This window comes from Mauremys mutica, chromosome 3 (genome assembly GCF_020497125.1).
Source record: "Mauremys mutica isolate MM-2020 ecotype Southern chromosome 3, ASM2049712v1, whole genome shotgun sequence".
Lineage (NCBI taxonomy): Eukaryota > Metazoa > Chordata > Testudines > Geoemydidae > Mauremys > Mauremys mutica.
In genome coordinates, this window is record NC_059074.1 from 47,649,253 (window position 1) to 47,771,148 (window position 121,896).

Sequence of the window (121,896 nt, forward strand, 5' to 3'; positions counted from 1 at the left end):
GCACAATGTGAAACACTTCTATTTCTTGGCAAAAGCAGTATGAAACTGTTGTGCATTGGCAGTTTCCTGAAATTACCCTAGGGTAGCCACCTAATTCACTTTTAGTATCTAACCAAACCAGTCTGCAAATTCTTTCTCACAATATCTGCAAACTCTCTCTCTCTCTCTCTCTCTCTCTCATTTTGGCATTTAAGAAAACTTTTATGTATTTGGTTTAAAAAAAAAAGTCTTGGAACCTGTAGATTTCGTAGTTGATTCATTTTCCATTCAGTGTTTTCTATGAATCACGTCTAGCACTTTATCAAGTTATATTGTCACACAATAACTGGTTTAGTCACCTCTCCTGTTGATGACCCCTGGGACTGAGGCACCAGGTCTATCTTAATGACATTGTTCTCGGTTTACTCCAGTCTTAAAACCTGGAGTTGTGAGCCATGTTTCAAAGAATCCTAAGGATTCTTCCACTTGCACCTTTGGGTAACCCTGATATTTGTATGTTTCTTTGGCAGCTGCGGCTTATTGCATCTTTTGTATATTGTCTTATTTCCTATTGAAACTGGCTAGCTAGCGACTTGTTTCCTGACCCCCGCCTCTAGTGCCAGCAGGCTTTTCTCAGCTGCATTATTTTGGCTAAGTCTCTTCTACTTTCTCTGCTGATTTAGGGATGAAACTTAATGTTGGAGTTCACATCCCCCTTCCCCGCCTGCATCTTTCAGGCCAGAGAACCTCACTCTCCCACTCCTGTAATAGACCCCTAACCTAAGTTTACCTTCCCCCATATCCAACAGTGGTCCTTGGGGTGTATGTAATTGTGTTCTCTGAATACTGAGTAATTCAAAAAGTTGTTGTTCTGACACCAAACTCATAGGTGTCAACTCCGTGGGTGCTCAGGGGCTCAAGCACCCATGAGCCACCAGTAGATGGTGGGAGCAAATACATGGCATACAGTGAAACCAGAAGTCCATGGGTAGCAGCCATAGGCAGTTTGGGGAGGCTAGCCCTCCCGAAACAGGGCAAGAAATGCCAGATGCGGCACACCTTCCTTTGGAGACATGCTGGCCTGCTGCCTTTGGAGCGCCGCCACTGGAAGCATGCTCTGCCTCTTCCACCCCTACTCCACCTCTTTCCCAGGGCCCCCTCCCCCGAGGCTCCCCACTGCCTGCCAATACAGGGGGCCCAGGGGCTAATGTGGTTTAAAAGTGGTTCTGCCTCTCACTGGTTGGTCCAGTTGTGGGACTCCTGTTGCGCTGATGCTGGAGCAACGCAGGTAAGGGGCTAGAGATGGGTTGGAAGGGGTGGAGAGGAGTGAGTGGCAAGTGAAGAAACCTTGTGGGAGGGGGCAGAGAGGAGCAGGAAGGCCCCAGGGAAGGGGGCAGAGGGAAGGGGGTGGAGAGGAGCAGGGAGCCTCGGGGAAGGGGGTAGAGGAGAGGGGCAGAAAGGAGTGGGACGACCTCAGGGGAAGAGACCGACTGGGAGCAAGGTCTCAGGGTGGAGTGGGGACAAACTATGACAGTGTCCTCCCCCTTCTACATAGCTTCTGGATCTCATGCCTAGCCTCCCCAAATACAAGAATCACACACTGCCTATGCAGAAGGCAGAAAGCACCCAATAGGCAAAACCAAAAGTCAGCACTTGTGAAAACTGGAAGCTGATCAATGAACAGAACAATATGTGGTAGTCATTTGTATTCTACTGGTTCTTTTATTGCAGCAAAATATTAAGAACCAGAATGAATAGCGTGCCAACTTTATAAACTTCAGAATTCCTATTATATTTGGTGATAACTTCTTATAGTCGTAACTGTGAAAAACCTGCATTGCAGAATGAATATCTATATTGATTAAACAAGAGCATGAGAATTCAAGCCCACCTAATCTAAAAAAAAGGTTGATATTTCCATTTTCTATAAAGACCTTTTCATAATGAAATCTATTCAGGAAAGTATTGCTGTCTCTTTTTTATACAATGACTCATTTTTATTTTTTGTTTCTTTAAAAAAAAAATCAAGAAGACTCCTACTTCCTGGGAAAGTTAAAGATATTACTCCAAATGTGATTTTGAATATTTAGCACTCATATAGCTTTCCATCCACAGATCTTGAAACACTTCACAAATGTTGGTAGGCATCTTTTTCATTCATATACAAATTTCATATATTGGCCCCGTTGTAGAGGATTATGAAGAATTGATAGCCTCTCTGTACTTAAGGATGTAATGATTTTTTTTATTAGAAGCACACTTCCCCACTCCTTGTCCTACCTAAATTCACCAGAAGTTCACCAATTTGCCTGACATTTCTCATTATGTATTCTGTCAGAGGATTTTTTTTAATTGTTAGCAGCTTAGGAGAGGGATATGATAAGGTATTTGTGAGATGACATTATTTTCTTCTTTGACAGGGTTACTGGCCTAGTGGATGGGGAGAAGCAGTGATGTGATATATGTTGATTTTAGTAAGTCTTTAGGCAAAGTACCACATGACATTCTCATAAGCAAACTAAGGAGGTGTGGTCTAGATGAAGTTACTGTAAGGTGGGTACACAGCTGGTTGAGAGACTGTACTCAAAGGCTTATGTGTGTGCTTATAATAGCGTGTAGAGTGAAGGCATGCCGGATGTAGCTACCTGCTGCAGTGAAAGGTGGCTGCATCCACATTTGTCGCTGTGATGTATAGCTAGATACCACAGTGAAAGGCTCTGGTAGTGGGGAGGTATCAGGAAAGGCTGACAGCGGCGAGCTACCAGAGCCTTTTCCTCACCATCTCTCCCCTGCTGGAGCCTTTCCCCACTGTTCGAGCCTTTCATTGCAGCAGGGAAAGGCTCTGGCAGTGGGAAGGCAGCAGGATGCTAAAATTAGCAGTGTAGACATGGAAAGCACTGTTTGGCCATGTAGAGGGCTCATGTAGAGTATATACCTTGGGGGTTCAAAGTGTAGGGCACTCTACTCAGGGCTTGTCTACCCTTACCAGAGGATTGACACTGGTGATCGATGCATTGGCGGTTGATTTAGCAGGTCTGGTGGAGACCTGCTAAATCGACTGCTGATTGCTCTCCTGTTGATTCCTGTACTCCACCTGATCGAGAAGAATAAGGGGAGTCGACAGGAGAGCATCACCCATTGACATCACATAGCGTGGACATGGCATTAAGTAGATCTAAGCTATGTCAATTTGAGTTACGCTATTCCCGTAACTCAAATTGCAGACCTTAGATTGACTTTTCCCTTTAATATAGACAAGGCCTCATGTCTCACCACCTATGCTGTTCTTTATACCCATCCTGGGTGAACACACAGTGCTTGTACTACACACTACCGTTAAGTGTAGATGTAGCCCAAGAGTAATCGTAATCATCACTATTCACTCTCAAACTGAGAAGAGGTATCTAGTGGGGTGCCATAGGGGTCTGGTACTGTCCTGGGTCTGGTACTATTCAATATTTTCATTAATGACTTGAATAATAGAGTGGAAAGTATGCTTATAAAATTTTCAGGTGACACCAAATTGGCAACTTTGGAGGACAGGTTTAGAATTCAAAATGACCTCGATGAATTGGTCTGAATTCAACAAGATGAAATTCAGTAATGACAAGTGCAGCATTCTACACTTGAGAAGGAAAAAATCAAATGTAGAACTACAAAATGGGGAATAACTGGCTAGGTAGTAGATACTGCTGAAAGGATCTGGTGGTTTGTTTGATTCATATTCAAGTTGTGACCCACTATGTGATCCAGTTGCAAAAAAGATGAATATTCTGGGGTGTATTAACAGGCGTGTCATATGTTAGAGACTGGAGGTAATTGTTCCACTCTGCTTAGCCCTGGGGAAGCCTCAGCTGGAGTACAGTGTCCAATTCTGGGCATATCACTTTAGAGAAGATTTGGACAAATTGTAAAGAGTTCAGAAGAGGGCAACACAAATGGTAAAGGTTTAGCAAACATGACCAATGAGGATAGGTTAAAAAAACCAGCATGTTTAGTCTTAAGAAAAGAAGATGTGGTAACAGTCTTCAGCTATGTTAAGGACTGTTTTCCATGTCCTCTGAAGGTAGGGCAAATAGTAATGGGCTTACTTTGCAGTAAGGGAGATTTAGATTAGATATTAGGAAAATCTTTCTAACTGTAAGGTTAGTTAAGCTGTGGCATAGGCTTCCAAGGGGTTTTTAAGAACAAGTTGGCAAATTCCTGTCAGGTATGGTCTAGGTTTATTTGGTTCTGCTTCAGCACAGGAGGCTGGACTTGATGACCTCTTGAGGTTCTTTCCAGCCCTACACATCTATGATTATTAAAAAAAAAAAAAAGTAGTTTCTTATTGAAAATTATTCTTGATTTCCAAATGCCAGACCTCAAGACTAGGTGGGCCTAGAAACTCAAATTTTGATTTATTTAGTTGGCCACAGTAAGAACTGATGTCTTTGACTATTTTGGGGATTGCTGTATTGTTATTTATTTGTAGATATTCACTTCAGATTTAATAACCAAAAAAACATGACACATGGTCCACTGGGGGCACTACAGTCTTTTCTGGATCCTGTGTCTGTGCCTCCAAATCTTGTAAGCTCTGCCACAGATCCTAGCAAGTGCCCCTTCCCGGCTGCTCACTAGGCCTGCTGTGAGGAAATCCGCACAGCCTCTGTGCTCTGCATCCCTAGGGTGTTTCAAGCTTTTGGAGCCTGAGCAGAGACCATCTCAGGGTCCCTAAGCATACTGTCAGAGCACAGACCTTCTGTCTAGCACCCGCCGCTGAGAGTCAGAACCCACTGTCCAGCCACCTAGCTCTGCTGGGTGCAGCGCTGACCCTTCAAACTTCCCAGTTATTTAATCACACCACTCTCCCAGAACTCCACCAAAAGCTGTGAAGCTTTTGTTTTACCAATTCTCTCTCAGGTGTATGCAGCAGTTACACACACACACACACACACACACACACACACACACGTCGTACTGTCTAACATCTTTTCACAGGCGAGTACAGGTTATACAAAACAATGAAACATCCTAAATCCAATGTTCCTCCTTAGTTCAACGTTCCTTTCGGAGTCCTTGGGGATCATCTGTGTTCCATCAGGCAGACAAGGTCCTCTGCCCCCTTGCCAACCGGCCTCTGCAACATCTTCATCTGAGCCTAAAATGAGCCTTCCTCATCTTAATCTGGTGTAAAACGGCTCTTTCCCCCGTTGGAGGTTTCCCCCTGTGAGTTCCGTTATAGACAACTGCTGTAATCACATGCTTCTTTTGTGCTGACTTTGAGTGCAGTGGAAAATTACTGAAACGCCCCACCCCCTTTGACCCACACACTTCAGACAAGAGGAGGAAGTATCTTCTCCCAGGCAAAGAAACCTATTGTCTCAGCCAAGCTGTTTTACTTTGAATAGATGATCGCTGAGTGCTGATTATTCACCCTTGTCTTCGGAGAGCTTTTCCCGCCAACATAGCTACTGCCATTCTTGGGGGCTGGAGCAGTTAAGCTGATGTGAGAGCTTTCTCCTGTTGGCTTAGAGCGGCTACGTTAGAGAGCTTACAGTGGCACAGCTGCACCGATGTAAATGCTCTAGTGTAGCTGTGCCCACAGAGACATGACACAGCTCTGCTCACTCACGGGGACTCCACATACATATAGGTTTTCCATGACACATTGATTTCACGATATAATTTCATGAAATCACCCAAATCATCACAATCTCCAGTAGAGAAGCATCTAACATGCTGAGCAAGGGATAGGATTCAGGAACTCCCGAGTTTTGTCTGGCTCTGCCTCACTGTGTGTTCTAAATCATAAATGCAAAATACTTAGTTTATTTGATAATGCCAAGAGTGTGTTAGGTGCTTGAGAGGTCTGAAGACAAGGTCCCTGATTTGAAGAGCTTATTATCTAAGCAAACAACCTACAGACAAGGCCTGTGTATGTCAACTTGGAAGCTGAGCATTTTAGCATGTGGTTCCTTTTAAAAAAAATGTACAGTTGTATTTATGCTGTACGTTTGTGTGCCATCTCAATTCTGGTGGAAGGAGGCCATGTGATGGACATTGGATAAGGCTACAAAGTCCATGTGGCTTAGGCAGAGTAGAAAGAGAAGTTATAGGAAGCAAAAGGAGATGAGAGAAAGGGGGGTACTAGGTTATGCAGAGCCATGAAGGCAAATATAAATACCTTCAAATCTCTCATTTCCCTCTCTCTGTATCACTGACTTTGTGTTTTGTACAATCAGAGATGCTCATATCTTCATTTACTGCCTTTTGAAGCAGTCACAGATCATGTGTCACACTGAATTGTGTTTCTTCAGATTTAGCTTTCTCACTCTATTCTGATTCTTCTGGAATATTTACTTTCTGTCAGTTTCTGGGCTCTCTAAATCAGTCTTATCTGTGATATTATTTCTCAAAGTCTTTCCAAGGATTTGGCTAGAGTTAGATCAGATTATTTGTTGAGCTGAATTGTTGGGTGAGCTAGAGACAGGGCCGCCTGGGGAGGAGGAGGGGGGGGCAATTTCCTCCAGGTCCCACGAGAATATAGTATTCTATAGTATTGCAACTTTTTTTTATGGAAGGGGCCCCTGAAATTGCTTTGCCCCAGGCCCCCTGAATCCTCTGGGAGGCCCTGGATAGAGAAGCTGTGCTTAGCTGAAATTATTTGTTCTGTGAATGTGAAGATATCTTGCTAAGAGAAATCAGTTCTACATCGGAGCTCTTTCTCACATTAACAATTCTTCTCTTAATCTACTGCATTTACCGTTCCATTGGGAAATTGTTTGGTTTGAAGAACTTATTCTATTTTCTGAACCACACTAAGATTCACTTTCAGCTGGGGTAATTGGGGTGAGCATGGTTAAACTGCATCCTTAAATGGATTTTTTTTCTTCCTCTCCCAATAGGTGAAAAGTAGGAGTTAATGGGATTTAAATACATGCTTAAGTCATTTGATGAATAGGGGTGGATTTAAGTATGGACTTAATGGAATCAAGCCAAAAATCAAAGCTCAATGCCCCAAAAGTCCCACCACTGAGAGTATTCTATCAGATGATTCAGCAGAATTCAGTCTGTCTGCCCTGGATGGTTGTGTTCCTAAACTCATGTAGTCCAGTCCCAATGGGGAGTAAACGGTAGAAAACCCACCCTTTGGTTATGCTCTCCCCTCCCCCTTTATTTTCTGTTTTGTTTGATTATTAATAAAAACAAAATCGACAAAAACCCAGACAAACAACAAAAAACTGCACCACAGAGTACAGGGTGGCAATAAATGTAATGATTATAATAAATCTGCTTCCTAAATGTTTATAATCTAATATGTTGTCTTTATACTGATTAATCTATTTAAAAAATGCTCCCTTTATTGCTGATTTCTGAATCAACTTGCAGCACTAGACTAATGCACCAATCTTCAGATCTTATGTTTTTCTTTAATATGATTTAATTTTTTTCTGCTACAGTGGTCCACTTGCATTAGATCCTTTAAAATAACAAAATAATCCAAGTAATTCCCCTTAAGCATATTCTTATAATTTCAACATTCATAAACACATAAAATTAACATGTATTTATACTCATGGTTTTCTAGTCATTTTAATTTCTGCTTCACTAATTAGTTTCCCTTCCTCTTAACACCCCAGCTGAAGCAGTACAAATATAATATTCACTCATTAGAAACAATCATGTTTAGATGTCCTTCAATTCAAAGCTCTAGTTTCCCCAAAATGTAATGGGTAGGAAGTTTTTTTTTTCCCAGCTCACAGATCTGTGCTATGAATCTCATTCAAACAAAATGACTGCTCCATCTGTGAATGTCCTTGCTCCACCCCCAATCTTCCTGTATGAGTGATTATCCATAAACTTCAAATGGCCTGCTTAGGCAATATCTTTAAAGAAGGAAACCTTTCAAGAGTTACATATGGAAATGTATAGTCTACTAGCTATTTAAACTATAACCCAAACTACTTCAACTAAAACCTTGTAGTCCTGAGAAAACTCCACCTCAAACCTACACACCAACTATTGTCAACATATGCAACACACCTCCACTAGGCTAGTTTTAACATCTGAATGTATATGATGTCACATCTATTATGTATGTGTCAACAGCTTGACTTTGCTAGAAAAGCCATCAATATTTCTTGCACTTCATATTCATTATGTAGCCAAGATCTATCCAGTTCTCATTCTTCTTTTCCTAAAACGCTTTCCTTACACTGAGCATTAAATTTTTCACTACCACTTTTACCATCTATTGTGAACAGTAATCTGTTTCCTTAAGGCTGTGGAGATCTGAAACATTGTACATCCTTGGGATTAGAGCCCTGTGCAGGACTAGTGTAGAGCCAGGCAGTAGGACAGGATCCCATGGATCCCACATGACCAGCTGCCATAATAGTGGGAATGGGAGTGGGTATTATGGGGTGGGATTAAAAATAGTCCTACATGGTGCTTTGCTTGGGGTTATGCCACTTCCCAAGAAAAAGTCAGCCTTAACCAAGTATTACCATGCTTTGGTAACTGCCATATCACAGTTTTCTTCTGTTCATGTATTTAGCTAAATAAGGTAGCATTTCACAGGAGCCAGACGTGGGGGGCAACATTTTCAATAGGCCAGCCTTGCTTTGTACAGTCACTTGCCCCCATAAATTGTTTTGCTTGCAGTTCAGTTATGCGTGCTTTTTAGCCCTGGAGCCTTAATTATGCACCAGCAATTCATTTTTAAAGTCACAAATTGTCATCCCTCCCAATACCTAGACTCAGCAATCAAGTTTCTAAAGGACTTAAAGTTGGTTAAAGGTACCTCAAGGGTTGCAGATATGTATAATTTTTTTCTGTGACTATCTATATTATTTCTTCTGTTGTAATCTTGTATAAAATACAATAGTATTCTGGGTTATGCAAAAAATGTGTATTTGCTCTTGGTAAATCTTTAGGTCTATTCACACATAATAATACAGGGGTTGTTTCCTACCAGGAGCAAAATTGTGCTCTCAGTTTCATCCCCGGGGGTTTTCACTGAGGTCAGAATTTGTGTCTATGAATTAAGTAATTTAACAGCTAATCTGAGGCAACGATCCAAAATCTGAATCGTAAATGTGTTCCTTTATTGCCAGTTCTTCTTAAAATCCAAGTAGACAGAGGCATCTAATATAGGGACCAAATGATAAACTCACTTCATGCCCCAAATGAAATTTCTATAAATTAGCCCAACCATAATACAATTTGCACAAAAACCACAGTTATTTAATGTAGCAAAACTGAGGGTGACCTGTTCAATTAGTATGGAATGGGTGCTCTCAGAATTATTAGCTCACAAGTGGTAATTATTAAAAATAGTACAGTAGTGAGAGCAAAAAACCCAGACTATTAACCCATTGGCATGGTTTGAAAAAACATTATTCACAGGCCATAGTTATGAATGTTGCTAACAATGTAAATTATACGGGTCCCATACCATTTAAAAAGCTCTCTGAAAAGCTACAATATTAAAAGAAGGAAAAAGTACATAGGTTAAATATCACTACAGCTAAACTAAATTGATCTGAAATGGTTGGCCCATAGTCATTAATGATTAGATAGTAACATGTAGCATAAAACTGCTGGAGCCAGTTAATCTGATACTGTTTATTGGCAAAAGCCGTATATAAAATAGATAGGGTGACCATATGTCCCATTTTGGCCAGGACAGTCTCCTTTTTAAGCCCTATTAGGACGTCCTAACTTTTTTGACAAAAATGGGCATTTGACCCATTTGCTCTTACCAACTGATCATCGCAGTGAAACATTAGGGGTGGGGGGAGTGACGATGCAAGCCACTGGGTGGTGGGATTCAAGCTGTCAGCTCCTGGCGGCGTGGGACTTGAGCAGTCAGCCCCAGCCCTGGGCAGCACAGAGCTCGTGCGCTCAGTCCTGGACGGCACGGGGCTTGGGTGATCATCCCAGTCCTGGGCGGTGTGGGGCTCAGGCAAGTGGCAATGCCAGATGTCTCGGGCCAGCCTCACACGGTGTCTGTTTTTTACTTTGGAAAATATGGGCACCGTAAGAGGAGAGAGATAAAAATATGGCTTATAGAATCTGACAATACATGTGTTAAAGATGAGCTTGAGGACCTAGGGAACTGTTTCACCTTTTCCAAGCAAACCCCCTCACCAAATAATATTCATGAATTCACTGGAATTTAGGAGCCTTGTGGATGAGGAGTCTAGAGGTCATTCTACTTTGTTGAAGGAACCGGTCTAAGTTAATTACTAAAGATAATGCAATAAATTTAATGCCCTCAGCGCCAAGAATCAGTACCTCAATTTTCTTTCAGGAAAGGACAGTCTGCAAAAGGATTTGTAATGGAAAGGTTAATGGGATGCTAAGAATGGTATGTTATCAAATGAGTTAAGCTCTGTTACTTCCTGCCCAACAGTAAGAGATGCAGTAACAAGAAAATTATTGTACAAATGATAAGGTTCATATTCTCCAAATTATGATGAGTTAAATCTGCAGTCCTTACTCAGGCACAAAGCTAACACTGAAGTCAATGGGTAGGTTAGTGCCATGACTCGAGTGGGATTTTTGCCTGAATAAAGAGTAAGGGATTTAGCTCTTTTGCAAAATAGAGTTGGGTCATTGTTTCCATGAATGCAGGTCATCAATTACATTTTCACTGGTGCAGGGCGCTGAACCTCAGTGTCCCCATTCCTAGGTGAGTTCCCTACCTACCAGGCTGTAGAATCATTCTCAGACTTTTTCTTTGGCCTAGTGATTATTCAAATATTTTATACAAAGTGAAACAGCTTAAACAGGAGAAACAGAGAGTGATCCACCCCTGTAGGCTGGTGGTTAAGGCATTCAGTTAGGGTAGGGGAGACCCAGATTTGAATTCTCCCTTTAGAACAGGGACCTAAACTGACGTCTTATCCTTCCAGTTGAGTGTATAAGAATAGCACCCCCATCATCTTCTCCCCGGTGTTTGAGAATCTAGACTTTTATTTTCTTAGCTTTCATTAAAACAAAACTTTGAGTTGACTGAAATGTTTTGTTTGAATTGAAACAAAAAAAATTCTGACTTTTTCTATTAATTGAAAATTCTGAAAAGTTTTTATTTTGGTTCACCCCAAACTAGATTTTTTTGGAATTGCCAGTGAATCAAAAAAAAATCAGTTTTTCTCACAGCAGTTAATATAATCTCATTTATATTAAGTATGCGTCCAGCAAAACGGGAAAAATCGTACTTGGAGATGTGAAACCTTCCCCATGCCCCTTAATGTAAGGTGGAGGAGACATTAAATGTGAAGTTTAATGTGGATAGAATCCAATTAGGGAATCAGAATGTGAATTTCATGCCTTACTGAATACAGGGTTCTAATATGATGGCTCTGAAGCAGAGATCAGATATGGCAGCATGACCCACCTGACATCCTCTCCTCTACTGCTGTCACTCTGGTGTGCTGAGACCACTGCCTATCTGACCAGCAATCTTGCTGTTTCCTTGTACTTCCCTGTCTGTATGTATCTACCTGTTTTCTTTGTTTTATACTTAGATTGTAAGCTCTTTGGGGGTATGGCTACACTTGAGAGTTGCAGCGCTGGTGGAGGCTTTCCAGCGCTGCAATTAGTAACTGTCCACACCTGCAGGGCACATCCAGCGCTGCAACTCCCTGGCTGCAGCGCTGGCTGTACACCTGGGTCTGCTTGGGGTATAACGATTGCAGCGCTGGTGCTGCAGCACTGCTCGTAAAGTGTGGCCACACACCAGTGCTGTTATTGGCCTCCAGGGTATTAGGAGATATCCCAGAATGCTTTTAACTAAATTACTCTCTTTGTTTTGTTATGATGCCTCTCTTTGTTTTGTTGTGAACTCGGGGCTCCGGGAGCTGCTTATCTAAAAAAACAAACACAGCTCCTGTTTGCTGTGATCAATCTATAACTGACTGTGAACAATCAATTGAGATAACCCACTACCTTGGTGTGAATGAGGCAGGCAGGGGGATGAGTGTTTGCTTGAGGAGAGAAACAACGGGGGCGGGGAGGAGAAAGGGAGTCCGTTGGAGCAGCTGCTTATCTGGTCTGCAGGCTGTTTGCAGTTAAGAGTAAATGAGGGGTCGGGGAAATTTTCAGATTTTGCAAGGCAGGGAGCTGATACACAGTGTCGGCTCCAAAAATCCACTCTCTCTTTCTCCCCCGCTCCCTGTCACACTCCACCCCACCCCCCTCTTTTGAAAAGCACGTTGCTGCCACTTGAACACTGGGATAGCTGCCCATAATGCATCACTCCCAACAGCGCTGCAAATGCTGCAAATGTGGCCACACTGCAGCGCTGGTAGCTGTGAGTGTGGCCACACACCAGCGCTTTCCCTACACAGCTGTACGAAGACAGCTGTAACTCCCAGCGCTGCACACCTGCAAGTGTAGCCATACCCTGGGTGGGGAATATATTTTTATTCTGTGGACAGCATCTAGCATTATGGGGTCCTGGTCCATGACTATAACCATAAATAACACAGAGAATCTGCTCCCTCCTCAGTCCTGTTGTTTGCTTCTAGAAAACCATCTTTCCCCCCATAATCCTGAAGGCTTCCTACTTCACTTCTCTATTGCCTGTGGGGAAATAAGAACATGATTAAATGTAATGTCACCACTGTGTTGCTAATGGGGCATGTGGCCGCCTCAGGCATAACCTAAATACTGTGGTTTTCTTCTCTGAATGGCTTAGTAGGAAGTTGGAAGAGGAGATGGTGCTGGGGACTGGAAGGGGATATGAGTTCACCTGAAGAACAAGCTGTAATGGAAGAACCTCTATCTATTCTGTTCCAAGAAGGAGGAGTGCTAGGCAGAGACAGGCTCCACCTAATGAAGAGAGGGAAGAGTATCTTCGCAAGCAGGCTGGCTAACCTAGTGAGGAGGGCTTTAAACTAGGTTCACCAGGGGAAGGAGACCAAAGCCCTGAGGTAAGTGGGGAAATGGGCTACGGGGAGGAAGCACGAGCAGGAGAGAGCAAGAGGGAGGACTCCTGTCTCATACTGAGAAAGCGGGACGATCAGCGAGTGCCTATACACAAATGCAAGAAGCCTGGGAAACAAGCAGGGAGAACTGGATGTCCTGACACAGTCCTGACACATGATGTGATTGGAATAACAGAGACCAGGTGGGATAACTCTCATGGATGGATATAAATTGTTCAGGAAGAACAGTCAGGGCAGAAAAGGTGGGGGAGTTGCACTGTATGTAAGAGAGCAGTATGACTTCTCAGCGCTCCAGTATGAAACTGTGGAAAAACCTAAGAGTCTCTGGATTAAGTTTAGAAGTGTGAGGAACAAGGGTAATGTGGTGGGAGTCTGCTATAGACCACCAGACCAGGAGGATGAGGCTTTCTTCCAGCAACTAACAGAAGTTACTAGATCACAGGCCCTGGTTCTCATGGGAGACTTCAATCACCCTGATATCTGCTGGGAGAGCAATACAGCAGTGCACAGACAATCCAGGAAGTTTTTGGAAAGTGTAGGCGACAATTTCCTGGTGCAAGTGCTGGAGGAACCAACTAGGGGCAGAGCTCTTCTTGACCTGCTGCTTACAAAGTGGGAAGAATTAGTAGGGGAAGCAAAAGTGGATGAGAACCTGGGAGGCAGTAACCATGAGATGGTTGAGTTCTTTCTTCCTTGTGTCAGGATCCTGGAGAGCAGCAGAATACGGAACCTGGACTTCAGAAAAGCAGACTTTGACTCCCTCAGGGAACTGATGGGCAGGATCCCCTGGGAAAATAACATACGGGGGAAAGGAGTCCAGGAGAGCTGGCTGTATTTTAAAGAATCCTTATTGAGGTTGCAGGAACAAACCATCCCGATGTGTAGAAAGAATAGTAAATATGGCAGGTGACCAGCTTGGCTTAACAGTGAAATCCTTGCTGATCTTAAACACAAAAAAGAAGCTTACAAGAAGTGGAAGATTGGACAAATGACCAGGGAGGTGTATAAAAATATTGCTCAGGCATGTGGGAGTGAAATCAGGAAGGCCAAATCACACTTGGAGTTGCAGCTAGCAAGGGATGTTAAGAGTATCAAGAAGGTTTTCTTCAGATATGTTAGCAACAAGAAGAAAGTCAAGGAAAATGTGGGCCCCTTACTGAATGAGGGAGGCAACCTAGTGACAGAGGATGTGGAAAAAGCTAATGTTCTCAATGCTTTTTTTGCCTCTGTCTTCACGAACAAGGTCAGTTCCCAGACTACTGCACTGGGCAGCACAGTATGAGGAGGAGATGACCAGCCCTCTGTGGAGAAAGAAGTGGTTCAGGACTATTTAGAAAAGCTGGATGAGCACAAGTCCATGGGGCCAGATGCGCTGCATCTGAGGGTGCTAAAGGAGAGCCATTGCAGTGAGTGATTGCAGAGCCATTGGTCATTATTTTTGAAAACTCATGGTGATCCAATGAGGTCCTGGATGACTGGAAAAAGGCTAATGTAGTGCTCTTTAAGAAAGGGAAAGAGGAGGATCTGGGGAACTACAGGCCAGTCAGCCTTACCTCAGTCCCTGGAAAAATCATGGAGCAGGTCCTCAAGGAATCAATTCTGAAGCACTTAGAGGAGAGGAAAGTGATCAGGAACAGTCAGCATGGATTCACCAAGGGCAAGTCATGCCTGACTAACCTAATTGCCTTCTATGAGGAGATAACTGGCTCTGTGGATGAGGGGAAAGCAGTGGACGTGTTATTCCTTGACTTTAGCAAAGCTTTTGATATGGTCTCCCACAGTATTCTTGCCAGCAAGTTAAAGAAGTATGGGCTGGATAAATGGACTGTAAGGTGGATAGAAAGCTGGCTAGATCGTCGGGCTCAATGGGTAGTGATCAACGGCTCCATGTCTAGTTGGTAGCCGGTTTCAAGCGGAGTGCTTCAAGGGTCGGTCCTGGGGCCGGTTTTGTTCAATATCTTCATTAATGATCTGGAGGATGGCGTGGACTGCACTCTCAGCAAGTTTGCAGATGACACTAAACTGGGAGGAGTGGTAGATACGCTGGAGGGTAGGGATAGGATACAGAGGGACCTAGACAAATTATAGGACTGGGCCAAAAGAAACCTGATGAGGTTCAACAAGGACAAGTGCAGAGTCCTGCACTTAGGACGGAAGAATCCCATGCACTGCTACAGACTAGGGACCAAATGGCTAGGCAGCAGTTCTGCAGAAAAGGACCTAGGGGTTACAGTGGACGAGAAGCTGGATATGAGTCGACAGTGTGTCCTTGTTGCCAAGAAGGCTAATGGCATTTTGGGCTGTATAAGTAGGGGCATTGCCAGCAGATCGAGGGATGTGATCATTCCCCTCTATTCAACATTGGTGAGGCCTCATCTGAAGTAGTGTGTCCAGTTTTGGGCCCCATAGTACAAGAAGGATGTGGAAATATTGGAAGGAGTCAAGCAGAGGGCAACAAAAATGATTAGGGGGCTGGAGCAGTGATGAGCTGCCAAAATCTTAACAACCGGTTCCCTATAAAAAGTTCTGATTTAAGGGCTGGGGGGACGTGGGGCAGGGGCCAGAGCAGGGGGAGACATACTCGTGGGGCCGGGGGCCCATGCAGGGCCTAGGGAAAATTGCCCCCCCCAGCGGCCCTGGAGCTTGCAGCCCCCTCCCCCCCTTACCTTGCCGGCAGCTCAAAGCAGCAGGATGACTCAGGACCTCAGCTGAGCTGCCCAGCTGGTGCTGGCGGCTGGCCCCGCTGCAGCTGGGGTGAAGCGGGGGAGGGGCCGGGGGAACCTCCGCCTCCCCAGCTGGGAATCCTGGGAGCAACAGGATGGTCTGGCCCACGGACCGGAGTTCTTTGCCCACCCCCTGGCCCTTTAACAACCGGTTCTCCACGGAGGTCTATTTTTAGCAACCGGTTCTTGGGAACTGGTGGGAACCGGCTCCAGCTCACCACTGGGCTGGAACACATGACTTATGAGGAGAGGCTGAGGGAACTGGGATTGTTTAGTCTACAGAAGAGAAGAATGAGGGGGGATTTGATATCTGCTTTCAACTACCTGAAAGGGGGTTCCAAAGAGGATGGATCTAGACTGTTCTCAGTGGTGGCAGATGACAGAACAAGGAGTAATGGTCTCAAGTTGCAGTGGGGGAGGTTTAGGTTGGATATTAGGAAAAACTTTTTCACTAGGAGGGTGGTGAAGCATTAGAATGGGTTACCTAGGGAGGTGATGGAATCTCCTTCCTTAGAGGTTTTTAAGGTCAGGCTTGACAAAGCCCTGGCTGGGATGATTTAGTTGGGGATTGGCCCTGCTTTGAGCAGGGGGTTGGACTAGATGACCTTCTGAGGTCCCTTCCAACCCTGATATTCTATGTTTCGGTCTCATGCTTGCTGAATCATTGTGCACTAATTAGATTGTAGAAATTTAAGGGCTTCCACTGCTAAATAAGCCAAATCTAGTTAAATGGCTTTGTGCTTTGAAAGAAGGGTCCTGTCATCTTTTGGGCCTCTAGTAATGAGATTCTCTTGTCATTAAAAATAACTATTCATTCCAAATAATGCATTTTCTATTGACATAAGACCAGATGATATCTGTGTGTGATGAGAAACCACTTGTATAATGATTTACAGGGAACCAGAGGGCATACTTTTTATTGTAACTGAATGTCCATCTGCTCTGCTTTGCTTGACCTTTCTACTGTATATATTAGATTTGTATTAAAAGATTGAGACTGGCTTGACTCAGCTATTGGCTGCTAACTGGTAATTAAGGGCCAGATCCTGGTCCGACTGATGTCAATGAGAGTTATGAATGCTCACCACGTCTGATAATCAGAATCACTACTGAGGTGCCTGATTTGAAGAATCCGAGTGTGAATATTGTGGCATCAGCTGTTTGAAGGTGGGAGTGTCTCTCTGATAAACTCTGGTTGAGAGAACAGCACCGATGGGCTCCAGAAAGCAGGGTGTGTGTGTTTTTTTTTCTTTCCCATCTCTGTACCCAAATTATGTTTGGAGCAATAGTAATACAATGGCTGGTGATGGTCAGAGGAAAAGGCAATAAAAGGGGGTTTAGTTGTTTGGGTTGCATTAGGCACCCCAGAAAAGCAAGGAGAACCCAGGACCAAGGCCTACCCTGCACCTGGTAGCAGAGTGGCCACAGGGGTGTGTGAATTCTGCACACCCGCAAAAGATGTAGTAGCAGCATGTCTCTGTCATAGAATATCAGGGCTGGAAAGGACCTCAGGAGGTCATCTAGTCCAACCCATTGCTCAAAGCAGGAACAATCCCCAATTAAATCAGACAGATTTTTGCCCCAGATCCCTAAATGGCCCCCTGAAAGATTGAACTCACAACTCTGGGTTTAGCAGGCCAATGCTCAAACCACTGAGCTATCCCTCCCCTCAAAGAGCTCTGGGAGGTGCTATGATTGACAGTGTCTTCTACTGCGGCGGGCTAACTGCTCACCACCCACAATGTGGTTAAGTGCTATATATGCACAATGTGGCCATGTGTTGGTGCTGCTGTACTCTGCTGCAGTAGGGCTGTAGGGTTAGAGACACTGTCTTTATAGTGCTGCTGTTTGTGATTTGATCTTAATTTGGCACCTTCCTTGGACCAATGGGTGCAGTGATAGCAGAGAGAGAGAAAGGCAAAACGAATAACGATTCCCACAAGTGGATCAGGGGTCCCTCTCCAGGCCACAGAGATCATATCAGGGTTTCCTGGCATGGTTCAGGGGCTGTGCCAGGAGCCCCTGAGTGGTGGAGTTCAGGGGCCCCACACAGGGTCTTAGGGGCCATACTAGGGATGTTAAAGAGAATTTGAAACAATATCTACCAGGGATAAACATTTTTAAATCAGCAGGTCCCAATAACTTACACTCAAGAGTCCTAGAAGAGTTGAATGAGGAGATTTCTGAGACCACTGTTGTTAATTTTTAATCAATCATGGAACACTGGGGAAATTCCAGAAGACTGGAAGAGTGCAGTGTTGTGCCAATATTAAAAAACGGCAAGTGGGATGATCTAGGTAGCTATAGAATGCGTGGCCTGACATCAGTCCTGGGTATAATAATAGACAATGTGATACAGGATTCAATTAATAAAGAATTAATGGATAGGAATATAATTAATGCCAGTCAAATTGTTTTTTTTAAATAGATCTTGTTGAACAAAACTGATTTCATTCTTTGATATTACAAGTTTGGTTGATAACGGAGAACTGCGTAGATCTAATATGCTTAGATTTTTGTAAGGTGTTGGATTCAGTATTGCAGGACAAGCTGATTAAAAAAGAGCACTATACAATGTCAGTAGAGTAGGTGTTAAATGGACTAAGAAGTGGCTAACTGACAGAGCTCTAAAAGTAGTTGTCAGTGACGAATCATCATTGCATGAAGGTGTTTCTATTGGGGTTCCACAGGGATTTGTTCCAGACCCACTATTATTCAACTTTGTAATTAACGATCTGGGAGTACATATGATGTCACCATTGATAAAATTTGCGGTTATCACAAAGATTTGCCAAGTGGTAAATAATGATAACAGCCTTACAGAGCGATCTGGATTGCTTGGTAAACTGGCTGTTCAAACAAAATGTGATTTTTAAGACAGCCATATGCAAAGTTTTATATCTAGGAACAAGGAATGCAGGCCATACCTACAAAATGGGGCACTGTATCGTGGAATGCAGTGATTTTTAAAAGGATTTCATAGTGGACAAACAACTGAACAGCAGCAATGCTGAGGCAAAAAGGGACTATGTATAACCAAAGGCGTAGTGAGTAGGACTAGGGAGGTGACTTTATCTTTGTATGCGGCATTGATGAAACCAGGACTGGAATACTGTGTACAGTTCTGGTGTCCTCATTTTAAAAAGGATGTTGAAAAACTGGAGAGGGTGCAGCAAAGAACCACATAAATGATTCAAGGGCTTTAGAAAATGCCTACAGTGAGAGACTTAAAGAGCTCAGTTCAGAGCAGTGACTTGATTACAGTACCTTCCTGGGGAAAAAATACCAGTACTAAAGGGCTCTTTAATCTAGCCGAGAAAGGCATAACAAGAACCTGTAGCCAGACAAATTCAAAGTAGAAATAAAGCACAAATTTTCAATGGTGAGGGTGATTAACAAACTACCAAGGGAAGTGGTGGATTTCCCCACTGCTTTTCTTCATGCCAAGATTAGATGCCTTTTGGACAGGTATGCTTTAGTCAAATACAAGTTATTGGGTTCAAATATGGGGTAACTGGATGAAATTTTAATAGCCTGTGATATATACAGGAGGTCAAACAATAAGATCTAGTGGTCCCTTCTGACCTTAAACTCTGTGAATACCTCTGGATTGAGAACAATTTTCCTGGGAGAAGCTATTTGCTGTTACTAGATTCTGCTACTGGCTTCTTTCTAATTTTCCCCCGTGTAACTCAAAATGTGAACAAGTGTAGTAACAATGATGAACTGCAAGCAGTATAACCACTGCAGCCTGGTATTTCTCATGGCACCAAATGTAAAGGGTAAACAGGGAAAGAGGGTTGGTTAGGGGGCAGGGAAGGAAGCCAGACCAGACTATTGAATAGCAGCAATACATGACAGTCTTTCCAGACGTCATACAAACACAATGACTCTGTACACACAGGACAGACTTTGAGGAAAAGCACTTCTGCAAGCACTAGTGCTTCTGTGACTGAAATTACGATCCCTTTTTTCTTCCTCCATTTCAAGAAGCCAACAGTATTGCTAGTTGGTAGCGCTGTACAAGTAACATTTTTTTTGGTTTGCTGGCAGTTCCGGAAAAAAACTGGTTTAGGTCAGACCAAAAATGAAATTTTTGGCAAATCAAAAAGTTGAAAAAAAACCACCCATGGTGTGGGGTCAAAACATTCTTTTTTTCTTTTTTTTACAAAATTGAAACAAAAATTTTGTTTTTGAAGCTTCCATTTTTACCATTTGAAAATGGTTATTTTTAAATCAAATTAAAGGAAATTTAGAAACACAGTCATTTTGAACTGAAACATCTGTATCTTTCCTTTTAAACTGTCCTGCTGCTTTCTGTCCCTCCTTCTCTGGGTCTCATTGCATCCTGTCAGTTCTCACAGACTTCCTGGGCAGCTTCTGTCAGCCCGCTTAACCCCTTCCCCCACCCCGCATCCTTCTCAGGGCCAACATCTCTGAGGTTTTAGCATCCCCTTTGATCCTAGGTTTAGGTCTGGAAGAGAAAACCTTGCCTGATTAGCTGGAGCCAAGCTGGTAGTATTCTTCAGTCAATAGCTTCCCCATTGTTTCCTCAAGGACCCTTGGTATTCTTTCTGACAGTACCTAATTTTTCTATTGTTTTGTTTCCCTCTTCCAGCATCCTTTGATTTAATTCTATGCAGCCAGGCAGGTTAATATCAAAGACAAACTGAGATGCACATGCTATTTATGAAAAAAAAAATACAGGTATCTCCCTCATTCTCCACAGGAAGAATAGCCTGATTCTATACTCAGAGACTGTATAGCTAGAGGCCTGAGATCTGAGAGGGCATGCATTCAGAGACCAGGCGGGGGCCACAAGTGCAGGCAGTCTGGGAACCATGACAGTGATATACTATATTATTTGAAAAATAACATATCCAGGTCATAATGTGTATGCAGAAGAGGGTGGAATTAATGTTGTGCATGCAACTGTAACTTAATTATGCAGCAATTATCATGTTTCACTTTGCAACCTCAGTATTAGTTTTAATGTAGTTTACTGAATTGTTAATATTTGTCACATTTCTGTAATGCTTTCTCTTCAAGGCTCTCACATTTTTTTACAAATCCTAGAGCCGGATTCTGCCACCCTTCCTCACAATGAACATACTAGCCTACACCTCAGTTGGAATCAATGGGAAATGTACTAAGCCACAGCAGTAAGGGTGGCTGAATCTGGCCCTTCATTAATTGAGCCTTGCATAATGAGATAGGCATGTATTATCACCCCCATTTCACAAACTGGTAAGCTGAGGCACAGAGTTAAAATGATTTATTGACCTTAACCAGTTCTCCTCTGATCTTCGTATTAGTAGTGATGGCCCATATACTGCGGTTGCAATTACACTTGTGTAAATCAATACATTTGAAATCAATAAAACTGTCTGTTAGAAAAAAAATTGACCTGTGCTTTTGCCTAAAGAGGGCACCATTTAAAAAAAAACAAAATAAAAGGAAGTAAGGGGTATATTGTGGAGAATATACAGAATATGTACTCCAGTGAGGAATTTGCACTGTACAACAGTAAGTGTTCTTAGTGATGTCTGTTGCCCTGTAGCTATCAAATGCTATCTGTTGCACACTTGCCAATTTGGAGGCCATGTGAAAAGAAGTTTAGTGCAGCATAGAGCATGATGGCTCATTGTCATTCTAGGCCAGACCCTGAAGAAGTGCAACACCTGGTGTTTGTGAAAATGACCTTGATTCTGTTGAATTTCAAACATCATATGTAGGTAAAAGCTGCTTGAGCAAGACAACATTGTCATAAGATGTGGGATGGATAAAACTCATTTAATTTCTCTTCTGTGTTTTTCCAGTCAGTTTGGTGACCCAAAAACTGGGCTCAGCTTGCATGTACAATCTGCCTTGCGAATTTACATTTCTCACATCCTTCAGTTAACCAGCCTAAGATAAAAAAAATCACATCCCACTTATTCTTTCTTATTTTCCTGGATTTTATGTTTGTTGTAAAGCTTTTTATCTCTGTAAATATTATTTACCAGAAAGGAGTTAACATGGAACAGTGTTTTTAAGGCACAGACTAGAATTGACAAAGATTTGGAGTAGCACCACCTGAGTGGGAGTATCAGGAAACATTATGATCAGTGTCTGTTGGTAGAATAAATCCGATGACATCTGAGAGATCTTATTTCCTGGCAGCTAATTGTAGGCCTTTAAATTGTCAACATTATCCTGCCACATGTGTCCATTGTCATTGCTATGGAGTGAACAAAAGACCTAATTTTCCAGGGTAGGTGCTTTAAAGATCTTCCTGTTCCAGGCACTGAAGTTCAGCCCATAAATATTTTACATTCAAGGATAAGCAATGATACATATTCTAAAGAATGAATGAAAGAATGGCAATGAATGAACATACCATCAAAAAGGGTCTGGATGAAAGAATGACCTGCACAAGCTGCAGTGTATTTTCTAAATGTTCCAATTCTGTTATTGTGCTTTAACAGAAAACACTTACCATTCACTCATTTGGCCTTGAACTCTGTCATTTACGTAAAATGCAATAGGCAAGCCACAGGCCAAAAGAAAATCATTCAGTGTTTTCTTTGCTACATGCCATTTTCTAAATGAGTCAATACATATATTAGCCAAAAATTTGTCAAAACAGATAAAGGAGCTTCTGGTATGATAGTCACAATTAATAAATCAACATTTTACCACAAAGCTATGTAAGATACAACAGTTTATTCCTATTCTTTCTCTTTATTTTTATTTTTAATAGATAAATAGCAATTTGAGTTATTCACTTAGCTGTTGTGGTAACTGACTTTTTATTGGCAACCACTGAACTTCTGAAGATGGGGTTTGCATCCCACTGTAAGGCAGGATATAAGATAAGTAACATCCCATCCTGTCAGGGTTTGAAGGCTATGTAGAGAGGTAAAATGGTGGGTTGGGCAGAGGCAAGCTGGTGAATTGGGCAGACACATGGCTAAATGCTGTCCAGAACAATGCCCAGTAGTAATAGGAAAATTACCTTTGATCTTTTTCTTTGAATGTCCTGCCTTGGGATAGCAAGTCTATTCTTCTTTCCCTCATTTTGATTTCTTGCTGACCTGCTGTCATGCCAAGGTGGAAAGCAAAGGGTGTTCTTGGGAGCCCAGCTGAAACAGTCTATAACTGGCTCTCAGGAAGGCCTAATTTAGTGATTCTGCCCTCCATTCCTGGTTTTCCTTCAGAGGCTGCTAAAACTGGGATCAACTGGACTAGTGTCTACACAATCTAAGCTGCTAAAAGTAGAATTTTAAATAATCCACAGTTTGGAAAGAAGGTGATTCAAGATTATCATGCAAAATTGTGGCACAAATGTGTTGTCTAAAGGTGGGCAATGTGTGATTGTCCATGCTATTTCCACCACAGAACAAGAGGCAAGTTCTCTAGACATTGAGACCCGTAGAAATGATAAGAAAATGCCTGGGTCCTTGAGATTCATATATTCCTACATTTCAAGGCTAGAAGGAACCTCATCTAGTGATCATCTAGTTTTGAAAAGGAAGCAGTCAGGGTGTAGCAGAAGATGCTACTTGCTTCGGCCATAAAAATGACATTCACCTCCTCAGCAAAAGCTTTCTTTTCTTTCCTTAAAATGAATGGGACACCTTTTCCTAATTAGCATCTACCAAATTGGCTGCCATATTCCTTCAACAGCTTTTTGTAAAAAAAGCACTAGTTTTCTATACCTGATACTTCTTGGTTTCAAGGAAAACTGGACACTGCTGTCTGAATCTCATCATATGTCAATGAACCAAGTATACAGGTCTGTCGCATCTTACGTGCATTTAACATGCGCAATTTAAGCTTTGCGCGGTCAGGAGAAAGGGGGGAAAAAAAACAAAAAAACCTAGGAGATTCCACCAGCGTGAGACATGAATCTGCTGTTCCCACTAAAATATTTTTGGGGGGACTTGCCAGCAACAGCATGTCTTTAGGCCTGTGATAAGGGTCTCCCCTATAATAACCCTGGAGGGTTGGCCAAAAAAAAAAAAAGTTTAAATAGTCTGTCTTCCCCGGAGTGAGTGTGAGATGGGAGAAGCAAATCTGCTGTTCCCACTACAGTGCTCTGTCCCTCTGTGCCTCTCATACTGTGCGCATCTCGCCGCACTGAGTGAGACTCTACTGTGTCTGTCCTGTTTAAAGAGACAGTACGTATTTTTCATACTGTATAACATGCCCCTAAACACAAGGCACCTACTTCATCAGGTGCTCAACCAAAGAAACAGCGATGTGTTCTAATGCTGGAGGAAAAACTGGCTGTGTTGGACTTATTGAGAGACGGTATGTCCATCGCCAACGTGGCGCGTAAATACGGCCGCAACGAATCTAGCATCCGTGCCATCAAGGTTCGAGAGACAAAAATTCATCAAGCCGTGGCATCAAGTGCTCCAGTAACTGCTAAGGTGACGAGCCAAGTACGTGATAAGACTTTAGTGAAGACTGAAAAGGCATTAAACTTATGGCTTGAAGACATGAACCGTAAACGTGTGCTATCAATGGCAACATGTTGTGAGAAAAGGCTCTTAGCATCTATGCGCTGTTCAAACCTCCCGCCGAAGAGGGACAGCCTTCTGATAAGAAGGAATTCAAAGCCAGCCAAGGTTGGCTAAACAGTTTTAGGAACCGCTTCAACCTAAAAAATGTGCAGACTACTGGTGAAGCGGCATCTGCCAATGAGGACGCAGCAAAAGCCTACCCCGAACAATTAAAGAAAATCATAGAGGAAAGGGGCTATCTCCCAGAACAAGTTTTTAATGCCGACAAGACTGGGCTCTTCTGGAAAAAAATGCCCACACGCACTTACATTTCAAAATCAGAAAGACAAGCCCCTGGCTTCAAAGTAGCTAAAAACCGTGTGACTGTGTTGTTTTGTGGCAATGTGGCTGGGCATTTAAAAAAGCCGGGCTTGCTCTACAGGGCTGCAAATCCCCGTGCCCTAAAAGGCAAGAACAAAAATCTCCTGCCTGTGTTCTGGCAATCAAATAAAAAGGCTTGGGTGACAGCAGCATTATTTCTGGATTGGTTCCACAAGTGTTTCATTCTGGAGGTCAAGCAGTACCTCGAAGAGAAAGGACTTGACTTTAAAGTGTTGCTGATCATAGACAATGTCCTGGCCACCCTGCGGCACTCCGGTTTGCGCATAACGACGTTGAAGTTGTCTTTCTCCCCCCCAATACCACCTCCATCCTCCAACCTCTCAACCAAGGTGTCATTAACTGTTTCAAGGCCATGTACACAAGGCTTACATTCTCATGGATCCTTACCTGTGTATCACTGTCACCCATCCAGTTTAAGAATAGTTTAATACCCTTGTAAACTGGTGAAGTTAGTATATAAAATAGCAGTAGAAGGTCTCTTATTTAGAGTACATTTTATACTCAAAGGAAGCTGTCAGAAGTCACTCCTCAGCATAGAGTCCAACCTAGCACTCTTTAGCCCTCTGAACCTGGACCATGTACCCTTGTCTTTCTACAGCATTCTCCCTATTCTAGCTTCCCAGCAGCCATTCTTCTTGCTTCCCTGCTGAACGTCTGTGCAAGCGTGTGGAGTAACAGAAGCCAGATTTAACTCCTAACTTACTGGGGGCATCAAATTGCTCCTGCAGCCTGTCACAGGACATTGTGGGAGTGATTGAACAGCTAATGGTGATTGAAAATACATGGTGAGATTGCCTCATGGCAAAAATATATTTTGCATCTACATGAGTGCAGATACACAAACCATGACCTTAAATCATTTTCTTTTTTAGCCTACATCTTCAGAAAGGTGAGACATACTTAAGACAGAGTTTGAATGAATGAGTTAAGTTAGAGAAGTGCCTGAGCCAAAATCTTGGATACCAACAGTCCAAGTGTGGGCTGATCAAAATCCAGGTCCAGAGAGAATTCTGTGGCTTGACCCTATCATTAAATGAAATTTATCTCAATAAAGATTTAAGAGGAAAAGGGGTAGCGAAGGCCAGTGTGACTAATTAAAAAGTAAAGAGGAGTAAGATCAATAACAGAAAATGCCCATATACCAAAAACCATTCCAGTAAGGAAGGGAGATAGTGTGATCTCTACAAAGACCAAATGAATTTTAAAGGATGGTTAGAAGAGTTAAATAGAATCTTTTAAATGGACACTACTAATCTATATTTCAAAACTTTAAAAAAATGTTGATTTTGATTAATATCCCTGGGGCGGTGGTTCACAGCCTGTACTCTTTGCATCACTGGTAAGTCACAGAGCTGTCTCTGTCACCAGTGCTGAAAAATCTGTCAGTGTTGCTTTCTGACAATTAAAGTGTAGTCCTGGACTGTTTTAGGGCTTCCAGTAGATTTTTGACATATTAAACCCTGAAAATCTAAACTTTCTCTGTACCCTGTGAATCTACTTCATGTCTGTCTTTCTTGGGTATTTATCTGATATCAATTGAACCATGATTATGTTTGTAGGTCACACCAAAATTGGAGTAGATAACAAAAAGAAAAGAAGACTAAACTACAAAGTGACCTGGAGCAATTAGACAAATAGGCACAGAGGGCAAAAAAGAGAGATTTGGTAACAATTAATGTAATTCTTTACACAGAGAGAACACATAAAAGTTACAGATACAAAATGGGGGACATAATGAAGCCAGTTCACTCATCGCCTTCAAATGAATTAACTTTTTTATAACTTTTTCATAGATTCAGAGGCACAATTTTTTTTTTAGATTAAAGGTCTAGAAAACATGACCTATGAGGGAAGATTGAAAAAAGTGGGTGTTTTTAGTCTGAAAAAGAGACGACTGAGAGGGGACATGATAAGTTTTCAAGTACGTAAAAAGTTGTTACAGGGAGAAGGGAGAAAAAGTGTTCTTAACCTCTGAGGATAGGACAAGAAGCAATGGGCTTAAATTGCAGCAAAGGAGATTTAGGTTGGACATTAGGAAAAACTTCCTGTCAGGGTGGTTAAGCACTGGAATAAATTGCCTAGGGAGGTTGTGGAATTCCCATCATTGGAGATTTTTAAGAGCAGGTTAAACAAATACTTGTCAGGGATGGTCTAGATAATACTTAGTCCTGCCATGTAGGGGACTGGACTAGATGATCTCTCGAGGTCCCTTCCAGTTCTGTGATTCGATGATTGTGATCATCCAGTCTGACTTCCTGTGTAACACAGGCCATAGAACTTCCCCAAAATAACCCCTTGTACTAGATCATCGCTTTTAGAAAAAACATCCATTTAGGATTTAAAAATTGCCAGTGATGGAGAATTCACCATGACCCTTCTTCTTCCAATTGTTCTGATAGTTAATTACCCTCACTGTTAAAATCATACCTTATTGCCAGTCTGAATTTGTCTAGCTTCAACCTCTAGCCCATTGGTTCTTGTACTTTTGCTAGATTAAAGAGCCGATTATCAAATATTTGTTTCAATGGGACACAATCATTCTGGGGTACAAAATATATCAGAAGGACAAAACAGGTCATGCGGGGGGGGGGGGGGCAGTGGCACTATATGTGAAAGAAAATGTAGAATCAAATGAAGTAAAAATCTTAAGTGAATCCACATGTTCCATAGAATCTCTATGGCTAGAAATGTCATGCTCTAATAAGAATATTACATTAGGGATCTATTATCGACCACCTGACCAGGACAGTGATAGTGATGATGATATGCTAAGGGAAATTAGAGAGGCTATCAAAATTAAGAACTCAATAATAGTGGGGGATTTCAATTATCCCCATATTGACTGGGAACATTTCACTTCAGGACGAAATGCAGAGATAAAATTTTTCGATACTTTAAATGACTGCTTCTGGGAGCAGCTGGTACGGGAACCCACAAGGGGAGAGGCAAGTCTCGATTTAGTCCTGAGTGGAGCGCAGGAGCTGGTCCAAGAGGTAACTATAACAGGACCGCTTGGAAATAGTGACCATAATACAACAGCATTCAACATCCCTGTGGTGGGAAGAACATCTCAACAGCCCAACACTGTGGCATTTAATTTCAAAAGGGGGAACTATGCAAAAATGAGAGGGTTAGTTAAACAGAATTTAAAAGGTACAGTGACTAAAGTGAAATCCCTGCAAGCTGCATAGGAGCTTTTTAATGACACCATATTAGAGGTCCAACTTCAATGTATACCCCAAATTAAGAAACACAGTAAAAGAACTAAAAAAGAGCCACCGTGGCTTAACAACCATGTAAAAGAAGCAGTGAGAGATAAAAAGACTTCCTTTAAAAAGTGGAAGTCAAATCCTAGTGAGGCAAATAGAAAGGAGCACAAACACTGCCAAATTAAGCAGCAAAGAATCCTGTGGCACCTTATAGACTAACAGACGTTTTGCAGAAGAAGACTTGCATCTGAAGAAGTGGGTATTCACCCACGAAAGCTCATGCTGCAAAACGTCTGTTAGTCTATAAGGTGCCACAGGATTCTTTGCTGCTTCTACAGAACCAGACTAACACGGCTACCCCTCTGATACTTGACTGCCAAATTAAGTGCAAGAGTGTAATAAGAAAAGCCAAAGAGGAGTTTGAAGAACGGCTAGCCAGAAACTCCAAAGGTAATAACAAAATGTCTTTTAAGTACATCAGAAGCAGGAAGCCTGCTAAACAACCAGTGGGGCCCCTTGGTGATCGAGATACAAAAGGAGCACTTAAAGACGATAAAGTCATTGCGGAGAAACTAAATGGAGTCTTTGCTTCAGTCTTCACGGCTGAGGATGTTTGGGAGATTCCCAAACCTGAGCCGGCTTTTGTAGGTGACAAATCGGAGGAATTGTCACAGATTGAAGTGTCACTAGAGGAGGTTTTGGAATTAATTGATAAACTCAACAGTAATAAGTCACCGGGACCAGATGGCATTCACCCACGAGTTCTGAAAGAACTCAAATGTGAAGTTGCGGAACTATTAACTATGGTTTGTAACCTGTCCTTTAAATCGGCTTCTGTACCCAATGACTGGAAGTTAGCTAATGTAACACCAATATTTAAAAAGGAGTCTAGAGGTGATCCTGGCAATTACAGACCGGTAAGTCTAACGTCGGTACCGGGCAAATTAGTCAAAACAATAGTTAAGAATAAAATTGTCAGACACATAGAAAAACATAAACTGTTGAGCAATAGTGAACATGGTTTCTGTAAAGGGAAATCGTGTCTTACTAATCTATTAGAGTTCTTTGAAGGGGTCATGTAAACGGGTCGGACTCACCCCCGCGGCGCCTCCTGCTGGTCACTCCGGGAATTAGCTCAGTCCAGCGTTCGGAGCGCCCTCTGCAGGCCGGTGATCCACCTGTCCTCTGGCCTGAGTACCTCCCTGGACCCCGGTGCCCTTTCACATGGGGTGCTGCCCCCAGCAGTAACCCCTTTTCTCTCTGGGTTTCCCCTGCCTCGGGAACCCCCCACCCTACTATCCCCACTTCGCCTCAGTAGTGGCTACTGCCCAGTCTCTATCTGGCCCCTGTTCGCTGGGGCAGACTGCAGTATCCAGTACTCATCATTGGCAAAGGGGGTTTGGACCTGCTGTCTTTGCTTACTCCTAGGTTGCTCCCTGCAACCCCCAGTACCTCTTAGCCTATAGCTAGGCTGCAGCCTGGGGCTTTCCTAGGCTGGAGCTTCCCCAGCTCCTCAGCCTTTTCCTAGCCCTGCTTCACCCTAGGTACCTTGTCAGCTCTATGCAGCCAGGCCCATCTCTCTCTATAGGCAGAGAGAGACTGTCTGGCTTATGCTTCCCTGCCTTCTTATAAGGCCCTGTTGCTCTTTTTGGGGCGTGGCCCCCAGCTGCAGCCACTTCCCCAATCAACTCAGGCTTGAGAGCCACTGCTCTCAAGCCCTGCCAGGCCACTTTTTAAACCTCTTCACAGCAGGAGCAGGGTCCACCCTGCTACAGGTCAACAAACATGTGGACAAGGGGGATCCAGTGGACATAGTGTACTTAGATTTCCAGAAAGCCTTTGACAAGATCCCTCACCAAAGGCTCTTACATAAATTAAGCTGTCATGGGATAAAAGGGAAGGTCCTTTCATGGACTGAGAACTGGTTAAAAGACAGGGAACAAAGGGTAGGAATTAATGGTAAATTCTAAGAATGGAGAGGGATAACTAGTGGTGTTCCCCAAGGGTCAGTCCTAGGACCAATCCTATTCAACTTATTCATAAATGATCTGGAGAAAGGGGTAAACAGTGAGGTGGCAAAGTGTGCAGATGATACTAAACTGCTCAAGATAGTTAAGACCAAAGCAGACTGTGAAGAACTTAAAAAAGATCTCACAAAACTAAGTGATTGGGCAACAAAATGGCAAATGAAATTTAATGCGGATAAATGTAAAGTAATGCACATTGGAAAAAATAACCCCAACTATACATACAATATGATGGAGGCTAATTTAGCTACAACGAGTCAGGAAAAAGATCTTGGAGTCATCGTGGATAGTTCTCTGAAGATGTCCATGCAGTGTGCAGAAGCGGTCAAAAAAGCAGACGGGATGTTAGGAATCATTATAGAGGGGACAGAGAATAAGACTGAGAATATATTATTGCCCTTATATAAATTGATGATACGCCCACATCTCGAATACTGCGTACAGATGTAGTCTCCTCATCTAAAAAAAGATATACTGGCACTAGAAAAGGTTCAAAAAATGGCAACTAAAATGATTAGGGGTTTGGAGAGGGTCCCATATGAGGTAAGATTAAAGAGGCTAGGACTCTTCAGCTTGGAAAAGAAGAGACTAAGAGGGGATATGATAGAGGTATATAAAATCATGAGTGATGTGGAGAAAGTGGATAAGGAAAAGTTATTTACTTATTCCCATAGTACAAGAACTAGGGGTCACCAAATGAAATTAATAGGCAGCAGGTTTAAAACAAAATAAAAGGAAGTTCTTCTTCACGCAGCGCACAGTCAACTTGTGGAACTCCTTACCTGAGGAGGTTGTGAAGGCTAGGACTATAACAGCATTTAAAAGAGAACTGGATAAATTCATGGTGGTTAAGTCCATAAATGGCTATTAGCCAGGATGGGTAAGAATGGTGTCCCTAGCCTCTGTTTGTCAGAGGGTGGAGATGGATGGCAGGAGAGAGATCACTTGATCATTGCCTTCTAGGTTCACTCCCTCTGGAGCACCTGGCATTGACCACTGTCGGTAGACAGGATACTGGGCTAGATGGACCTTTGGTCTGACCCAGTACGGCCGTTCTTATGTGGAGTCACTAACAGACTGTGATCAAATCAACCCTTAGCTTTCTCTTTGTCAAACTAAATAGATTGAGCTCACTGAGTATCTCCCTATAAGTCAAGTTTTCTAATCCCTTAATCATTCTTGTGGATCTTCTCTGAACCCAGGTCGAAGTCACACAAGAAGACTGTGCCAATGGCTGGAATTATAGTCAGATTTCCCATTTCTCAGTCTAGAGCCAAAACCACAAGACCATTTTTATCTTCCTATAACCTAGAGAAAAAGATGTGGAAAAAACAAATAACAACTTGTCCAAAAAGTTTTGGGAATATGCGATTGATGACAAAGAAGAACCAGTAATCACATTTAGGCCATAATTAACATGAATTATGAGAGGAAAAATGTTTTAAGTGACTAATATTCTATTGAAGTGTGAATGATGTGGAGCCATTTCTTCATATTACCATAAATTCCTATGGAGCATGTCATTCCAAAAGGGTTTCCAAATCTGCTCCCATGTATGTGAATTGACAGTTCTTGTAAAGGTAACTTTTTCAGAATTTGCTATTTCCATGGTGTGTGTTAGGTGTACATGCTGATGCTAGCTAGTTATTTATTTATTTATTTATTTATTTATTTATTTATCTATCTATATGTCCATGTAACTAGAAACATTTCTTTCTAGTGGAAGAGATGCATCAGTGTACTACAAATTCCTCATGCTGCTGGGACGGGAACTTAACTCTTCTTCCCATACTTCTGGTATGTAAGAGTCCCTAATGCAGCCCGTGTATATGGAAGAGTGGCATTCATAGTGGCCACAGAATGAGAGGAGAACATAGGTGATATTGCTGCCACTGTCTTTCCCCTCCTGAGCATTGTTTTCTCAATAAAGAAGAGGAGGATTGTGGTTTTGCAATTATTCCAACTTCTGAGTCCCTGAAAATAGGATCTGAAAATGGGCACTAAAATCTTAGAGAAGGGGCATCTTTTCACTTTTTTTCAGACTAATAGAGTTAATAATTTAGTTGTGTTAATTCCCATTTGGTGTATGAAGAACTGTATCCAACTTCAATGCATCTAGACAAAATTGCATGTGTATCCTTGAGTCAGATATTTATTGGAATTCCTGCCAGGACTAAGGCACACCGAAATAGTACTTGGAGAGTAGGAGTTGGTAACTATTCTGTGATAAAGTAATATTTGATCAATCTTTGTTCCAGAGCGTTCTCTACGAAAATGTCGGCAGCTTGTTTTGAAATTCCTTCTTTTAGTGGAAAATCTTTAATGTTCATGCTGTACAGACTTATGGCGGCCAATTGCAGACACAACCTCTTTCCTTGAAGCAATTGATGTTTACACTTTGAACAATCTTATCTGGAGTCTTGGTGACTTAAGCTATTTCTGAGATATAGTGTAGGTTTCATTGGCAAATTAGCTCATTAAGGAAATGCTCCTATATTTGTCCAGCTTTTGCAAATGAATAAAGAGGGTCAGGACTAGAACATAAAGCAGCAAATTTCCTGAGTATTCAGTGAAACTTAAAATGAATTCACCTCGCCATGCTCAGGCACTTTGTGTTCACATTTGGTAAACATTCATACAGTCAAGACTGATTTGCCCACATGATTGGTCACTGCAAGTGAATTTTGAGCTGCACATTAGTTGTCTGTAACAAATTTAATTTTAAATGGGTTTGGGATACTGCTTGACATAGCAATGAACAGAGCACTGGGAATTAAACAAACCTCATCAGGCTCTGACTACAATATTTGCAACAACAGTATGACTTCACATGCCATTTTTCTGGGTAAAAGCTAGAAGAGCAAGTAAGTTAAACCCTACAGTCAACCAATAAATATCACTGTAGCTTGATTTTACAAGGATAATGCTTTGGGCAAGGCTTGCATAGTCCAGAAAGGAAAAAAGTTTCAAATAATATTTTTATTCTTAATTTTTTATATTCTGGCAGTACCTAGAAACCACAGCCAAGAGCAGGGTGTCATTGTTCTAGGTGCTGTACCAACATATATAATAATACAGTCCCTGCCTTGTTGTCTAAACAAGTAAAACAGACAAAGGGTGGGAGAAAGGAAGTGTCTGCCATCTGTAAAAAAGGAATACTGAGACAGAGCGATTGAGTAGCATTTTTCAAAAGTGCCTAAATTAATGGGACTTGTGCTCCTAAATAATTTGGGGGCTTATGTAAATCTCACCTTAGGTGATGTGCCTAAGGTCCCACAAGAAATTCCTTGATGCCATACATTCTTTTTGCGAATCTGATGCCTCCTCTTCAGAAATTCACAGAGCAACATCTTTAGTCCAATTACTGATTATAAATTACTGTCATACAGTCAGGAAACAGGAGCAACACCATGTGACTTGTGGTGCATGAACAGAGTTCAGATTTCCAATAGCAACTTCAAATACTTGCTGCTCATTGATGATTTGGAGAATAAACAAACTATTTGATTTTTTTTCTGTGCTAAGTACAAATGGTGACTAATAATAATATTTGAAGACATCCAAATGCAGAAAGAGGCTAAGTGCAATGAATAAATTACTCTCTCATTATCAGGACTCTCCATTCCCTCTGGGATAGAGAATAAGACTGAGAATATATTATTGCCCTTATATAAATCCATGGTACGCCCACATCTCGAATACTGTGTACAGATGTGGTCTCCTCACCTCAAAAAAGATATTCTAGCACTAGAAAAGGTTCAGAAAAGAGCAACTAAAATGATTAGGGGTTTAGAGAGGGTCCCATATGAGGAAAGATTAAAGAGGCTAGGACTCTTCAGTTTGGAAAAGAGAAGACTAAGGGGGGACATGATAGAGGTATATAAAATCATGAGTGATGTTGAGAAAGTGGATAAGGAAAAGTTATTTACTTATTCCCATAATACAAGAACTAGGGGTCACCAAATGAAATTAATAGGCAGCAGGTTTAAAACAAATAAAAGGAAGTTCTTCTTCACGCAGCGCACAGTCAACTTGTGGAACTCCTTACCTGAGGAGGTTGTGAAGGCTAGGACTATAACAATGTTTAAAAGGGGACTGGATAAATTCATGGTGGCTAAGTCCATAAATGGCTATTAGCCAGGATGGGTAAGAATGGTGTCCCTAGCCTCTGTTCGTCAGAGGATGGAGATGGATGGCAGGAGAGAGATCACTTGATCGTTGCCTTTTAGGTTCACTCCATCAGGGGCACCTGGCATTGGCCACTGTCGGTAGACAGATACTGGGCTAGATGGACCTTTGGTCTGACCCAGTACGGCCTTTCTTATGTTCTTATGTTAATTCCAATAATACCTAAATTATTTGTTTAATTTTGGTCTGGCAGACCATCCGTTTTCCGCAGGGGTTGTTGAAGCAGTTACCATTGCAGATTGCTTCTGTCTGACTGTGGCCTGGATTCTGCAGTGCTATATTGCTGCTCTTGGCAAGGCTGAAGCAAAGGTAGATTTATCTTCAATTCTGGGCTATGCCAGGGGCCTGCTTGGCTCTCAGCACTATTTAGAGCAGTCCTAGGGCTGCCGTAAATTAGGCTAGCTTTAGGCCTGCTCTCAATTTGGTGGCTAGTAATGGCTGTCTGTACTATAACATCAGCACAGAAGAGCTAGAGCTCAGGACGCTCCAGGCACACCCCAGTCTTTGTCTCCTCACCCGTCAGATGCGGGCAGGGAAGAGGCCTGATAGAGCCATTATGCCCACTAACAACTTTGGTAAGGTCAGTAACTATCCTATATGATTTTCTGGTACTCACATTTTAGCCAGTTTTAGCACCTGCAGGTGTCAATTACATTGCCCTTCCATTGCCTTATTTTCTAAAGTAGCTACTTCTTTTTTAAAAAGCACTTTGCGAACAAGAATAGATTGACATTTCCGACAGGGAGTCCCTCATGCTGAAGTATTGAAGCTGTTTTGGGTCATTCTCTGTACAGTGTGGGACATGAGAACAACAAAGTGGTCAGGAAGTCAAGACTTAAAAATACAAGGAAGAAAGTTCTGAATGGGGTAGGAGATACAATCAACATGTATGCCATCCATCTCACTTACACAGGTTCAGTGACTAAAACGCTAGGGAGAAAGATAGGTTGGGTTGGAGGTAGGACTGATGATGTGTTCAAAGCCAAAAGACAGGACAGATTTATTTATTTTTAGCAAAATACTAAGTTTTAAAGCATTGCTTATGAACATCTGGAAAAGCGGCTGTCACATTTTCTCGTATTACAGATCACTGCTTAATATAGAGCTTCAGAGTGCAGATCACTACTTATACCAAGATCCTGACATGGACCAAGCCTCCTATTCCTACAATGACTATAGTGACTGCTTACATTAAGGTAATATTAGACAACTATTAAGGAGATGAGATGATATTATTGGCTAGGACAGTGTTCTCTTCTCCACCTTCTGTGGGGTTGTATTCTGTAGGCTGTCCTTTACTTTACAGTGAGGTGCTTATGAGCATAATAGGGTTCTGAAGTGAGTGTTGAGACTGCAATATATCCCCTGTGTGCCACAGAGGAATCTGTGTAGCAGCCTCAGTAGATGTACACCCTCTATTCCCAACCAGTCCTGATGCTTCCTGTCCCCTGCAGACTGGTACGTGCAGCCCATGCAGAGCTGTGTTATGAACTGTGTAGCAGGCACACACCTAGTCAGGCAGAAAAATTTTCATTCTTCACATAGACAAACTGCACCGTTTCTGCTGCTGGGCATAGTCTGCACCCACAGAGATGAGAGCAGAATCTGCCACTTAGGGGAATTGTTTCCTTTTGCTCCCTTACAGTGCTAATTTCATTGCCTGGATATGGGCCCAATTAAACCAGCTTGGTCCTTACATTTGGCTACAGTAATAAAGGATATTTGAATGGCATTCTTCCCAATCCTCTAATTGAGGACCATTTGAACATTCAAACTTGACTGCAAAAGCATTTCAGTAGCTGATGTAAGCCACTAAATATAAACCACTTTTGTTAGTCAGAAAGGCATCTTTTAAATAGCAACCTTTTTAAACATATTTAAATATGCTAAATGCTGAAATGTCTGTTCAGTCACTACACTGAAAATTAAATGCAAAAATGTATATTAATGTGATGTGAGCATAAACATCAGGAAATGGATAAATAAGTTTCTTATGGCAGCATTAAATGAGCGACATTGCATACATATATGTTGCTTTTTAGGCTTTCTGCCTGGCCAGGTTAATATTGCTAAATTAACATTAATTTTTCACTTACTGATATGTCTTTATATTTAATTTACTTGGCGGTGCATAGGCATTGCATTCAACTCCTTTTTCATTTTTAAATGAAACAGGTAAAATGTGTGTTACAAGATGAAAAGTCAACATTTTTCAAACAGAATGTTGATTCAAGTTGACATTTCATTTTGAAAATGTCATCTTGAAACAAAATGTCAAAACAGTTTGTTTTGAAAATGTCACAACAATTTCGCCCCCCCCTTTTTTTCATCCAAAACTATTTTCCAAATTTGGCCTGAATTCATTAATACTTTCAGAGCCCCCCCAAAAATGCATTTTTTGGCAAAAATGTTTGCCATCTGCCAATTTTTTTTTGCCCAGCTTTATAGCAGACACCACTGTGGTCTAGCCACATATATACTATACTGTCAGAGTGGAGTACCACGTGTATATATTTACACAGTGTCTATCCACTCATGCACTGAGGATGATTTTTTTTTTAAATATGGCCTTAGCCAACCTTCCCTTCTGCTCTCATAAGGGCAGCCTGAGAGGAATTGCTGACTGTGGAGGGGAATGTGAATTGTGAAGGGAAAACTCAATACTGCTCAAAAGTGGTTTTATATAAAACTAACTGTTATGCTTTTTGATAAAAAGAGAAAGTGTACCATAGATACAATATTTTTATGTGTGAATACTTTAGAGGTGGTCAAAAATTTTCATATTTTGAAATTTAAAATATTTTTTTGAAATTTTGACAAGAAAACGAGGGAGGGTCAGAATCTGCCAATAGTGCTATGTTGATACAACTTGCTTTCACCCACTGACCTTTATGTAGATTCACAGAGGTAAAAGATTGGGTCTGTGCTTATCTTTGGTGAATTGTTTCACTCATGTGTGCGCCTTTCGGATATTATACCATGAAAGAAGAGCGTGTGGCCCAAAGTCTATTCTTTCAGACGCAACAACTCTGAACTGCTATTTCAGAATGCAGCAGGAGATTCTAGTTAGAGAAGGACTGATTTAGCCCCAGGGCCGGATTAAGATAGGGGCTTCAGGGGCTGCAGCCCAGGGCCCTGGCTCAGGGGGACCCGGCATAATTAAATCACAGGCAGCAATCTCCAACTCCAGGGCGCTAAAAGTCCCGCAGCACAGCGGGTTGCTCAGGCAGGCTGCCTGACTGCTTTGGCCTCACACCAGTCCCAGAAGTGGCCAGCTGATAGCACGTCTCTGCAGCCCCAGAGGGGGGGGAGAGGCAGCACTGCATGCTGCCCCCATCCCCAGCACCATCCACGCAGCTCCCATTGGCCATCTACAGGGATGGCACTTACGGGTGAGGACAGCGCATGGAGACGCACTGTCCCTCTCCCCCCAGGGGTCGCAGAGATGTGCTAGCAGCTGGCTGCTTCCAGAAGCAGCGAGGGGCTATGGCAGGCAGCCTGCCTGAGTCCTGCTGCGCCGCCAGCCTGGAGCCGCCTGTGGTAAGCGCGTCCCAGCCGCAGCTTGCACCTCGCACCCCTCCCGCAACCCAACCCCGTGCCCCAGCCCGAAGCCCCTTCCTGCACCAAACTCCCTCCCAGGGTCCTCACCCTGTCCTGCACGCCAATGCTCTGCACCGGCCCAGAGCTCCCTCCTGCACCCAAACTCCCTCCCAGACCTTGCACCACCTCCTGCATCCGAACCCCCTGCCCCATCCTGCATCAAACTCCCTCCCAGGAAAAAGACTTGTATACAGGGACCCCACAAAATCTAATAGTCCCAGGCCCACAGGAGAGTTAATCCAGCCCTGTTTAGCCCTCCCATGGACAAGAATGGCTGAAATACAGCAGCATAAGTAAGGAGGGTGAGTTTTACACACACACACACACACACACACACACACACACACACACACTTTTTATATATATAAAAATATGAGAAGAGTTGATCTTATTAACCTAGTCCCCAGTTGCGTTACCTGTCTAAAAGATTTAAATAGCATAACACGTGCTAAATCACATTAGCTAAATCACATCTAGACTAGTGTCTAGAATACATTTACCATTATCATATTTTATACCCTGCTTTTGAAGATATTAAAGAGTGCTATGAATATATTTTTTGTACTGTATTTTCTAAAGCTGCATGTATAATTTTCTGCCAGCTACCTATGAGTGCCACCTTTAATTCATTGTGCTAATGAAGTAATTTAGGAAATGCATTCTGCACATTGCAACTGGCAAATAATTTTTTTTTAGCATTTTATCTGAGCAGCAGCTGTTTCTTGGTATGAAAATCCTCGTGGCAAAGCACAAGCCTTTACTTCTGGCGATAAGCCAGGCAGAAGTCCTGCTACTCTAATGACTGAAAATAATCAGAGATTTGCAGGCAAATGAGAAGTATTTCTAATATTTTCTCAGCTGCTCGTTTTGCAGCTACTTTATTTTATCTTTGTTTGCACTTTCCTTTTTTAGGATGAAGCTTTCATTTTAGATACCTCTCTACCTTCAATGTATTTGACAAATTACAGAGCACTGCTATCTGCTACTGATATTCAGTTTGTGCAAATTCAAATTATTGACCATTCCACCCATCTGCTTACGTTAAAGTGGTCTTGTGACTCAGAAGTAAGGCTCTTCAAATATATTTGTGGATATATCTTCAAATTTTATAACAATTTGCTTTGATTTTGTCTGCATCTATTGATCAGTTTCAAATATATCATATCATATATATATCATATCTCATATTTAATTACCAGTAGGAATATTGCAAAAACAGTAAATTGAAAGGCAATAATGGTGCAAGCAAATTCAAATTCTTAACCTGATGAATTAGTTGTCCAATCAGGAAATAGAAACATACTGTGTGACATGAATTTCAGATTTCATACACTCACAATGAACTGCCTGTGAACAAGCTATGAACCAAGAATTAGTGATAGAGATTATTTTACCATTTTAAAGAATTATATATTTGAAAAAAAAATTACAATCTGTTCAGACAGTCCACTAATAAAAAGGTATCTAGATTTGTCAAACAATTTTATGAGGACTATTCACCCTGCTCTGCTCAGAGTTCATTCCTTCATTAAAAAGAAAAAAAATCCCAGTAGCTACGGCATCAGTAAAAACTAAATATGTTAATGTAGTATATTTTGTATGGTATGTAGGAGGTTATATGCCTACCACCATCCTCCGTTGTAATTAGTCAACTTCTTAAAGAAGGTGAGGAATATAAGAATGAAACAATAAAAACAAAATTAATAAATTTCTCTTCAATGTTGGAGAACCCCAGTGTGCAATATAAAAGACTAATTACTAGTTCTAATTACAAAGAAGTCTTGCCTTCAATTATATTTGAAACCTACCTCTCTAGAAACATGGCTCTCAAGTTTAAATCTCGCAGTAGGCAGGAACATAGCAAAAGGTAATTCCTTTAAACATAATTAAAAAGATGTTAAAGAGGAAGATGGCACCTTGGCAGACTATATACTAGAATGGAGAGAGTGCATGTGAATGCATGCGAAAGTAAGGACTTGCACTGTTGGTGCAAAGATAAATTCTCTTAGGTTTTTTTTTAATGATTCATTTAAATTAATAAAGTTGTTAACAATGGTAACTGACCTTTTTACATCTGAAAATCCCAGCTCTTATCATGCATTCAAACAGGAAATGAATTGCGTGTGCCTAGTCCAGGCTGGAATCTGGTAGTTACAATAAAGCTACAAACACCAGAGTGCACAATTTTTTATGCCAGAAATTGCACCCATCATTGTCTTCACTCCATCTGCACAACAGTGTCTTCTCAACCTAGGCATCTTTTATGAAGTTGTCATTTTGGTGGGATTGTTTGGAGGCAACATAGCTTCTGTAAACTATATGGTAAGTGTTCAGAGCAGACCATCCTGCAAACAGGATCTAGAAGCTGTTTTGGCTATTCCTGATGAATAAGTCTCCCATAGGTACAGATTTGACTCTGCAAACATCCTAAATCTCTGTGAGGAGTTTGAGAATGTAGAGAGTCATACATATCGGACCCTCTCTTTATTTATGGTGCTCATAATCACCACGGCTCTGGGATTTCTGGCAACAGGATCCTGCAAGGGCCAACCCAGGGTTCAGCCAGTCTTCCAGCTCCATTGGGCAGCTTCTGTATGTTTTTCTCAGGAAGGTTAATAAATCTATTGACTTCCCCTGAGACTAACACCACCAATAGCAGATCACAATATAGCTAGAAGAGTGCCCCCATCCTGTCACCCTTGAGTGCTGTAATTCTTATTCCACTAGGTGGCCTGCAGGAATAGGAAAGGGGTTCCATTCTTTCAATGTGCAAATAGTTCGTAATGCAAATCTACACCCGATGCATGCTAATGAGGAAATTAGACATGCTGCTCTTTGCTTATGCCCTTAGACATTCTTTCTCTTGGTAATTGAAAATGATAAAAACCTGTAATGAGCAATGCCAATTAGCATATGATTTGCCACTTGTGGATGCAACACTTGTGGCCCTGCTACTGGTTAGTAATGCCTGATTTATGTTGTTAGGAACTTGGGCACAATTAGGCCCACTAGAAGTATCAATGAGGCCTTCCTACCACAATAACAGGATCTCATGGGCAGAATTTCTAACTATCAGATGGCGTAGAAGTGTCTGAATCCAGCTTTATCAGACAATTTTCAATGTCCGTCTCAGATCATGGCAAATTATGGCAAATAATAAGAGGCTGCAGGGGCTGTGGTTGTTGTTTTGGACGCTGTTAATGGCTGCCATCCAGTGGATCTTTGATCTGTAGACAAGTACAGACTTTGTTATAGCTGATGGGTGTGCTATGCAGCCTTCTTTCAGACTAACTGGAAGAAGCAATTAAATGCCCCATTGTGTAGTGATAAATAAAAAGGAATTCACTGAAGAACATACCTGATTTCAATAATCCATATTTCTTCCTAATGGAAATAATCCCGCAGGGCCCTGTATGTTGGTCAAAGGGACACCATGCTAATGAGTATTGGAAACTGCCTATAGTCTCACTAGCCGATTTCCAAGAGAAGCTTTGTCAGTTGTCTAGTTGAATATTTGTGTGTCATGAGGACTTGAACTTTTTTGTCCTTTTTTAAAATCAGTGATTTACTAATATGAGTGGCAGATTAGCCACTGGGCCCACGGGACCCGTGCCCAGGAACCCCAGACAGCTAGGGGGAGCCCATGGCTTTCCCCACCTGGTGGGTGCATCAGGGATAGCCCCTGCACCCGTCCCCAGCAGAAGTCACAGGACAGGGGAAGCCCCACCCAGTGGCCTCCTCTACCACATCCTGGGCAGAAACTGTGGGGCAGAGGAAGCCCCCAGTGCCAAAGCCCATCCCCAGCAGAAGCCATGGAGCCACAGGGGAAGCCCCCATGCCTGACCCTGCTCTCCGGCAGAAGCACCAGGTAGGTGAGGTAGGAGAATCCCCAGTGCTCCGATCCCCATGAGATCCTGTTATTGTGGTAGGAAGGCCCCCGGCAGAAGCCCAGTTGATGACAGAGGAAACCCTATTACCCGGCCCCCCACTGTGGCCCTGGGACTGGAGGAGCTCTCACCCAGGGCTGCAGCATGGGAACAGAGCTTCTGTGTCTTGGGGACGCAGGGGCGGGGCGGCGGGGGGGGCAGAAAGGAGCAAACAGGTGGGGCCCTGGGGAAGTGTCAAAAAGAGGTGGGGCTGTGGGCAGGGCCGTAGGTGAAAGGGGCAGAATGGGAGCGGGACCACAGGTTGAAGGGGTGGGAAGGAGCCCCACACTTGCTTCGACCTAGGTCCCTAGGAAACCTTAATCCACCTCTGGAGCTAGTAAATAATGTATAGAATACTTCCTTTTATGAAATGAAGTAGGAGGCTATTGCCTGTGGAAGATGCCTGCTGTCAGCAGCTTTGGAAACCTGTATTTTTGTGGCACCAAGAAATTATTCTAAAACAGTAGCACTTTGTATAGGTCACTAGTGAGCTGGTTGTATTCCCTGGCATCTTTTCCTAGGTTGTATATTTACGGAGACAGAAATTGTATGTATGGCAGGAGATTGCTGCCACACACAGTAACCTTACTGTTAAAGCATTTTTGCAGTCCCTTAGAAATAACAGATTTGGGTTTCATTTCTTTTCCTTTTTTAAACTGTCACTTTTAGAAGTAACCATTTTAAGCATTCTCCCACCGTGGGAGGAAATTTATTTTCATATTCACTCCATATAAGTTTGTGGTAACCCTGCTGCATGCATCCACAAAAGCATGCTCATCAGTCAAACTGTAGGTGCTGTCGCCTGGAGGATGTGGACAGTGAGGTGAGGGGGAACAAGCTCTGTATGCTAACTGCTGTATGTACTGTCTACTGGGAGCTCTTTGTTTGGTCACATTGAAAATATAGGTGTTAGCAACCATGACATTCCTGACATGTTTGTTTCAGAGTAGCAGCCGTGTTAGTCTGTATCCGCAAAAAGAACAGGAGTACTTGTGGCACCTTAGAGACTAACAAATTTATTACAGCATAAGCTTTCGTGAGCTACAGCTCACTTCTTCGGATGCATAGACTGGAACACACAGACAGGAGATATTTATTCATACAGAGAACGTGAAAAGGTGGAAGTATGCATACCAACAGGAAGAGTCTTATCATTGCGATGAGCTATCATCAGCAGGAGAAAAAAAAACTTTTGATGTGATAATTGAGATGACCCATAGAAGGTGTGAGGAGAACTTAACATAGGGAAATAGATTCAATTAGTGTAATGACCCAACCATTCCCAGTCTCTGTTTAAACCTAAGTTGATTGTATCTAATTTGCATATTAATTCGAGTTCATCAATCTCTCTTTGGAGTCTGTTTATGAAGTTTTTTGTTGCAAAATTGCCACCTTCAAGTCTGTCACTGAGTGGTTAGAAAGGTTGAAGTGTTCTCCCACTGTTTTTTGAATGTTATGATTCTTGATGTCAGATTTGTGTCCATTTATTCTTTTGTGTAGAGACTGTCTGGTTTGGCCAATGTACATGGCAGAGAGGCATTGCTGGCACATGATGGCATATATCAAACCATAACATTCAAGCTCAGAGAAAATCGAAAAATGAGTTTTTGAAAGCTGTGGTGTTTCAAAGGTTTTCCTATTGTTTATTTTTTTTAACACTTTCTAATGGGGGCAGTTGGGGAAAAAGGGAACTCCTCATATCTCCAAAATCATTAGGCTCACTTGAACACCTCTGCACTCTCGTGAACCTTGGTTGCTGGAGCAACTCCCTGTGGTTGTGAGCAGGTAGCACAATTTAGAGCAGCTCTGAAACACCTCTGTGTTGCCCTGCAGGAGCTCCTCGGGCACAGAAAGCTCAGGCCTGAGGATCTGGCCTCTTAACTTTGTCCCATAATAGAGAGCCTCTAGCTACCAAAAGAAACAAACCATAAACCCAGACATACCAATACACATTGCACACATACTGGTGTGTCACCATAGTGTGTCCCATGCCTCTCTACCATCCAGTCCAAGTAATTACTGAACACCATCACAATAGCCAGCCTTTAAATTCAAGAGTTCAATACTCAGCTAGCTATCAAGAAGGTTCTTGTGACTCACACAGGCTGTTTAAGAAACAGGTGGCAGATCTACTCTCTGGCTGTTAAGGGGAGGCAGAGTATCATAGTGGAACTGGTAAAATATTGTGTTTACCTTGGAAATTAAGTGAAGTTGGTTTGTGAGAGCTTAGCTTGTCTGCCTAGCATTGTCTGGAGAAGATCCAGAGTGTACTGTGATCTCCACTGAGAGCTCAAGATCTATGCTGTTCTTTCCACACAGGCCAAACACAAGTGTTGTTTTGTTTCTTGGGCCACTTCTGTGGAATCATTTACTTTAACTGGCTTATTTGTATCTCTCAGGTTTTGCAACTGCTTTGCTTTATCTTACAAGTAGCTGTCACTTTGGGTTGTTACTGAGTGTGATGGGCAACTCTCAGGTTGGTACATTCACTGACATGATGCCAGCTGCTTACCTAAGATGGAAGCTCCAAGGAGTGGCTGTGCGCATGGCAGTGGCTGCTGGTTGCCTCCCTGGAAGCACAGATGGTTTCCATTACTGTGTTTGATGTATTACGTTAAACTGCAGATTACTGATCTCTGAGGGCCTCTGGGCAGTACATGGTTGACTGCCTCTTGTCCCACAGAGCCATATCGAGGGTGAGGAGAGGGCTTAGTAGATGCTGGTTGCTAAGAACAGAATCATCTCAATCCCTTGCAGCTTGCTCCATGCTGTGCACCCCATGACAGTGGATGGGAGCTTTCATCATGACAGAGCCATGGCCATCTGCTGTCTTATCTATTCTGCATTAGTCTGTATCTTAGATCTGTGTTTCTAATTTGGGATGCAACCAATATTTAAGTGATACTAAAATGTTTATTTGTGTAGATGTCTGGCTTATTTACAGACCCTGTCCGTCACAGATGTGTAACCGTGACGCTATGTGGTATAGTGGATAGGACACACAGTTAGGAATCAGGATGCCTGGATTCGATTCCCATCTGTAACCTACTGTGTGATCTTGAACAATGCCCTTCACCTCTCTTTCCGCTCCCACCCTTTGCTAACTGGTCTGTTTAGACTATAAACTCTTCAGAGCAGGGATTGTCTCTCACTGTATATTTGAATAGTGTCTCCACAATGGGACCTCAATCTCAGACAGGCCTTCTAACTGTTAGTGTAATACAAATAATGATCTGACTCAGGGCTGGCTCTACTGTTTTCGCCACCCCAAGCAGCACGCTGAATTGCTGCCGCAGACGGCGGGGGCAGTCCATGTGCCATTAGGGTGGCATGCGCGCGACTCTACTTTCCCCTCTGCCTCGACCTGCTCCTGCCACCCATGCGCCCCCGCTCTCCCAGGCCGGCCGAGGCGCTTAGCGGGACGACGCACGGATCCCAGTGCACGCCACTGACCTGCCAGGCCCGAGCTCGAGCTCCCTGTGACAAACTCTCAGAATCCCCCCACCCCACCCGCTCGGTGCCATTGCAACTCGTCCAACTGGCACACCCGACTGCGGGAGGAACATTCCAGCTTCAGGAAGGGCCAGCCTGGAATGGGGCAGGGAGTGGTACCCGGCACCTGGAGGGAGCTACACGGGGGTAACACATGTCCCCCGCCCCTCCCCCCATCAGGCCCAGGCCGCCCAAGAGGATGCCTCTTCCTCCAGCCGCGCCCGGGCCAGGTTGACCTGTTACTCTGTAAGGCTGCCGTGGGTCGGCCCCAGCCGGCCACCCACAGGTGCTGCCCGAGTTACACGGGACCCCGGCATTCTCTCGACTGAGCTGCAGCCCAGCACTGGTGCATGTGGAGTGTCCGCACTCCTATCTCCACGGGCCCTGCTCGGCCCACTGGGGACAGCTTGGGAGGAGCCGGCTGTGAACCTGGCCCCAGACCCCACTGGACTGAACGCTTGCAACTGGCTATGGCAGGGGTATTGTGCTAGGCTCTGCAGCCTCCACTGCCAGGGCCGGCTCTACTGTTTTTGCTCCCAAGCAGCGTGCCGAATTGCTGCCGCGGACGGCAGGGGCAGTCCGGGGCCGTTAGGGCGGCATGCGCGTTTCCACGGCAGCGGCAATTCAGCAGCAGCTTCTGTCTTCAGCCAGAAAACAGAAGCTGCGCTGCTGTGGACAGCTAAGCATAGAAGCTGCCACCGAATTGCTGCCGCTGCAGAAATGCTCATGCCACCCTAACGGCACACGGACTGCCCCCGCCGTCTGGCGGCAATTCGGCGCGCTGCTTGGGGGCAAAAACACAGGGACTGCCGTCCCTTGTAGATTGCCGCCCAAGCACCTGCTTGGGATGCTGGTGCCTGGAGCTGGCCCTGATCTGACTCAAGACATTTACCATTCACACAGCTCCTGCTGTTGGTGACATTTCTTGTGTACCATCTAAACAGTTATTTTTCCAGTGCATATGAAATTTTCTTTTAATATAGGTCACAGTCGTGTGCTACCAATAGAGTCTGCTTAAGTTCCATACAGTCATCAGGCCTGTATATCCACCCTTTCAGAATATCCATCTGTTCATTTGGCGCATTTTGGCTCATCTGCAGAGCAACAGAGAAGACATGATCATCCTGCTTAATATATTGTTTTCAAATTATATGTCTGTTAATGCACCAGGAATATTTTGGCCTATGCACATGTCTGCAAAGGCAGCTTTGTACATTGGAGCATGGAGCCCCTAAGCATTTACTCTCCAGTGATCTGTCATTAACACATTGTGGTTTTCGTTTAAATGCAGCTTTCTGGAGGGAAGACAAAGCAGTTTGATTAACCGTTGATTTCTATGATTTATTACCTGCTCTGTCTGATTTCATTTAAGCAAAAGCTCAGTCTAGGCATAACACATACAGCACTTGTCACACACAGCTTCACAAAGCACTTCTCAACAGGAACGTATATCTTCTTTGAGTAAATAGAATGAAGTACACCCCAACGGAAAAAAACATTAAAGACACAAACTGTGTGTGTGTCGCCAGAGACACAGCAGGGATGGATCACCAGGAGAGGTCACCGGCTGCTCAGTGTTCACAGGATCTTTAGGCAGCTATCCTTCACACACCTTCTCTAGAGAGGTAGGGAAGTTGAGTCTTGGTGTAGCGGGATGGTCACCCACTCCTGCCTTAAAAGGCTTAAAACAGCCCGGGAAGAGGGCTGTGGCAGGGAAGGAAAAAGCTTCGCTGATTGAGGGAAGCAGACACAGCTGGAGCCACGCCCCAATCAGGCCATAGCTGGCCCTTATAAGAGGGCAGTGGGCCAGGAGCAAGCAGTCTCCCTCTAGCTGAGGAGGGAGATGGATCTAGCTGCCTGAGTGCTAAGGGGTACTGGAGTGAAGCAGGGCTGGGGAAAGGCCAGAGGAGCTGGGGAGCTCTGGGCCAGCAACTCTCCAGGCTGCAGGGCCTTGTACAAGGCCCCTGGAGGTACTGGGTTGCAGGGAAAGGCAGCAGGTCAAAACCTCCCTTGCCTATAATGACTGGCTTATACAGACTGCAGTCGGCCCCAGTCTGGGGGGGCTAGATGGTGGCTGGCAGTAGCCCATAGGCTGAGGCAAGGTGGGGATAGAGGGTTGGGGGTTTCCCTAGGTGGGGAGACCCTGAGACTATGGGGGTATTGCCAGGGGCAGCACCCCAAAGACAAGGGGCACTGGGTCCTGGGAGGGACTTGGGGGACAATGGCAGCAGGACACCAGCCTGCAGAGGGGCTTCGGAGGCTGGAAATGCTAATTCCCTGAGATGACCAGCAGAAGGTGCCACAGGGGTGAGTCCCGTACCTTTACACTTGGCTTGAAGTTCTGATTGGCTAGTGACATCATGGCACTAGGTGTAGGGAGGGAACTTAGTGCTTCAGGCACTTCTCAGTGTGAGGGAAGCTAGCTTTTTATTTTGCCCATTCTGAGCATTTGTGTGATTAAAATGACTTTGTATCTTGGTTTCATTCCTGTTTCCATTCCTCTCCTTGCATTTGGAACTCCTTCCCTGATGGTGGCTGTGATTCACCATCTGTCCTTTTCAGGAGGGCACTTAAACACGTGTTAAGTCCCATTGGCTTCAATGGGAATGGTTTTAAGCATGTTCTAAACATTCTGATCAGCTGGAGCCATTGCGCTGCAACACTTCTCTAAACCTAACCAGTTTATTCAATAGAGTAAATAATTCATAACTGAACAATTGAAAGGGAAAATTATACTACTGCTTTGGGATGTCATCACTATCTAAAGTACTATGAGTCCCAACTATTATGTCAAAGGTGCAGCTTCACTGCTGTTGTTATTTGAGCCAGGTTTGATCTAGCAGGCTCAAATAACAATACCCAAGAAGCTGCAGCAGCAACAAGCCTGCCCCAGACCTTCACTGCTATTGGTAGAGATAGCTAGATCAAAGCTAGGTTGGGTATGTCTACACATGCTGCAGTCACAGCTCTGATTGCAGTGTGGACATGCCTCAAGTCTCAAAATGCAGAAAATATTCTAATCCAAAGTGAAACCTCCCTAGAGTCCAGATTCAATGTAGCGGTTTAACTCCTCTCTGTAGCATAGGAGTCAAATAAAAAAAAAAAGTAGCACAACTAAGGGCTAATTTACACTAAAAAGGCTTTGCCACTACAGCTATAGCAGAGGTCCCTAATGGAGGCTCATCTTATAGTGGCAAAAGGAGTTATTTTGCCTGTATAGTTAAACCACCTCCCCAAATGACACATGCTTTACTGTCAAAAGGACTCTTGCCAGTATTAGCTGCTTCTACAGTGTGGATGTTGCCAGCATAGCTATGTTGATTAGGGGTGTGATTTTGACAAACATTATAGTGTAGACCTGACTTGAGTGGCTAGCAAAGGACTTGTATTAGTCACAGGGCAGATCCACAAATTGAGGTTAAAAAGCAATGGCTCACCAAAGAGAAACTTAGCATGTACATAATATAGCGTGTAATGACTGAATTCCACAGATAAGGGGAGTGTAATGGCAAAGCTCAGTTTCTTTTGCTATAGGTTCTGACAGGGATTATATCTGAGGAGGATATGGAACCAACAAATCACTTATGTAGGAAGAGGCTCTAGAAGTTGAGCAATTGACAGTATGTATAATTGCTAGCTAGTGCAATGCTTTCAAAGGCAAAGTAAAATTACCAAATTAAAAATTTAACAGCAAAGCATCAGCATTTAGTTCTACCTCTAACTGGTCAAACTCACAAGCTAAACAGTTAAGAAGGCTGTATCTATCTTTTTACTGCTCATACAAGCCGAAACTACTGGAAGCCAGGACATTTTTCAAAGAAGTGTAAAAGGCTTTTAGTTTTCCTTTCTTAACTTCATAGCTTCCCTGACTAGGAGATATATCTATATATGTAGCTTATGATACAGAAACTCCCCCTTAAATAAGACATGCTAAGAGGTTATGACACTTTGATACAGACATATTAACATCAACAGCAAAGGGAAGCATTTGAGTTGTGTAGATTGTGGATAACCATAGCTTCTTTTGTTCACTGGAGTGTAGAAATATTATCACACAAGCTTGTCACTAGTTAAGAATAATATCAGGATGAATAACCTACAGGTTTCCTTGGAGCTAAAAGTACTCAAAGTACCACACTAAGGGCTTTTAGTGGGATGGTGAAAGAGTAAGGAACACTCTGTTGTGCATCCATTTAATAGCTTGGTGTCTTGTAAGCTAACTTGGAAAAGTTCCTAGGTAATACAGCTCTGCCTCTAATGTAGTCTGCAGAGGGCCAGGCTGAATAAGAACAAATTGAGCATTAGTGGATAACTGTGTGACAGACTCTGTGGGGTCCCTTTGCCCACTCAACACACACATAAAATTTGTTTGCTGCGTACCATGCAAATGCAACTTGAACATCCTGTGAATTAATGCTCTGGAACTTTATAGGCAGCTATCAATTCAACAGAAAAACAAACCAGATGCCAGATGCTTTCTTGGGGAGCCACAGGGGAATTAGTGAATAGTACATTCAAGAACCAACATAATGTTCTTATTACTTCCCTTTGAACTCCTCTCCTTCTAAAAGTGGTGATACATGACTTTGACAAAAGTCTTAGTTCAACTGCAGCCTTCCATTTTGTTCTGATTTTGTTAGGGTACGAGGTAGGAAGATATCTTAGAGTAAGTTACATACAGGTTTAGCTTTGAACATAGGAATTGCCTCAGTGGATCAGAAACAGGGTTCTTCTAATTATATAATCTATCTTTTTACTATTTGTTATTTTATATACTTTTATGAGGTCCCCTCTTATTTGCTTCCTTTCTAAGGTAAACAATCACAGTTTTTTAAAGTCTTTCTTCATGTGAGACTTTCATTGACCTTAATCAGTATTCTCATCACCCTTCTCTGAACCCCTATCATTGTACAATATCCTTTTTGAAATGGGTCAACCAGTATTGCACACAATAAATTCCAGATGAGGCAGCATCACTGATTTATATAAAGGCATTATAATATTTTCTGTATTATTTTCCATCTCATTCCCTACATATCCTAAACTCCTCTGTTTTTCTGACTGCAGCTGCATACTCAATCAAGGTCTTCATAGAACTTTCAGCACAAAGCAAATGACAGTTTGGGACATGTATTTTTTTAAACCCTTCATCTCATGCAAATTTCTAATCTCACTGTCTAAACTACTCTTACTTTCTGGCCTAGGGACTAGAAGGGGAAGAAGTAATTCCTTTACTGTTCTCTTATCCTTCAAAGGCAACTAATAGCAAGATCCTCACTTCCAATAAGTTAAGACCAGCCATGTTGAGTTCCGTGTGCATGTTAATAAGTATTTTAAGCTCTGGCCCATCTCTGTTTACTTTTGATAAAACCTATTTATTAAATCAGTTACTGGAAAAGATGACAATACATTAGATAGGAGAAAGGATTTGTCGTGCCAGGGATATGTGATGTGACAATTCTTTCAAGTGCCACCATTTACTTTTGACTGAAAGTACTGAAGCAACTGCCAGGATTTCAATGTAAAGGATGTTATAAGAAATGTAGATCTTAACAATCATCCTTACTCCCTTCACTTGAGGCACAAGCCATGTATTAAGTTAATTAATTTTCTAAAAAGGATCCCTAAAGGCACCAAACAGGATACATGCGTAACAACTGGCATATTTAATAACTATTGCCAGAGGTGGTGATAGTTCTATTTATTATTGTCTTCATGTAGGTCCGACAAGCCCTAGTGGTGGATCAAGGTTCCATTGAACTAGCCTTATTCCTTCTCTTCATGTATTGTCATCCCCTGCTAGGCTAAGTCTAAATTCAGCTTAAAATTTTTTTAGGGCAGAATCTGACATTTTATTTATTTTAAAATACTGTGCACAGCTATCATGGTATGAAACTAATAATAAAATGCAGATCATTTTGCACTTGAGATTTTACCTGGACTGCATTTTCTTCATCTCGGTTCTAAGTGGGGGGAGGGATAGCTCAGTGGTTTGAGTATTGGCCTGCTAAACCTAGGGTTGTGAGTTTAGTCCTTGAGGGGGCCATTTAGGGAACTGGGGTAAAAATCTGTCTGGGGATTGGTCCTGCTTGGAGCAGGGGGTTGGACTAGATGACCTTCTGAGGTCCCTTCCAACCCTATGATTCTATGAACTTTACAATCCTCCATTTGTATTGCACAAACTATCAACCCTCAGAAAGCTATCTTTGAAAGTATTTTATTGTTTCTGTTTAAGCCCCTAGGCTACAACATGTTGCACTTTGTTGGCTACCTGAGTGCAGTAACAAGCAGCAGTTCTCAAACTGTGGGTCATGACCCCAAAGTGGTTCATGACCCCATTTTAATGCGGTCGCCATGGCTGGCATTAGACTTGCTGAAGCCCAAGCCCCGCTGCCCAGGGCCGAAGCCCAAACCCCACTGCCCAGGGCAGCGAGGCTCGAGGTTTGGCTTCAGTCCCCCCACCGGGGGTGGTGGGGCTCGGGCAAGCCCAGGCTTTGGTCTTCCAACCTGGGGTCATGTAGTAATTTTTGTTATCAGTAGGGGGTCGCGATGCTCTGAAGTTTGAGAACCCCTGATCTAATGGAATGCCTAATAGCATCTGAGTGAGCCTGTCTTAGCGAGGAAAACAGAAGTAGTTTCACAAGTGTGAACATTTTACTGTATGTTTAAACCTGCCCACATCCTACTCTGCAATCACCTAGACCTTTTTCATTTTAATTTTTATTCTGAGCCACATACAAAGCTGAACAACTTCAAGCATAGTTAAAAGAAAAATGTCATGATTTCCTCAGGATATTGTTAGTGAATCAGGCCTGTAATACTAAAAGGTTCAAAATAGAACTAGATAAGCTCATGATGGATAGGTCCATCAATGACTATTAGCCAGGGTGGGCAGGGATGGTGTCCCTAGCCTCTGTTTGCCAGAAGCTGGAAAGGGGCAACAGGGGATGGATCACTTGATGATTACCTGTTCTGTTCATTCCCTCTGGGGCACCTGGCATTGGCCACTGTTGGAAGACAGGATACTAGATGTACCTTTGGTCAGACCCAGTATGGCCGTTTTTATGTTCTTAAAGGAGTGGAAGCCCCTTTCTCCTGCCATTTGGTTTGTACTCCGTACATAGAGTTAGAGACATATAGGAAGACTAGGGGCATTACCCCTAGAGTACACATGGCTAGGTCAATGGAAGAATTCTGCCATCAGCCTAGCTACCACTGCTCAGAGAAATGGATTACCAATAGTGATGGAAAAACCCCTTCCATCGCTGCAGGAAGCATCTACACTACAGTGCCACAGCAACACAGTCACTGTAGTGTTTAGTTCAAACTCACAGAGGCAGGTTAGCATGATTGGAAACTGCATCTAAATATTCTCAGTCGCAGTTCAGTGCCTTAAACACAATCTGACCTGCCCACCAGTACCTCTTCTCAGAGGTGGCGATAGGCTGAGCTTCTCCTGAACTGCGCACCATCATGAATTAAGAGCGGTAGAAGAAGGAAGCCACTGAGGGAACAAAGGCTGGCTGGCTAAGGGGAATGAAGCATTTAGAAGAGCCAAGCCAGGAGTCAGAGTCAGAAGGGAGCAAGAGTACTCTGCTCTAAGGCCCAGATTACAACCCAGTCTCTGAATTCATCTTTGAACAGAGTTGGTGCAAAGCCCTAAGTATATTCAGTAACTAGCTTTTGGACCTAAATGTTGTCAGGACCCCTTTGTTTCCATTACATTTTGGTGCAGTAATCTGAAAATTCTGCAGCAGACTTAGCTATAATTTTAAAATTTGAGGGGCTTAGTGAATTCAATATGAAGTATAACAGTTGTTTGTTTGTTAAACTTGTGCTGAAATTCCATTTATTCTTAACCTGCCCTCACATTATCAATTTTAAATGGGCCACAGCTTTTTATTCTGAAAGTAGAGAGCTGCATTGTAGAAGTTGCTGGAGGTTTTAAGACCTGCATAGGGAGCAGCTGGGGCTTTTGGTTCCCAGGAAGGTGTGGGAAGTAGTTTGTGGTGATGACGCCCAAAAGACAGTGGGGTATACATATAAAACCGACAGATCCCGGTCGTTGTCGGGCGGGATCGGACCTGGGGCCTCTGGAGCTTAGTGCATGAGCTAAAAGTCAACTGGCTGCAGAGCACAAGCAATCTCTCTCTTTCTCTCTAAGTGGTCTCGGTGCCACTAGATGAGACAGAACACCACACCCAGGAGGTGTGTTGGTTACATACTTCCCCTAGCTGAGGAAGCACGTCCTGAGCTTCAGAGACTTCTGAGTTGAAATCCTGGACGAGCTCCCACTTGTAACGCAAAAAGACCCCAGTTGTCAGCAGGTGGGATCGAACCTGGGGTCTCTAGAGCTTAGTGCATGAAGGGCTTCAGGGAAGAACGAGAAGTTACTGGTGGCATCTGGCTGTTGTTTAATTTATTCTGCAACCCAAGAGTGCTGAAAAACTGATCATTTATCTTCACAAATTACCTAGAGGGTGTCACAGGCTTAGACAAGGCTAGTAAGATGCCATGTGCATAGAAAAACGTTTATAATTCACTTCTACATTAACTCTCAATTTGGAATGTACTTCTCTGTTTGCAGGGTTTATGTACCCACTAGTATCGTTTCCATATGAGAATTCATTATTAAATGAGGCAAACCGCTGAATTCCACAGACAGATGATCAAAACAAGCAATTTAAGTGTTTGTCATGTTGGTGTCCCAAAATGTAATAACAGCAAGAAGGATTACACTTATTTATTTATCCTTTCTAGATGCTGTATGATCATGTAGAAAGGTATGGTTGCTGTTTGGAAAAACTTAAAATCTTGTAATCATGTCTGCAATGGTGGACCCCTAAGACCAACGAGCATCCCACTGACTTCAGTGGGATTCTGGACAGCACAGGGTCAGTCCATGCACGTCTGGTTGCAGGATTTTGGGCCCAGGGGCTTGATCTTTCACCAATGATTTCTGTGGGAATAAAGCTGATCCTTAAATAGCTTTTTACAGCCTAATAGTATTAGATGTACCTGATGAGGTTTTTCCTACAAGGTGTCTGGGAAATCTCAGATTAACATTTTGCATGGCTTTTTTATTTTACGTCATTGATATAAGAAGATTTAAAAAGTGGACAGAAATTGAATTATTTAGGGCTCAAAGACTTTCCACTGAGAAAGCAGAGAGAAAAATCTGTCCTTAATGCTAAGGACTGGTATTTGGGCATGAGAGTAGTAACCAGATTTGATTCATAAAATGCAAGGTGACTTGAATGAAAGAGAGCAATTTGGCATTAATTCATTAAATTAAAGTCTCCTCTGGTATTCAAGTTGGGCTAATTTCTAGATCAGAGGGATGACCTGTATTCAGGTTCCATAGTTTTTTCTCCATTCTGTTATAGTGTCTATTTATTTGGAGTATTGTTGCCTTCTTTTGTTTGATCATCTTTTTCCTCTTCTCTTTTTGTGAGCTTGAATCCTCGATTCACAATGTAGGCAGGCAGAATAAATATCTAAGCCAGCAGCTCTCTAATTGGGTTGTGATTACGAATAGCAATGACAATATTATCTGATGCACAACCGTGCCAGTTAAAGGTTTATTGAAATGTGTTACTAATGGTTACTGATGAATACAAAATATAATTTTCAATATTTTAGGAGCTGGAGAGGATTAGTAAAGACTCAAGCTTTGGAGTAGGTTATTTAGAAGAGGGCAGTTTTTTCTTTTACCACTTTAGCGTCTGAGCAACTAGATACCCACCTAGGCATGGCTTCCAGACCTCCAGCCAGTGACTTTCTTTAATAAACTCACCTTTAGAAAATCAGCATAAACCCTCTAAGGCCCTGCTTCTGCAACTGAGAGTTCAGAGGGAATTTGTGTGTGATCAGCAGTCTGCCACTGAAATTGATGGCGTGGGGGCAGGCAGAGCAATCCTCCTGGATGCTATCCAGTCCATGAGGACTGCAACCAAATAATGTGAAAAATGCATATCTTTGACTTTCCTTGGGGATTGTTTGAGCATCTCTTCAAATTCTAATGTAGTTGGCAGAATCTTCTTCCATCACGAGGAGCAAAAGAACAGTTATGCAAATTGTTTGAAAAGTTTTGTTTATTACAGAGACAAGCAGTTTCTGGCAGCTTAAATGCTTCTCATCCAAATTTCATGGAGTGATTTTATGACTTTTAATCTGTGAAAAATGTGCATACAGCACTACATTAAAAATAGGGGGAAAGCAAGATAGAGCAACTCTGTTGCATTAGGTGATTTAACTTTTTTTTACTAGTCGGGAAAAGATGTAAACAAGTCTGGAAATAAACTATCTACGTAGTATTAATGCTTTTAAGTGTCATCTGAAAATACAAGCGCACATATAAAAATATAACATCATGTGTAACAAAATAAAATAGCAGTGTACTTAAACCGTGGAGCCAGATTTAGATGCTTGGTGTGGCAAGCACATGACAAAATTGTTTCATGTATTTTCCTGTGATGAACTCTACATTGCCCAAAATGGAAATCAAAGAGCGCCATCAACAAGAGACTAGGTGGGGAAGTATCATAATACAAATGCAGTGAGAGACTGGAGTATAAAATGAGAGATTAGTTTTAAGACTCTAGGAAAAATCTTGTATAAGGTCTTTCCAGGGATGTCATAAGAACAAAGAGGCAGCATGGTCCTGTAGGCAGAACACAAGTCTAGGACTCAGAAGACATGGGTTCTAGTTTTGGTTCTGCCACTGACCTGTTATATGACCGTGGGCATGTCACTTCACCTTCTGTACTTCTTTTTTTCTTCCCACCCTTGATCTGCCCTGTTTGTTTAGAGTGTAAGTTATTCTAGGCAGAGATTGTCTTTTTCTCTGTGTTTGTACAGTGTCTAGCACCATGGGGCTCTAGGCATTCTGTACAACTATAACACGCTGCTGGGAATACCTAAAGCAGTTAGCCATTGTGATACCTCACTACCTCAATAAGAGTGAGTTTTGCTGGCAACAAGACTGTGTGTCAGCTCCCTGCCATGCCAATCTGTCTTCCTCACCAGCAAACTCCTGAAAGCTCTCCCGGTCCAGACTTTGGCCAAAAGGTAATAATCAGTGAACAGAGCCCTTACCTCTGGACATTCACAGAAGATAGTAAGTTACTGCTCTGTTAAAGAGTCAGTACATCATAGTTTATTAATGTACCGGGGGCAAATACAGGGCCAGATTTCCAATTAGGCACAGTACACACGTGCCTAGGGGTGCTGGTGTTCTAGGGGGCACTTAAACTTAAAAATGGGTTAAGTTTCATTTTTTAATGAAAAAGATGAAGGCCAGCTATAGGGTGGGGGAGCGCTGAAGATGCTGAACCTCAGGAAGCATAAGGTGTAAATCCGCCCCTGGGTAAAAACACCCTTCCCGTCAAACACTGCACTGAACAGGTTTACAGTAAGAGTAAAACCAGTTTATTAACAGAAGAACTTGGATTAAGTGACACCAAGTAAAAGATAAAGGTAGAAATGGTTACAAACAAATAAAAGTGAACATGCATATCTGATAGTCTAAACCTTAATCTAGCAAGATACAGTCCTTTTTTTTTTCCAAGATGGTGTGTCACTCCAGGTTAATTCTCTGTCTCTCAAGTTTAGGCTGAAGATAGCCCCTGCTGGTTTAGTTTTACGGCTAATACTATATGTAAATTGTCTTGGACAGACCAGTTTACCACCTTTACCTAGACTAGGCTGTCTTTCTCTTAAACATGTTCTAGTAACATTATCCAAAGGGAATTCATAACTTCACCTGCAAGGTTCACACGTGGATTTTACAATGATATTGATACCCAGCATGTTGTTAGCTTTCATATGATACCTCACAATGCATACTTTATACAATTATTATAGCAGTCGTGTGTAGGGTATGAATACAGGGTGCCTAGGGTCACAAGTACAAATAAAACAGCTATTTTAGAGTAGTAGATATCGTGCCAAAGTCATCCCAGAGGTTCCTTTTAAATAGCAGAGAGGCTTTAGCAACGCCAATTCAGTACATGCTGTGACAGATGAGAGACTTGGGAAATGTAAAGTGTTCAGATGACTCTTCTGAAATGTGCTAGACAAGCATGGACTTTTGGGACAATACGTACTAAATGGGCTTCCTGGATAGTGAGTAATGTGACAACTCTGTCATGCAAAAACCCCAACCTTTTAAAGTTACACCATGCGGAGAGGCTACTAACTTATAAAATATAAGACCTCAGAGGACAATCGACTGGCGATTACCTGTTCCCAGAGATTGGAGATCAAAAGCTCAAACTGCATAAAGAGAGGGCCACTTTACCCAGACTTCCTTCTGGTTCCTGATCTAAAGACTGCTATGAATGTCTAACCACAAGAAAAACCCATTTGTGGGGTTTGAAGGACTGACACCTACCAGAGCCCTTTGTTGGAGTTGTGGGTAACTTTTGATAAGCTGTCGAGCATGTGTGTAAGTTCTTTCATTGTTTTATATGTATATGCTTTCTCTGTGTGACTTTTACCTTAAGAATAAATAGGCTTCCTTAAAAGGAGCTGTGTGATAATTTGTAACTGCTGGCAAGACACTGTTCATAGCTCTCAGAGAGAAAGCAAAGCACAGACTGTGGCTTTTAGGCAGATTGGCTTGATGGGAATCTCACAGTGTAAGGCAGGGAGCTGTGCAGCCTTCAAAACCCCAGTCAAAAGGCTGTGAGATACATGTCTCCTCCCAAGAGAGGGGATGTCTGGGAGCTGGAAACCTTTAAGTGGGTGCTCTCAAGAGACCACAGAAGGGGAAATACAGGTGCAGTCAGGGTGGGCTTTATGAACTGCGGGGCCTGATTCAAATACCTGGCGGCGGTCCGGGTCTTTGGCAGCACTTTGGCAGGGGGTCCGCTCTGGGTCTTCCGCAGCACCAAAGGACCCCCCACCGCCGAAATGCTTCCAAAGACCCGGAGCAGACACCCTCCCCGCCACCGAAATGCCGCCGAAGACCCGAACCCCCTCCCTGCAGGTGCCAGGTGATTTAAAAAAAAATAAAAAATTAAAAAGGTGCCTAAGGCACGGGGCCCTCTTAGGCGCAGGGCCCGATTCCTGGGAATCAGGGGAATCGGCCTAAAGCTGGCCCTGGGTGCAGTTAACCTGAAACTGTGACACACACCTTCTTAGTGGGTACTCCTCAAAGGAACTGTGGAGATACTCTTAGGAAAGGTGTATCTTAATTTGCTATATCCTGTTCGTTAAACTCACATTTATCCTCAAATGTGTTTAGGCAAGTACTTCTAGAGATCCTAACCTGTGGACTATAGCAACAATGGCTCCAGAGTCTCCATACACCATTTCTTAGCCTGCTTATGGTCCAGGGTAGAGTGGAAACTCCTGCAAAAGCCAGTGGGGAACTTTGGATGGAGTGATTTATATAGACAGTTTGCTGAATCAATGAGGAGCTGGGACTGCTTAGTCCTTCAGTGGCAGGGGACGGGCATCCTCAGAGACAAAGGGGTTAGTTTTGGTTTCACTTTGGAGCTGTTTGACTATTGACCCAGTTCGGAGCTGAGAGAGGAGCAGTGAAGTCTGGGGTGTCTCTAATCAACTCCCACTCCCCACACAAAGAGAGATTTTAAACTACTGTGCGATTTAGTATGTAATCAGGGAGTGCCAGAGATCAGGGAGGCAGAGAACCAGCCCAGTGCTGGCTAACTACAGCCAGCTGAGACCTGCACAAAAATATTTTTTAAAATTAAAATATTCTGTGAGCATTTTCATTTTTTAAATGAAAGAAAAAACTTTTTCTCTCAATTTGCTTTTACAAAACATGCTTACAATTTCTCTCCAGCTCTGATAACAGCCTGTAATATCAATATATAAATATTATTAATTTGCTTTTTCGAATTTTGAATAGAGGATAATCCATCATTATAATGTAATCATTTTTGTACTTTCTTTATTTCTCATCAGCATTGCCCTCTTCCTTAAGTATAAGGCAGAATGAATCTAAGCAATTTAGAGACTGTTAATGTTAGTGTGACGTACACCACCTTCTGGCTGCCTGAGTATACATGTTAAACCAACTAAGGCTTTGTCTACGCTAGCACTTTTGTTGGCAAAACTTATCAGTCAGGGGTGTGAAAAAACCAAAAGTGCTGGTGTGAACAGTGCTATGTTGGCAGGAGAGGCTCTCCTGCCAACATAGCTAATGCTGCGCATTGTGGGTGGTTTAATTATGCCTGCAGGAGAGCCCTCTCCCACCCACGAAGAGCGGCTACAGCTGTTGCGGTACAGCTGTGCTGCTGTAAGGTCCGTAGTGGAGACATAACCTTAGAGTACGTCTACATTTCAGGCTTGTGACTACTTAAAACTCTGTTGCTCTTCAGTGAAGAGGCTATGCCAACAGGTGGGGATTTCCCATCAGTGTAGGTACTCCATCTCCCTGAGAGGCAGCAGCTATGTAGACAGGAGAATTCTCCCATTCGCCTAGAGTAAGGTCAGTTTAACTGCATTGCTTGGGGGGTGGATTTTTCACACCTTTGAGCGACCTAGTTATACTGACCTAATTTCCCACTATAAAGCAGGCCTGAAAATGCTACAGCAGCATAGCTACAGTGCTGTAACTGTGCTGCTGTAGCACTTCAGTGTAGACAATACCTACCCCAGGAGGAGGGAGTCTCCCACTGGTGTACGTAATTCATTTCCCCGAGAGGCAGCAGCTAGGTCAACAACCAAGCACTGTCTACATCAATGGTGGGCAATCTTTTTGGCCCAAGAACCACATCTGGGTGGGGAAATTTGTATGCAGGGCCATGAATGTTGGGCTGGGGCAGGGTATTGGGGGCAGGAGGGGTGTGGAGTGTGGGAGGGGCCTCAGAGAAGGGGGTTGAGGTGCAGCAGGGGGCTCAAGGCAGGAGGTTAAGGGGCTCAGGGCAGGGGGTTGGCGTGCAGGGTGCAGGAGGGGTTTGGAGTGTAGGCACTGGCACGGCGTCGCTTACCTCGAATGGCTTTGGGGTGGCAGCGGCATGCAGTGGAGCTGCCTTAAAGTGGAGGTAGATTGTCTTATCTCCCAGTGAATGATGGCAATTTCTTTGAGATATCAGAAGCTATAAAACATAAATTGATCTGGATTCATATTTATATGGTGTAATGTCATATTGTGTGCGTAACATCATAAATTGAAAATATATCTATCATTTTACTAGGAATGATAGATATATTTCAATATTGGTGGAAATTTAAATTAATGGTTATTGGTTAGGTTTGCATAAATCAGTGTCTTTTCTTTCACCTAAATGAAGTATCAGACATTAGCCTCACTGGGGGAAAAGGTTGACAGATATAAATTGGAATTTAAGCTTCTTAATGCAGATTTGATATATTCTCTATAGGCTTATAAATTTGAAAATATCACTTGTTACAGAAGTTTTGTACTGATAAATAAAAAACTGAGAGTTAAATGCATCAGGCATTACAGCTCACGTGAATGTGCTAGAAGAATAGGGTTTAAATCACATTAGTCTTGATAGAAATGGTGTAATAAAATAGATAAACATGCAAATGCAGAAGGTTAAGCTATTATGCTGATATGATTTGGGAATGTCCTAAAATGTAATAACTGGAGCTGTAAAAAAAAAAAAAAAAGTGTCCCCCCCAGACTATTGAAATGAAAACTAACAATGAAAATTAACACTTTTCCATGGAAAATTTCAATGGGACAATACATATTAAATAGATTTCCTGGCGAATCCCTGGGGATTGGGTAATTCTACTATTCCAATTATGCAATAAATCCAGTCTTTTGAAGCTACATCTTGAGGAGGTGCAACAGCCTGATCGAGCTGCTGTCTGATTAATACCATTTAGGAGCTGCGCCTGGAGTCAAACTGCAAGATTGGGTTGACATGTCTGACCAGCATGCTCAGACAACAGATGTTACTGATTGGAAGTTTCATTGGTGGATGAAAAGCAAGTTTAATGAGGTAAGGATTCCAAGCTTATCTTGGCCAAGTAGGTGCAATTAAAATGACCCTCGCCTTGTCCAAAAAATAAGGAAGGCACCCCCTAGTGCTAGACTGAACTGGTTTTATAACCCCTACATGTAGAAGAGTAGTGACTTCCTATCTCAGCAAATGATTGTGAGAGGAATCCCTGACAAGGGATGAGGAAAGGGGTTGGGCGGAAGAACTGGAGGCAAAATGGATGAATAACTGGATGTTATTACTTCCAAAGCCCATTTGTTGGATGTTATTCTCTCCCATGCAGGCTGGGAATGGGAAAGACTGTATCTAGAGTGGAGGAGGGGAGGATAGTGCAGAAGGTGGTTCAGGCTCTCAACCAAGCCATCAAAATTGTCATTTAGCTGACATAGATGGCTGGGATAAAGTAGCTGACGCAGTTAGTTGGCTTCTTTGAGTATCTTGGTCTCCTGGCTGGTGGTTCATGTGGCTTGTGGAAATTCGAGAAATGAATTGGGAAGATCAATGGGATATTTGAGACTTGCTATATTTTCTTTTATTTGCAGGTGTATAAATGTTGAGGGATCTAAGGGTAACTCATCAGTCGATTTGGAGAACAACTTATGGCCATCCAAAGGGAGGTCCTCAGCAGTATTCTGTGATTCCCTAGGGAAACTGGACACCTAGGGCCAAGATGGTCATCACATCATGATCATGGTGGAAATGGACTAGGCTGCCATTTCAGCTGCATGTAAGGAGGACTGTAATAATGTTCTCATTAAGAGTTGCCCTTCATTGATGTCCTTAAATTGTTTGAAGTGCTCCTCTGGCAAATGCACAATAAAGGTGTTGAACGTATTGTAATTCAGATAGCCATATATTGACATGAGCACTTGGTGGTTTGAAATGCAATGTTACAGAGGAGTAACTCTTGTGACTGAAGAGATGAAGTCACTTCTGCTCCCTGTTGTAATGAGAAGACTTTGTTTTGTGTTGTCTATGGCACTTATTTACTGTTTCCACAACCAGGGAATTCAGTAAAAACTCTGAGTACTTGGCTAGAACATAATATTTTTGTTGGCACATTTACAGGTAGTGGATGGTGTCGCTGCAGTCTGCCAGATTGTCTTAGCAAGTTCTAATAAAGCCAGATTCACAAGAAGGGCTGCAGGTGCTGAAGCTGAAGCATATAAAATATCCAGGAGCTTTATGATGAGAGTCTTGGACCTTCGCTATAGTGATTTGAAACATATATCCACTATGCACTTCACCAGCTCCTGAAATTATCTAAAGTTATTTGCCATGAAAGGTGATAGAGGCATTAGAGAGACATCCAGAGATGAGGAGATATTCATATGAGGTGTTACCTCCTTGTCAGCCCTTGTCTCCTGCTCCTCAAAAATTTCCTCTGCTGGCTCTGGTTGGTGGGGTGTGAGTGAGGGTTCAGGGGAATGGCTCTGCCTATTTGCCCTGCAAGTGTGACTCAGAACACTTAGGAATTTTTGGCATTACATGGCCCAGGGGTTGCAATAAGGACACTGGGAGAGCCCATAAGGTGAAGGAGGAGCCATCCACCATTGGTAACACCAGGGAGGTAGAGGACGAGGTCATCAGAATAGGTAAAAGAATGGTGTCTTGAAGACTATACCATTGAACTGAAATCTGAGAATCAGAAAACTCATCAACATTTTTTGGGGGGAGGGGATGATAACTGTTTGCTCTGGATTGTCAACGCTGGTGTAAAAGAGGTTTTAAAGAAAAGTGGAGAGTCTGGGACCTAGAAGCTCTCAGTTACTTCTGGGGGAATTCTGCGCCACTGCGCAATGCAGAATTGTGCAGAAATTAATGGGTTTTGTGCATAATTTTCTTTTCCCCACAGAAATGGGCTGCGGTGCTGCTGGCTGCCCCTAGGCCACTGGACCCAGCAGAGCCCAGCTTGCACATAGAAGACACTGCTGGGGGGAGAGGGAGAGTTTAGAGAGTTCCAGGCAGTTGCAGTTCCCTGCATACCCTGAGGTAAGGAGATGGCAGTGCACCAGGAAACTCCATACAAGCCTGAGGTTCCAGAAACAGATTGTTTCTCCTTCTGGATCACTGGGCAGTAAGGGGGCAGGTGTCTGGGCTGGGGGAGCCACACCTGGGTTTGGGGAGGGAAGGCATAGGTGTCTGGGCTGAGGGAGGCCATGGCTGGGATCTGGAGGGGAGGAGGGTGCTAGGAGGGCCCTGATAGCTGTATTTGGGGGGAGGGGTTGTGGGTTTCTGGCCCCCTAGCGGGCTCTGTGAGGTGAAGGGGGCAGAGAGTATTTTTAACTCTCTACTCCTGAGGGAATTTTCATGTGTGTCTGTATTGTTACAGACATACATGCTGACAGGTGTCGGAGAAAAACAGAGTTCTCGCTCTCAGGTTGGGTGCAGCAAGTCAGGTACTTTATTATCTCTAGCAATTGCAATCTACTTCCACACAGGTATTTTGAAATAAATTGCCAAAATAATTGAAACTGGTGTGATTGTGGCTGTGATTATATAGTGTTATTTTGACGAATAAAATTTGCAGCATTTTGCAGTATTTTAAAATATTGTGTGCAGAATTTTTAATTTTCCCCCAGGAGTATTCAGTGCACACAAGCCATGGAAATTCTGACTGATTGGCACAAGATCCTTTGAAAATCTAAACTTCTATGATATTGATACATAAGTGGGAGTTGGACACAATCCTGTGGAGGCGAGCACTGGTACTGAGGCAGGGCCGGCGCTTCCATTAGGCGACCCTAGGCGGTTGCCTAGGGCGCCAGGATTCAGGGTGCGGCATTTTGTGCGCTCCCCACGGGGCACGCGGGAGCTTCCGGTTACGCTCCCATCGCACCACCGAAGAAGGACCTTCTGCCGACGTGCCGCAGAAAACAGCGGCAGGCAATCGAGCAGCTCAATGACTGCCGCTGTTGCCTGCGGCATTTTGGCGGAGGGTCCTTCTTCGGCGGCGTGATGGGAGTGGAACCGGAAGCTCCCGCGCGCCCTGTGGGGAGCGCACAAAATGCCGCCCCCTGAATTCTGCTGAGGGCACCAGAAACTCTGGCACCGCTCCTGTACTGAGGTAGAGACCTTTCCTGAATGTGTTGGTGCAGCAGTTGAGTGAGTACATCCAGACTCTGTCAGGATCAATGTAATGGTCCAAGTCTCTGGGGTAGGTAGAATCATAGGACTAGAAGGGACCTTGAGAGGTCATCTAGTCCAGTCCCCTGCCTCATGGCAGGACTAAGTATTATCTAGACCATTCCTGACAGGTGTTTGTCTAACCTGCTTGTAAAAATCTCCAGTGATGGAGATTCCACAGCCTCCCTAGGCAATTTATTCCAGTGCTTAACCACCCTGACAGTTAGGAAGTTTCTCCTAATGTCCAACCTAAATTGCCCTGGATGCTATTTAAGCCCATTGCTTCTTGTCCTATCCTCCGAGGTTAAGAAAAACTATTTTTCTCCCTTCTCCTTGTAATATCCTTTTACACACACGCGATAACCCCCGCCCCTCACCACCACCACACTTCTCTTGTCCAGACTAAACAAACCCAATTTTTTCAGTTTTCCCTCATAGGTCATGTTTTCTAGACCTTTAATCATTTTTGTTCCTCTTCTCTGGACTTTCTCCAATTTGTCCACACCCTTCCTGAAATGTGGCACCCAGAACTGGACACAATACTCCAGTTGAGGCCTAATCAGCACGGAGCAGAGCGGAAGAATTACTACTTCTGTCTTGCTTAGAACACTCCTGCTAATACATCCCAGAATGATGTTCACTTTTTTTGCAAGAGTGTTACACTGTTGACTCCTATTTAGCTTGTGGTCCACTATGAACCCCAGATCCCTTTCCACAATACTCTTTCATAGGCAGTCCCATTTTGTATGTGTGCAACTGATTGTTCCTTCCTAAATGAAGTACTTTGCATTTGTCCTTCTTCAATTTCATCCTATTTACTTCAGACCATTTCTCCAGATCATTTTGAATTTTAATCCTATCCTTCAGATCACTTTCAACCCCTCCCAGATTGGTATCATTTGCAAACTTTATAAGTGTACTCTCTATGCCATTATCTAAATTATTGATGAAGATATTGAACATAACCGGACCCAGAACTGATCCCTGCGGGACTCCACTGGTTACATGCTTCCAGTATGACTGTGAACCACTGATAACTACTCTCTCGGAATGGTTTTCCAACCAGTTTTGCACCCACCTTATAGTAGTTCCATCTAGATTGCATTTCCCTAGTTTCTTTGAGAAGGCCATGCGAGACAGTATCAAAATCTTTACTAAAGTCAAGATATACCATGTCTACCACTTCCACCCTATCCACAAGGCTTGTTACCCTGTCAAAGAAAGCTAACAGGTTGGTTTGACATGATTTGTTCTTTACAAATCTAGGCTTACTGTTACTTATCACCTTATCTTCTAGATGTTTGCAAATTGATTGCTTAATTATTTGCTCCATTATCTTTCTGGGTATAGAAGTTCAGCTGACTGGTCTGTAATTCCCTGGGTTATCCTTATTTCCCTTTTTGTAGATTGGCACTATATTTTCCCTTTTCCAGTCATCTGAAATCGCTCCCGGTACCACAGCTACTGAAGAGTCTGGTGTTGTAGACCTTTTTGAAGTAGAATGTCGGCTCATAGGGAAATAAACACTTGAAGCAGAAGAGGTCTTCATCGTTGAGTCTCATTTGGCAGAAATGAGGCTCTTAGAGAGCACCTTAGACATTTTCCCAGTACTAGAATCACTTGGAGCCTCACTATTACTCCCTTTGGTACCTGAGGTCTCCAGAACCTGCTTCACAGTCAGCAATCCAGACTTCTTGGAAGGAGATATATCACTACTGCTCCTTTTGTTGGTACCCATAAACTTAGAGTACTGGGCTCTTGGTACTTCCAGCAGTGCCATATCTCCCAATTCTTTTGTGACTGAGACCCAGCCTACGTAGCCCTCAAGGGCCTTGGTGAACAGGATCTGGAGTTAGACAGAGCAGTAAATGTGCTCAGATGCTGGTGTCCAGGAGGGTCCTTGGATCCTGGATCAGAAGCCAGTCCTAGAGCTTGCTCCATCATCCATGGTTTGACTTTATTTCCCCGTTTATGAGATCTGCTGTTGAATGAGGAGCAGATCTTACACTTAGCCGGTATGTGCATGTCTCCTAAACACAAGACATCAAGAGTGTCCAACACTAACTGGGATAGCCTCCCGATCAGGAAAGACAACGCTTTAAGCATGGGGATCCCAGCATATCCCAGATACTGAAATCATCCAGAACAAACCCTCAAAAGGCAGAAACAACAAATCCCAACTAAACTAACTATGACTTGGCAAAAGGGAAGTAGGCATGCTCAACATTCCATCTCAAGCTGAAGGCAGTTGAGGGTGGTTCACCTGTTCAACCCTATATATCCTTGGTATGGGGCACGAGGATATGTAGGATGCATGCACAGGTTGCACGGGCACTATTGTCAAAATTTCAGATCAAAGGTGCAGGAATGCATGTGCCGTTGAAGTGGAGCCCCCATTGGGACACCGTGCAAAGAATAATTCCACATCTACTTTAGCCACTTACCCAGCAGGATTTGAAGGGCTTTCCGAGTCACTATCCACTGATTTCAGTAGCTCCCCCCATTCTATCTCTCTTCCACTGATGCTGCTCTTTTTCTCTCCAAAATTGAAGTTTAATTTACTGATATTTAAAGCTGGAACAGGACAGGGGAGACGTGGTGGGGATACGGAGAGCAGACTGCAAGGGAAACTTGGGAGGAAAGAAAACTGGGGTCACAGAGAGGGGCAGGAGAAGAGGAAGCTGAGGGGAGGGGCAATAGCATAGGGAAGGGGCTGTGGAGCTAGGGAGGGCAGTTTTGGAGTAACAAGGACTGGTGTAAGTGTATGTCTAAGGATTCCTAAATGTGAGACACACGTTGCATGAGCACACTTGTATACACAGGCAGTGAGGCAAGTATGCTCTTGCTTACAGGTTGGATCACATATACTCTCACGTTTGGAAGCAAACTGCCCGTTCCTCCTTCTCCCCCCAAGGATTTGCTGTGTATTGCAGATTCTGTGCCAGAATGATGCATTTGTAAGCATGTGCTGTGCCGGCTCCCGAGTCACTGCAGCCTCTGATGCCGAGTCGTCATTCCCTCTTCCAGAGCTGCTGTGTGTGCATCTTTGCTGGGAAGTGCTGCCAAGATAGTAGGAGAAGTTGCAGAGTAAAAGCCTTGGTCATCATTGGCTCTGTAACTTTTCATTCTTTTTCTCCTTTTCCCCCAACTCTGGGTTTTTCATTGTGCATCACAAGTGTAAAATGGATGGGCTTCACAGAAGCTTGAAGTACTGAGAGGTTTTGATCCAGACCCAGGCTACAACCAGTGATGTCCGAGACCAAACTGGACTGTCTCCCTTCTTGCAGGAACTGGTCTTCTGTTCCAGAACTGAATGATACTCAGGAGCCTTTTTCAATCCCCTCTGCTGACTATAATGATGAGGAATTTCTGCAATATCTTTGGAGGGAATATTTACATCCCAAAGAATATGAATGGGTCCTGATTGCAGGGTATATTGTTGTATTCATTGTGGCTCTCATTGGAAACATCCTGGGTGAGTATTGCTCTGCATTCCTCTCCAGAAGAGTTGTAATATAACCTGTTTGGATTGATTTTCAGACTGCTTAAACTGTGAATAAAAAACAGGTGAGTTAAACCATCAGCAATGTAGTGGTGGCATTTGGGAACACTGTTTCTTGCATCTAAGAGTGAACGTTAGATTTAGACAAAACAGATGAGATAAATGTGTTTGTACCTGACAGTTTATTTTGAAATGAAAATTGCTATCTTTTCATGCCATTTGTCATCCCTGTGGTATTTAACAAGCTGGTAGCATCATGTGCTATAATCATTTGAGACTGCTAAAAGCAGCTTTTATGAGAGTTTTAATTGAGAGAGCAACATTAAGGCATCCAGGTTTTTTAGCTGTTTACTAACAATTAGTTGCAGTTGTCATTAGAATCTCTAAGTAAAAAGCTCATCCAAGCTAGGAAGGTTGTGTCAATGAAATGCTAATTCTTTAATCTCTGTCCAGCTGGCAGGGGTGCTGAAATTCTCAAACCCTATTCAGATCTTTATAGACAGATGTTTTCCATCATACAGTGCTGACAGCACTTCTCTGCCTGGTAGTCATGCTGCTTTTTTCATTCAGATATTCTCAACCGAGTTGGCGGAGCTTAACTTTGACATTTAAATGCATAGGCGGTCATTACTCACCTGACAGGAATTACTCTTGGCACTGATAAATGTGGAAAACAAATTAGATTGATAACTTGTTCTCGTATCTACAGTTTGAATCAATTTCTATGCATAGAATGAATGCTAGGATCCAAGGGTGTAACTATGGAGAGTGGGGCACTCCCAACTTTCAGCCAGGGAGGGAGAGGAGACAAATATCTGTGTCTGTCTCTACACACATCCGCACCCAAATTTCATTCATCTGTGAAGGAGGAGGGAAGGTAGCACAGCAGAAAGCAAAGAACAGTGGCTACTGCTTCATGCAGAATTGCTCAGCAGACACCTATCAGGGAAAAGGTGAAGAGGGTGCTGTTCGGGGGGGGGATGGGACTTGGAGGCAGGCACCATGGGTAATTTCTGGGAGGTGAACTGGAGGTCAGGGGAAGGCAGACAAAAGAGGGGGAAGATACAGGGATCTAGAAGGGTAGGAAGGTAAAGCAGAGCAAATGGGGGAGGTTGGAGGTACTTTACTAGACAGAGTGACTGAGGGAGGCAAGGAGGATGTGAAGAAAGGGATGGAGAAAAGCAACATCACAAGTGGAAGTTTTAGTAAACCTTAGGGCACAGAGTAATGGAGACCTTAAAATAGTAAAGACAGGGGAAGCTGGGGAGGGAGGAAAAACGGTGAGCATTTGGGAGTGGAATAACTGCGGGAGGTAATGGCCTTTGGGAGGAGAAGGTGACTGAAGAGAAGTGGACAGAGGGGGGAGGTATGGGAATAAGAAGTTTTGAGGTAGGGAAGGGAGAAGAGGGGTTTGAGGAGAGAAGTGGATATTAGAGAGAATGAGGAGTTTGGGAAAAGAGACTGGAAAGGCGAAGAGTAGAAAGAGGAGAAGATTGACTGGGGGTCAGGAAGAGCTGTTTGGTGAGAGGTTTGAGATAATGTGGGGTTGGGAAAGAGGAGAGATTGGAGATTTGGAAGTAGAGGGAATATTCAGGGAGAGGGAGGGAGGTTCTGCAGAGCAATTGGGAGGAGGACCGGGTAAGGTGTTTGAGACAGATGGGTATTGGGGAGCAGTGGGGTAGGGCAGGGGGCTGTTTGGAAAGGGGGTAAAGTGAGATTCAGAGACTTGGATGTGTCAAGAGGAGAGTGAAGAGATCCTGGGAATGAGGAGGTTGGGGGAAGAAGTAGCACAGGCTGATAAATTTGAGGAGGAGGGAGGTAGGGGAAGTGAAGAGCCATGGTGTGGAGGGAGCAGAAAGTAGAACAGGCAGGAGTCTGGAGGTAGAGAGAACAGTGAAAGTGGTTGGAAAGTAAAGGCAGAGGAAATTTGAGGGGGGTAGGAAGAATGGAGGAAGAGGAGCTTGTGCACAGCTAGCAGATTTGAAGATAGAAGAGAGAAAAGAATGATGGGGAAGAAGGAAGATGGCTTTGGAATAAGGAGAAGAAGCTGGGGAGCATGAGGAGGCTTAGGGGGAGCTCGTAGTGACTGAAGAGAGAATGTGAAGGGATTTATGAGGAGCCAACATCATTGGAAACGAAAGGTACCAGCCAAAGGGTAGCTCTCAGGTGAAATTATTGAATAATATCAAGGAAAAATATATATATAACTCTTTAGAATCTAATGTAAGCATAGGTTTATAAAGAAACGTGCCAGCAGTTATGTCCAGGGCTTAATTGCTAGGATAAGCAAATCATGCCACATAATTGGAGGAGAATTAAGGATGCATTCAGGGACCGATGCTCTAAGTACTTGAAACCACAGGATACTGGATTCCTGGGGGGAATTAAAATACCCAGATGTCTGTTGGGTGTTAGTTACAACCAAACATACACCATCAGCAAGTATCCTGAGTTACACACAGGAAAGGATTATAATCCATGAGCTAAAAAATGCAGCTGCAAGAAAAATCATCTTGGACTGACTTGCTAATGATCAGGAGGAACTGATTGAAAATGTGAGGCAAATAGAGGAATGATAAGGAGTGTACACAAGCTACTTAAATTTAACAGAGTAACAAAGGGGTTAATAAAAGCTAGCACTACAAAGGGATTAGAATTAAAAAAAAAAGCAGTTAAATATCTATTGAACAGAGTGAAATGGGAGGAATTATTCAAATCACGACTGTGGAAGAAGGCAGAACAATCTGAACATATGGCAATAAAGGCACAACTTCTCAAGTGGAGAGTGGGGGAAGAGAAGAAAGGAGGATTGCCAGAAACAAGAAGTTGCTAATGTAATGAGAATGGAAAGGGGAGGAAGCCACCCAAACAAGAGTTGTAGGAAAAAATATGGACAGAAAAAATGGTGCTAAACATAGGAATTAAGAAGCTGAAAGGTTTTTGTATTGTTACTAATATATTAGTAATATATTAGTGTAACGGGGAGAAAATTTCCATACTGAATCTCATTTTAATTTCTCCTCATGGTTTCAATTTTTCTAGGTCCCTTTTGTGTAATTTCTCACTGGTAATTCAGATAACATGGTAAATTTTAAGTAACTTCCATTCCAAGTATGGGAAATGCCATCATGGATAATTGACTTTTTCATTCTGTAGTCCACTTTATAAAATAAATTATTTTATGGATCCTGTGCATTTCCCAATAGCCACATCCCCCACATGTGGTATCCACTAAAAAAGCTCTTTTTTGTGACACTTGGTGGCTCCATGCAAGGTGACTCTTCACTGTGCCTGAGACACAAGGGGTGCTACCCTTTGGGAAAATGAATAATGCTACCACTGCTGGCAAGGAGTATAAAACCAGTACACATGAAACAATAAAGTACATTAACACAAATCCCATCAAAGAAATGACACACTGAAAACCGACGGTATAACAGGGAGATTTTATTGGGGGCAGGAAAATAGGATCCAAGGAAGGAAAGGGTTATGGTTAACTGAGTACTAAAACATCAACACATTTCCCACCTCCCTTCAATCACAGCTCTTTCCCAGCTCCCTCCCTGCCCCCTTGCCAGGCAAGGAGGACACTGGGGATGTCTGAAGATGAATGTTGCAGCACTGTGAACTCTGGCTGGCTTAAACAAAACCTCTTATGTGGGTTTGCCCCCGGGTGGGGCAGGGTCCTCTCCTGTCTCCCTGGTCTGGAGTTCTGTGTAGGTCTTAGCTGGCTCTTGGTAGTCCTTGCCTGGTCAGTTCACTACCTCTCTGAACACTGGTCTCCACAGGGCTGGAACTGTCTGATGCACCAGATCCCAAAGCAATTCAAAGACTCTCTTTGTGGGAAGGGGAGTTAATCAGAGGCTACCTGAGACGTTCTGCTTCTCTCTCCGCTCTCAAATTCAAAGCTGAAATGAAAATGAGCCTCTGTCTCTGAGCCAGGCTGGCCCCACCCCATGGGGGTATGTCTGCACTGTATCTGGGAATGAGCCTCCCAGCCTGGGTAGACAGACTTGTGCTCACGGGGCTCATGCTAGTGCGCTGAAAATAGTTGTGTAGACACGGGGGCTTTGGCTGGAACTCAGGCTCTCAAGCTTTCTGGAGCTGCAACAACAAAGCAATATTCACACTGCTATTTTTAGTGCGCTAGCATGAGCCCTGCTAACGCAAATCCATGGACCCAGGCTGGGAGACTCACTCTCAGATGCACTGTAGACATACCCTGAGAGCCCGAAAAGCCCTGGCTCATCATTGGGCCAGCATACTGCTTGTCCATATCAACCCATGCAGAAGCCTCCCTATTGGCCTCAGCTGTAATTTCTAGTCCATTCTGTTGCCATCTGTTATACCAAGTGTGCTGGGAAATGATGTTGGAGGACTCTGGTAGCCATTATTATCATAATTCATAGGGTAGGGTCCCCTAGAGGCTCAGTCCAGAATTCCAGAAGCTGGCAAACTCCATGTGGGGTTATATTTGAAGGCCAACAAGTTTGTGTTTCAAATAATTTAATAACAACTGTTTCCCATATTTTTCTTCTAAGGAGTAAGGCCTTCATTGGCCAATACTATGATAATTATTTTCTATCTTCTGCTACTGTAGTTCAGATCAGAAATAATTAAATTCATGTTTCACCATCACTACCAATTTGATTATTTCTCAGGGATTGTAATAATTTATACACACTCTCTAGGGCATCTGTGTCTTGATTAATTGTTCTTCAGTAGTTTAGACTCCTTCTCCATTTTACTTTACAGTTAGATCAACTGATAATAAATTAGTCTTAATAAATTATATATTTATAAATGAGCACCAGATGCAACATGAATGCCAGAGACCCAATTAGGCTCTGAGGATCAATTCACTTTGAGGCATATCTATCTGGATTTTCATTTACTCAACAGCAGCAGTAGTTTATCTTTTTGACTCTTCTCACATTTTGCATGTGGCTTCTTTTTTCAGATCTGTCTTTGCAGGGATTTGTGTGTCACCATTGTTTGTTGTCATTGTGATATACCATCCTATGTAGATTTATCTAGCTTGGGCTACATGGATAAATCAAAAGGCAGAATTTGGCTCTGATTTTTTTTAATTGACTGGTATGGCTTTTAATTGGTTTCTAGTACCATATGTTTATCATGTGCTAATTATTGATGAAGATTCAACAGTCATATTGATGCAAATAATGAGCAATCATGCTTTAGCCATAACGTTTGCATTAAAATTACTTAGCAGTATCTGAGTCTGGTTATCTCATCTGTTGCTCATTGTTAAGTTGGCAAATAGAGCAAAAATTATATATAATCTTCTCAAAGAAGATTAAGTAAATTAAACCAAAATGAAAGTATCATTTACTCTGATCCTGAGCAATAAGGGACTAGTAGTGTTGTGTGTGATACATGGTTCTTATTCACTTTCACATGCTCTGTAGAAAAGCTGTCCATAGTCTTCTTAAAGGGAGAGCTGATCATTGTGGAATCCTATGTATTGTATTGCAGGATGTTTTTCTCTGAAATCTGTGTCAAAAATAGTGTTGCCCCTTTCTGCATTAAGAATGCAGCTTATGTTGGTGCTAGTGTTGCTCCTTGTTATTTTACAGGGCATGCAAGGGATGCATGATGGGATTCCCACTATCCAGCCATCTTCTACCCTTGAACCCTTGAGTGTCTGCTCCTGCTGATGTGATTTGCTGCTTTATGCTTCCTCTGTGTTTAGCATAACAGGAATCTCTCACATGAAAATTGATTGCTGTTTACAGGCAATAAGCTGTTGGCTGGATCTCCAGGTGCAGATGCTTTAACAGTAATTAAATAATCATTGTCTTAGCTTTATATGACACATCCATATACAAGATGCCTCTTTACAGATTACAGACTTGTATGGTTTTTAAATTGATTTTGCTGAAACCTCAAGGTGGGCAGAAACACTCAGCTCTAGGGGAGCTCCAAAATCGTGCAGTGCTTTAGGGTGCCATCTTAAAGGAACCATCAATTAGGATGTTGTAGTGTGCCCTCCCTCGCCCCCATGCCTAGCTGTTGTTGCTGGGCTAGTGTGGAGCAGGAAGATCAACGCTTTGGTCCCACCTTCCTCCACCCATTCAGGGTTGCATGTGTCCCCTAGAGCACCATGAGAGAGCTCTCCCTGCTATCCCTGGAGTGCAGGGATTAAAGTCATGTCTTTCTCAAGAGTGCAAAGAGGTTCATTGTACCTACCTCAGCAACACTTGCACAAGTAGAAGGCACAATGTATCCCTCAGAGATTAGCACTAGACTGGATTGAATAATCCTCATGGTTCATTACCAATCAAGTGTAAAGTTAGAGTCTTGAACTGCGATTGACTTCTACTAGGTTCCTTGCTGACTTGTTCCACAGTTCTTGGACTTCTCATCTTTAACATCAGAACAGGACATAGTCTGCATTGTCATCCATCGCTAATTCTGATAAGGAGGGATGATAAAGACATTCCACAATACTGAAAATACTAAATCATTCGAAATTGCCATCAAGTCATTGTGTTGGAATGCAAATCTGGTTATGAAATTTAAATGATTGAATCTACTAAAGCACAGAATTCCTAGTATGTGAAGCTGTGATCACAATGAGATCATTTAACATGTTGTGTGTTAACTTCTTATTTTCACCTCCAGGCAGTTACTGTTTATCACCTGCTGCCCTTTAGAGGCAAGAGAACAATTTTGATACAATCAGTTAGAACCCCTGAGTTCTATAAGTTGCCAATGAAAGCATAGCAGAGCCAGTAGGGCAATTCTACCCTATCAAATGCCTATTCTGCATTGTTATAGGGAATGTAGGCTTATTTCTATGATGATTCAGTCTGGTGAGTTAGGTGGTTATCTGAAGAAGAATGAACCTTGGGCCTCCATTTAAAACATGATCTTCTAGTATTTGAGTTAAAGAAGCAAAGCAAAGGAGCAGACTCAAAAACCCTTAATATGTGGTGTAGGCACTACAAAGGGACACAAAGCCATACAGGGTTAGTATTGTTAGATAAGATTTCCAGTAGAGGAGAAGATTCAGGGCACTTTATAATAATTGTTGCATCTTACAGTGGTGGAGAACAAAATCAGGTCAAGGTATTAAATGTTGACAATACTTGGGGATATTTTAGCAGAAGTTGTCAGAAGTATAAAGGCGGGACCCGGAAGTTCATTGGGGGCCCAGCCACCGGAGAGGACAGATGCTTCCCCTGAGCTCTTGCGCTGGGAGATGGTAGCAGGCACACAGAGTGCAGACGACTTGTCTGGACCGCCTGGACCCTGGACTGACCTGACCTCGGGGGAAGCAGAAGACTGGCCCAGGCCACCCGGACCCCTGGACGACCCGACTCCTCAGGAGACAGATGGCTGGCTTGGACCCAACCCCCGGCAGAGCTTCTTCTAGCAACTAAGGCTCCCACAGAGCACCTTGCCTCCCTGAACCAGCAGGTACCTTTGAAGGGGGAGCGTGGAAGTGGCCCGGGGTAGTAGACCCCTGTTTGCCTGCAACGCTGGCAGAGGGGAGTCAGCGTGTTGCAGCTTAGATCACCACTGACGAGGTGGCAGACCCCTCTGCCACCCTTAGGGCCCTGGGCCAGGATGCAGTGGAGTGGGAGGGCCTGCGTCCCCCCTGCCACTCAAGAGGTGGATGGCAGTCTCCCACTCCCTCAAGCTAGCTGAAGGAAAGCCTGAGGTAAATGACTTTGGGTACAGGCCCAAGCTGAGAGATTTTGTTTCCCACACAGCTAGGAACCAGAGCTTAGGCTCATTAATTGTGAGAATCCCCACCTGAGTGCAGGTTGGACCTGGATAACTTTGTTTCCCGCCCTGCTCTGAGCCAGAGCTTGTGCTCGTTAACTATTGGCAGCCCCACTGGAGTATAGGTGGAGCTGAGGGACTTTGTTTACTGCCCCACTCTGAACAAGAGGCTAGCCTGATTGACTGCAGCTCCACCTGAGTGCAGGCTTGAGCCAAAGGACTGCAGCTTGCCCTGAGAGAGGGCAGCAAGAAGCCGGGTGAAGGACTGCTGGCTCCCCCAGAAGGGTGGGAGATAACGGAGGTGGGGCACAGCCGGAGGGCCATGCCCTGAAGAGGACGCCGTGGTCCGGGAGCGATGCAGGCCCCCCCAGACAGAGGAAACAGCAGAGCAAACAATGGGTGAAACACCACCTGCAAAGGGCGCTCCAGAGCTAATTCCTGGAAAAACCAGCAGGAGGCTCTGTGGCGGTGAGTCCAGCCTGTTACATGCCTTAAAGACTAACAGGTTTATTTGGGCATAAGCTTTCATGGGTAAAACCCCCACTTCTTCAGATGCATGGAGTGAAAATTACAGATGCAGGCATAAATATACTGACACATGAAGAGAAGGGAGTTACCTTACAAGTGGAGAACCAGTGCTGACAAGGCCAATTCAGTCAGGGTGGATGTGGTCCACTCCCAATAACTGATGAGGAGGTGTCAATACCAAGAGAGGGAAAATTGCTTTTGTTGTGAGCCAGCCAATCCCAGTCCCTATTCAAGCCCAAATTAATGGTGTTAAGCTTGCAAATGAATTGTAGCTCTCCAGTTTCTCTTTGAAGTCTGTTTTTGAAGGTTTTTTTGTTGATGTATGGCTACTTTTAAATCTGTTATTGAATGTCCAGGAAGACTGAAGTGTTTTCCTACTGGATTTTCTATGTTACCTTTCCTGATGTCTGATTTGTGTCCATTTATTCTTTTACATAGAGACTGTCCAGTTTGGCCAATGTACATGGCAGAGGGGCATTGCAGAGTACATGCATTGTACATGCATTGCAGAGGGGTACATGGAAGAGGGCCATTGCCAGTATATTTATGCCTGTATCTGTAATTTTCACTCCATGAATCTGAAGAAGTGGGTTTTTTTTACCCACGAAAGCTTATGCCCAAATAAATCTGTTAGTCTTTAAGGTGCCACTGGACTCCTCATTGTTTTTATGCATACACAGGTAATCTAGTTATACTCAGAAGGCAACAGCCAGTCATTCATGATAACAGGGATAGATAAACTGAAGACATAGATAATATTATTAGTTTCCTGCAGTGTCTCTCATCTTTGACCTTAAGGTTAACTGAACACAGTTGCATACATAATGTAAGGCAATTAAGACCTCAAAAGGATTTAGCATCTAAAAGCTAATTTGGTTACTTTGGTAAATTTCTAACAGGATACAGATACACTGACAAACACATTTAGCATCTACCCTTGATTTCTATTACTAAAATGAATGGGTTAGTGATTGCTGGTCTAGTACATCTCTTTGATATTCACATACAAGTGAATGGTCCTGATACAATTGTAATGTCTCTTGTTGTCATGGGTCATACACAGGTTAGCTGGTTTGCCAAGATCACAGGCTGTACATTAGTTAACTTTTTGGACCATTACTTCTGCAACAGATATGTCCTATTTGAAAGCAGGGTCCAGGAAAATAAAATTATAAACAAACCTACTGTATTTTCATATGTTTACACCTGAAACCTATTCAAACGTATGTGGATTTCAGCACATCTTTCAGTGCTGCAGAAGGCATAATAATGAGTGAGGTATAATCCGCCTGCTGGCGTACCTGGAAAATAAAATATTTGTGTATGGAAAGCCAGTTCTTCCACTTCAGCAATTAGACACTGCCTATAGTTGTATTTTTTCTGGGACGCTACTTAAACGGTGGTCCAGAAGGTTAATTAATGTACAGTCCTGCCTTTTTATTGGGTATTTGGTATTTTTATCACAAAAAAAGTCAATTTATGAAAATCTCTATAAATCAAGAACATGTCACTTCCCACATTTGTAAATAACACCATTTGAAGATGGTATCTGTCCATCTGTCTCCCCGAACAAGTAAGTGGATTTTGTAACTTTGGCAGTGGTTGCTGGTGTTATTAAACTGAAAGTGAAATGTCAGAAGAGACAAGCATGCATTCAACTACTGCGGTGAACACGTCATATAAAAGAAAATGACTATATCATAACAGGATTCTTTTTTATAGGAGTAGGATGGTAAACAATTTGGCTAGTCATCCTCTAATGTCGTTCTGAAAGTCGTTAGTTCTGCTGGAAATATGGTCAGTGTCAAAAGAAGAAAACTGAATCCTGAACAGGTGGAAAAGATCGTATTCCTAAAGGTTACAAGTCTATGGGCTACAATTACATTTTGACTCTTCTCATAGTTTGGGTTACATATATGTTAACAATGTTTAGCAATGTGGGACTTTTCTGACAGTCCCTCTTTCTCCTCCCCATAACACTGCTGAAGACACAGTATTTCTTACTGACAAATAATGAGCACTTACTTGCTGGCTACCTATGCAGCAGTTCCTGTACAACAGAGGTGTTTGGTGTTCGGCTGTAATGGAACTTCACAAGGGATCTTACTGTGATAGGGGAAAACGCACTGCATGTGTCCGTAACTTCATCTGCTTGATAGGTTACCTAGAAGGCAAATAGCAAACTTTCAGCTTGATTGTTTTTTGCTGCTCACATTTAATTAGACCCCCAAAGGCTTAGTTATACTTCTGAAATTTAGGGAGGGTTATGTGAACAGAACTTGTCCTTTCTGAGTTAATTTAGTACTTGAGAAAAGTGTTGGAGTGACCATTCTAATGACCAAATCCTCCATTTACCCCTTGAACAGATACAGCATTGACAGGGGCAGTGTAAGCTCCCTTATAGCAGCTTTATGATGTACCTGAACCTTGTTCTGGAGGAACCACTTCTGCCGGTAACGAGGTAGCTAATTCTCCATGCCTGTTCAGTCATTGGGTCTCTCTGCTGAGATTGCTAAAACAATTATATGCTGGTGGCTTTGTGGTGTGGATCCCTGTCCAACAGGAACTGAACAGAAATGCTCCTCTCTATCCAGATGCCTCAGTTTTTCAAAATATACCTTGGTTCTAGATCCTTGTACAGTTCTTACTGCCTATACAACTTTTTGAAATCAAGTGAAACAAGACTTTTGTCGGGTAGTAGTTATCTGTTCATTTACACCTCTTCATTTTCTATGTTCCTCAGATCTGGAATAGCCTTCTGGGTGATGCTTCCCAAGGAGGGGCACTGTTTTCAAACTAATTCTGGGAGCATGTTTTTTGGCTTGTTTAATCTTCATTGTCAGAGGAGTCGTCATGATGATGAACAGTGATGTGGTTTGTGATTCATAGCTTGAAATGGTATATGCGAAGCTTTGTGTATGGCTATATCTGCAGTAGCACTCAGCTTGAGTGGAGAAGTGTACCTTCCTTTGTATGGTCCATCTGGCTACACTTAAATACACATTTGAGTATTGCCTCATTATCCGCCTCCTGTGCCTCTACATAGACATATTTTGAAGGATACAGTTTCAAAGGTGCACAGCATTTTAACCCCAGAATTTTCCTTGACTTTATTATGAGTTGTGCAGATAAAACCTCACACAGTGTTTTAAGCATGTAGGGCTTGAATGCGTTTGTTACATTTTGATGTGTACTGTGACGTTATTTTTAAAGATTCCTACAGGTCTAACATCAAATGTGCTTCAGGGTGTATTGGGCTCTTGCATTGGCATCATTTTATTGTTATTTAAATCTAAATAAATACATTAAATGTAATTATGAAATCCGTGTCCACTCTGTACTTGTCAGCTCTGCAGAGATGGCCAATAACTGTGTCAGTTAGTACTGGGTGTAATTATTTTTGTATGTGTGACGTGGAGATGAAAAACTGAACTGAGTTGTCCATCATCATTCTTCCCAAGGCCTCAGGCGCAGAAGTCAAGTGGTACTGATCATCCCTATCTTGGGCTTGTTTTTTCTGGTCTTTTATATTGATATGAAATAATGCCACTTTATTATGCTATGCCTCTAGGTCAGCTTCTCAATCACTGATTCCATCCCTGGAATCACCAAACAAATGCTTGTTTAGGTAGCCTATTATTGAGTATTCTTAAAAGATGTCCCAGATATGTCCATCTCTTTTTCCATACTACTTGTATTGTTGTAGGTAGTTGTGCCTATTCTATGATTTCTTAATTACTTATTTTATCAGTCCATTTTACTTTCATTATTCTAGGCAGACATGTGCATTGAAAGCTATTCAGTTTGCATATCATAGACTTACTATATTCCCAGGACTCTACTATGTATAGGAAGATGCTTAGGACATTGCTTCCAAAGATCTTAAGTTTGGTGTTTTTGCTAATCACGTTGAATGTCCATAAGGTATTGAGTTTTTTAAATATAGCATTTACTTTTCCTATTCTGGCATCAAACACAATCATCAGTATCATGAATGACAGACCTGAGATAAGCAAAATTAATCATTGTTTTCAAAGCTTTAAACTTTCAAGTAGATACAATTAGTGCCAGGTAAACTTCCAGCTTTGATTTATTGATAGGACCAGTTTGCTTGTCAGAATTTGTAAAACCATCTGTCTGTCTGCCAGTCTTCAACTGATTTATTTATAAGACAGATATTGTCTGTCTGCAAATCAGTCTTCAAGCTCACCATCTATCTGTTCAATATCTGTTGCCATACTTATGGTCTGTCACATAACAAAGTCAATAGTGATGCCAAACAAGATGGGGACAAGATACTAGCTTCCCTGACACAAGTGTAAACATTAAGCCAGTCAATTAGCTCCTAGTTTATCTGAACTGCACATTGAGTGTTCTGATACCATTTTTTAAATAATTTGAATGATTTTACTGGGGACTCCACAGACTTGTATTAACTGCCACAGTGATTCTCTATCTGCATTATCAAACCCCTTTTGGAAATTCACAAAATTCAGGACTACTGACAGTTACTTTGCTTTACAATATTGCACAGGTGAAGTTCTGGTTTACACAAGATCGATTTGGGCAAAAACCAACTGGTGGTTCTGTCTGTTATCTATGATCACTCTAATTCTATGTAGGGTGATTACCCAGAAAGCTTTCTCTGGAATTGAAAGCAGCAAAATCCCCTGCCACTTGTTACAATCATTCTTATCTCTTCCTTTGAGGAGTTTGATTATAATCCTTCTCTTCATTCTTCTGGGATGTGTTCCTTCTCCCATTCCAAACGGAAGTGGCATAGCAGGATTTTGATGTTGACCTCTCCACTTACATTAAGCAGCTCTGCTGTGATTTGATCTTCACCTGGTGATATATTGTTCTTTAATCTTACAATGGTTACTTTCAATTCATCTACTTTCATCTTCTCTCCCTTTTCAAAGTGAAATATTATTCCTGAAGGCGGGGTCAGTTAAGGATACCATGGAAATGTTCTGTCCATCTTTTGCTCTGCAAAGTTAAGAGTTTTCCCTTGTTTATCTTTATTGGACTTTCCCGGTTGCAGCTAAAATCTCCAGCAAGTCATTTAGTGGTTTGATAGAGAGTTTACATCTCCTGATCATAGTTGCCATTTCTGCTTCCAATATCTGTCTATTGGTATATGCTCTTTTTTCCTTTCTGGCTGATTTTTTTTTTTACCATTTCATCTTTATCCCTGTTTTCCTCTTTTTGTTTATCTTCTGGCCATAAGTAAGACTGTGAGTCTGTCACGGAAGTCACAGATTCCATGACTTTGTGACTTCAGTGACTTCAGCAGCAGCCGGTGCTGGCTTAGGGGCTGCAAGAGCTGGTCAGCCCCTGGGCCAGTAACAGCAATTTGGGTGTGTGGGAGAGGTCTAAGGGCAGGGGATTGGAGTGTGGCGAGGGGCACTTACCTCGGGGTGGTGGCCTCCCTGGCTCCCACTGGCACGGCCCTACAGCTCCTAGGCAGAGGGGCCAGGGGGGTCCATGGACTGCCTGCCCCCGCAGCTCCCACCCCCACAGTTCCCATTGGCTGCGGTTCCCGGCCAATGGAAGCTGTGCAGCTGGTGTTTGTGATGGGAGCAGTGCACAGAGCCCCCTTGCCCCTCCACTGCCTAGGAGCTGCAGCGTCACACAGAGTCGGATAGGGAGCCCCTGTCAGCCCTGCCGACCCTCCCCCCCGGCACCAGTGGGGGTCCCAGGCCATGTGCTGAAGCCCACCCCCCAACCCCTCTCAGCACCAGTGAGGGTCCCAGGCAATGTGCTGCAGCCTACCCCCACTCTCTGGACCAGTGGGGGCCCGGGCCACCTCCCCCAGAGCACCCGCGGCTCCCCACCCAAGTTTTAGTTAGGGGTATGTAGTAAAAGTCACGGACAGGTTACTGCCCATGTCCTGTCCATGACTTTTACTAAAAATACCCATGACTAAAACATAGCCTTAGCCAAAAGGAACTGAGTAGATTTAACTTAGTCAGTTTTCATTCTACAACAGGTCCCACATGCCATTACTAATCTGCCATTAACCTTCCTACCTTTGCTAAATCCAAGGATAATCTCTGTTGTATTGATATAAGATTTTTTCCATACCTTTTCTTTATCTTAAGACTGCCTTTACCATATTTGAAAGCTTGTTTGAAAGCTGAAATTCAACATCTGAGTGCACCAATTCATTACACAGAAGTCTCTGAACAACAGTGAAATGGTAACAACGTTCAGTTCCTACAAACCTGACCATCATATGAATCTTTGGCAGGCTCCATATTGCATAGCCAATCCCCTGATACATTCAGCCTCCCTGGCTTGCTCATGGCCAAAGATTATCTGGTTGACCGATTTAACAAACTAGTTTTATGCAAAAAGAATTGAAAGAATCATTCTCCCATTACTCTAATTTCTAATTAACAGAGGACTTCCACCATGTAGAATTTGGTTTTGTCTCTAAGCTCTCACGTATCATACTTCTGAGGCACTATATAAGAACCTAGTATAGATAGATAAGAGAACATCGGAGCAGCTAGCAACATCTCAAATCATGATTTTTCTTTTAAAGTTATAGAGTTATACACATTAGTTGATGAAAAACACTGAAGGAGTGATCTTGCCCAGGACCACCAGTGCAGGATTGTTCCCGCATCTATATTTTTGAATGTAAGTGGGAATTCCACTGTGTTGCATTAGAGACTATTCCACACTAATAAATTTCAGTTAGCTTGGATATCAAGAATAGATCCCTAAATTTTCCTTCCTTCATTTTAATTCAATCTTACCATTCCATTAATCCTATAAGTAGCTATCAAGCACCAGAAGCAGGCAGTGGTTCCCTCATCTGGACTTGGCTGAGAACTCTTGGGAATACTTATATTAAAATGTTTTAATGTTCTCTATGGTGCAAAGGGAGAATAATCTAGCTATTTACTCCTTTGTCACCCTTCTATGAATTTGCTCCAATTTGTTGACATTTTTCTAGCATTGAAACCCCCAGAGCAGGATGTGCCCATATTTACTATAAAAAAAAATTGATCACCTCCATGGTTGATGATGTGATGCTTTTGTATATGTAGCCCCAAATTGCATCAACCTTTTTTGCCAGCATGTCATATTACAAGGTTATCATATCCTGTCAATTGTGCATTTCAGCATTGTTTTTCAACTATCTTATTCCTTTTGTATATCTGTGTTTTTATTACTTTTCTGAGTTGTATCTCATTTTACTTTGCACTCCTATTTTAGATAAGTTTAGTTATTTAAAAAGTTGAGTTCTCATTACTCATAAAAGGTGACAGATTGACAGCCCCGGAAGTCGATATCCTTTTTCTCCTTAGTAGAGGTCTCTTTGTGTTATTTCTTTTTTGTCCTCAGTGCTGTTTGTAAAACCTCCCAATTTACTGTCCTCTGCAAATTTAATTAACGTGCTTTTCATCCTTTTTTCCATATCATCAGTAATAATGTTGACAAAATCACTGATGGCTTTCCTGAAATAAACAAAGTAAAAATGCTCTTTACTGACCTTATCATGCTACTGATACTTTGTAACCCATTTTCAACTTCTCTTATTCCATTATTTCAGGGAGGAAAATTGTTCACTGATACCATCAACAAAATGAGAGATGTTGAAATGGGTTATGAAGTACTAGTAGCATTACAAGCTCAAGAAAGAGCAGACCCTGCTTTGGTTTTTTTGGCTTTTGGGGGGTTTTTTGGAAAAAAAAATCTTGAAATGATTCATAAGATGCTGGACCTCAATTCTACCTACACCCTCCTCTTCCCTTCCCTGCAGTTCCCTCTTTACTTCCTCTGCCTAATCATGTATTTCTTCTCCTATTTCACTACTGTTGCCCCCCACTCTAATATGTTGTGTCTATAAAGCATGGTCTGCTTTTTTAGTATCTGGTTTTTTCAGCTTTGACAAGTTGTGAAATTGTGTAATTGCATAATTCAGTCAGAGAGCCTGTGAAACATGCAGTATTTGGAGACATATACAGGCTGTAAGATATTTACCTTTTTGTACTTTTCATTGTCTGTTTCTTTTTAAAAATCAATAAAAACACACTGTGATGGGTTCGGTCACAGAGGCCCTTGGGACTGTCACCTGACGTGCTGAAATTACCTCTGAGCCAGTTTCCCTTGCCAGCTTGGGACTTCCAGAACCCTGTCTTGTTGAACCAGACACACTAGTCCGCTGCAACACAGACCTAGCTGTCCACGCCCCCAAAGCTGCAGACTAAACTGAAAACAGCTCAGCAAGTTACCTGTCTCCAGCACCCAGACACCAAGTTCCCAATGGGATCTAAACCCCAAATAAATCTGTTTTACTCTGTATAAAGTTTATACAGGGTAAATTCATAAATTGTCTGCCCTCTATAACACTGATAGAGAGAGATGCACAGCTGTTAGCTCCCTCAGCTTTAATCACTTACTCTGGGTTTATTAATAAACAAGTGATTTTATTAAGTATAAAAAGTAGGATGTAAGTGGCTTCAAGTAATAACAGACAGAACAAACTAAGGCACCAAGCAAAATAAAACAAAAATATGCAAGTTTAAGCCTAATACATTAAGAAACTGATTACAGGTAATATGTCACCCTCAGCGATGTTCCAATAAGCTTCTTTTACAGACTACACTCCTTCCAAGTCTGCACTCTGATTTAAGGTTTCGGGTGCCAGTAATGCATTTTAATGTTTTTAAAAGGTCTCTTTCTAAAAGTCTATAATATATAACTAAACTATTGTTGTATGTAAAGTAAATAAGGTTTTTAAAATGTTTAAGAAGCGTCATTTAAGATTAAATTAAAATGCAGAGCCCCCCAGACTGGTGGCCAGGACCTGGGCAGTGTGAGTGCCACTGAAAATCAGCTCACATGCTGCCTTCAGCACATGTGCCATAGGTTGTCTGCCCCTGCACTAGATGATTGCAATGGTACCTTCTGGCCTTGGAATCAGTGAATCTGCAAATATCTGTGTTATTTGGCTGTGAGGATGCCCTGTTTAATTAGCACACAGTATTTCTTTTATATTGCTTTGGATGAGATGGTCAAATTTTGTAAAATGAGCTTTTGTAATATCTGACTCTGGCACCAGCTCTAGATATAACAATCTTGTTGTTACTGCCCCAAGGTATTTTTGGGTACTTTTACTTAAACATGCCTTTATTTTTAATTATTTGTACTTCTTTGCATACATAAATTGGACTACATGTTTCATCAATTTTAAATTCATGGATAAGTCATGACTAGCCGTATGTCTACACAGCCTCAGGTTAGTGGGACTCGAGTCAGCTGTCCTGTGTCAGGGAACCCTGGGCTTGAGTATCTACATTGCATATTAATCCTAGGTAAAGGATCTTCTGACCCATGCTCAAATCTAGGGCTCTGGCATCCACACTGCAGTGCACAGACCTAAGTCACAGTGCCCAGCGCCTCCCACCAATGTTTACACTCTACCCCTAGGAACATGGTGCACTGAGGGGAAAACTCTGCTGTCCACCTGCTTCCTAACTCTGACAGTGCTATTGATGGGACTCATGTGTCCATAAGGAGAACATGATTAGCTCCATTGGTGGCAGTCTCAGTAGAACGACTGTGGTTTGAGAAGGCTTTATACTGAACTCCCATCTAATCCAGTGGTAGGTAACCTGCGACCCGTGGGCCGCACATGGCCCGTCAGGGTAATCTGCTGGCGGGCCACGAGACAGTGTTTACATTGACCTGGAGCCTGCAGCTCCCAGTGGCCACGGTTTGCTGTTTGCTCTGATCGCCACTGATCTAATCTGAGAATTGGGCTCTCCATTTCTAGGCTGAGTCACGTTGGCAGAAAGATGCACCTGTTCTCAGGACAATCAGGACATTAGTCTCCATTTTAATAGTTTGTCAGCCCTGAACTTTTGCAATTCTTCATTTTTAAAATGGGACGTTCAATGAAGGAGTTTTTGTTTCGCTGGTTTTTTATTTGTTGTCTGTCTTGAAGTGTGACATAAGAGGTAAGTTTTAGAGGAAAAACACACACTCCCCAGCTTGGCTGTTACTGTCTGCAGAGCAGTAAAGTGCATCCCCAGGGCTTGGGGTGCAGTGTACTCCACCCTCCAAAGACCCCTTATCCCTGCACTGTCACAGGCAGGGATAAGGGATCCCCAGGAGACTGTGGAATTTTTGCCCAGGCACCTCTGTGTACACAGTCCCGGGCAGCCCAGGAGCAAGGGACACAGATTGGAGTGGGGATCAAGTGGCTGCCGGGCAGGGAGGGGAAGTGGCAGAGCTCCTGGCTCAGCGTGGCCAGGAGAGGGATGATCCCCAACATCCTGGAAGCTGGGAGCCTGTCAGCTTCATTCCATGGTCTGGAGAAGCTCTGTATAGCAGTAAGGAGGACCTGGAGCCGACACCACAGGAGGCTTTGGGGATGGTTCCCACTTCTCGCTATGACATTGCATGCTGTGCTGGCACCCCTGCACATGCAGCCCCAGGGAAGACAGGGGGGCCAGAAAGAAGAGTGGAGACCAAGTGGCTGCCTTGCAGAGGGGGGGGGCAGTTGGCATGCTGGGGGTCCACCCTTGCCCTGCCATGCTGAGCTAGGAGCTCTACTGCTTCCCCCTCCCTGCAGGGCAGCTATTTAGTTCTGGCTCTGCTCTCTGGCACCTCAGCAGCATGCACCAAAATCAGGCTGTGCTCTTGTGACCAGGAAGCAGCTCTTTGCAAAAAGTTTCTTCTGATCGGTCTCAGCTGAAAACCATGCAGGCTCTCCGAGAGTGTGCTTGCAGATCTGTGTTCAGCAGACAATGGGCCAACGCTGAGCTGAGCTGCTGCTGTTTGCAATAGAGTGCAAAAGTCTGCACCACAGACTGTTAGCATAGTGAGGACTAAGGAAGTTGCCCCAAGGAATTCTGGGATACAAGACTTTCAGGACCTGAGTCAAGCTGGGGTCATGTGGCACACAGGAAAGCAATAGGACTCAGAACTTAGGTCCCAGCTTAACATGGTCTTGAACCCTCCAGCCCTGCTGGTCTGGAACCCTAGGTTCAAGCCTTAGGTTAACACAATTAGAGTGTAGACTCAAGGGGGGTTGGCTTGAGTCCAGGCTCAAGCCTGCACTTACATTGCTGTGTAGACATATCCTAGGTGGTGTCTGTCTCAACTGGATTTCCCGGTGCTAGAGGGTGAGGCTCCTGCTGTAGTGCATTCATTTGGCTAGTATGGTGAATCCTATATCAAACACTTGTTCACACTGTCTACTATTGCCCTTTGTGTATGCACATGTGTGTAGGAGGGGCAAGGACAATTGAGCAAAGCAGTGGCTGCTTATCTTCAGTGCAACAGATTTGGTCCTATGGTGAAGCTACCTAGTATATTCTCACTCCACCCTCCCTTTTATTGTGAGCAGTGGGTTGTGGGGAGCTGTCAAGGGGTCTGCTACTCACTGCTCCATGGAGCCTCCTTGTGGCTCACCTAGGGAATTAGCTTGCCACTCTTTGTGCCCTCTCTGGTGGTCATCAGCCTGTTGCCCCAGGCACTTGTTCTGCAGCCGCTCTCCCGCTAGACCAGAGCTGGAACACCTCTCCTTCATGGCTTAAACCTCCAACCGAGTCACAATCTTTTTCCCCTTCCCGGGTCTCATCAGAGTCTCCTTCCTCAAAGTTTTCAAGCAGTCTCCATCTCCATTGTGCTGACTGTGCCACTCCCGCAGCAGCTGCTAGGGGAACCCGATCCTACCCTCTACCCTGGGTTCCAATCCAAACCCTCAGACCTAACTGCTTCCTATCCTGTCTTTTTCAGGCTCCAACTCTCCCTCCTTGTATCAGGGAGTGTGACCTCAGGGTCACTTCACTGCAGCCCCCTCTACGGCCAACCTCCACTCTTTATAAACCCCGTCCAGCTCCTCTCTCAGCTGGACTTTATGAACTATTAGGTCTTAGCATTCTCTGGCTTTCCTCCAAATGCAGGGCTTGTGTGGGGTGGACACCTGATCACAGGTACCTAATACAACTCACTTCAACAAAATATTCTAACATTAAGGACCAGAATTGGGCCAAATATCTTTAACCATGATCAACGCCCCTCTGTATATTGCAATTCTGTGGCGACAAACTTTGCTGTATAGTCTGTCCCTTGCCATAAAGTTGTCTAGTATCTAAACTTTCATTTTTTAAAGTTTCTAGCCTTTAAAACATGAGCCAGATGTTACCACAGCAGTATTCTCTCTGTGCAGACAGCCTCACAATGCACTGGGAAAGAAGGGACAGGTTAGAGTTTCATTGGTTCCCTGTGACTTGTGATCCTTTTACTCCCTTTCCTGGCTTGCATGAAAGCATGCATCACAGGGAGTTTGGCCCTGAACACACCTCTCATTTCCAGTATCAAGTCCACTTTTGTTGTGTTATAGTCCAGATACAACTGCTTCTGCACATTGTCACGGTCCCCTGCAGCATAACATCACACAATTTTTGTTGTACTTTATAACACTTTGCATCTTACGACATAGACTCATAGGACTGGAAGGGACCTCGAGAGGTCATCTAGTCCAGTTCCCTGCACTCATGGCAGGACTAAGTATTACAGAGACCATTCCTGACAGGTGTTTGTCTAACTTGCTTTTAAAAATCTCCAATGATGCAGATTCCACAACCTCCCTAGGCAATTTATTCCAGTGCTTAACCATCCTGACAATTAGGAAGTTTTTTCCTAATGTCCAACCTTAACCTCCCTTGCTGCAGTTAAAGTCCATTGCTGCTTTTCCTATCCTCAGAGGTTGAGAAGAACAATTTTTCTCTCTCCTCCTGTAACTTTTGCTCCCTCCACATGCAACTTTTGTGGGCTTTTTTCCTGTTGTGTCATTATATGGGACGAAAAGGCCATAGAAATTATTTTTAGAAGAGAATATAAGAGCATTTTAAAGCTTGGTAATGTGTGGGTGTGTCTCATGCGCGCGCTTTCTCCCTCTCGCTCTTCTCCCCCCCGCCATCTTAATACATTCTACTACAGGAACATGAATGTTTTTTACATTGCAGCCCTTTCTGTATATTGATTTCATGGGAGGGGGGGGACATTTTGCAAAGTTAACCTAAAGATGATGATGAGCATACCTCAAAATTTGGATGTTCACTTTGGCTAAGCATAGAAAATTTGGTAGTAAGACTACCAAATTTTTCATATGGAAATCTCATTGAAGAAGACTTTCTTGCGGTATTTCTAGTGCTTCTTGATTAAACTTGTTTTGCTAAACTGCAAGAGTGACATTCTGCTATCATCCCAACCCACATCAGGAAATGGAAACACTTATAATTTTTATGGTTCACCAAATGTTTGTGAATAAACATGGCTTTGGTCTGTTTTGAGTTTTGAGCTATGGTTCTCGATTGAATGCTATTTTTTCCTTTATACTTTTGTATCGGCAAGAAGCACTTCATAGTCACTGATTCTTATTACAATGAATGGAAAGGGTTCTTTCCTTAAAACAACCCACTAATTAACTGCCTTTTGAATACTCTTTTAGTTAAATAGACATAGGTGGAACTATGAAAGGGGCCTCAATCCAAAATCTCATTTTGTTTTTGTAATCAATTTCAGAAACACTTAGTATCATTTAGGCAGCTAACTTGTGCTGTCTAAAAACAATCATTTGCACCTATAATTATGCCCACAGTGTATAATGGGCACAATATTATAGACTTTTTAAAAATGTATCCTGATTTTTGCTGAGCTGTTTTTATATAAATATTTGTACACAATTATATAGAGTTGTGTAAGAATCTGAAAAATCATACTATAGTTATCAAAGGTGGTAAAATCATATATGTATGAGATTATATATATACACACACACACACACACACACTAAGAACACTTAAAATCATTTTAGGTAATGATAAAATCTTTCCAAATCTTTCCTAGGTAATATTACTTCTGTATTAGCAGTGTTCTCTATCCTGCAAATATTGACATAGTGTTATTTAGTTACTACAGCAGATGACCAGTTAAGTGTGACCATTGTTAAAGCTTGTGGGTTTTTAAATTAAGCATTGCCTAGACTGCAGCCTTGTGATGTGATTTGTTAGATCTCACAAGCAGAATAAGGTTGAGCTAGAAAATTACTAAGCCATGAAACTTACAAGCGGCCCCTAGAGTAGAGCACCAGGAAGTGGTATGGTGGTAATGTATCAGTAAAAGCATTTTTCCTCTAGCAGAATGCACTTATCCCATTGCTGCTGATTATCAAAATGTACATGTGGAAAACTGAAGCTTTTCCTCTTTTCTTCCTAACTGATACATCGGGAGATGCCACATCAGAATCCCTTCAATGGGAGTTTATTGTAACATCTCAACCAGTGAATTGTGATGTCACTGAATAAATTGGATAGGAGGAAGTAAAGGAAGCATGTGATAAAGAGAGATGAAAATAATAATTCTTTGTATGTATCCAGATTTGTACATAGCATCGGTCAACAAAATAACTTAGCACTGCACCTTTCATTATATAAACTGTGGCAATCATGGTAAAAATATGCCAAAGCAGTTATGGTTTTATTTGGGTTTAGAGGTCAAATTGGAAGGAAACACATTGAATGAGAGATTAGCTGGACCCTTCTGAAGTGTTACTGAACTGGTTTAGGATTGGTGTCTAGATCACACACTAACAGCAGAAGCATAGTAGAAGTCAGTGGAGGAACTATAGCCCATACTCTGTGTACTGATAGCCGTCTAAACCTTGGAGGTAGGCAGCTGCATTTTACATTATCCTGGAGTCTTCATTTTGTTTTCAAATTCAACTTCATATGCAATGTACTACAGTGATCAAGTATGTAGCATTGCACAACCATAATTAAAATATCCCAGGACATTTAAAATTGCTGGGAGCACATCTCTTGTTGTAGAACACAGGATCTAAAAGCCCCACTATACTGTCACATCTGAGGTTTTGTAATACAATGTAATGAAGTATCTTTTTTACTCACACAATATGGACTTCAGACTGTCTTTCTTAAATTTAATCTTTGGTATGGATTTGTTGTGCACTTGTAAATTCTAGTCAAATCCCTTGAGATTTCCCTGTAAGCCATTTTCTCTGTACTCATAAATATTTTCTGTCAAAATTTGCATTCTTCCCAAGTAACCTATTTCCCTTCATTGTGCTCCCCTTGAAGAGTGACGTTTTTTGCATTCTGTGTGAATAATGGCTGGAATCCATAATGTATCTCCTCACCAAACTTCAAACTCAGTGCAATCAACCCTCTTCAAAACAGTCTTACAATGGATTCATTTGATAGAGCTACAACACATCTTCTAAACCACTGCTTCTCAAAGTGGTGGGCCTTGGACTGGTGCTGGTCTGCGAGCCATCAGCTGCTGGTCCACAGCGAGTTTCCTCATAAGAGCGTCGAATAGGATAATATGGCACTGATCCCTGGCACATTGGGGGGGAGGGGGGGGGAGAAATTGCCGGTCCCCCACATCAGGTAGCTTGAGAAGCACTGTTCTAAACAGGGGACAGCATGGTAACTCATTTAGTTTCCAAGCTTTTACTGACACTGTGTGGCAAAGATAAGAACAGCAGTCACTTTGAATTGAGTTCCTTTTAGATCTTGTTTCTTTTTGTAAAATCCAAACTAAAGCAGAGCGCAAAAAAATTGAAGGGAGAAATTTGAGTGGAGTAGCAGTGAGATGTTTACAGATTGGCTAGGACTGTGTTTTCAAAGGGAACTTCTCTCTCTTACTTATTCCTTTCCCTACCTTTTTTCTCTCCTTTTTTAAATCTCTTCTCCTCATCTTTTTCCCGATCTGAAACGCTCTTCCCTCTCCACTTTCTCTGTCTCTCCCAACTTTTTTCTTTTGCACTGCAATATGTCTAGGGCTGTTTGAAAGGCTTGTGTATAACATTAAATCATGGTTTGTTCAGGGATCCTTTTATTGTTTCAATCATCATCAGGGATCCTAGTTTTGCATGATAAAAAAAAACCAAAATTCTCTGACTAAAAAACCCCCATAAAAATCCATGTTTTTCTGCAATTAAAATGAAATGCTTAACTTTTGTTTCCCTAGCCACAGCAAATATAGGTATAAGTTGAAGAAAACATTTTATTGATATACAGTAGAACCCCATTTATCCGAGCCTCCATTATCCTGCTTTCCATATTAACCAAACCACCTGCCGTGCGGATATTCACAGTTGCTGGGGCTCCAGCAGTCAGCCCCGGGCTGCTGGGGCTGACCGCCTGAGCCCTCTCCCCCATCTTAAAATAAGAGAAATCTTTTTGCCAATTCTTCTGATTATCCCAATTTTGATTAGCCGATCTGACCCTGGTCCTAATTCGATTGGATAAAGGGAGCTCCACTGTAAATTTAAAGCACATTCAAAAATCCACCTCAAGAGGAGGAGGTTGGGCCCATTGAATAAATGTAAATTCCAGTAAAATTTAGTTAATACCTGGTTTTTATTGTTTCACAAAATATAAAAATGAAAGATTCTCTGAAAAAATTCAAATTCCACATTTTTCTACGGCAAGTACGATCCCTGATCGTCAGCCAAAATCCAAACAAGTTTGGTAGAGTTGGATGGATTCTTATTGCATAGCTGGTGCCCTTGTCTCCCCAAACAGGACCCTTCCAAATCTTCACTCATCTACAGGCCCCATATACCTTTCATCTTCATACTATGTGGCTCGGTGCTCTGTGCCCCTACCTAGAGATTCCTTTCCCAGGGTCTTCAGGGAGGCCGGATGGCCACTTTGCCTGTCTTGTACTTTGGGGTTGCTAGTCTACAGAATAAGATCCCGAGGACTCTGGAGTTGGAAGAGAATGGGACAGAAGCCACTGCTTTCCCCACCCCACTTCCCCGTTGGGAGGGGTGACAAAGACATACTCGCTCAGCTGTACAGCCAGCTGTACACTGCAGTAAGGTCAGATAGCATTACCTAATTCATACCATTCTAGCTTTGGAGTTTCCAAGGGCTTCACTTCCCTAGTATACTACTTTGAGGATTATATGAGTGCTAAGTGTCCCAGCCTCCTTGTAGATCAGGCTTCAGGGGAACTTCTTCCCACTTCCACTATCTATTGGTTAGAGCCTATTCAGTGGCAAACTGATGTTCCTTTTCGCCTACCCAGACAAATACTTGTTGGACTGTAGGGCAGAGGCTCTTTCCTGGTAGCCCCACTGAAGCTGCAAGATGGTTGGAGACTCTACCCAGCACTTCTTGAAGACCTTGGGTATGGCAGATACCAAGAATGGGGGTGGGGGAAGGCAATGTACCTGATACACTTATTAAAGCAGTCAAATTCAGTAAGAAGTAATCTAGAATGCCAGTGCTCAGATTAATGTGCTGGGATCAGTCTAGTGTCTTTCCCTCCAAATAGCAGGGTCCAGTTAATGTAACTCTCACAAGCAAAATCCTGGAGGGTATGTGTGTCCAGACTTGCTCTTCTCTAGGGTACATCTAACAGAGAACATCATCATACACTTGAGCAGGTGGGCAATGACAGCATTTAGGAAGACAGACACTAGTTTAGTGTATTGCTATGTAGATGAGATATATATTTTCAAGAGGCTATTCATTACAACCTCCTGTCAGACATACTAGTTTCCCTTGCACACTTACAAGGGTAGGTTGCTGGGGATCTTGTTAATTATTATGGTAATACCAGAAGGCCCCAGTCAGGGTCCCATCAGGCTAGACACCACACAAACATAGAAAGGAAGAGGATCTTTGCCCAAAGAACTTACAGGTTAAAAAGACAAGATGGACGAACAAACAACTACTAACCAATCTGTCAGAAGTTCAGTCCTTGTAGAATACAATTTCTCCCCACTTGGGTTACTTCTGTTTTTGTTTAAGGAAAATAACAAAACAAAAGTAACATTCATATAGCCTGGAGCAGAGGTTCACAATCTTTTTCTTTCTGAGCAACCCCCAACATGCTATAAAAACCTCCATGGTCCACCTGTGCCACAACAACAGCTTTTCTGCATATAAAAGCCAGGGCTGGCATTAGGGGATAAGCAGGGCAATTGCCTGGTACCCCATGCCACAGGGCCCCCTGTGAAGCTATGTTGCTCAGGGTTTGGCTTCAGTCCTGGCTGGCAGGGCTCAGAGGTCCAGGCTTCAGCCCCATCTGGTGGGACTTTGGCTTTCTGCCCTGGGCCCCAAATAGTCTAATGCTGGCCATGCTGGAGGACCCTCTGAAACATACTTGCAGCCCTTCAGGGGGCCCCAGATTCCTGATTGAGAACCACTGACCTAGAATACTTTGAGCCTCGGTGTTAACACCAGTTAATCTAAAGTGGTGTCAGCAACAATCTTATAAATTTGCATCATTTCTTTAGTGTGAATAAGGCTCATGAGAGAGCATAATGTGCATCTCCCCTGTAACCTGTTGCATCTCCTCTGCCATAATTTTCATGGTTACCAGCTACAGATACCACAAATACATTGATAGTATGTATCAAGTAAAAATAGTAGGGTTAAAAACAGTTGTTTTTTGTAATTTAAATCACCAGAATAAGAAATGCTCTCACTCAAGACTGTGTTTTAGTGAGCTCAGGACCAGAGCTGTCTTCAGACTAAAATTCTGAAATCGTGCTTTGATTATTGGGAGAGTTCAGATTCAGGTCTGCACTTCTCATCTAGCTAATATATCTAAATTGGGCCCAACACTGAATCCCTGAAATTAAGGAAAGTTTGGATCCAGCTTGAGATTTGAAGACATGACCCATCTCTGCTCAAGACAGAAGGACATTCTGTGTACAAAGGATTAATTTGCTGTGGTGGTAAAATTTGTTGAGGTGGGGGACTGTATGAGTCAGTTTTAAAAGAGGGAATGGAAATCTTTTTAACACTGGGTTTCTGAATATTTTTGATCTCTCAAGAGTATTAAGGTTTTATGTCCTAGGTTATTACACAAAGCTGTTTTTTTTCTCAAGTTGGTTTCCACAACCTCAATTTTTACTTCACTAGCTTACTGATTTATTGATTTACTGCACTCAGATGTAGTCAGAGTGATTTACCTGGTTTATAAAGCTTTACAGTTTGGATCAATAGGAAAAACAAACTAATTTCTGGGAGCCTTATACTCTATAAAATTTACTGTGTTCTGTTGTACCTGGAATAACATAAATAAAATAAACTGATCTACACATCAAACCAACAATTCCTAAACTGTAGTCTGTGGAGAATTGCTTGGTCACATGACTTTGGCTCCTCCTTGTTTCTAGCTATTTCTCCATGATTCCAGGCTGTTCACTATAAAAGAAAATTAACTGTCCCTACATATTTACATATACTACATTTTTTTTTAAAACCTTCAGGAAAATGTTTCTTCATCCTCCGATTACTTTAGTTGCTCCTGTAAAGTGTTGTCCCATTGAAGTGTTCCTTCCACATGTTGTTTCAAATGTACTAACCCTTCTTTGCAAATTCAGTTTGTATTGCAGTGTGGAAGAACCATCACATGCGGACAGTTACCAACTACTTCATAGTAAACCTCTCCCTGGCTGATGTTCTTGTCACAATCACTTGTCTTCCAGCCACATTAGTAGTGGATATCACAGAAACTTGGTTTTTTGGGCAGACCCTCTGCAAGGTGATCCCCTATTTACAGGTATTGTTCTCCATACTACTGTTGTCAAAAAGGAACAGTACATAGAATCTGCTTAATTGGGACTTCCTAATGGAGGGAATTGACATTGTGATTTAAGGGCTACTTCACTTCCAATGTCCAACTACATAACATTAAATAAAATTATTTGCTGAATAAGTATTATTTTCAGTATTTTTTCTCTTAGGCAATAAACACACTGGGACAGAATCTGTGATACTCTTCACCTTGTGTAGTCACATCAATGCAAAGTGGACATAAAACATTAAAATATCAGAACAGTAATATTTTGTGCCCACTTTGCATGGACATAATGACTACCCACGGTGTCGGGTGACAGAGCATCTGGCCCTCTGTAGTTAGAAAGTGGAGTTCAGAATTCCATACGCCTTACTAAGTGCTATGTAGAAATAGCCAAATGTCCCCATGGGCAGTGGAAATTGCTCATACTCTTCCAGTTAAGCATCAGTTATTGCCATTCATAATTAGGTTAAATCAATTCTGAGGCCCTCTTCAGTGAAGTGATTAACAACTGTGCCTTCCTTTTCTTATCAGACTAAATGGGCCAACGGGGCATTCCAGTATGGTAAATCTTTGGACCTTTTCACTGGTGTAAATCCAAAGTAACTCAATGGAAAATTGGGTTTACAGTGGTGTAACTGAGGTCAGAATCAAGCCCCCCCAGTGCACAAAATATTCCAAAGGGCGCAGCATGGGCCATAGTATTGGTCATGTATAATAGTACAATGAATTGATCCGTGGATATGTGTTGCCCTCTGCTCCACTGCATAGAATCAAAATTGCCCAACTTATTTCAAAGCGCACAACACTGCTACATGAGATTGTTGTTGGTACTTTAACTGTTGGCCACCACCTAGTTTGGAAGATGCCACTGAATGCAGAAAGGACGTGAAACTGTCACCCAGTGTATTGAGCAGAAGAAAATGAACAATTGTTTGTTTGTAGCCAGTGGAAAAATCCAATGATCCTATTTTTATCAACTGCAAACGGATTATTTTTCATGTGACTGTGATTTCCCATTGCCTTTATGAAAACTGGGAAGACACGATGATACAGGTTCATAGCACATCAAATGAGATAATGTCCCCTACAAAGCAAGATGTAGCTAGTGGGTTTAAAGCTTTATTTTCATATTGCAAAAATATACGCTTTTACAAATAATGCTTTCAAAGTATAAGATGGATGATTTTATTCTTATGAGGCCTGATTCTGCCATACTTATTCAAACTGAGTGGTCTGTGAGTTGTCATGTTGATTCCAATGGGATTACACACAGATTAATGTACTTCTGAAAATGAGTAAGGCCTGAGTCTGCCAGCCTATGTGAATTTTGTGACAAGTGATATTAAAAAGTATTTGTTTTTCTTGGAAGAATCACTATTCAACAGCCCCTGATAATGGGATATCAGCTCTAAATAGATTTCTGATGGTATTGAAAATATAAATTGTATTCAAGGTAAAAAATCAGAAAAGTTTACACAATGTTTCCTTGTTTCCTTAGACTGTGTCAGTCTCTGTGTCTGTACTAACACTTAGCTGCATCGCTTTGGATCGCTGGTATGCAATTTGTCACCCTTTGATGTTTAAAAGCACAGCCAAGAGGGCAAGGAATAGCATTATCGTTATCTGGATTGTGTCCTGCATTATAATGATTCCTCAGGCTATTGTTATGGAGTGCAGCAGTATGTTCCCAGGATTAGCTAACAAAACTATCTTATTCACAGTTTGTGATGAGCAGTGGGGAGGTAAGTGTGTTATTGATCATAGGAATGGAACTTATACTGTCTGGATATAATGAAAATAGCTTGGCATGTTAATTTGCAGTAGGGCTGTATCCGCACATCGCAATGCTTTAAGCTCTTTCTTAATTATGGTGGTTCTTGAAACTACTGTTTTTTAGAAACAGTTACATTCCATCTTCCTCTGCTTTGCTAATGTTCAAAGTAAATTGGAAGAGAAGTTCAGATGGATGTGCAATAAGAGGCATTCTGTGTCTTGGCCATGTTAATGTTCTCCATTGGAACAAATGTTCCCATCCTGTAATGTTTATCTTTATATAACTCTTATTGATCAAAGGAAGGTAGAGGTTTACAAGGACTGCAGAAGTCAGAGAATAGACCATTGGTCCATTTTCCTGGGATCCTGACTTTGGCAGTTGTCTGAATTATATAAATTCCTCAGAAATCTCCCAGAATTACAATTCAAATTGCATACAGAATTTATAAACCTGCGAGCAATATAGGAAGCGGTTCATTCCTCAGTTTGGAATGTGGCCTGGACAGCATTACTAACGTTATTTGGAAAACATGCTCTATTACAAATGATTGCATCCAAAAAGTACAAATCAGTCCTTCCAGATTACTCTTGCACTGAGCAGTGTTGGAATTAGACTACATGAAAGTAGCCCAAATTTCCTGTTGCAGTTAGTCCTGGCCACTTCCTGGAACTATTGGGGCTCAACTCTGGTGGGCCCTGGAATAATTCCAGCACTAATAGTGCATGTGAGTTGTGCACTGAGACTCTGACACTGTATATAATCATCACCATAATACTATAATTATTCACACTCAGCAAAGTAATGCCAGGATTGCCAAGATGTAGCTAAAATAAACTTGGTTAACAGCTTCAAGTCAGACTAAAATAAAATCAGATTATCTCTCAAGGTTGTAATTTTTTTTAAAAAGCTGTCCATCCCTGTGATCAGTTTGTTACATTGTAATCAGATTGTGTTTTCATGTATTATTGTAATTGGTTACTTTAAGCAACGTTGGGCATTAACTGAGGGCTCTGATGTGATATTTTGAAGGTTCCATCTTGGTCCTGGTGTAATAATTGAGCCTACAAATTTACCCAAATTGTAAACTCAAATTGTAAAATGTGTGTAACAATTCATAAGAGATCACAGTAACCTGATGTTAATGGAAAAGGTGCAAAAGGTTGTCTCAAAGACTGGATTAGTCTAGACCACTGGTGGGCAACCTGCAGCCCATCAGGATAAGCTGATTGTGGGGTGTGAGACATTTTGCTGACATTGCCCATCCACAGGCACGCCCCCTGCCCCCAAACACACAGCTCCCAGTGGCCGTGGTTCATCGTTCCTGGCCAATGGGAGCTGCGGGAAGTGGTGAGTCAGAGGGATGTGCTGGCCACTGCTTCCCGCAGCTCCCATTGTGGGGGGGAAGGGGGCATGCCTGCAGATAGTCAATGTCAGCAAAATGTCTCATGGCCGACAATCGATTAGCTTATTCTGATGGGCCACAGGTTGCCCAGCACTGGTCTAGACAGAAAAGTATTGTAATATAACCCAGGGAGTGTATTAAAATCATGCCAGTGTAACCCAAATGTGGAACTGATCATTAATAAACCAAAGTTGCAATGTAGGAAATTAGACCTAACTGGTGGACAAAATAATATGGGGATGGGCTATTGTACCCATCACTCCCTTTGGAGTCCTAAACAAAAGACTTTGGTGGGAGAATTAAAAGCTGTTTAATAGCAACTATTGGCTGAAGGACAAGTAAACTGGAAGAGCAAGCTTTACCATTATGGCTGCCACCCCCATCTCCTGGGGCCCATGTAACACAGTTGAGCCTTTATTGTCCTAATTCTGAAAAATGTCCTAACTAGACCAGGCCAAAGAGAGAGACCCAGATGACATCATGACCTCCGCTGGCTCCAGCTAAATCCCAGCCGCCACCTGGAATGCAGGATTTTGTCATCCTTCCCCCTTGTGTGTCCATTTCTTTCCCCACCTTATTTCTTCTCTTTCCTTTCCCTCTCTGCATTCTGGCTGGTAAGTGTGTAGCTTAGTTGGCCAAGACTGCATATTGTGCAACACTGCTCTAATCCTGTGACCAAAAAGAAGCCTAGAAGCAAAGTCCTAAATAATCTAATGCTGTTATAAGTTGACCAAGTCTTGGAGTGCTGCTAAAACCATGTGCTGTGCCTGTATTCCTCTAGCAATGAGATTGCAAGTAAGTCAGTGCCAAAGACAGAAGCTGCACTTATCGTCATTGCTGTTCCTTTCTCTCCCTTTTTGTGTGCATCTGTCTTGTTTTGTCTTCAGGAAATCAGGAGGGGACTTTAGCAAAACAGCAATGACAGTTGAGATGCACTGGAGCTATCTTCTTCCCTTTCCCCAAGGACAGTTATTACCATCTTTAACACCAAAGACTCTCAGATAGAGGTGGAGGTGTTTCGTGTTCCTTATGAACATTCTCTGTAGCTAAAGGGAAGAGGGAACAAGGGGCTCTGCTAAAATAAAAGCCTTATTCAACACTTTACATTTAATGTTTGCCATGGTACTAAGCAGGCTGAGGTCTCTGTATACCAAACCCTGCACCTTGTTTGAAACAGTTTAATGTTGGATGGTGGCAGGGTCAAGTTAACACCTTTGACTCTTTGGGCCTATTCATTCCATCAAAATTAATACAACCGTCCCCCTCTTGTGTGTGCAGGGCCATTGGAGGGCCATGGTGCTTTCAGTATGTTGATGATACCAACTCCAGTTCTCTCTCTCTTCCAACCCAGCCACTCCTCTTGAATTCCTTAGCCAGAGGGGCAGAGATGAGAGCTGGATGGCTCAATCCAAATAAAACTGCAGTGAGTTTCATAGGAGGAGGGAAACGTCCAGCAGATGTGGCATGAATGATACTGGCACTTTTAACTGAGGGAGCACGCTTGCCATTTGTTACTAGCTTTCTCCATCTGAGGATATTTTTGGAAATATTCATCTCCCTTGGAGATTCTAATTGTTGCTTATAATTGCAGACCTGACTCTCATAATCCATGACTTCCTCTCCAAGTTTAGATCTACATGTTAAATCAACCCAGAAATAGAAAATGATTAAAAAAAAATGCAGCAGCTCAATAATTATATAGGGTATCTTGCCAGCAGCATGTGATGTCAGTGTTCCAGGATCTGCACTGGCAGCCTGTTGGTTTCCAAGAGAAATATAAAGTGTTGATATTAATCTGTAGGGCCTTAAATGGCTCAGGAGCAGCCTACTCTAGAGACTGCTTCTCACCCCATGCCTGGCTGCTGCACTGCAGATGTAATCCAGAGTCTTGTGAGCTGGAGCCCTCTCAGTAGAAATGATAGGGAGCTGCCTGGAGAGCATTCTCCAAAAAGGGCCCCATAGTATGTAATGACCTCCTTCCTTTGGTCCAAAATATCCAGAATCTGCTGACCTTCGTGGTATGTTCCAAAGCCTGAGAAAGGTAGGAAGGGACTTGACAATGGCTGGCATTTGTGCATAGAACAAGGTTTGGTTTGTGTCTGAATAATTTCTGATAGTTGTTTTCAGGTTTGGGGTGAGGGGAAGCTGAATTCCAGAAATGATAATGTGTGGGGCAAACTTACCAAAAGTCCATGAAAAGCTGATAAATCAGAGAGCTGAGCCATGTCCTCTGTAATATCACCACTAGATCATCACCATTTCTATCCCACTACTTTTTGTTTTAACCTGTCCTTTCAGACTCTTCCTCCTTTCCCGACCAGCAGGCTGCCCATCTCTCATTCCTCATATCCAAAGACCTTTCATTCCATTTCTCTCTCACACTCACTCTCACTCTCACACACACACACACACACACCAGTTGAGTGATAGGTGGAGTGGGCTGAGACTCTGCATCTGTCATCAAGGATCTCAGGTGTGGGATAAACACATTGGCAAGTACCATCTCCTCATTCTACCCCCATGAATGCTTTTGAGTTTCCCCCCTCTTTTCAGCAAAGGGGGTTAGACATGGTGATCTTCCCATGCTTCTTGGAGAGGGGACCACAACACCTCTGTATCCCGCCTTCCTGTCTGAAAGCCCATGTAGTGGGCCATCTAAGATAAGGACTTTTCTCTCCTCCCGGCCATTCCCCACCCCTGGCCTGTGTGGGAAGGATCGGTGTTTTCACTTAGGCAGCTGAAATGTCACCACTGATCTTTATGCAGAACACTGATGGATGTTCCCACTCAGCACCAGTCTGAGTATGGTGGCAGGGACTAAACCATCTGATAAATGACCAGCATCCCAGACCAGTCCCTCCTCCTGCCTGCTGCAGTAATTACTAGGCAGCTTGAAAGCTTTATTTTTGGCTTGAGAAGCTAAACAGATTCAAGCTTCTTAAGTAAAAGTTCTGCAAAGCACATTGCCCTGGGTGGAGGAGGAACACAGGTTTCCTTTGATGTTCAGCCGCTAGCACTTTACAGGTGGCTGAACTTCAAAGGAGAACGCTGGCTTCTTCCTCCAACCTGGCCCATCAATGCTTTGTACTTAGCTGGCCTGCTTTAATGTTTCCATTTTACTCAGCTGCTAAATTGGAAACACAAACTCCTGATGATACCTTGCTGCCTGCAGAGCTCTGATGAGGCAGGTGGCAATGCCTTGGGAGTAAGAAGAATCTATTCTCAGCTTTCTCATTGACATCCTGTGGTCTCAATAAATTGCATAAACTTAATTTATCCAGCTGTGAAAGGTGAATGAGGGTATTTCCCTGTCTCACAGGAGTGTTGTGGGGCTTAATTTAAATTCATCATGTGTAAAGCATTTTTGAGATCATGGCAGCTAAACAAGTCCAAATTATCATTAACAATAAAATAAATGTTCAAACTACTAGAGAAAAGGTGTTGACGGTATAATTGATGTGAGCTCCACAAACCAAAACATGCAGGGTACACTTACAGGACTTAACAGCTGGTAATAAAGGATACTCAAGAAAGGGTGTGCGGCATTAAAGTGGCACCATTATATACTTAACACCTAACTGCCACCATTCAGAGTACATCTTATACATTTATCTCAGGAGCAGAAAGACATCCTTATCTGTCTACCTTAAGTACTTATATGCCCTCATTGCTATCTCAATACCTGAACACCTTACAGTCTTGAATGTATTTAGCCTCACAACATGCCTGTGTGGTAGGAAAATTCTGTTATCCCCATTTTACAGATGGAGGGCTGTGGCAGACAGGCATACTATGTGACATAGTATTGCACTCAAGGGGGATGTGATTTCTAAAGCATGCTAACATGTTAGTGCGTTAAATGGTCTGTGGAGACCCTGATGGTGCTGTTTGAAAAAATGCTACGTTAAAGAGCACAAAGGAGCCTTTGGTGTGTACCATCAAGGGCTACACAGACCAGTTAATACACAACATGTTAGGGCACTTTAGAAACCACCTGCCCATAGAGTGTGTAGATAAGTCCCAAGTGACATGCCCACAGTTGCACATGTCTGTGGCAGCACAGGGACTTGAGCATGGGTCTCCCATGGCCCAGGCTAGCACCAGAGCATTAGACCATGCTTCCTCTCAATGATGTATTAAATTACAATATTCAGTGCAGACAGAGCATTGTAACACATTGACAGAGTTTGAATAACTGGATAACAGCTTTTAGATAATAGCATCCTGTACTGATTAAAAATTAACATACATGTAACAAAGGAATGTGACATAGCACTTCACACACCAAGGTGACATACTACTAGGCAGAAAAAGCCTGTTTAAAATATATGAACAGAATGAATCTAAAAGCAATGGACTCATTTCTGCCATCTCAGATGCATGTATATATTTACCATTATAATCAATGCGCCCTGCACTTGAGTATCTGCAGGAATAATGTGACTTAAAAATATCGTTTAAAAATTACTTTATGTATATTCTTTTTTTATTTTGATTCTCTTTCCAGGTGAGGTCTACCCCAAAATGTATCACACGTGTTTTTTTCTGGTGACATACGTGGCACCACTGTGTCTTATGGTGTTGGCCTATTTACAAATATTTCGAAAACTATGGTGCCGCCAGGTAAGTCATTGATTTATATGGCTTATTATGTTTGTCTATTTGAATAGACAACCTTTTTCTTCATAAATTCCATAATGCCACTCAGGACCTGATCAATACACCCTTTTGTACCCAACAAACTTCAGTAGCAGTTTTGAGTGTGCAGTTATGGAAGACTAGGATGCAGACTATTTCATTTATTAATGATGGCAGCCAAGCAGAATGAAAAACTATTTGTGCTCGAGTCTAGGGGAGCCATCTAGGACATGGAGAATTTAGGGGACAGAGGAAGCAAAAAGATCAATTAAGGGAAGAAGATGGATCCCCAGTTGTCCTGATTGAAGGTTCCTATTGCGAGAGAATAGCTGTTGAGCTCCGAGGTTGATTTTACACATATATTTTATATCTCCTTGAGCTGCAGAGGAGTATGAAAGTTGCCATTTTTTCTCATTTTCTTACAAACTCAAAACTGAGCTGAATTTTTTGTAACAGCTCATGTATTTGTTGCTGGAAAATGTGCCACCATTTTCCAGCAATAATGGGCCCAGTCTGAGGAAAGGTTGCCTTACAAATCTAAAGTTCTGTTTGCAGATGTAGTCATTTTCTCAAATTTTGCATTGGAGTGATAGGAAAACAAAATAACAGCAACAAAATCACCTGGGATGGGTCACCTGAATAATTGTTTCTGAAAATCTTCACACCTTTTCACCACTTTCATCTAACCTGTGTTGGAGCATCAGTTTCAGCACATGAGTACACTGTGCAGATTAGCAGAGGCTTCTTCACCTGCTGCTGCAATGCTTTACATAGGACCTGCTAGATCCCTATTCATCCCCTGCTGCTACCCCATAAAAGACCAATAAAAGTGGGCATGTTGAAGACGTAGGGTGTGAGGTGAGAGACTCCATATTCCAGACTTTCATGTGGGAGTCTATTATTTACTTCACCACTTAACCATGAATAATTGCCCTCCTGTGATTACTTCTGATGAGATATGGAGATGGGATGTCCTGTTACAGATATAACATCCACCAGATCAGGGACATAGTACATGCAGCTCCATCTGGATCTATCACGTGTAGACTTAAAATTTTCGAGTGTATGCATATCAAAACAAAATGCATAAAAATCAGTTTTTTCACATATTCCCAGGACATCTATTACCTGCAAGAGTTGATGAAATCACAAAAGCACAGCACAGGGGTTTGTAATGTCATTGGTACAGGGATTATCCTGGACTCAGATGTTAGGTTTTGGTTTTTTTAACCTTTCTGTTTACAAATGCATTATCTGTAGTTTTAAGTCTAGCCATGTTTATAATTTAAGATCCTAAAACTTTTTAAAATATTTTTATTAATATTAAATATTTGGTATTTAATCTTTAGAATAAGAATGAATCATGTGGACTCCATCGACAAAAGAAATGTTTTTTTGCTAGTTGGCCCTGTTTTTTAAATCAGGTTAACACAGTTTTCAGATGCTTTACCTTGTCCACACTGAAAACACATGTGAGGATGATCCTGATTTGAAAATTGATTATGTAGCAAAAAGAAAGCATCGCTAAGGTATTGTTGCTCCTACTGATGGAGAATTACAGATGTAAGTTTTCCAAGTGTAGATGTAGTCAAAGTGTACATGGGGTCATGTTAAGGGAAATTAACACCACTCACACCTATTAATGACTGAACTGGCTTGCAGACATCAGGCATCCTTCTAAGTGAAGTAGGTGTGCCACAATCTATTTTTAGTGTAATTGAAATGCATTTTTCTGAATTAGGGCCATCAAGCGATTAAAAAAATTATCATGATTAATTGCACAATTAAACAATTAGAGAATACCATTTATTTAAATATTTTTGGGTGTTTTGTACATTTTCAAATATATTGATTTCAATTACAACACCAAATACAAAGTATGCAGTGCTCACTTTATTTTTATTACAAATATTTGCACTGTAAAAAAACAAAAGAAATAGTATTTTTCAATTCACCTAATACAAGTACTGTAGTGCAATCTCTTTATCGTGAAAGTTGAACCTACAAATATAGAATTACGTACAAAATAATAACTGGATTCAAAAATAAAACAATGTAAAACTTTAGAGTATACAAGTCCGCTCAGTCCTACTTCTTGTTCAGCCAATCACTCAGACAAAAAAGTTTGTTTACATTTGCAGGAGATAATGTTTCCCGCTTCTTGTTTACAATGTCACTTAAAAGTGAGCACAAGTGTTCACATGACAGTGTTGTAGTTGGTGTCACAAGATATTTATGTGCCAGATACGCTAAAGATTGATATGTCCCTTCATGCTGCGACCACCATTCCAGAGGACATGTGTCCATGCTGATAACGGGTTCTGCTTGATAATGATCCAAAGCAGTGCGGACTGATGGATGTTCTTTTTTTTTATCATCTGAGTCACATGCCACCAGCAGAAGATTGATTTTATTTTTTGTTGTTCTGTAGTTTCCACATCGGCGTGTTGCTCTCAAGACTTCTGAAAGCATGCTCCACACCTCATCCCTCTCAGTGTTGTTGCTGTCTTTAGAAATTTCACATTGATACCTTCTTTGCATTTTGTCAAATCTGCAGTGAAAGTGTTCTTAAAATGAAAAACGTGCTGGGTCATCATCTGAGACTGCTATAACATTAAGTATAAGGCAGAATGTGGGTAAAACAGAGCAGGGAACATACAATTCTCCCCCTGAAGAGTTCAGTCACAAATTTAATTAATGCATTATTTTTTTTTGAATGAGCATCATCAGCATAGAAGCATGTCCTTTGGAATGGTAGTCGAAGCATGAAGGGTCATATGAATGTTTAGCATATCTGGCATCTAACTACCTTGCAGTGCCAGTTACAAAAGTGCAGTGTGAACACCTGTCTCACTGTCAGTGACATTGTAAATAAGAGGCCACCAGCAATATACCCCGTAAATGTAAACAAACTTGTTTGTCATAGCGATGGGCTGAGCAAGAGTGGACTTGTAGGCTCTAAAGTTTAACATTGTTTTGTTTTTGAGTGTAGTTATGTAACAAAAAAAAATCTACATTTGTAAGTTGCACTTTCATGCTAAAGAGAATTCACTACAGTACTTGTATGAGGTGAATTAAAAAAAACTATTTTTATTTATCATTTTTACAGTGCAAATATTTGTAATAAAATTATAAAGTGTACAGTGTTCACTTTATATTGTATTCTGCATTGTAATTAAAATCAATATATTTGAAAATGTAGAAACATCCAAAAATTTCAATTGGTATGCTATTGTTTAACAGTGTGATTAAAGCTATGATTAATTGCGATTAATTTTTTTAGTTAATCTCGTGAGTTAACTGCAATTAATCAACAGCCCTATTCTAAATCTTTGGCAATAGCCCCAAGTAAGGAACCATGCTGTTTATCAGAATGCAATCTAAATATTCTGACTACTGCAATGTGCTAATGATCTTGCTACACATACATGATGAAATTCAAAATACTAACAGCCAAGGCATTCCCAGACCTTGACAGAAAACTTCTTGAAGCAGTTTATTTTAAAATGAGGGCTGTTTTTAAAGTGAATCTTCAGGTGGTTAAAAGTTAGCCTCCATGACTCCCATGACATTCCTATTGTGTTTTACCCTCTGTCTGCTCTCCAAGTTATTGATCACGTCTTTGCTCCCAGTCTTTGCAAACATGGCTTTATCATCTCAGAATTAGGAGTTTTATGGAAGACAAAGGGTAACCGCATCAGAGGCCTGGCTTTGCTTATTAACCTACATTGCTTATTAACAGGCAGGCACCCCTCCTGTTCACAAGGATTTTGTTCCTTTATGAATCATGGAGAAGAGATAAAGCAAGAGCTGAACAATCTCCGTAGGACTGAATGGCTTCATGCTAGGCATGCTGACACACATTCAGTAATTAGAGTCACATACATTTGAATTACATTGGTTGAGCCCGTTGTGGTTTTGTTTACAATTTTTTTTCCGAGTTTTAAAAGCAAGATTGTGATGCTTGGCTCTCCCGCTTGATACACGTGGGGGTGGAACAGCAGTTTTACAACTTCTAGCGCCAGTTCTGACGATTCTAAATGCTGATGTAAAGCATCTGAGGATTTTAGAGAGCTTATTTGTGTTCTACAAATTGTCTCAGCTAAATATGTCCCTATAATTCATTTGATAGTAATAATTGGGGACAGTGTGTGTTGTGCTGGTATGTATGTGATTAAAATGTGCATCAGTAGTACGTATGTAAGCCTAGCTTTATTCTCTTCAGGCCATAGTACTTTAGCAGCCTGACTGTTTTGTTTTGTTTTGTTTTGTTTTTTTGCTTGCACTATCTTATAAATTATTTGCTCATTGGCTTAAGGAGGCAAATTTTTGCAATTCTTATAATGCCTCCAAAGTGTAGAGAGAACAGGAACAGGTTTCTCAGTAGTAACTCCTACAACACCAGGCAGCTTTATAGGATGTACAAGGAGATCAGCATTGTACCACAATCTGTATCTATGAGCCCCTCTTGCTATTAGAAGCATCTGAAAAGCAGATTAGTCATCTCTAACCACAGACTCATCAATCATGTCTCGTGTTTCATTAGAAACAAGCCATACAAAGTCTTGAGGAAAGATTCCATTTCTTTGTATCCAAATTGGATGCAAATATCAATAAAGCTTGTCAGAAAAATTTTGTTGACATGAAATTTTAACAAAATCAAGATGAGAAGAAATTGCTAACATATTTGGGGGGGGGGGGGTTGTTTGCTTTCTGACCAGTTCTTGCTATTGATATGAACTCAGAAGACGAGATAAGATTGAAGTAGAAGGAAAAGCTTCAGTTTTGGAATTAGAAGATCAGAACATCAGAATACTTCCCAGAGCCCAAATTCAGGTTTTTGTGTAGCACCTCTCTGTGTAATTTTTCTGCAGTGAGATGGAAAAGACCCAGTACAATAAATCAGAGTCAATTCTGCCATTAGAGTAGGAGAAGTCCCCAGAAATAGGACATACTGATTTCAGATACTAAAGTGACAAGACTGTGGATCTTGGCCAAAAGGCTGTGAATTCTCAGTGGTGTGATGTCAGAGTTCAGATTTTATTTCTTGTGTTTATAAAAGCACCTGTAACATACTAAATATTATCGTGTGTCCTGCAGTTCCCTACAACCCAACTTCACTGGTTTCCTGTTTGTCATTATGGATCTTCACTGGAAGATTACAGTGAACTTGAATCAAGTTTAAAAAAAATCCTAAATTAAGAGCTTGTCTACACAGGGAATGTCGGATGCCAATTTGAAGCATGATGGCTATTCCTCAATAACTCCCCCCATGGAGTTATTAGAAGTGGATTAAACTAACCTGAATAAAAGGCACTCTGATTCCAGAATAGGTATGTCCATACAGGGAGCTATTCTTAAATAATTATTGCAGAATAATGATGCTGAGCACTTTCCCTGTGTAGAAAAACCTTAACTTTTAAAATGTGTATAACAAAGGACTGGATCTTGCAAGCTCTTAAAACATGCATAACTTTATTCATGTCACTAGTCCTGTTGAAGCCGATGGCACTGCTCACAAGTAAAGCCATTCACATGCATAACAAGTTTGCAGAACCGGGATCTAATATTGCCCTCATATTATAAATCCTCCCAGTTCTCAGAAAAAAGTCGACCTTTTCATGTGTAGCCTTTCATACTTGGTCTCGCCTCTGAAGTATTTTGGGGAAGTTGAAGCAAAATCCCTTTTTTTTTTCTTTTTTCACCCTCACATAATTCAAACATGTAAAAGTCTTTTGGTACATGACAAATTAACTAGTTGGTAGAAATAAACCCAGAAACTCCCTTGCTGAACTTTACAGAATTAGTTGAAACTTTTCAAGTGACCAGTGCTTTAAACAGGTTTAAAATGGAGATATAAACAGTGGCAAAATATTGAAGAGAGAAATTTTTCCTGCACAGTTTGACATTTTCATTATATTTGTGCTCATGGATTCTCTGTGAGTGAAGTTCACCTGCAGCTCACAGGACCAGCATAAAATCTCCTGGGAGGGGCGCTGAAGGAGATGGGGAGAAAACAGACCCTGCTTTAGAGATAAATGTAAAAACGCCTGCTTTTCACCCTGGCCTCAGTCCCCTTATGTACTGTCCCACAGCATGTATACTTACTGAAAACCAAACCAAAGCCTGTTTCCTGTGAACAGGGGAGTCTGTTTTTAGTCGGTGGGGGGGATCAGAGAGGGAGACTGTGAGGGGTGGGCGGCTATAAAGGAAGAGTGAGAAGTATGGAAACAGGTGTTGGAAAGGACACTGTGGGGAAGCAGAGAGGAAGAATGGGAGAGGGGCTGAGCAGCTGGAAGCTGGAGAGTAGCCATGCTTTGTGTGTGTTTTTTCAGATTGAAACTTCAACCCAGAAGAATGACCCACAAATTGGGAGTGGGGACTAGCTTTGCCCTAAGTCTCAGAAAGGAGAAGGCTGACACAAACAAGGATTTTTTTAATCTCATGATCAGCCCAGTTTTATGGTTTTTGGAGTCCACTTCATGGATTTTTAATACTTTTGGGGCAACTCTTCTTCTAGGCAAGGACCAGCACCTCCTCCACAGGAGACATTAGCAAATGCTGAGGAATTTCTGATGCCCTGCTGCAGGAAATTAAGTAATGAGACATGTGGGCTGCCTGGCCTGAAGGAGAACTGGGGAAATAGCGAACTGGGCCCACATGAGTGCTAGGCAGAAGTGGGGAGTTGACCCAGTGTACTGTGACAGAGGCTCTGACCAGTGTAGCTGTGTCTCTGCAAGAGCCCTTTGCAGTTAGTCAGCTGCTTACCCAGAACTTGGATGTCCAAGCTCCACCTGGCACAGCACCCACTCCTGAGGGATTCAGTGAGTCCATGTCTGCACTGGTGTTGGGACCACAGACCCCTGGCTAGCTGCTCTGACTAAGGAAATTCAATCTTTTCCAACCCACCCACCACAGGAAATGAGAGAGCCAAGCTCTCCCATTCAGTCTCCATGGGGTGTCTGTACATGATGAGGTGCCCAAAAGATGCACTTTCAGTTAGTCCCATCAGGCATCAGTCAGAAAGCTGAGGAGGCCAAAATGAGCATCTCTTGCCCCACAGGTCAACTTTATACATACTGAGAAGCCTTTAAGGGGGGCCCCTTTCCTTTATTCTGTAACCCGCTCTTAGCTAAAATGTCCCTTTTTCACCACACCATCTGGGCTTTCTACCACTGGCCCTCCTTCCTCCATGAGCAGTTTCTCCACCAGCAGGCTCTCTGTGCTTGCCAATCTCCAGAGAGCAAAGTGGGCCAGCACCTACCCATTTAGACATAGCCTAACTTGTCATACATCTTGTTATGATTCCCCCACTGCCCCCACCACACACACCATTTGCAACTCTCTGTAAGGAATATCCTGGGCAACGATCACAGTGCAGAAAAAATAAGTTCACTCCCCCCCAATAAATAGGGAGAGCACAGCTGCTTTATGGACACTTAGGACACATATTTGAAAATGCTATAAGCATATAAAGCCCTCTGTGCACACAGCTATGTGCATAGTTATGTACTTATACAGACAATCCCAGCCATGACTTAGTAATACCTTTTAAAACCTGTTTCTCTTAAATGAACAGCAGTGTTGGATTAAAGTGTTTCTCAAGCTAGTAAACTGTACTGTGTTATCATGGAGCTTTATTTCAGCCTGTCTCTCTTTTTTTGTATTAACTCCCTACAGTGCTTCTTTTTACATGGTGATGAATTTCCCTTAGAGAAACAGCATTAACAAAGATTCCATTTACTCTTTTAGATCCCGGGAACTTCCTCAGTAATTCAAAGAAAATGGAAGCCTCTGCCCTCTTTAGCACAGCCCCGGGGGCTGGGACAGTCAACCAAGTCAAGGATTGGTGGGGTAGCAGCTGAAATAAAACAGATTCGAGCCAGGAGGAAAACAGCGCGTATGCTAATGGTGGTTCTCTTGGTTTTTGCACTTTGCTATCTACCAATTAGTATCCTCAATGTCTTAAAAAGGTAAAGTTTGTCCACGCGCAGTAAGGAGTTTGGGGAGAGTTTTCTGTCTAAAAGCATTTCTCTATGACGTGCTTTGCTATATTCTCTTTTTTTTTTAGTTTTGAAATAGATACCCACATATTTTACAGTAAAGAAACTGAAGCTCAGTGTGCAGCTGTAAGCAAATTGTTAGCTAAACAATTATCAGAGCAGAAATTTGGGGCCAGATTGTTAAAACCTGTGTTCATGTTGGCGGTCACTTACTCATGCAAGAAATCTCATTGACCTATATATTCAAACATATTTTTGCGTGACTGGACTCCAGGAGTGTAGTATCTGATGGAGAACACTGGGTGGGATAGTGTTCAGTGGGACTTCCCTGGCATATGGCATGACTCAGTGTGAGCATGTGTAGCAGAATTAAGCCCAAAGGATTGTGTTCTGGTGTTTCACATATTAATAACTGATCTGTATATAACTATGCAGAAATTTACCAAAATCAGGGAAGCAAGCAAGCTTTTATTGTTTAACAAAAGCAAAAATATAAAGTGTTCCAATTCTTCCAACCTCAGAAGATGCTCCCAGAATATAATAAAAGTCAAAGGAGAATTTTTATGAAGACTTATTATGTTGATATCAGAGTAATCATTGAATCAGTAAATAACAGGCAAAGCAATGAATTATATGTGTGATTATGTCTGTCAAACAGTATATTCAGTAAACACTGTGTTCTATCAGTGTTCTCTCTCTCTCTCTCTCACACACACACACACACACACACACACACACACACACACACACACACACACACACACACACACACACACACACACACACACACACACACACACACACACACACTGGGGAGAAATTATACTGTCAGACCTCCAATGACATTTATAGCTGTGAAGGTGATGAGCATACTGTCTCTATCTTGGCAGGATTACATTAAGTAAAATGTAACCAAAGAGAACTGATTGTATTGCCCTGATGAAAGATAGACGTACAAGGTGGGTGAGGTAATATCTTTTATGGGACCAACCTGTGTTGGTGAGAGGGACACAGAGCTCTTCATCAGCTCTGTGGAAGCTCAAAAGCTTGTCTCTCTCACCAAAAGAATCTGATCCAATAAAAGATATTACCTCACCCACCTTGTCTCTCTAATATCCGAGGATCAGCACAGCTACAACAACACTGCCTACCTGAAAGTCCTCTGGCAAATGTCAGATGGAAGGTGCCACTTCTCTGTTTTCTGTGTATTCAAATTGTCATACTGCAATATATTGGAGGGAAGCTTGTAATCAGAGAGTTAACATGGACATTTCTTTTATAATCCATAGTGGTTAAATGCAGCAGCCTCCTGCACAAGGACATGAAGGGATGCTGTTGGAGCCACTGCAGTCCAGCTATTTTGGGCTAGCAGAGAATCCATAGGCAGCCAGTCAATGCCACCCTAACTCTACAGCAGCCCTGTTGCACTAGGAGCTGGGCCCAGAATTGAGAGGCTGGATCCAGAATTGGGAGATTGTCATATTGGCTTAAAGACACCTTTCCCCACCCTTGCCTTGGATGATAAAATTACCCTTTTGTTATCTAGCTGGATGACATGTGTACATTAAAGACAAAACTGTTTGTGGCTTCTGCGCTGTGCAAAACCCTCATGGAAGCTGGTTGTTGGGTGGGAAGAGGGTTTGTATTTTCTTGGGAAAGCTGGAAGTGTTGAATGAGAGCTTTATGTGATATCACGGATAGAATAAAAGTACAGCATTTATATTCATTAGTATGCAGTGTCTTTCAGACCGGCTTTCTCCTCTTTATTTTGCAGGGTTTGGGGGATGTTTAACTATGCTGATGACAGAGAGACTGTGTATGCCTGGTTTACATTCTCGCACTGGCTTGTGTATGCCAACAGTGCAGTGAACCCTATCATTTATAACTTTCTCAGTGGTGAGTTTCCAGATGATCACTGTGTTACATATTAAAAATGTAGTTAAAGTGTAATGCATAGTAACCAATTAGGTTAAAGCCTGACCTGAAAATTGAGCAGCAGCACAACTGGGCTCTAGGTGCAGGTCCTGATAACAGTCCCTCTATCCTCACAATCTGCTACACTTGTTGAGTAGCACCTTGCCTTCTCAAGTATCCCCGTTAATTTTATAGGGAGAGCTCATATATATAATAGAGAGATACCTATCTCATAGAACTGGAAGGGACCTTGAAAGGTCATCGAGTCCAGCCCCCTGCCTTCACTAGCAGGACCAAGTACTGTCCCTGACAGTTTTCGTTTGCTTGTCTGTTTTGCCCCAGATCCCTAAATAGCCCCCTCAAGTATTGAACTCACAACCCTGGGTTTAGCAGGCCAATGCTCAAACCACAGGGTGGGTCTAAATTTCAAGCTGAAGGTGTCCTCCCAGCTCAAGGAGACATACCTGCACCAGCTCTAATCAAACTAGCAAGCTAAAAATGGAGCATAGCCACAGTAGCGGGAGCAATGGGAAGGACTTGCCGCCCCGAGTATGTACCCATCCAAGACTCTAGGCCAGGGGTCGGCAACCGGTGGCTTGCGGCTCGCCAGGGTAAGCACCCTGGCGGGCCGGCCCGGTTTGTTTATCTGCCGCATCGGCAAGTTCGGCCGATCGCGGCTCCCACTGGCCGCTGTTCGCGGTCCCAGGCCAATGCGGGAGGCAGGAAGCGGCGCGAGCCGAGGGATGTTCTGGCCGCGGCTTCCTGCCTCCCGCATTGGCCTGGGACCGCGAACCGCGGCCAGTGGGAGCCGCGATCGGCCGAACTTGCCGACGCGGCAGATAAACAAACCGGGCCGGCCCGCCAGGGTGCTTACCCTGGCGAGCCGCGAGCCACCGGTTGCCGACCCCTGCTCTAGGCACATACACAGGGTGGGTGTCCCATCCTGCTGCTCATTTTATTTTTAACATGCTCATGCTATTTTTAATATGCTAGCTTGATCAGAGCTAAGGTGAGTATGTCTTCTCAAGCTGGAATTTAACCCCCTAGCTTGAAGTGTAGATTTTGGGGTGCAATGATGAGGGATGGAGGCAGGGGCCAAGCTCTCCCACCTTTGGTGCCTGTTTGGAGCTGGAAATCTGACCCAGTTTCCCCGATATGACTGGAGGCAAACACACCAAATTTGAGTGGTGTTGCAACCCCTTGCACTGCATCGCAATGCCACTCCCTGTCAGGATGGCAGAGCAGCAGGGCCAAATTTGAGCAGAGCTGTGACCCCATGCAGAGGGGAGAGCTGGAAGGTGGGTGTGGGGGAATACCATAGGACTAAGGGCATCAGGAGGGCAGGGGGGAGAGCGCAGGTCAGGGTGCAGAGCAGTGGGTAATGTGAGGGGCTGGAAGCAGCAGAAGAGTGGTGGGGGAGAGCTTGGGGTTAGGTTGAGGACAGAGGAGGGTGACTAAGGGTGGCAGAATCTGGCCCTGAGTAAGGACTACAAGTATTGTGAGGACCTCACGATTAAGGTGGAAATTATCTGTTACTTTCAGTTAATCCTTTCCAGGCCTCAAATGGCAGGAATCCCCCTGGAAGACATGGCCTTGGGTGAGGGGGATAAAGGAGCGGAAGTCACTGAATCCCAGGAGATTCTCTACCTAGATGAAAGAAAAAGAACCTAAGTGTTCTTATTGTTTTACTGCTGGGGATTTTTGAGGCTGTGGTGAAAGAGCTATTTTCTAAAGATAAATGAAGCAGTAGAAAAATGTTACAAATTACAATTTTATATTTTTAAATTGTTCATGTAACAATACTGTGCCTTTGTAAAAATATAATGTACAAATTGTCTGAAAATATTCCTAAATGACATTGATTTACCATTCTCTCTTCTATTACATTTGATCCTTCCATATTATTTGTATCAGACTATTTTCAGTAGAAATATAGCATGTAAAAAAAAAATCACCAAACATTTCTTCAGTCCCCTTACCATTTAGTTTGGTTTGTTGCAAGTTAGGTCACAGCTAGTGATGAATGAAGTTTAGAGGTGTGGTTCAGATAAGCTTTAGATAAACATTTGGATGCTCATCTGGGTATCCAAGGTCTGCAAAACTATCCAGGAAATCTAATGAGAATAGGATTTGCTGTTCTTGTTATTTCCAGCGATATCTAGCAAACAGTGGCCTGTTAACCAAGATTTCTGGCTAGTGTTGTGACAACTGGGCCTACAAATTTACCCTAATTGTGAGCTCAAATGTGAAAAGGGAATGGAAGTTCATAAAATGTCACAATAACCTCTAACGGGAAGAGGTGCAAATGGGAGACAGACTGAATTAGTACAAATGAAAAAGACTGACTGATATAATTCAAGGACGGTGTTAAGATCATGTCTGGAAAACTAGAGAAGTGTGGGACTGGAAATCAGTGAACCAAACTTGTTAGAGTTTAGGCCTAATTGGGAGACAGGATAATGAAGGGATGGGCTATTCCATCCATTACTCACTTGGGGTCCTTAAAACAAGAGACTTTGAGAGAAAGTCAATGGTGGCTGACCAAAAGCAGGGAAGGTGAATGCTTGCTGACAGAAAAACTAGAGAAGGGGTGGGAGTGAGCTTCACCACCATGCTGCCACCCCCACCATCTCTTGGGACCTAATCCTGAGGTGGACCAGGCCAGAGAGAGGGACCCAAATGACACCCACCGGCTTTGGCTAAATCCCAAACACCACCCGGGATGTGAGACTTCCCCCACACCGCACCCCAACTTGTCCTTTTCCTTCTCTACCTTATTTTTCTTTCCTATCCATTTCCTTATTCTTTCTGTCTAATAAGAGTCTGGCTTAGCCAGCCAAAACTGTCTTTTCTGCAACACTGCTGTAACTGTGACCAGAAAAGCAGCTAAAAGCAATGCCCTAAACCAGTGGTTGCCAAACTTTTTCTGCCGCTTGTGCAGGGAAAGCCCTGGCGGTCTGGGCTGGTTTGTTTACCTGCCGTGTCCGCAGGTTCGGCTGATCACAGCTCCCACTGGCCGCGGTTCACTGCTCCAGGCCAATGGGAGCTGCTGGAAGCAGCGGCCAGTACGTCCCTTGGCCCGTGCTGCTTCCAGCAGCACTCATTGGCCTGGAGCAGTGAACCGCAGCCACTGGGAGCTGCAATTGGTTGAACCTCCGGATGCGGCAGGTACACAAACCAGCCTGGCTCACCAGGGGCTTTCCCTGCACAAGCGACGGAACAAGTTTGGGAACCACTGCCCTAAACAGCTCAATGCTGGTAAAAATTTGTCAGGTCTTGGAGTGGCTATTAAAACTATGCTGTGCCTGCAATGAGGTTGCAAGCAGTTTCTCAGCAATGGTGTGTGTGTGTGTGTGTGTGTGTGTGTGTGTGTTGTCTTTTAGGAAACAGAATCGGACTGGAAAGGGAATAAGGGATGCTGTTAAAATGAAAGCCTTACTTAAGACTTCACATTTCAAATGATTAAATTTGTTTCCCCCAGCATCTTTTATAGAAAAGATTAAAAACATTTTAAAGGCATCTTTGCCCTGGCACTGAGGAGGCTGAGGACTTTATATACCGAATCAAAAACCTTGTTTTAAACCTTTTAATGTTGGACAGTTTCAGGGTCATGGTAACATCTTATCTCTTAGGGCCATTTATTCAATCTAAATTAATACAACATCAGTTATGGGTTCAAGACTCAAAATTTGGATCTAGAGGCTTAGAACACTAAAATTCAGGGTATTTGGAAGTGGGACACTCTTATTCCAACACATCTGTTTCTTCTCCTAGCTTAAACTTATTAACACAGAGGCCACATCAAAGAAAAAAAGGTGTACAAGAGTTAGCCAAACTTTTCTGAATGTGTTTGGGGTTTAAATTAAAGTTTTTACATGGAAGGCTGGGGACGCTTATGCTATCCAAATGGCTTCATACCAAGCTTCTCAGTTCCGTTTCGCCAGGTGTTTACTTATATTGTGCCATCTCTTTGGTCTCTGAGCACAAGCAGTCATTCATTTAGCCTGTTAGGAAAGTAAGTTTTAATATCCCCTTTTTACAGATGAGAAAACTGAGACACAGAAAGATTAAGGGTGTGATTCTGATCTCGTTTGACATGGGTGTGCCATTGAAGCAACTGTGAAACTGGTGGGAGATGTGAATCATTTGTCCAAAGAAATCTGGTAGACTGGGGAATAGAACCTAGGACTCCTGACTTCCAGCCCTGTTCTTTAAATACAGACCATCTTTCCTGTAGTGAAATTCATTGTAGTAACAATTTCAATGTGCCCCCAATGATTTCAAAGGTCCTGAAAATGGAGAGAATAGGAGCTTCTTTAAATGATCACTGTAATATACAGAAGATCAGATATTTCTTTATCTTTTTACATCTGGTTTTCTTTGTAAAATGTGCAAGGTAAAACAAAAATTAGTTGTGTCCTCGCATTTCACACATCAAGTAATAGCCCAATCAACCTACTCAATTATTTGTTTTCAGAAAATGTGATTTGTTTACTCAGCAAACAAACTGGAACATTGCCTTAAGAGCCATTCTAGTCTGCCTTGTAAAAATTTAGTATTCCTGCTGCACCTACTATAAATCCTTATTAAAAGGTGGAATTTTGTTGCCTTTTCCTGAATCACTAAAACTGTTCTTTCCTGCTTTTGTCATGTTACAAGAGTACTTGATTATTTTGGATTCACTTTGGCACTAGCTAACCATGCCTCTTCCATATGCTAGCTTTATTGAAACATGGCTTGTATAATGTTTTCCTGCATTCTTTTCGATTGACAGGAAAATTTAGAGAAGAATTTAAAGCAGCATTTTCTTGCTGCTGGCTTGACATTCACCATCACCAGGATGAACGACTCACCAGGGGCCGTGCAAGCACTGAAAGTCGGAAATCCTTGACCACCCAGATCAGCAATTTTGATAATGTTTCAAAACTTTCAGAACATGTTGTGCTGACCAACATGAGCACACTCCCAGCAAATGGTACTGGACCTACTCACAACTGGTAGTATACTTGTCCCTGTCTTTTGGTGCCTTTGTAAATTAAAATTTGATCTTGCATCCAACAGCCTTTTACCCAGTGACCACAAGATTGTAGGGCAAGAGTGTAGGACAAATTGACCAACAACTTTGTTTATAAACTTAAAGAGTTATAATTTCATATCATTTGCTTTGAAACTGCATAAATTGTAATTTCAGGGGAGGGTAATATGTTGTTTAAATATTTTCATTGGATTTTAGTAAAGAGCAAGTATCTGGAGATGTATACAATATTTGCCTTGGAGTTGGACTGTATGCATGAAATCAGCCTGTATTCAGCTTCGTGTTGATTCTCTGACTGTGCCAGGGTATAGCAGAAAATTTTTTGAACAGATATTCTCACCAAACTTGGATGCAAATCTTTTGCATTCCCTGAATTTTAATGAAAATTTCAAAGTATCTTTTCATAAATGGCTTTGAATCTGAGCTGGCTGAGTCATGTGGAGAATTCATATTTTTTTGGTATTTTCTTCTCTTTCTCAAATTGTCTGAGATTACTGGCAAAGTCATTATCATTCAGTTTCTCAGAGAGAGGGTGCTTTTAAATGCCCCCTAATTCCCTCACACAATGGACTTTGCTATATATTTTGTTACCTGTCTTATATCCCATTGTAGCTTTGCAAGGGAAATCAGGTGTCTAGGTCTGTGGGATGAGGTTTAAGGAAGGACTTTTGTCCACTAGTCTCATAGTCCTACTGGCAGGCATCACTATTGTTCGTACTTGGATGCTGCATTATAGATTTTAGTTTAATGGAACTATCTATGCCTCACATGATTAAGTATTGCTCAGTGAAGGGATATTTCACTGCAAAAAAAATCAGAATTTTTCTCTGGAGTCGCACTGATTCATGTCTGCTCGTACAAAAATTCCTCAAACTATTAGACCTACTGTCTGAAATTCTTTTAGTGCCTGGTACTGCATCCGTTGAAGACAGCAGGTATAGGATGAAGCCTCTAGTTCTTACTGCTTGGGATATCTTTTGTTGTTTGATATTATCTTAAACTGCTCTATATAGGATTTTATACTGTGCTTCTCCTCGTGGTATCTGAGCACCTTCCAGTAATGCATTAAGCAATGTGACTAACATCTGCCATGTGTCATTTGTTCCCCATGTCATGTTGTTTTTGATATGAGACCTCCTCAAAAATGAAAGAGCAGAGTTAATTTCTTATTTCAGAACAAAGCTCCAAGCACAATGAGGCAGTAGCATCAAAAAGAGGGATATAGGCCCGTGATCCCAAACATAGGCATAGGATGAGCTATGTATGTCCATACCATCTGCAAGCATTCCAAACCTATTGTGCACATGTATATCATGAATTTCCCAGACCTATCTAGTACCAACCAACATGTAGGGTGGTGACTCAAACGCTGGTCCTCCAGAAAAAAATTGCTGTATTCTTGAGGAAAAGCAGACATGGAAAAGGCTAGTTTATTTGTTGCTTCTACCAGAGTTTATTCTTTTATTAAACTTTAATTTGCCCATCTTCAGTCCTGTGGCTGTTTCTATGTACGTGGCACAGGTGGGGTTCATCGATGCAACACATTTTCACCAGTGAGAAGGGATTCTGGTTGGGGAAGCCTGTCTAACTGTGTCGCTGCAGATGCTGCTCCTGCCTGTGTTCATTATTTTTCATCATTCTCAACTCTGTGCCTGTGTCTGAGTGCCACACACTTAATAAAAGTCAGAAGTGCTTTGGGTACACTATGGAATCCTGATAAGGACCAGGCCAGAGTATCTAGTGATGAATCCAGTTACTGGCTGAATGTTAAATAAGTAGCAACTAACATGTAACAGTTGAGAGAGTGGCTGGCTTGAGCAAAGGTAATATTCCATCCCACCTTTTTAAAGTTCTTACAATGCACCCATCTTCTAGGGATCTGAGTATTGGATTTTTTCAGGTAAAAGATAACACTGTAAGACCAAATCAGGGCTCTAAATCAACAGCCATTACTTGTAAATATCATCATTCAAAGGTTTTAAATGTTTGAAAATATGAAAATTCAGAAAGAAATATTGTGACATGAGTTTTTAAGCAGAATTCCCCATAGACTTCAGTGGAGGATTCTGCTTAAAAAACGTTGGTAGTGTTTAGAAACTTTTCTCATAGGTGATGTCAATAGACCTTTGATTGCCTTTATACTATCGACAGAAGACTCCTGTCTGGTCCCGTTTATAAGCAGTAAAATCCATATTATACGTTACAGGTGTGACATCCAAACTCAGCCCATTGAAGTCAGTGGAACTGCACCTGCATACGCCAGGGATGAACATGACTTCAAGTTTAGATGAAGCAGAAAGAGTTTCTGTGGAAGACAGTGGCACAACAGAGAATACAGAGTGGGCCAAATTCATCCCTGGTGTAACCAAACTGACCTTACTGGAGTTACATCAGGGATGAGTTTTGCCCTGTACATTTAAAACAACCTGCAAATGGCACTCCAGTGACAACACAAGAGTTGGACAAAGGGATTCCTCCAAAATGACTGCTTCTTCAATTCCCAGTCTTATGGAAACTTACTTACCTCATCATGAGCTAAAGATACAGAATTCACATCTTTGCAAGACTTTTTAAAGAATATATTGCATCATGCTTTGTAAATACTGGATATATTTATTTTTAATATATCCCAGATGCCATGTAACATTCTCAAATGCATCAAGTAAAGAACTGAGTATTTCAAAGCAAGGAGTCATTAGCATTTATTTTATGTACTGATACCAGTAATGACTTTAATGTAATTGCCAAGAACACTTGCTCCTCCTATGCATTAGTGGAATTTTGAAATTACCTTTACACATGATACACAAATGCACAGTCCGGGCAATAAAATGGAGGATCTGGAATACTAGTGCAGGAGGTTAAACCAGACATAGGGATTACAGAAACATGGTGAAATAGCACCCATGACTGGTATTGAAAGGTATGTCTGTTTAGGAGAGCTAGAAATAAAGACATTGTACAGCAATGTAAACTGTAAAGAAAAAATAGTGGCAGTGTAGACAAAACAGAAGCTATGTGGGTCAAAATCACTTTGGGGAAGGATTGAAAAAGAGGTTCTGTTGGGACAGCAATAAGGGTATGCTATAGATCCCCAGGGTCGGACTCAGATCTGGATAGTAGTATTTCCATTTCTAATAATATTACCATTTTTGAGGATGACAATAAATATTAGAGAGGAAAACACTACTGGGAATTGTGTCATAATAGGAGACTTTATTTTTTCAGATACAGATTAGAGAATAAATGCTTCTTAATACTGGTAGGGCCCAGTTGTTCCTGGATATGCTAGATGACAGTTTTCTTCATCAAATTATTGCTTAACCAGCAAGGGGTGATGCAGTTTTAAGTTTGTTTTTGTAAACAGTGAGGAAATCATAGTTGAGATGGTCGTAGGAAATTACCGTGGACTGAGTGATCACGAGTTTAAATTAAATGCAAGGATAAATAAAACCAAGTTGTCAACTATGTCTTTTTATTTCAAAAGGGTGACCTTTGGGAAATCCCAGGGAATTAGTTAAAGAAGTTGACTGGCTTGGAATTTCTTTAAATCAGCAATACAAAAACTATGTAACTTGCGTCCCCTGTAAGGAAAAAAAAATCAAAGGGAAATACTCCAGCCCCAGCTGAATGACTAACCACCTCAAGAAGGTTATTAGGAGTAAGCAGAGAGCCTATAAGGAATGGTAAAGGGGACTGA

The 121,896-nt window shown here is 42.5% G+C and overlaps 1 protein-coding gene and 1 long non-coding RNA gene across 2 annotated transcripts; both read left to right on the forward strand.

Moving 5' to 3' along the window:
• The first annotated feature begins 35,040 nt into the window (after window positions 1-35,040).
• LOC123367289 lies at window positions 35,041-62,908 on the forward strand. Its single transcript, XR_006578392.1, has 4 exons — window positions 35,041-35,154; window positions 60,808-60,923; window positions 61,466-61,650; window positions 62,779-62,908. It is a non-coding gene; the product is annotated as an uncharacterized LOC123367289 (long non-coding RNA).
• Window positions 62,909-67,298: 4,390 nt separating this feature from the next.
• HCRTR2 (hypocretin receptor 2) lies at window positions 67,299-120,638 on the forward strand. Its single transcript, XM_045011428.1, has 8 exons — window positions 67,299-67,524; window positions 95,231-95,409; window positions 96,929-97,172; window positions 103,114-103,229; window positions 110,997-111,217; window positions 113,022-113,143; window positions 117,936-118,136; window positions 120,403-120,638. Exons 1-8 carry the CDS (start codon window positions 67,299-67,301, stop codon window positions 120,594-120,596), a joined length of 1,503 nt encoding a protein of 500 aa, XP_044867363.1. The 3' UTR covers window positions 120,597-120,638.
• Window positions 120,639-121,896: the final 1,258 nt, after the last annotated feature.

What these genes read in the sequence shown, in the direction of transcription:
- HCRTR2 (XM_045011428.1), top strand. Translation starts at nt 67,299, where the DNA reads ATGTCCGAGACCAAACTGGACTGTCTCCCTTCTTGCAGGAACTGGTCT. An exon ending in TTGTGATGAGCAGTGGGGAG is followed by an intron (nt 97,173 to 103,113) that starts GTAAGTGTGTTA and finishes TTCTCTTTCCAG; the next exon opens with GTGAGGTCTACCCCAAAATG. An exon ending in GAAAACTATGGTGCCGCCAG is followed by an intron (nt 103,230 to 110,996) that starts GTAAGTCATTGA and finishes TTACTCTTTTAG; the next exon opens with ATCCCGGGAACTTCCTCAGT.